Source organism: Dendrobates tinctorius, unplaced genomic scaffold, assembly GCF_039654945.1.
Source record: "Dendrobates tinctorius isolate UK_male_01 unplaced genomic scaffold, ASM3965494v1 ptg000028l, whole genome shotgun sequence".
Classification (NCBI taxonomy): domain Eukaryota; kingdom Metazoa; phylum Chordata; class Amphibia; order Anura; family Dendrobatidae; genus Dendrobates; species Dendrobates tinctorius.
In genome coordinates, this window is record NW_027361696.1 from 58,345,759 (window position 1) to 58,489,937 (window position 144,179).

At 45.5% G+C, this 144,179-nt stretch overlaps 1 protein-coding gene across 2 annotated transcripts; it reads left to right on the forward strand.

Annotated features, from left to right (window-relative positions):
• The first annotated feature begins 17,443 nt into the window (after positions 1-17,443).
• On the forward strand, positions 17,444-108,966 carry LOC141085433 (cell adhesion molecule CEACAM1-like). Of its 2 annotated transcripts, XM_073570795.1 has the most exons (7): positions 17,444-17,519; positions 18,743-19,102; positions 46,903-47,169; positions 66,727-66,984; positions 84,454-84,579; positions 90,592-90,641; positions 108,646-108,966. In XM_073570795.1, exons 1-7 carry the CDS (start codon positions 17,498-17,500, stop codon positions 108,658-108,660), a joined length of 1,098 nt encoding a protein of 365 aa, XP_073426896.1. In that variant the 5' UTR covers positions 17,444-17,497; the 3' UTR covers positions 108,661-108,966. The 2 variants fall into 2 exon arrangements, with proteins under 2 accessions (XP_073426896.1, XP_073426897.1); XM_073570796.1 differs by lacking the exon at positions 90,592-90,641.
• Positions 108,967-144,179: the final 35,213 nt, after the last annotated feature.

Sequence of the window (144,179 nt, forward strand, 5' to 3'; positions counted from 1 at the left end):
AACCCCCGCAGACGTTTTTAAGTAAAAGAGCCACCTTGTACAGCACTAATGCTACATTCTGTCAAGGTGTCTCTGTTACTTAGCTTCTGTTCCACCGCTGAAATAATCGTTTATATAATTGTTCAAAAATACCTGAAATTTGACAGGGGGCAGGTCTTTCCCCCTCTGACAGACACCTCACACCCATCACTCATCTCGTATTTGGCACCGCCTCCTCCATTTTCTTTTGACATGCTGGCGCCTGCACTGTACTGTAGTTTAGTGGGCATGCGCAGTTAGCGCTGCCTGACATGCCCGTGCTGTCAGATAACATCCCGGCCTTCATTTCGCGCGGGCCTGAGATCCCGCTCTGCAGAAGTTTATGATTTATTCACACTGCAGGGCTGGGATTCTCGTGCATGCACAGTGGTTATCTGCGGCTCTCCGCCTCCCCAAAATCCCTCCGCCTCATTCCTACATTGTATCCTCAGCGGTGGAATCGTCAGCTTCTCCATTATTGACGTGGCATTGCATCCTCCCCTCTGAAAGCTCCTAAAGCTGAACGCTGGTGTGTGGGTCTGCCTGTGTTGGTTCTTTGTGGCTATGGCAATGCTGGGGGTGATGATTGCACGGCACTATAGTGCCAGGCGGCAATGCTGGGGTGATGATAATACGGCACTATAGTGCCAGGCGGCGATGCTGGGGGTGATGATTATACGGCACTATAGTGCCAGGCGGCAATGCTGGGGTGATGATAATACGGCACTATAGTGCCAGGCGGCGATGCTGGGGGTGATGGATATACGGCACTATAGTGCCAGGCACCAATGCTGGGGGTAATGATAATATGGCACTATAGTGCCAGGCGGAAATGCTGGGGTGATGATAATACGGCACTATAGTGCCTGGCGGCCATCCTGGGGGTGATGATTATACGGCACTATGGTGCCAGGCACCAATGCTGGGGGTAATGATAATACGGCACTATAGTGCCAGGCGGCAATGCTGGGGGTGAGGATAATACGGCACTATAGTGCCAGGTGGCAATGCTGGGGGTGATGATAATACGGCACTGTAGTGCCAGGTGGCAATGCTGGGGGTGATGATAATACGGCACTATAGTGCCAGGTGGCAATGCTGGGGGTGATGATTATAAGTTACTATAGTTCCAGGTGGCAATGATGGATGTGATGATAATACCGCACTGTAGTGCCAGGTGGCAATGATGGGGGTGATGATAATGCGGCACTATAGTGCAAAGCAGCAATGATGGGGGTGATGATTATACCGCACTATTGTGCAAAGCAACAATGATGGGGTGATGATTATTACGCACTATTGTGCAAAGCAGCAATGATGGGGGTGATGATAATACCGCACTATTAGCCCCCTCCATTCATGAGCAGCCAAGCATCTCCCCCAGGGGCACCTCCATTCATGAGCAGCCAAGGCCATGCTTCTCCCCAGGCCATGGGCCCCCCCATTCATGGGCAGACAGGCTATCATGCTTCAGTTCTCTCCCAGGACGGAGCCCCCAAAATCATGTCTGCCATGCTGTTACTGAAAATAATCCCTGTATAAAGACCAATTTAGATATTACCACCATATGGTCAGTGGTAAATACCAGTCCTACAAAACATATAAGTGATTACTGCACAGTTATAGTTGGTGTCTTACCGCTGACGATCTTTCTGATGGAATCGTTCGCTTTTCATGTCTTTTCCATCTGGCCCAGACCAACATGACAACTCCTTCAGCCACGACTCTGCTACAGAGAATACAACAACGACATGTTTCACTTCTCATATTCCAGCTCCATCACCATGTATCCCCAACCTGCACAAACCCCTCATCCTGCTGATATCCCAATGCTGAGCTGCTGCTGCCGTATATGTTCATATTACTGCACCTGATACCCCAATGCTGAGCTGCTGCTGCCGTATGTGTCCCTATTACTGCACCTGATACCCCAATGCTGAGCCACTGCTGCCATACGTGTCCCTATTACTGCACCTGATACCCCAATGCTGAGCCGCTGCTGCCATGTGTCCCTATTACTGCACCTGATACCCCAATGCTGAGCTGCTGATGCCGTATGTGTCACTATTACTGCACCTGATACCCCCTATACACACACGGCTCCGCTCTGCACCCCCTATACACACGCAGCTCTGCTCCGTACACGCTGTACACACGTGGCTCCGCTCTGTACACACACGGCTCCGCTCCATACACGCTGTACACATGCGGCTCCGCTCTGTACATGCTGTATACACGCAGCTCCGCTCCGTACACCCTGTACACACGCGGCTCCGCTCCATACACCCCGTACACATTCGGCTCAGCTCCGTACACACGTGGCTCTGCTCCGTACACCCCGTACACATGCGGCTCTGCTCCGTACACCCCGTACACACACGGCTCCGCTCCGTACACCTTGTACACAAACGGCTCCACTGCGTACACCTTGTACACAAACAGCTCCGCTCATCCCGTACACACACGGCTCCGCTCCTCCGTACACCTCATACATGCATATCTCTGCTCCGTACACCTTCTACACACATGGCTCTGCTCTGTGCACCTCATACATACATAACTCTGCTTTGCTACATCCACCCTGTAAACCCCTCCTGACCCCACACTGAAACTTCGCCTCATCCAGCACCATGGCAAGCAGCACAGCAGAGTCCTGCAGCCACTGAAGACCCCTGATCATGTGACCGCTGACTCCGCCCCTCCTCTGACCTCATCGCAGGTCCTGTATGCACAGAATAGCCCAGGACGACATTGCTGGCTGAGAGGTGGGGGGCCCACTGCTGGCACCGGGGCCCCCCACCGCCTTCTCAAGGGCCCATAGCGGCTGGGCAGCAGAGTAGGGAGATTGATTCTCCCTGCTCTGCCGTAGAATAGTGGTGTAGTGTAGTTCCGGAGGGGCCCCCCATAGTTACGCTACTGCTGCTGGCTTATGATCTCACCTTAGCCCTCAGCCTCAGGGCTGTGCTCCTCTCCTCCTTGATGGCTCTGCAGCGCTCCCACTCCACATGGCTAATTTGCATTGAATAATTAGCCATGCTGTGCTGGAGGCTGGAGGGGCCCCCTCTCCCCTTGGGGCCCCGTGAAATGAACCAGCTGCATGGGTGGTAGGTCTGCCCCTATGTGATAGATTTTCTAAGATGGTCCATCTTGTACCACTCCCAAAGTTGCAATCTTCTTCTGAGTTGGTACCCTTGTTTTTACAACAGGTGGTTCGTTTGCACGGGATTCCTTAGAACATTGTGTCGGACAGAGGAGTCCAGTTTGTTTCTAGATTTTGGAGAGCTTTTTGTTCCAAACTGGGAACTCAGTTATCTTTCTCCTCTGCATTTCATCCTCAGACCCATGGGTTGACTGAGAGAACAAACCAGACTTTGGAATCCTATCTGAGATGTTTTATATCTGCTGATCAAGATGACTGGGTCTCATTTTTGCCCTTGGCCAAATTTGCGCTAAACAATAGGGCTAGTTCAGCCACTTTGATGTCTCCTTTTTTCTTTAACTTTGGGTTTCATCCTCGACTTTCTTCGGGGCAGGTGGAAGCCTCGGCCTGCCCGAGTGTGGATTCTATGGTAGAGAGAATGCAGCAAATTTGGGACCAAGTAATGGATAAGTTGTCCCACTCTCAGGAAAAGGCCAAACAATTTTCCAACCGGCATAGGACCATTGGTCCCCGGTTTAAAGTGGCTGATATGGTTTGGTTGTCCTCAAAAAATATTCCTATGAAGGTTGCGTCTCCAAAATTCCAGCCAAGGTTCATTGGCTCTTATAAGATTTTGGAAATCCTTAACCCCATTTCGTTCCATTTGGCTCTTCCAGGTACGTTTAAAATTCATAACGTTTTTCATAAATCTTTGTTGAAAAGGTTTGTGGAGCCAGTAGTTCCCATGGCGGTGCCCCTTGACCCTGTATTGGTTAAGAGTAATTTGGAGTATGAGGTAGAGAAGATATTGGATTCTCATCTGGCTAGATGGAGACTCTTGAACAAGTGGAAAGGTTATGGCCAGGAGGATAATTCATGGGTCTCTGCTTCTGACATTCATGCCGAGAGATTGGTTTGTGCTTTTCACTGGGCCCATCCTGATCGGCCTGGTTGCGTGGATGAGGGTACGGTGACCCCTCCTCAAGGGGGGGTACTGTTGTGAATTCTCTTGATCTGATGTTGTGAGTTCATTTTTCCCTTCACCATTGAGGTCTGATGAGCTCCCTCCTCTAGTGAAGGAAGGTAGTGAGACTGAATACCAAACACCTGGGCAGCTAGATGATGACTGGGTGGCTGGAATTGAGGACTGGATATAAGGCTGCCGACGCCCTTCTTCCTGGCTGGTGATTTTCCTGCTGGATTCTTGGAGACCAGTCTGATTCCTACATCTCAAAGCTAAGTTTTTCTGCTCTGCTTTGTACTCTTCAGTTTTGTTTTTGTTTTGCCTTGTTTTTTGGGAGTTCTGCCATCCCCGGCCGGGGGTGAGCTGAATTCCATTTTTGTCTCTGATCTGTTGATTTTTTGCTCTGTCTTCAGAATATACCTGAGTGCTGATATAGTCTTTTGAAGCCTAGCGACTTCAGGGCCTGTTTTTCCTATCAGTCGGTTGGCTCATTTTGATAGGGTTTTTGCGGATGGCAGACAGCAGCTTTCCTATCCTGTCCTATGTAGTTAGCTTGGGCCCCATCATTTGCTCAACCTATCTTTCTATCTGTGTTAGTGTTTTCATCTTGCTGCACCGTCATTATATTTTGGGGGCTGCCTATTGCTTTGGGGTCTGCTCTGGGGCAGTTTAGTTTTTCCCCTTTCTGTCTTTAGTCTATATAGTTCCCCTGCTGTGATCGAGGGGTCTAGGGCACCGTAGGAACCCCCCATGGCTACTGCTAGTTGTTGTGGATAGGTTCAGGGGTCTGCAATCCGATAGCTGCCAACCTCTCTGGTTTTTCTGGACTTAGCTGGTATTTTGTTTTTTTCCTCCTTTGGTGACTCATCATAACAGAATCACCAGCCATACCACAGATCCTAGGGTACTCAATAGCAGGAGAGAATTGTAAAAAAAAAAAAAAAAAAAGTGTCAGAATTTTTTTTTTTTGTGTGCATATTTTTTCCTCTATATCTCTGAGGCCGTAGGGGGAATTTTTCTCTCAATTGAGATGAAGCAATTGTCTGATCGTGTGGAGCAGCTCGCTGCTGAAGTGCAAGGAATTTCCGCCTATCTTGCTCATTCACATGCTGCTGAACCAAAGATTCCTTCTCCTGATGTATTTTTGGGGGATCGGTCTAAATTCTTGAATTTCAAGAATAATTGTAAATTATTTTTTGCCTTGAAGCCTAACTCGTCGGGGAACTCCGCGCAGCAGGTTAAAATTGTCATCTCTTTGCTGCGCAGTGATCCCCAGGATTGGGCGTTTTCTTTGAAACCTGATGATCCTATTCTGAATAATGTGAACGCATTTTTTCAAGCCTTGGGATTGTTGTATGATGAACCTAATGCTATTGATCAGGTTGAAAAGACCCTGTTGGCATTAAGCCAGGGTCAGGATTCGGCAGAGTTGTACTGTCAAAAATTCCAAAAGTGGGCGGTCCTTACTACCTGGAATGATGGTGCCTTGGCAGTCCTCTTTCGGAAGGGTTTGTCAGAAACTGTAAAAGATACTATGGTGGGATTTCCTGTTCCCTCTGGTCTTGACGATTCTATGTCATTAGCCATTCAGGTGGATCGGCGTTTACGTGAACGCAAAACTACACGAGAGATGTTACCACCTGTTGAACAAATGTCTGAACCTATGCAATGTGATAGAGTTTTGTCTAGGAGTTCAGAAGGCGTAATAAGCTGTGTTTTTTTTGTGGAGATGCCTCGCATATTATTTCTGTCTGCCCTAAACGAGAGAAACGTTGTGCACACACGTTTTCTGTGGGTGGTGTTCAACCTAAGTTTCTTCTGGCAATTACTCTGATCTGCTCCCTGTCCACATTTTCCGCCAAGGCTTTTGTGGATTCAGGAGCAGCTCTGAACCTGATGGACTTGGATTTTGCTAAACGTTGTGGATTTCCTATGACACCTCTGCGGACGCCTATCCCTTTGAGGGGTATTGATGCTACTCCTTTGGCGAAGAATAAACCTCAGTTTTGGACCCAGGTGGTAATGCGGGTTGCCCCAGAACATCAAGAAAATTGCAGATTTTTGGTGTTGCATAATTTGCATGATACCATTGTTGTGGGGTTTCCCTGGTTGCAAATCCATAATCCAGTTCTGGATTGGAAATCTTTGTCTTTGGTGAGTTGGGGTTGTCGGTGTGCCCTTAGTGATGCTCCTGTTTTCTCCACCTCTCCCCAGTCACATGATGTTCCTGACTATTTGGCTGACTTTTATGATGTATTTAGTGAGAATGAGTCTGCGTCTTTGCCTACTCATAGGAGTTATGACTGTGCTATTGAGCTGAACCCGGGGTGTAAATTCCCCAAGGGTCGGCTTTTCAATTTATCTGTACCCGAGCACGAGGCTATGCGATCCTATATTAAGGAGGCATTGGAGAAGGGTCATATTAGACCATCCTCTTCACCCTTAGGTGCTGGGTTTTTTTCGTGGCTAAAAAGGATGGTTCATTGAGGCCTTGTATTGACTATCGTGCCCTCAACAAAATTACTGTTAAATATCAGTATCCGTTACCCCTGATTTCTGATCTAGTCTCCAGTTTTAAAGGTGCTTGCTGGTTTACCAAGCTTGACCTCAGGGGGGCATATAATCTTATTCGCATTAAGCATGGGGATGAATGGAAGACGGCGTTTAATACTCCGGAGGGACATTTTGAGTACCTGGTGATGCCTTTTGGGCTCACTAATGCCCCTTCTGTCTTCCAGTGCTTCATGAACGATATATTCCGAGACTTTGTGGATAAATTTTTGATTATCTATCTGGATGATATTTGGATCTTCTCCAAGAATTGGGACTCTCATGTGGAACATGTTCGGACTGTGTTCCGGATTTTGAGGGAGAATTCCCTGTATGTCAAGGGATCGAAATGCCTTTTTGGGGTACAGAGGATTTCATTTTTGGGATTTATTTTGTCTCCGTCAACTATTGAAATGGACCCGGCCAAGGTACAGGCCATTTATGATTGGGTTCAGCCCACTTCTTTGAAGGCCCTCCAGAAGTTTTTGGGTTTTGCTAATTTTTATTGGAAATTTATAGCTAATTTTTCTGGTTTTGCCAAGCCATTGACGGATTTGACTAGGAAGGGTGCTGATGTGCTGAATTGGTCTCCGGAGGCTGTTTCCTTTCAGGAGCTGAAGCGAAGATTCACTTCTGCTCCGGTTTTGCGGCAACCTGATGTCTCACTCCCGTTTCTGGTGGAGGTGGACGCTTCTGAGATTGGTGCAGGAGCGGTGTTGTCCCAAAAAGATCCTGTGACATCTAAAATTAATCCTTGTGCTTTCTTTTCCCGAAAGTTCTCCCCATACGAAAGTAACTATGATGTGGGGAATCGGGAACTGTTGGCCATGAAATGGGCATTTGAGGAGTGGAGACATTGGTTGGAGGGAGCCAAACACCAAGTCGTGGTCCTTACTGACCACAAGAATTTGATTTACCTGGAGTCGGCCAAGCGCTTGAATCCTAGACAGGCTAGGTGGGCCTTGTTTTGCACACGTTTTGATTTTGTGGTCCCTTTTCTTCCAGGCACTAAGAATGTCAAGGCAGACGCCCTCTCTAGGAGTTTCCTTGCTGATTCTCCTGTTGTGACTAAGCCTGCTACCATCTTAGGCGAGGGGGTAGTTCTTTCTGCCATCTCGCCCGATTTGAGACGTGCTCTGGAAGAGTTTCAGGAGGACAAACCTGAGCGTTGTCCCAGTGGAAAGTTGTATGTTCCTGACCAGTGGAGGAAGAGAGTGATGTCTGAAGTTCATTGTTCTGCATTGGCTGGTCATCCAGGTATTTTTGGTACTAGAGATCTGGTGAGTCGATCTTTTTGGTGGCCCGCCTTGTCTCGTGATGTCAGGAATTTTGTGCAGTCCTGTGGGACTTGCTCCCGGTCTAAACCTTGTTCTCGCTCTGGTGGCTTGTTGATGCCTTTGCCGGTGCCCAGGAGGCCATGGACCCATATTTCAATGGATTTTATCTCTGATATGCCTGTCTCTCAGAGAATGACTGTTATTTGGGTGATATGTGATAGATTCTCTAAGATGGTCCATCTTGTACCACTCCCTAAGTTGCCATCTTCCTCTGAGTTGGTGCCCTTGTTTTTGCAACAGGTGGTTCGCTTGCACGGGATTCCTGAGAACATTGTATCTGACAGAGGAGTTCAGTTTGTGTCCAGATTTTGGAGGACTTTCTGTTCCAAGCTGGGAATTGAGCTGTCCTTCTCCTCTGCGTTTCACCCTCAGACCAATGGGCAGACGGAGAGAACAAACCAGACTTTGGAGTCGTATTTGAGATGTTTTATTTCTGCCGATCAGGATGATTGGGTTTCATTTTTGCCCTTGGCCGAATTTGCTTTAAATAATAGAGCTAGTTCTGCCACTTTGATGTCACCTTTTTTTTGTAACTTTGGTTTTCACCCTCGATTTTCTTCAGGGTAGGTGGAGCCTTCTGCCTGCCCAGGTGTTGACACTGTGGTGGAGAGAATGCACCAGATCTGGGACCAAGTAGTGCATAAGTTGTCTCTCTCCCAGGAAAAGGCCCAGCGGTTTTCCAACTGGCGTAGGACCGTTGGTCCCCAGTTTAAGGTGGGTGATATGGTTTGGTTGTCATCAAAAAATATCGCTATGAAGGTGGCTTCTCCTAAGTTTAAGACTAGATTTATTGGACCTTACAAGATTTTGGAGATTATTAATCCGGTCTCTTTTCAGTTGGCTCTTCCTGTCACATTTAAAATTCATAATGTGTTTCATAAGTCCTTGTTGAAGAGGTTTGTTGAACCAGTAGTTCCTGTTGCGTCACCTCCTGACCCTATATTGGTTGAAGGTAACATGGAATATGAGGTAGAGAAGATACTGGATTCCGGTCTGGCTAGACGGAGACTCCAGTATTTGGTTAAGTGGAAGGGTTATGGTCAGGAGGATAATTCCTGGGTCTCTGCCTCTGATATTCATGCCTAAAGATTGGTGCGTGCCTTTCATCGGGCTCACCCGGATCGCCCTGGTGGCATGGATGAGGGTTCGGTGACCCCTCCTCAAGGGGGAGGTACTGTTGTGAGTTCATTTTTCCCTTCACCATTGAGGTCTGATGAACTCCCTCCTCTAGTGAAGGAAGGTAGTGAGGCTGATTATCAAACACTTGGGCAGCTAGATGATGACTGGGTGGCTGGAATTGAGGACTGGATATAAGGCTGCCGACGCCCTTCTTCCTGGCTGGTGATTTTCCTGCTGGATTCTTGGAGACCAGTCTGATTCCTGCATCTCAAAGCTAAGTTTTTCTGTTCTGCTTTGTACTCTTCAGTTTTGTTTTTGTTTTGCCTTGTTTTTTGGGAGTTCTGCCATCCCCGGCCAGGGGTGAGCTGAATTCCATTTTTGTCTCTGATCTGTTGATTTTTTGCTCTGTCTTCAGAATATACCTGAGTGCTGATATAGTCTTTTGAAGCCTAGCGACTTCAGGGCCTGTTTTTCCTATCAGTCGGTTGGCTCATTTTGATAGGGTTTTTGCGGATGGCAGACAGCAGCTTTCCTATCCTGTCCTATGTAGTTAGCTTGGGCCCCATCATTTGCTCAACCTATCTTTCTATCTGTGTTAGTGTTTTCATCTTGCTGCACCGTCATTATATGTTGGGGGCTGCCTATTGCTTTGGGGTCTGCTCTGGGGCAGTTTAGTTTTTCCCCTTTCTGTCTTTAGGCTATATAGTTCTCTGGCTGTGATCGAGGGGTCTAGGGCACCATAGGAACCCCCCACGGCTACTGCTAGTTGTTGTGGATAGGTTCAGGGGTCTGCAATCCGATATCTGCCAACCTCTCTGGTTTTTCTGGACTTAGCTGGTATTTTGTTTTTTCCTCTTTCGGTGACTCATCATAACAATCTGACTTCTGAGTCGGGGCTCCCTCGGGTGGTTACTGTGGGTAGTGGAGCTGGCTGGGTTGACGGAAGTCTTCCACCTGACAACAATGATTGGAAATCAGGGGTTACTGACTGGAAGGATATAGGTGAGCAGGTTTCCCTCAGTTGCTGCTGGTGATTGTTTCTTCCTGTGCATTTTTAGGTCTGCTGTCTCCTGCCTGATCCTGCATTTTTCAGTTAAGTTGTTCATTTGCTAATCCTTTGCCTCTGATCTGGTTTTGTCTCTTTCGGCTTTGCTGTGAGGGTTCAGCGTGCTCCCAGCTGGGGCAGTGCTGGACCCCGCTTCATATGTTACAGCTTGTGTCAGTTTGTTCAGTCCCCTGTTATATTAGTCTCTTTTGCTTTGCTGCCAGTTCACACAAGAATGCTGACATAGTGGGGAAGAGGTCGTGAGACCTCAGTGTTTTTTGTACATCAGACGTGTTGGATTTTTTAGGGTTTTTGCGTGATTGCAAACAGTGTCTTTCCTTTCCTATCCTATATAGACAGTTTGGGCCCCATCATTTGCTCAGTCTATTTTCTGCCTGTGTTTGTGTCTCATCTTGTCTCACTGACAATATATGTTTGGGGGCTATTTCTTTAGGGTTCTACTCCAGGGCAGTTTAGATTTCACCTTTCTTGCTTTAAGCTTAGTTAGTTCTCCGGCTGTGCCGAGGCATCTAGGGCATTGTAGGTATGCCCCACGGCTACTGCTAGTTGTGTTGTTAGGATTAGGGGTCTGCAATCCACTGAGTTACCAACCTTTCTGTTTTCCTAGTGGCCTAGCCTATTCCTGCTATCCTCCTCTGTGACCTATTCACAACACGCTTCCACCTGTCAACTGAAAATGCTGACAGGATGATATGGCACCCCAGGAGTACGGTTGCCACAGTGACCTTACCTCCCTCCAAGGGGGAGTGATGTCATGCCTGGAAGCAAGGAAGTGATCTCTTTATCAGGTAGTTCCAGCATACAACACAGTTCCTGTTCCAGGCCAGCAGAGGGAGCTCTAAACCCGATTTCAGGGGAGCTGCTCTCTCTGGTCAGGAGGAGGATGTTAGTAGGAGTTGATTCCTGAGCAGGGAAGCGAGATAATGTGTGGAAAAGGAGCTGGAGGACTGGAGCTATAGAGGAGCTCACCCCTAAGCTTAAGCGCCAGAGACTGGACCCCGGAGTCCGAGGCTGTGAGGATGATAAAGGTCCCATAGCAGAATCTGGAGGACAAGAGGCTGCAGATCCTCTGTTCCCAACTGAGACTCGACGACACAGTAGCACGTGTGAGCCGGAGACACGAGATAGAGGCAATTCCTGAAGGAGGCTACAGCTGCCTGCCATGCGAGTGGAGTTCTACCTAAGTAACAGACAGAAAGAGGAACTTGAGTGGATTTAACAACCGCAAGTACCTCAGAGAATAGCACTGGAGAGGAGACCTCACAACCCACCTGTATAGAGAGATTCCCAAATTGCTTTCAGCTTGACCATCTCCTATACCAACTGTAACTTGAGCCCTAGCCTGTACCTACAAACCACAGTAAAAGGTAACAGAAACTCCACTCTGTTGTGTCCTTTGAATTCTTTCTGCAATACCTTCTCAGCACTGCTACATCCCTTGCTAACTGCTACATCACCATCTTCCTCAACATCTTTCATCTGCCCTGGGACAAAGCTCTACCTGTGGGGAGCTATACCAACTCTGCTGCATCACCATCAGTCCCAGCTGATCTGCACTGCTGCGCTGGTCATTTCTGATCAGATGCCACAGGTGACGTCACGAACACTTTATTAAAAACTCTTTATTTCTCTCCTGTAAATATCCTTTTTTACTGGACGCCCAGGGCCACGGACCAGGTCACCGCCGCTGAGACACTGCCTCTTTAAGAAGCGGTCCGGTACCGAGTACCCCACTGCCCTGGCGGGCCCTCTGCTGGCTCTTATAAAATGAACAAGGGCTGGATTAGGATAGACTTCTCTACACCACGATAACAGCGAAGCATAACTTCCAATACAGTGTCTTTTTTTGGGAGGTGTATTCCCATGCACCTCTTCACACCCACACGAGTATACGCTTCTTGATTTTGGCTATTTAGTGTTTTCCTCCTCCTTCTTCTCATCATCCACCACTACTAGATCACCATGGTGACCATGTTCCATGATGCAACGTCCACATTAGTGTTTTCAAAGGTGTTTATGATGCCTGTAACAAAAAGGTTGACACAGTATGTTGATGTGTACCCCACAGGGGGAAATGTTTGTCAGCCCATACACTTAGTGTAAGGTCATTACAAGTATAGGAGACCCATTCCTTTAAACTGCGAATACCTTTTTCTGAGGCCATCCTCCAGATCTCTTCCGACACTACCACTAGATCACCAGAGTGACTGTGTTCCATGGTGCACCAGCCACGCTAGTGTTTTCAAGGGTGTTTAACGAGCCTGTAACAAAAATGTTGACACAGTATGTTGATGTGTACACTCCAGGGGGAAATGTTTGCCAGTCCATACACTTAGCGTATGGGCATTACAAGTATAGGAGACACGCTCCTTTGTAATGGGAAAAAATTTTTATGAGGCCTTCCTCCACGTTTCTTCCAAGGGGTATTGGGGTGTGTGCATATTTGGGGCAGGCCTTGCATTCACTGCATAGCCAAATAGTATGGGAGACCCAGTTCATAATAATGGGCACTGTAGGGGTTGGTCAGCTGCTTCAACAAAACAATTCTCAACTTTTAAAGGGAATCTGTCACCCTTTTTTTTGGCCTTTCACCTGCCGGCATAGACATCGGGGACTTATCTACAGCATTCTGTAATGCTGTAGATAAGCCTCCAATGTAAGCTGAAAGAGAAGAAAAACACGTTATATTATACTCACGGAGGTGGGCGGTCCGGTCCGATGGGTGTCGCCGTCCCGTCCGGCACCTCCCTTCTTCATGCGATGACGTCCTCTTCTCCCGTCCTGTAATGGCTCCAGCGCAGGCGCATTGCTCTGCCCTCTCCCGACGCCGGGCGCCTGCGCACTGCAGAATTCTGCTCTGCCCTCAACAGGGCAGAGCAATGCGCCTGCGCCGGAGCCATTTCAGGACGGGAGAAGAGGACGTCATCGCATGAAGGGAGGCACCGGACCGGACCGCAACACCCATCGGACCAGACCACCCACCTCCGTGAGTATAATATAACGTGTTTTTCTTCTCTTTCAGGTTACATCGGAGGCTTATCTACAACATTACCGAATGCTGCAGATAAGCCCCCAATGTCTATGCCGGCAGCTAATAGTGGAAAAAAAGGGTGACAGATTCCCTTTAAGCCTTCATCCTCAACATTGAAATTCTCCACAGCAGGTTCTTCATCCTCGACAATGCAATTCTCCACTGTAGTTTCTTCAGCCTCAACACTGCAATTCTCCACTGCCAGGTGTTCTTTAGCCTCACCACGGCAATTCACCGATGCAGGTTCTTCAACCTCAACACTGCAATTCACTCCAGGCTCTTCATCCTCAACACTGCAATTCTCCACTGCACTTCCTTCATCCAAAAACCCTGCAATTCTCTGATGCAGGTTCTTATGGCTTAACACTGCAATTCACTGCATAGTCAAACTGCATGACATTACCAACTTCCTAATAAAGGGAAGTTTGGTTTTATGTGGCCATCCACTACGTCAGTTCAAAGGGTTATTGTGGTGCTTGTAACTTTAGGGCAGGTCTTGCATTAAATGCATTGGCAAACAGTATGGGATTACCAAATTTATAATAATGGGAATTTGTTTTCATGTGACCATCCAGTATGTCAGTTCAAAGGGTTATTGAGGTGCATGTAACTTTGTGGCAAGGTGGGCCTTGTATTCAATGCATAGGCAAACAATGTGGCAGTACCAAATAAATAATAATGGGAACTTTGGTTGCATGTGGCCATCCAGTACATTACTTCAAATGGTTATTGGGGTTTGAGTAACTTTGGGGTAGGGGCGGCCTTGCATAAAATGCATAGGAAAACATTATGGCAGTACCAAATGAAAAATAATTGGAACTTTGGTTGCAGGTAGCCATCCAGAACGTTGGTTAAAAGGGTTAGTGGGGTGCGTGCAACTTTGGGACAGGGCAGGCCTTGAATTCCATACTTAGGCAAACAGTATCGCAGTATCAAAAAAAGAATTATGGGAACTTTGCCTTCATGTCGCAATCCAGTACGTTGCTTCAAAGGGTTATTGGGGTGCGTGTAATGTTGGGGCAGGGCAGGCCTTGCATTCAATGCATAGGCAAAAAGTATGGCAGTAAAAAATGAAAATAATGGGAATTTTGGTTGAATGTAGTCTTCCTGGACATCGGTTCAAAGGGTTATTGGGGTGCGTGTAACTTTGTGGCAAGGAGGGCCTTGCATTCACTTCATTGCCAAACTGTATGGGAGTACAAAATTCAGAATAATGGGAATTTTGGTTTCATGTGGCCATCCAGAACATCTGTTCCAAGTGTTATAGGGGTGCGTGTAACTTTGGGGAAAGGCAGGCCTTGCATTCAATGCATAGGCAAATACTATGGGAACATTTTTTCATGAGACCCTCCTGTATGTCTCTTCAGAGGGGTATTGTGATGCATCTAATTTTGGTGCAGGGCAGGCCTTGCATTCAATGCATAGGCTGCCAGTATGGCAGTACCAAATGAAAAAAATGGGAACTTTGGTTTCATGTGTCCATCCAGTACATCGGTTGAAAGGGTAATTGGGGTGCGTGTAAGTCTGTGGCAGGGCAGGCGTTGCATTCACTTCATGGGCAAACTGTATAGGAGTCAAAAAAACAAGCATAATTGGAACTTTGTGTCAGGAACACCGCATTGCACTTGCTCACTGAGCCAGTGCGCATGTCCTGAGTAAAACAAACTGTGCTCAGAGATACCTGTGGAGCGGGGAAGCAGCAGTGAAGATGCGTGCTTCAAACAAATAAGACCTGAAGCACATGACTGCCAAGGGGCAGAGCCGGCCACAGGTCTCTCAGAGGAAGCAGGAGCAGAGAGAGATTGCTTTAGGCCAGATAGGACCTGAAGCACGGGACTGCTGGGGGAGTGGCCTAAGCTCCAGAGAGCTAGGAGCTGAAGGAAAATTCCTATAAGGGTAACTACGGGACAAAGTTACCAAGGGGCATAGACAGGGACGTAAACCAGAACAGGCCGGGGTCAAAGCATGAGATAGCACGACAGTACCACAGGATTAGACAGAACGGGTAGTCAGGATGTAGCAAGAGATTAGTAAACCAGAACGGGCAATAGACGTTACAATAGGGACAAACTGTAATGGAGTAACAGTAGCCAAGCCAGGAGGTCAGAACAGAAGAAGACAATAATACCAAAACATGAGACAGAGAACAGAGTGAGCGGACAGACCAGGTCATACACGGGAGGCAATCAAGCAATACAGTATACAAGCAAACCAGGGGGTCAGACACACAGTCAGAACAACAGTGTAGCTGACAGGGAATCCTAGTCTGGGGTGGGTATAAATACCCCTCCCAGATCCAAAGGGAGGCCAGCAAAAGTTAACCCTGAGAGAGCAGGAAATTAATCATGTCCTATACCATGACACTTTGGTTTCATGTAGCCATCTAGGATGTCAGTTGAAATGGTTATTGGGGTGGGTGTAACGTTGGGGTAGGGCAGATCTTGCATTCACTTCATGTACAAACTGCATGGGAGTCAAAAAAATCAGCATAATTGGAACTTTGGTTTCATGTGGCCATCCACTATGTCGGTTCAAAGGGTTATTGGGGTGCATGTAAATTTGGGACAAGGCAGACCTTGCATTCAATGCATAGGCAAACACTATGGGAGGCCCACTTTCTTATAATGGGAGCATTTTTTCATGAGGCCCTCCTGTACGTCTCATCAAAGGGGTATGGTGGTGCGTCCTAATTTTTGGCAGCCCAGCCACTCACTACATAGGCAATAACAGTGTAGGAGACCCACTGTTTAATAATGTGAACAACAAAGCATAGCTGCCTGATGGCCCTTTAAGAATATTAATGTCGCTTGATGCCCTTATAAAAATAGGCTTTGTGACTTTCAGAGTCCCTTCTTCATACATGAAACAGGATGTGTCTGATGATGTGTCACACACCACATGGCCAGCTAACGTTGCTAAATGTTAAAATGACATTTCCCCGTGAATGCATTTGTATTGGTTTAAAGCAATGCTAAATTTGAAAAACGCATCAAAAACACTACGTGTGGACATAGCCCAAGTGGTAGAGGTCCATTTTTATTTGGGGTTATTTATTTTGCCTTACATACAAATCATTACCCTGGAAAGGATGTTCCTTAACATATTTCACAGAAAAATCCATTTTGGTTTCGTTTTTGTATGTATAGAGTGCACCTGTATAAGTGGTGTAAGACTCTGACAACATTGTTCACAGCAGTGACCTAGGAGTCAGAAATGCTTCCAGGGATCTTCCTCATGATGTTCTCTTGTCATTTGTGCACTGTTTCCATAGATTTCTGATGTTTTGATACCCTAGAAAGACCTCCGGGGGGGGTGGTCACGGCAAAAAAGCTCGGATTTCCCATAGACTTACATTGGGCTCGTTGCTCAGGTCGAGCACCTGAGCATTCCAATTTGCTTGATCCGAGCAACAAGCACCCCGGCATTTTAGTGCTCGCTCATCACTAATTAGTGCCACTTTTCCAGAATTTGTTACAACTGTCTCAACTTTTTGGAGATGTTTTGCTGTCCTCAATTTCAAAAACAGTTGTTTTTCAAACAAAATGGAAAAATCATCTTCTGATTTGTGTTCAATGATCTGTTGTGAATAAAATATGGCGATAAGAGATTTGCAAATCATCTCAATTTTGTTTTCTTAACATTTTCAAAAGAGTTCCAATGTTTTATAAATTTGGGTTGTACATTATTATGGAAAGTACGGTATTTGTCATTTTCATGGCAAAGATTAAATATCTCTAGGAGAATTAATCAATAAGTAATTGGTGGGGATTCTTACACAAATGATCAGAAGCCAACAAAGTGTTGCTGAGCCTAGTACTTCAGATGAACCCACTGCAATGAAGGAGGATGCACAGCCATTTTTTACCAGTGTTGCTGTTTGGAGGAGACCCATTCCCATCATATACAGAGGGGAAAAAAAGTATTTAGTCAGTCACCAATTGTGCAAGTTTTGGTCTACTTATGATGTCAATTACAGGCCTCTCTCATCTTTTTAAGTGGGAGAACTTGCATAATTGGTGGCTGACTAAATACTTTTTTCCCCACTGTATCTGGGATAAGCGGTATCTAAAACAAAACTCTTTTAGACAGAATAATAATTCAGATTTCCACCATTATACATACTAATTTGTCAGGCTTTCACATGGTTAAAACATGACTTTCCGTCATAACATAATCACATTTAAAATAAAGGGTGTTGAGTTTTATTTCTCACAGGCAACTTCCTTATTCTATGAAATAACTAAAAGAGAAACACAACAATCCATTATCTGCAATGAGAAGGTTCCTAATAACAGGCAAGTATTATACACACCAATATTACATTATTGATTTAATGATAATTAGCAAGTGACTGTTCTGCCTCTAGCTACATATCGTTTCTATAAATAATTAAGTTTCATGTCTACAGGTCCCCATACATGTTGATAATGTAATGATGGTTCTCTGTGTCTAGCCGGTGGGACAGAACATACAAGTGTAATTGCCATCTAGTCATTTTGGATGTGAGCAATAGAGTACACAGTGTTAGCTTTAGTTACAGTGAATTGATGGGAAAATGTATTACTTCTTATATTTTTTATATCAGTCTGAGCCCTTTTGAAAATAATTTTTATTCCCTTGGCCACTCTTTTTTATACATCATGTTGCTCTCATTTCCCAAAACCTAAATCTGTTTTTGCTGCACTTAACAGCATAATTAGTATGGGAACTACCCTGAATCTCCTGTTCCATAACCTTTCATTTATACTCTTTTAAGTGAACGGTTCCTCTTCAATTGTATTCTAACAGCACGATAGGTACCATAAGAATTTTCCCTTTCCTACACATTCATGGAATGCTCTTGCAATTGTCCAAAAGGTTACCTTACCTGCTGTTAATTGGTGCCTGACGTCACACAGACATTATGGTAAGTTAAAGAAGGTGGTAATAGGCAGGGAAACAATCCGAGGAGACAGATGCTTGGGAAGTTCTCTGTCACACCCTGAGCACTTAATGCCTCATTTATATTATTATATTATAATGCTGATTACATGGGAATACAACAGATAACATGTATAAAGGTGTCAATTAATTTAGCATTGAGGGACCTTTTTCCTTTGAATTTTCTTTATTAAGTCTGTTTTTTTTAAATATATAAAAAATATACAAATTCTAGATTAAAGATTTTTCTGCTCCTGTTGTATACCCAGAAGCCACAATGTGTTCACTAAGGTCTAGATTGACCTAATGGACACCAAAATGATTGTCTTTTTATTTAACTTCAGGGGGTGTATTGGTCAATGTACCTTTCTTTTATCTGCGATAACAAATTAAAATGATGCATTATATGATACACAGTGGACGGAGTCATATGTCATACGGTGGCTTCATCAGGGGCTGCTATCAGTGGTCTATGTCATGTGTATGTGTCCAGTGTACACGGCAAATGACTATGCTAATATTGATAGTTTCTGATTTCATGAAAGGTTTTGTGTTAATGCAAAAATTGCAAAGTATGTGATGAAATTTTCTCTCTTAGTTCTCCTCGTCCTCACGATGGATGTGACCAGTGGACAGATCAGTATCCAACAGATTCCTCAGTATCCGGTTATTAATGGATCTGTCACCCTGAGCATTACTGGGATTACTGAGAAACTTGAGCATGTCACCTGGTATAAAGGACCAGATAAAACTCCTCAGTATCAGATCCTGGCATATTTTCCTGGTAATAATCCTCCCATATTAGTTCCTGGACTTCTGTACAATGATCGGATCTCGGCTTTCAATAACGGATCATTATGCATCAAAGATCTTCGTGTCACAGATGGGGGGAATTATATAGTGTCTGTACAGACGGTGACACCAGCAAAGGACATAAATGTGATCCTGGCTGTCTATGGTGAGTATCACTTTCTGTTCCCCCTTCTCTGTCTGTCACAAGTTCACACTGCGCCACATGTATGAGAACTGTCTCACGGAAAACTGTCCTCTTACAAATCACAGCCAATCAGATGTCAGCTTCTAATTCTTAACCTGCACTGGAGGAATGAACTGTGGGCTGTGATTGCCTGCTGAGAGCTACTCCTCATCCATGAGGCTCCATTAAGTATCCAACATCAGAATGGTTTTTCCTCTACATAATAATAATATAATAGTATAGATCAGTAATAGACGCACGCTCTCTGGTTATGATCTAAGGGCCCCGTCATACATAGCGATCTCGCTGGCGAGATCGCTGCTGAGTCACAAGTTTTGTGACACAACAGCGATCTCACCAGCGAGATCGCTGTGTGTGGCAGCAATCAGCGACTGACCCCCCTGCCGGTATCGCTGATCACTGTAGGAAAGCCCTGGACATTTTTTTGGTCGCTGGTCTCCCGCTGGCCAGCATGCATCGCTGCGTGTGACAGGCGGGAGACCAGCGATCAGCTGGTAACTAACGTACACATCGGGTATCCAAGGGATGTGCGTCCCTTAGATACCCGATGTGTATGTTAGTTACCAGCGCGCTGATGCAGGGAGCTGGTAACTAACGCACACATCGGGTATCTAAGGGACGCACGTCCCTTAGATACCCGATGTGTACGTTAGTTACCAGCTCCCTGCATCAGCGCGCTGGAAACTAACGTACCCAGCGACGCCGGGAGCTCGGTGTCACTGTGCTGATCGCTGGTGAAGCTGTCTGTTTGACAGCTCACCAGCGATCACATAGCGACTTACCAGCAATCCTGACACGTTGATATCGTTGTCGGGATCGCTGGTGAGTCGCTATGTGTGACTCCAGCTTAAGTCTTGCAGGAGCTGATGTAAGCTATCCTAACAATCATGACTTTTATATACCATTATAAGTGCGCCCCATTAGTGAGTACACCCATGATTGTTAATACCGGCTGTTACCATCAGTATTAGTGTTATAGAGTTATATCGAGTCCTTTTAAACTTAGGATGGTAAAGACCCGAAATGCACAATTTGGCAAGTTTTGCTGCATTTGGTCACGCTCCTATGAATATGTAACTACAAAACATGCAGCATAGAAATACTTAATAAAACAGTTATGGGCAGGAGTAAACGTGTCTTCTCATTCAGGGACAAGTTTCTACTTCCATTTTACCAGCGCCGATACAAATATGGCCATAATACAGTGACCACATAGCGGTCAGATATCAGGTCTACATGCGAGGCGAAAACCATACAGGAAAATGCAGAATTGATGAGATGCCTCTAAGGCAGAATACATACACCACCAGAGGACATGACGCCTCTCCGGGTCCATGTTAGTAAATACTGTTATTGCCTATTATATAATTCTACATTTCCTTTTCTTAGAATTTCACATTGTGTAATTTCTCTCTTATTATCCCAGGGAATGTTAGAGTAAGCTGAAATCTCAGTGTTTCTATTCCCCTTGTAAATAATTGGGTGTCCTTACAGTGTCTAATCTTGCAGCTCACTGTACTGCAGCTGTAGAGATAGAGGTAAAATTAATTAGCCATTGTTATTAAAAAAATAAGAAAAATTTCCATATACTGTACGTCAGCTCTTGTTCACACATATTCAGGAGGAATGAGAATAACATCACAACACATCTCCAAGAAAAAATGCTCCATAATTGTCTAAAGGGTAATACAAGGTTTAACAATAACAAATGCATCAGGAAAAGTAACAAATCTATGATATAACGGGCTAAGTGTCACTCTGTCTGAAGCCTTTATAGACTGCGCAAGCGCGACTCGCCTGCGCAGTCTGGCTCCAGACAGAATGAGGCATCCAGTGGTGAGGAGTGTGTATGGCGCCTGGAGATGGCGGTATGCATACATACCGCGATCTCTGGCGCTATACTTACATACTTACCTGACCGGGAGGAGCGTTGCCGCGGCGTTTCTCTTCAGCCGGAGACCGGGGCAGGAGTGAGACCGGAATCACGCATGCGCATAGCGCCATCCGGCGCCATTTTACTGAAGACACATTTGCAGTGTGTCTTCAGCAATATGGTGCTGGACAGCGCTATGGGCATGCACATACTCCAGACTCCTCCCCTGGCCTCCAGCAGAACGTGACAGTGATGGAGCTCAGGAAAGAAGGGTGAGTATAAATGGGTTTTTTTTGTATGTGTGTAGTTTAATAGGGATGAGGGGGACCATACATACCAGGAAAGGGTGGAGAGGGGACCATGCATACCAGTATTGGGGGGTGAGGGAATGATGCATACCAGGATAGGGGGGTGAAAGGATCATGCATACCAGGATAGGGGGGGTGAGAGGACCATGCATACTAGTACTGGGGGGTGAGGGGACCATGCATACCACGAAAGGAGGGTGAGGGGACCATGCATACCACGAAAGGAGGGTGAGTGGACCATGCATACCACGAAAGGGGAGTGAGGGGACCATGCATACCACGAAAGGGGAGTGAGGGGACTATGCATACCATGAAAGGAGGGTGAGGGGACAATGCATACCACAAAAGGGGGGTGAGAGGACCATGCATACCACAAAAGGGGGTGAGGGGACCATGCATACCACGAAAGGGGAGTGAGGGGACCATGCATACCACGAAAGGAGGGTGAGGGGACCATACATACCAGGAAAGGGGGTGAGGGGACCTTGCATACCAGGATAGGGGGGTGAGGGAACCATGCATACCCCAAAAGGGGGTGAGGGGACCATGCATACCATGAAAGGGGGTGAGGTGACCATGCATACCACGAAAGGAGGGTGAGGGGACCATGCATACCATGAAAGGGGGTGAGGGGACCTTGCATACCAGGATAGGGGGGTGAGGGAACCATGCATACCCCAAAAGGGGGTGAGGGGACCATGCATACCACGAAAGGGGAGTGAGGGGACCATGCATACCACGAAAGGAGGGTGAGTGGACCATGCATACCACGAAAGGGGAGTGAGGGGACCATGCATACCACGAAAGGGGAGGGAGGGGACCATGCATACCATGAAAGGAGGGTGAGGGGACCATGCATACCACAAAAGGGGGGTGAGGGGACTATGCATACCACAAAAGGGGGTGAGGGGACCATGCATACCACGAAAGGGGAGTGAGGGGACCATGCATATCACGAAAGGAGGGTGAGGGGACCATGCATACCACGAAAGGGGGGTGAGGGGACCATGCATACCATGAAAGGGGGTGAGGTGACCATGCATACCACGAAAGGAGGGTGAGGGGACCATGCATACCACGAAAGGGGGGTGAGGGGACCTTGCATACCAGGATAGGGGGGTGAGGGGACCATGCATACCACAAAAGGGGGTGAGGGGATCATGCATACCATGAAAGGGGAGTGAGGGGACCATGCATACCATGAAAGGAGGGTGAGGGGACCATGCATACCACAAAAGGGGAGTGAGGGGACCATGCATACCACGAAAGGGGAGTGAGGAGACCATGCATACCATGAAAGGGGGTGAGGGGACCATGCATACCACGAAAGGGGAGTGAGGGGACCATGCATACCATGAAAGGAGGGTGAGGGGACCATGCATACCATGAAAGGAGGGTGAGGGGACCATGCATACCACGAAAGGGGGGTGAGGGGACCATGCATACCATGAAAGGGGGTGAGGTGACCATGCATACCACGAAAGGGGGGTGAGGGGACCTTGCATACCACGATAGGGGGTGAGGGAATCATGCATACCACGAAAGGAGGGTGAGGGGACCATGCATACCACGAAAGGGGGGTGAGGGGACCATGCATACCATGAAAGGAGTGTGAGGGGACCATGCATACCCCGAAAGGGGGGTGAGGGGACCATGCATACCACGAAAGGGGAGTGAGAGGACCATGCATACCACGAAAGGGGAGTGAGGGGACCATGTATACCACAAAAGGGGAGTGAGGGGACCATGCATACCACAAAAGGAGGGTGAGGGGACCATGCATACCACGAAAGGGGAGTGAGGGGACCATGCATACCACAAAAGGGGAGTGAGGGGACCATGCATACCACGAAAGGAGTGTGAGGGGACCATACATACCACAAAAGGGGGGTGAGGGGACCATGCATACCACAAAATGGGAGTGAGAGGACCATGCATACCACAAAAGGGGAGTGAGGGGACCATGCATACCACGAAAGGAGGGTGAGGGAACCATGCATACCACGAAAGGGGAGTGAGGGGACCATGCATACCACGAAATGGGAGTGAGGGAACCATGCATACCACAAAAGGAGGGTGAGGGAACCATGCATACCATGAAAGGGGAGTGAGGGGACCATGCATACCACGAAAGGGGGACCATGCATGCCACGAAAGGGGGGTGAGGGGACCATGCATACCACAAAAGGGTGAGGGGACCATGCATACCACGAAAAGGGGGGTGAGGGGACCATGTATACCAGGATTTGGGGGATGAGGAGACCATGCATACCAGGATTGGGGGGTGAGAGGACCATGCATACCAGGATTGGGGGTGAGTGGACCATGCATACCAAGATTGGGGAGTGAGAGGACCATGCATACCAGGATAGGGGGGTTGAGAGGACCATGCATACAAGGATAGGAGGGGTGAGAGGACCATGCATACCAGAATAGGGGGTGAGAGGACCATGCATACCAGGATCGGGGGGTGAGTGGACCATGCATACCACGAAAGGGGAGTGAGGGGACCATACATACCAGGATAGGGATGAGGGAGTAACATGCATACCCGGATTGGGGGGTGAGGGGACCATGCATACCAGGATGAGGAATTGGGTGCCATGCTTACCAGAATTGGGGGGTGAAGGTACCATGCATACCAGGATAGGGATGAGGGGTGCCATGCACATACCAGGATGGGAGACCGTATACCAATTAAAATGCTCACCACCCTGGCGTAGACCGGGTTCATAGCTAGTCCTATATAAATATAGTGACTCACGAGTGACATGGTGGAATGTGTGCAGAACAGGCTGTCAAACAATATGCTGGGAGTCATGTAGTGAGTAGTGACTGTCACCAAACTGGCTCCGCCCTCATGACTGGAAGCAAGCAGCTGCAGGGAAGATATAACTTAAATTTCTCCCAGTAAGGCAGCCAGGCAGTATTGTAAACACTATTCATTACTACTATATCTATCTACTATTACTATACTAACAGGATCTCTTTAACCCCTTTGTGACCAGTTACTTCAAAGATTCTGGCACATGATAGGTGATTTAATCAGCTGTAAGGAGGTCAAGGGCCTCACCCTGTAAATGTTGATGTTTTCGTATTCTATTTGTACATGTATGTATGTCGTGTGCATGTGTGTATGCGGCCACACGACATTAGGTAGTTAGAGGAGTGGCTAGACAGGAGAAAAGAAGATAGTTTTCCCTCCACGAGTTAGTTGAGCCGGGGGTAGCTATACTGGACAGAAGTGAAGCACAGCGAATGCCTACAGCAGTAGCCAGTATGTAGTGGTACTGGAGGTCCTGCAGTTAGAGACTGGGAACTGTAGGACTAGGGAGATGGAAGAAGGAGTCTCAGTGGTCAAGTCAGCAAGCAAATGAGTCGCCCTCCCAGGGCTGTGGGGTACTCGGTACCGGGCCGGTCCTTCAGAGGGGAATGTCACAGCAGTGGTGACACGGTCCGTGGCCCTGGGCGCCCATGTAAAGGGGTAGAGTGGTTGAATAAAGTTTATGAATGATTCGTGACGCCACCTGTGGTGTTCGGCAATGAAGATGTTAAGCCGACGCTGCAGACAGATCCTCTGGGACAGATGGTGAGGTGAAGCACTGATGTTATAGCCCTCCACAGGCAGGGCTGTTGGTCCCAGAGCAGTGTAGATAGGTAATATAATATAAAAACCTCAGTGGCGCTCAAGTATATATAGGGACTCCAGAAGCAAAAGTAGAAAGACACCAGTCACCATAGATGTCAAAGGGAAAGTTTGTATAGATAAATGAATTACTACTGCGCTTAGAGTCACAGGTATCTATTGTCTTACTCAAATGGATTTTTTTTTTTCTCTTCAAATCCATTTGAGTAAGACAATAGATACCAGTGACTCTAAGTGCAGTAGTAATTCATTTATCTATACAGTGTAGATAGGTGTTGGGGACTATGGTGCAGTGTATGGCACAAGAATGTAGCAGTGCCGGAGAGTTTGTAGGAAGAAGGCAAGGACACAACAGGGTGTAGTTTCTTTACCTTTACTTTGCAAATGCAGTCCAGGATCCTGATTACAGATGGCACAGGAGCAGGCTAGCCTGGAAGCAACTCGGGGATCTCTCTATCAGATGGGTTGTGTAGTCTCCTTTCTAGCACTAGCTTGAGGTACATCCAGTACAGTGTTACACTGACGTTCCTCCTTATCTTCTCTTAGAACTACCTCGTATGGCAGACAGCTGTAGCCCTCTATCTCTCTTGGCTCACCGGTTGCTGTTGTGCCTCCGAGTCTTAGGTGGGAATAGAGCATTTACAGCTTCCTACTCCTCTGGTTTCTGTTGCAGGACCTTTAGTATCCATACAACCATGGAGACCAGGCTCCAGATCATGCGCTATCACTGGGAGGGAGCTCTTTCTTCTCAGCTCAACCTCCAGCTTCTCTCCACATGTCTTCAGTCTTCGCCCTCCTCACACTAACTGACTATTTCCCCTCCTGGCCCCCAGAGAGAAACTCTTCCCCTTAGTATTGGTTCAGAGCGCCCTCTGCTGGCCTGGAGTGGGAACGTGTTGCATGTAAATGATTAACTGTTAGAGAGACCCTTCCTTGCTTCCAAGCATGACATCACCCTCCTTGAAGGAAGGCAATGCCATTGTGGCGACCATACTCCTGGGGTCGCCACATTCCCCTCTAGTGCAAGTCAGCACTCCTGGGCTGATGAAAAACAAAAACACCATATAAACAAATAAACAATATGAAGGTTACAAGATTTAAAAATGGAAAAATTACAAAAACCAAAAGCTCCAAAAACAGTCCTGTGATAAGTCCAGCATCAACGTCCATGGTCCATTCCTGGGCAAATGGTGAACTATTTACAAGAGTAGTGACCACACATAGTCCTGTGGTCAAAATGTCCATAGAAACAAGTGGGAAAATTCAAAAAGGACAATCTTACAGAATATCTGTAGGCACAAAACTTGAACAGTTACATATATACATTTTTAACAGTTACATTACTTTAATTTGATTATACACAGAATCTAATGGGTGGTATACCTTGTGTAGTGTGGGTAGACCTGCGTAACTCTGGTATGGGTAAACTGGGTAGTATCCTGCGAACTCTTGGACTCAGCATGGGCATGACAGATTCACCACTGGGAGGGCGAGGGTTCTCTGGCTCCACTGCTAGTATGGCATCTGCTACCTGAACTTACTGATTTTCAGAGTTCTCTTGAGTCACGTCTTCTGGTACTACCAGTTGGGGAAATGTTACCACCGGCACCACTATGGCATCATTTACTTTAGTCCAATTGGCAGGTAATTCTCCAAGTATAGTGCTGACTTTTGCTTCTTCTTCCATGGGTTGGATGTTATTTTGTTCTTCCATTCTTTCTTTTAACTGGTCAGGGCATAATTTCAAATGATCCCTTGATATTGCTGCTGAGGTTTCTCCTCCATCCTTGCTAATAAGGCACACCTTGGTATTGTCAAAGTTTGAGGGTAGAATGGTGTAAGGTTCAGCTTCCCATTGGTCATCTAATTTATGCATTCTTCTTTTCCTCTTTAGGACTTGTTCTCCTGGTGTCAAGGGAACTGCAGGTGCATGATGGTTGTAGTGCCTTTCTTGTTTTTGTCTTGCTTGTGCTAGACTCTTCTCCACACACTCTTGTACTCTACGGTACTGCTGCTGTCTTTCTGTATCCCAGTCAACATCTGGGGATGTCACCTCAGGTGTAAGGACTCCCATGTCCAAATCAATAGGCAACTTGCCAGGCCTCACTCTCATTAGGTAGGCTGGAGTACAGTTGGTGGAATTCACAGGAATGTGATTGCAAAGGTCTACAAGATCTGGCAACCTTTCTGGCCACAGATTCCTCTCCTCCAAAGGCAAGGTTTTCAGCAGATCGATCACCACCTGGTTCATCTTTTCACACATGCCATTGGTCTGTGGGTGGTACAGTGTTGTCCGGATCTTCTTACAACCAAACAAGTTACAGAATTCCTGGAATACTTCCGCCTCAAAAGCTGGACCTTGATCTGTAAGTACTCTTTCGGGATATCCATGTGGTCTACAGAAGTGCTGCTGGAACGCTTTGGCTGCTGTCCTGGCTGTTTGATCCTTGACAGGCACTACTATCAGGAATCTCGAGTAGTGGTCCACGATGGTAAGAGCATAAATGTAGCCTGACCAGCTTGGGACCAGCTTCACATGGTCCAGGGCGACCAACTCGAGTGGCTGTTTGGTTACTATTGGCTGCAGAGGAGCTCTCTGGCTGTTTCGATCCTTTCTATGCAGGTTACATTGTCCACACTCCCGGCACCACTTTTCAATGGCTTTCCTCATACCAGCCCAGTAGAATCTCTCCCGGAGCAATGCTTCCAACTTCTTCCATCCAAAGTGGCCAGCTCCATTGTGGTATGCTTCCAAGACCATTGATGCCTCTCTCTTTGGGACTACCACCTGCCAGAGGAGCTAATGAGTGTGGGCATTGATACTCCTCCGACACAGCTTTCCTTCATAGATAAACAGCCGGCCTCTTTCCTTCCACAACTGCTGGGTTTCTTCAGGAGCATTCGACTCTGGGCGTGAGTCAGCTTGTGACAGTAGCTCCTTCACCGTGCGGACTGCGAGGTCACTATCCTGCATTTCTGCCCAGTCATGGGGCAATGGATTTAGAGTGACCTCTTTCAAGCCAGACCGTCGGTTTCTCACTCCTTGAGCACGTTGGGCAGCAATTGGCCGATGGAAGGGAGGTAACTCTATCTCTTCGAGAGCCTCAGGGTCTTCTCCTGCATCAGGCAGATTAGGCATTCTGGACAGCGCATCAGCATTGGCATTCTTGTGCCCTGCTCGGTACTTGATGGTAAACTCATAGTTAGATAGCCGAGCCCTCCATCGCTGCTCCAGTGCACCTAGCTTGGCAGTTTCCAAGTGAGTCAACGGGTTGTTGTCCGTGAAGATGGTAAACTTGGCTGAAGCTAGGTATTGCTTGAATCTTTCAGTCACAGCCCAGACTATGGCCAAGAACTCCAGCTTGAAGGAACTGTACTTGTCAGAGTTCCTTTCAGTGGGACGAAGCTTCCTGCTGGCGTAGGAGATCACTCTTTCTTTGCCATTCTGTACCATGTACCTGTGACAGTACTGATCCTAGTCCCACGTTGCTGGCATCACTATACAACACAGACGGTTTGTCATAATCTGGGTAGGCCAGAACTTCATCCCCTGTGAGAGCCATCTTCAGTCGAGTGAAGGATCTCTCCAACTCCTCAGTCCATTCAAAGGTGGAACTTTCCTGTTTGGCTTTCTTGGACTGCCCCACCAGAAGATTTTGCATAGGGGTGGCTAACTCCGTGAAGCCTTTGATGAACCTTCAGTAGTAGCCTACCAACCCAAGAAATTGGCGTACTTCATGGAGGTTACTGGACTTCTGCCAGTCCCGGATGACTGTGACTTTGTCCGGATCTGGTGCCACACCTTCTGCACTCACCACATGACCGAAGTAATGTACCTTGGGCTTCAGGAGGTGGCATTTGGAAGGCTTCACCTTCAGGCCAAAGTTGGACAAGGCTTCAAACAGCTCATTCAGGTGTTCCAGATGGTCTTCATAAGTCTTGGAGAAAACAATGACATCATCAAGGTACAACAGGACTGTCTCAAAGTTCATGTGTCCCAGGCAGCACTCCATCAGCCATTGAAATGTGTTAGGGTCAGCGGAACGCACCAGATATAAATAAAAGGAGGTGCGTTCGCCGCTCGGGGTTCACCGTGCGGTAGATGGTACGACCGCTGCTGGACAATAGCAGATGTTCCAAAAGGTGAAGTACTGCGCTCGGGTTAACGTCACCCGAACGTTAGGAGCGGCTCTGTTCAGACACAGAGTCGCTTGGCAGTAACAAATATAAGATCGCTGGCCCTGTTAACTTCACAGGAAGCCCAGCGGGTGGCGTTGCAGCCGCAACCACCAATGGACGCTGCTACCGCAGCGCGGCAATAACTAAAGCCGCTGGACGACGGCGCCGGAAGGCCGGACTCCGTCGGACGCCAGTGTGCAGTGCAGGAGGCACAGTGGCGTGTAGCTTGCCACAATCTGGAGCTGACTAACCAACACTCTGTCACCATTCGTATTATCAGAGGGAAGGGGTTTCTTAATAAGTCAGTCACCAGTCCACGCATCCATCACCATACACACACAGCATAGTATGCTACACAAGCGCATGGCCAAGCCGCCATGCGGGCTTTTTATAGCCATGCGCTTCCGGGACCTTCCAGTACCCTGGTAAGGACCAATCAGATCCGACACAGGACCTGAACATGAGGACTTAGCCTCTGGAGCGGTTCCCTGCAGAGCACGTTGCGCTACCATTGCTGCACCAGAGGTGGCAGCAACATCCAGGCTGTCAGAGCAAGTCTGAGCAGCATGCCTGGCTTGCTGTGATTGCTGAGCAGCACCCGGAGTGGTCGGAGGAGAATGGGAGAGCGCTGGATGTCTGGCTCTGGATACCTGCTGTGCAGTGTCAGGAATCCGACGCCTAACATTACCCCCCTCCTAAGGCCCCCTCCCCACTGCGCTCAAAAGCCGCGATCAGGAGCAGTCCGTGGATGTTTTCCACCGGGTCTGAGCCTTGGGCCCATGACCCTTCCAATCCACTAAATAAATTTTTTTTGCCACGGACAAACCTGCGCCCTACGATGGCATTAACCTCAAACTCGTCAGACGACAAGTCTGACGACCCGGCCAATGACACAGAAAACCGGCCATGTGAACTGGTTTGAGGAGGGACACATGGAACACTGTTGTGAGTTCATTTTCCCCTTCACCATTGAGGTCTGATGAACTCTCTCTTCTGGTGAAGGAAGGTAGTGAGGCTGATTACCAAGCACCTGTGCAGGATGATGATGACTGGGTGACTGGAATTGCTGACTGGATATAAGGCAGCCGACGCCCTTCTGCCTTGCTGGTGATCTCTCTGAGGGATTCTAGGAGACCCGTCTGATTCCTGCTCCTCAAAAGCTAAGTTTTCTGCTCTGCTTTTTGCATTTGTGTTTTGGTTTTGTTTTGCCTTGTTTTTCTGGATTTCTGCCATTACATGCTGGGGTGAGCTGAATTCCTTTTTGCTCTGTCTTCAGAAAATACCTGAGAACTGATATAGTCTTTTTGAAGCCTAGCATCTTCAGGGCTTTTTTCCCTATCAGTCTGTTGGCTCTTGTTTTGATAGGGTTTTGGCGGATTGCAGACAGCAGCTTTTCTATCCTTTCCTATTTAGTTAGCTTGGGCCCCATCATTTGCTCAGCCTATCTTTCTATCTGTGTGAGTGTTTTTTCATCTTGCTTCACCGTCATTATATGTTGGGGGCTGCCTATTGCTTTGGGGTCTGCTCTGGGGCAGTTTAGATTTCCCTTTCTGTCTTTAGGCTATTTAGTTCTCCGGCTGTGATCGAAGAGTCTAGGGCACCGTAGGAACCCCCCTCGGCTACTGCTAGTTGTTGTTGATAGGTTCAGGGGTCTGCAATCCGATAGCTGCCAACTTCTCTGGTTTTCTGGACTTAGCTAGTATTTCTGTTTTTGCCTCCTACGGTGACTCATTCATAATCACCAGCCATACCGCAGATCCTAGGGTACTCAATAGCAGGAAAGAATTGAAAAAAAAAAAAGTGTGTATATTCTTTCCTCTAAATCTCTGAGGCCGTAGGGGGAATTTTTTTTTCTCTCAATGGAGATAAAACAATTGTCTGATCATGTGGAGCAGCTCGCAGCGGAAGTGCGGGGAATTTCCGCCTACCTTGCTCATTCACATGCTGCTGAACCAAAGATTCCTACTCCTGATGTGTTTTTTGGGGATCGGTCTAAATTTTTGAATTTCAAAAATAATTGTAAATTATTTTTTGCCTTGAAGCCTAACTCGCCAGGGAGCTCCGTGCAGCAGGTTAAAATTGTCATCTCTTTGCTGCGTAGCGATCCCCAGTATTGGGCGTTTTCTTTGAAACCAGATGATCCTATTCTGACTAGTATGAACGCATTTTTTCAAGCCTTGGGGTTGTTGTATGACGAACCTAATGCTATTGATCAGGCTGAAAAGACCCTGTTGGCATTGAGCCAGGGTCGAGATTCTGCAGAATTGTACTGTCAAAAATTCCGAAAGTGGGCGGTCCTTTCTACCTGGAATGATAATGCCTTGGCAGCTCTCTTTCGGAAGGGTTTGTCAGAAGCCGCAGAAGATACTATGGTGGGATTTCCTGTTCCCTCTGGTCTTGACGATTCTATGTCATTAGCCATTCAGGTTGATCGGCGTTTACGTGAACGCAGGACTGCACGAGAGGTGTTGCCACCTGTTGAACAAGTGTCTGAACCTATGCAATGTGATAGAGTTTTGTCCAGGGAGCAATGTCAGGAGTTCAGAAGGCGTAATAAGCTGTGTTATTTTTTGTGGAGATGCCTCGCATATTATTTCTGTCTGTCCTAAACGAGAGAAACGTTTTGCACACACGTTTTCTGTGGGTGGTGTTCAACCTAAGTTTCTTCTGGCAATTACTCTGATCTGCTCCCTGTCCACATTTTCCGCCAAGGCTTTTGTGGATTCGGGAGCATCCCTGAACCTAATGGACTTGGATTTTGCTAAACATTGTGGATTTCCGATGACACCTCTGCGGACACCTATCCCGTTGAGGGGGATTGATGCTACTCCTTTGGCGAAAAATAAACTTCATTTTTGGACCCAGGTGGTAATGCGGGTCGCCCCAGACCATCAAGAAAATTGTAGATTTTTGGTGTTGCATAATTTGCATGATACCATTGTTCTGGGGTTTCCCTGGTTGCAAATTCATAATCCAGTTTTGGATTGGAAATCTGTGTCTGTGGTGAGTTGGGGTTGTCGGTGTGCCCTTAGTGAGGCTCCGTTTTTTTCCACCTCTCCTCAGTCGCATGATGTTCCTGACTATTTGGCGGACTTTTATGATGTATTTAGTGAGAATGAGTCTGCGTCTTTGCCTCCTCATAGTAGTTATGACTGTGCAATTGAACTGAGCCCGGGGTGTAAATTTCCCAAGGGTCGGCTGTTCAATTTATCTGTACCTGAGCACGAGGCTATGCGATCCTATATTAAGGAAGCGTTGGAGAAGGGTCATATTAGACCATCCTCTTCACCCATAGGTGCCGGGTTTTTTTTCGTGGCCAAAAAGGATGGTTCATTAAGGCCTTGTATTGATTATCGTGCCCTCAACAAAATTACTATTAAATATCAGTATCCGTTACCCCTGATTTCGGATCTATTCTCCAGATATAAAGGTGCTTGCTGTTTTACCAAGCTTGACCTCAAGGGGGCGTATAATCTTATCCGCATTAAGCATGGAGATGAATGGAAGACAGCGTTTAATACTCCGGAGGGACATTTTGAGTACCTGGTGATGGGTTTTGGGCTCACTAATGCCCCTTCTGTCTTCCAGTGCTTCATGAATGACATTTTCCGAGACTTTGTGGATAAATTTTTGATTATCTATCTGGATGATATTTTGATCTTCTCCAAGGATTGGGATTCTCATGTGGAACATGTTCGGACTGTGTTCCGGATCTTGATGGAGAATTCCCTGTATGTCAAAGGATCGAAATGCCTTTTTGGGGTACAGAGGATTTAATTTTTGGGATTTATTTTGTCTCAGTCAACTATCGAAATGGACCCGGCCAAGGTACAGGCCATTTATGATTGGGTTCAGCCCACTTCTTTGAAGGCCCTCCCGAAGTTTTTGGGTTTTGCTAATTTTTATCGGAAATTTATAGCAAAATTTTCTAGTATTGCCAAGCCATTGACTGATCTGACTAAGAAGGGTGCTGATGTGTTGAATTGGTCTCCGGAGGCTGTTTCTTCCTTTCAGGAACTGAAGCGAAGATTCACTTCTGCCCCGGTTTTGCGGCAACCTGATGTCTCACTCCCGTTCCAGGTAGAGGTGGACGCTTCTGAGATTGGTGCAGGAGCTGTTTTGTCCCAAAAGGATCCTGTAACATCTAAAATGAATCCCTGTGCTTTCTTTTCCCGAAAGTTCTCTCCATCTGATCTTAACTATGATGTGGGGAATCGGGAACTGTTAGCCATGAAATGGGCATTTTAGGAGTGGAGACATTGGTTGGAGGGAGCTAAACATCAAGTCGTGGTCCTCACTGACCACAAGAATTTGATTTACCTGGAGTTGGCCAAACGCTTGAACCCTAGACAGGTTAGGTGGGGCTTGTTTTTTACACGTTTTGATTTTGTGGTCTCTTTTCTTCCTGGCACTAAGAATGTCAAGGCTGACGCTCTCTCTAGGAGCTTCTTTGCTGATTCTCCTGTGGTGACCAAGCCTGCTACCATCTTAGGCGAAGGGGTAGTTCTTTCTGCCATCTCGCCCGATTTGAGACGTGCTGTGGAAGAGTTCCAGGAGGACAAACCTGAGCGTTGTCCCAGTGGAAAGTTGTATGTTCCTGATCAGTGGAAGAAGAGAGTGATGTCTGAAGTTCATTGCTCTGCATTGGCTGGTCATCCAGGTATTTTTGGTACTAGAGATCTGGTGAGTCGGTCATTTTGGTGGCCCGCCTTGTCTCGTGATGTCAGGAATTTTGTGCAGTCCTGTGGGACTTGCTCCCGGTCTAAACCTTGTTCTCGCTCTAGTGGGTTGTTGATGCCTTTGCCGGTCCCCAGGAGGTCATGGACCCATATTTCAATGGATTTCATCTCTGATATGCCTGTCTTTCAGAGAATGACTGTTATTTGGGTGATTTGTGATAGGTTCTCTAAGATGGTTCATCTTGTACCACTCCCTAAGTTGCCATCTTCCTCTGAGTTGGTGCCCCTGTTTTTGCAACAGGTGGTTCGCTTGCACGGGATTCCTGAGAACATTGTATCTGACAGAGGAGTTCAGTTTGTGTCTAGATTTTGGAGGACTTTCTGTTCCAAGCTCGGAATTCAGTTGTCCTTCTACTCTGCTTTTCACCCTCAGACCAATGGGCAGACGGAGAGAACAAACCAGACCTTGGAGTCGTATTTGAGATGTTTTATTTCCGCTGATCAGGATGATTGGGTTTCATTTTTGCTCTTGGCCGAATTTGCTTTAAATAATAGATCTAGTTCTGCCACTTTGATGTCACCTTTTTTCTGTAACTTTGGGTTTCATCCTCGATTTTCTTCAGGGCAGGTGGAGCCTTTGGCCTGCCCAGGTGTTGACACTGTGGTGGAGAGAATGCACCAGATCTGGGACCAAGTAGTGGATAAGTTATCTCTCTCCCAGGAAATGGCCCAGCGGTTTTCCAACCGACATAGGACCATTGGTCACCAGTTTAAGGTTGGTGATATGGTTTGGTTATCATCAAAAAATATCGCTATGAAGGTGGCTTCTCCTAAGTTTAAGCCTAGATTTATTGGACCTTACAAGATTTTGGAGATTATTAATCCAGTCTCTTTTCGTTTGGCTCTTCCTGTCACATTTAAAATCCATAATGTGTTTCATAAGTCCTTGTTGAAGAGGTTTGTTGAACCAGTTGTTCCTGGGGTGGCACCTCCGGACCCTGTATAGGTTGAAGGTAACATGGAATATGAGGTAGAGAAGATACTGGATTCCCGTCTGGCTAGACGGAGACTCCAGTATTTGGTTAAGTGGAAGGGTTATGGTCAGGAGGATAATTCCTGGGTCTCTGCCTTTGATATTCATGCCAAAAGATTGGTGCGTGCCTTTCATCGGGCTCACCCTGATTGCCCTGGTGGCATGGATGAGGGTTCGGTGACCCCTCCTCAAGGGGGAGGTACTGTTGTGAGTTCATTTTCCCCTTCACCATTGAGGTCTGATGAACTCCCTCTTCTGGTGAAGGAAGGTAGTGAGGCTGATTACCAAGCACCTGTGCAGGATGATGATGACTGGGTGACTGGAATTGCTGACTTGATATAAGGCAGCCGACGCCCTTCTGCCTTGCTGGTGATCTCTCTGAGGGATTCTAGGAGACCAGTCTGATTCCTCAAAAGCTAAGTTTTCTGCTCTGCTTTTTGCATTTGTGTTTTGGTTTTGTTTTGCCTTGTTTTTCTGGATTTCTGCCATTCCCTGCTGGGGTGAGCTGAATTCCTTTTAGCTCTGTCTTCAGAAAATACCTGAGTACTGATATAGTCTTTTTGAAGCCTAGCGTCTTCAGGGCTTTTTTCCCTATCAGTCTGTTGGCTCTTGTTTTGATAGGGTTTTGGCGGATTGCAGACAGCAGCTTTTCTATCCTTTCCTATTTAGTTGGGCCCCATCATTTGCTCAGCCTATCTTTCTATCTGTGTGAGTGTTTTTTCATCTTGCTTCACCGTCATTATATGTTGGGGGCTGCCTATTGCTTTGGGGTCTGCTCTGGGGCAGTTTAGATTTCCCTTTCTGTCTTTAGGCTATTTAGTTCTCCGGCTGTGATCGAGGGGCCTAGGGCACCATAGGAACCCCCCACGGCTACTGCTAGTTGTTGTTGATAGGTTCAGGGGTCTGCAATCCGATAGCTGCCAACTTCTCTGGTTTTCTGGACTTAGCTAGTATTTCTGTTTTTGCCTCCTACGGTGACTCATTCATAACAGAACACGTCCGAAATGGCTAAATGTGGAGGTAGAGCCAGGCGGTAGACCACCGAGCTAATTCACTCGAGGACCTTGAAAGGTCCTATGTATCGCGGCGCAAACTTGGGGGACTCGACCCGCAGTTTGATTTTTCGGGTAGAGAGCCACACCATGTCGCCAGGGGAGAAGCTTGGAGCGGGTCGCCGATGCGTGTCGGCAGACGCCCTCCTCTTTTCTTTAGAGGCACGGATAGCATCCTGAGTGCGATCCCAAATATCACGGGCCTCCACTGCCCAGTCTGCCACCCTGGAGTCAGCGGAGGACACTGGCATTGGGAAAGGGACGTGTGGATGTTGGCCGTAGTTTAGGAGAAAGGGCGTCTGACCAGTGAAATCAGCCACTGCATTGTTTAGGGCAAATTCAGCCCATGGTAGCAAGGATGCCCAGTCATCCTGCCTGGCAGAGACAAAATGCTGTAGGTACGTGACCAAGGTTTGATTGGCTTTCTTGACCAAGCCATTCGTCTTGGGATGATAAGCGGAGGACAAATTTAGCTCGATGCTGCGTAAACTGCAGAGCTCCCTCCAAAACCGAGACGCAAACTGGGGCCCTCGGTCACTCATGATTTTGTCTGGCATGCCATGCAAACGGAATACGTGCTTAATGAACAAAGTGGCAAGACTACGAGCGGAAGGCAAGCGTGCGAGTGGCACCAGATGCACCATTTTGGAAAAATGGTCGGTGACCACCCAGATGACCGTACTGCCACCAGACTTGGGCAGGCCAACTATGAAATCCATGCAAACCATCTCCCACGATCTATCCGCCACTGGAAAGGGATATAACAGCCCCGCCGGCCTCTGTCTAGAGGGTCTGTTCCGAGCACACGAGATGCATTCTTGCACGTATTCCTTGACATCTCGAGCCATATGCGGCCACCAATATGACCTTGCCAGGAGTTCGGTGGTCCATTTATTGCCAAAATGACCACCCACCTTGGAGGCGTGTGCCCAGGCGAGGACCTCCGGCCATAGCTGAGGAGGCACCAAGGTCTTGACCGGTGGCACTGACTCAAGTGAAATTGGAGCCACGTTGAAAAACTCTCCGGTGGGAGAATAAGCCGAGGCTCAGCCTCTCCCTCTTCCGCCGAAACCACCGAGCGTGAAAGAGCATCCGCACGGATGTTCTTCTCTCCGGAGAGATAATGCAGGGTTAAGGGGAGGCGGGAAAAGAAGAGCGACCACCTAGCCTGACGGGAGTTCAGGCGCTGGGCCGTTTGCAAATAGACCAGATTCTTATGGTCCGCGTATATCTGGAAGGGAAACCGAGCCCCCTCCAGGAGATGTCTCCACTCAGAAAAGGCCAACTTCATGGCCAGCAGCTCCCTGTCACCGATGGAGTAATTCTTCTCCGCCGGTGAGAAGGTCTTTGAGAAGAAGAAGCATGGATTCTTCCGACCTTGAGCATTCTTCTGAAAGAGGACTGCTCCTGCACCGACGGAAGAGGCATCTACCTCCAGAATAAATCGCTTGTTCAGATCGGGACGATATAAGATGGGAGCGCCAGCAAAATGGGATTTGATAGACAAGAAGGCCTTGGAGACCTGTTCTGACCAAGCATTAGGATTAGCTCCTTTCTTGGTGAGAGCAACCAAAGGAGCTACCAATGTGGAGAAGTGCGGTATGAACTTGTGGTAATAATTTACGAACCCTAAGAAGCGCTGCACCGCTTTGAGTGAAAGGGGTTCCTGCCAGTCCATCACCGCTTGTAGTTTGGCCGGATCCATAGCCAATCCCTGGGCCGAGATGATGTAGCCCAGGAACGGCAAGGACTCCTGCTCAAACTGGCATTTCTCCAGCTTGGTGTATAGAGAATTCGCCCTTAAATGGTCGAAGACCCTGCATACGTCTCTCCGGTGAGTGGTCAAATCTGGCGAGAAGATGAGTATGTCATCCAGATAGACCACCACCGAAGTAGACAGCATGTCGCGGAAAATGTCATTGACGAAGTCTTGGAAGACAGCTGGCGCATTACACAGGCCGAAGGGCATGACTAGATATTCATAGTGGCCATCCCAGGTATTAAAGGCTGTCTTCCACTCGTCTCCCTCGCGAATGTGGATCAGGTTGTATGCCCCCCGTAGATCTAGTTTTGTAAAGTCCGGGCCCCTCGCAACCTGTCAAACAGTTCAGAGATCAGCTGAAGAGGGTACTTGGTCTTTACTGTTATGGCATTGAGACCTCTGTTGTCGATGCAGGGACGTAACTCTCCGCTCTTCTTCTCAACGAAAAAGAACCCTGCACCAACCGGCCACACCGACTTCCTGATAAAACCTCTAGCCAGGTTCTCCCGAATATATTGTGACATAGCTTCAGTTTCGGGGATTGATAGTGGATACACACAACCCCTAGGAGGGTCTGTGCCTGGCATGAGGTCTATCGGGCAATCATATGGGCGGTGTGGCGGGAGCGTCTCCGCAGATTTTTTGGAGAAGACGTCCGCGTACTGATGGTAGGGTTTGGGAAGCGTGGAGAGATCCGCAGGCACTTCAGTGGAAGCCACCTGAAGACTGCCCTTCAGACACTTTCCCTCACAATCCTTGCTCCAAGCCAGTATTTTCCCTGATGCCCACTCGATATGAGGAGAGTGGCAACGGAGCCAGGGAAAACCAAGTAGCACCTGGTCAATACCATCAGGCAAAATGAGCAGGGACAAGATCTCTCGATGGGATGGAGAGATCGAAAGCCCGAGCGGGACTATCTGATGGGTTACCTGAGTGGGCAAATGCGCCCCATTAACCACCATGATGGTCAGTGGTTGAGGCAGCAACACCTGAGGGATAGCGTGTTTCTGGGCGAAGGTTGAGGACATAAAATTCCCTTCGGCCCCAGAATCCACGATAACCTCTGCCTCCCAGGTGAGGGGACCACTGTCTAAAGTACCCCGCAATACCGGTTTGGGTGAGAAGGGTTTCATGTTGGACTGACCACCTCCTATGACCACAGGACTTAGGCGGTTTTTCGCCCACCAAGGACACATGCTAGCCGAGTGCCCAACTTGTCGACACTGGTAGCAACGTACATAGCTTCGCACCGGTGGTGACTTGAAGTCGGTGCGGGACACCTCCATAGGTTCGGAGGGTACGTGCTCCTGTGCGGGGTATCTCAGCGGCTCGGTGAAGGTGGGAGCCAAATTAACCCTTCGTCTGGATTGTGCACGTTCCAGCCCGCGCTCCGTAAACCGGAGGTCAATGCGGGTGGAGACTGCAATCAATTCCTCCAGACTTGTGGGAACTTCTCTAGCAGCTAGAGCATCCTTTACATGCCCAGCCAACCCTCTCCAAAACACCGGGACCAATGCCTTGTCCGGCCACTCTAAATCGGAAGCCATTGTCTGGAACCGGACAGCGTAATCGCTGACCAAGAGTGACCCCTGTGTTAAGGACAGAAGTTGGAGAGTGGTGTCGTGTGTGATCCGTGGTCCCAAAAAGACCTGCTTCGAGGCCGCGAGGAACTGAGCAGCACCCTGAACCACAGGATCATCACGTTCCCACAACGGTGTAGCCCACTGAAATGCTCTGCCAGACAATAAAGAGACGATAAATCCCACCTTAGCCCGCTCTGTAGGGAACCGTGCAGCCAGTAACTCGAGCTGAATTGAGCACTGGATGATAAATCCCCTACAGGTGGCGCTATCACCCGAGAACTTGTCGGGGAGCAGGAGGCGAGAGATTGTCGGCATGGACAATAGTGTGGGCACACGTGAGACAGCCTCAGCAACTGTCTGAGCGGCAGCTAGCGCGGTATTCGCAGCTGAGTTGGCGCTCTCGATAGCCGCCAACCTTCTCTCCAGCTGCCGAATATAGCGCTGCAACTGCTGCATGTCTGCCATTACCAGCCAGACCCTGGTGCTAGTGTAATGTTAGGGTCGGCGGAAAGCACCAGATATAAATAATAGGAGGTGCGTTCGCCGCCCGGGGTCCACCGTGCGGTAGATGGTACGACCACTGCTGGACAAAGGCAGATGTACCAAAAGGTGAAGTACTGGGCTCAGGTTAACGTCACCCGAACGCTAAAAGCGGCTCTGTTCAGACACAGAGTCGCTTGGAAGTAACAAATATAAGATCGCTGGCCCTGTTAACTTCACAGGAAGCCCAGCGGGTGGCATTGCAGCCGCAACGGCCAATGGACGCTGCTACCGCAGCGCGGCAATAACTAAAGCCGCTGGACGACGGCGCCGGAAGGCCGGACACCGTCGGACGCTAGTGTTCAGTGCAGGAGCCACAGTGGCGTGTAGCTTGCCACAATCTGGAGCTGACTAACCAACACTCTGTCACCATTCATATTATCAGAGGGAAGGGGTTTCTTAATAAGTCAGTCACCAGTCCATGCATCCATCACCATACACACACAGCATAATATGCTACACTAGCGCATGGCCGAGCTGCCATGCGGGCTTTTTATAGCTATGCGCTTCCGGGACCTTCCAGTACCCTGGTAAGGACCAATCAGATCCGACACAGGACCTGAACATGTGACCCCTGCTCTCCACTGAGAGGTCACCTTGCGGGCATGCCCAGTAGCACGGCATAAGGACTTAGCCTCTGGAGCAGTTCCCTGCAGAGTAGGTTGCGCTACCATTGCTGCACCAGAGGTGGCAGCAACATTCAGGCTGTCAGAGCAAGTCTGAGCAGAACACCTGGCTCGCCGTGATTGCTGAGCAGCGGTTGGAGGAGAATGGGAGACCGCTGGATGTCTGGCTCTGGATTCCTGCTGTGCAGTGTCAGGAATCCAACGCCTAACAAAATGTTCCTGTGGTGGTGCAGAGCCCAAATGGCATATAGTTCAACTCACAGAGACCCATTGGGGTCGTAAATGCTGTTTTCTCCTTGTCTGCCTCTGCCACGGAAACCTGCCGAGATCCAAGGTGGAAAAGTAGTTAGCAGTTTTAAGTGCAACTAATGATTCCTCAATTCTAGGTAATGGATAGGCATCTTTATGTGTAATGCTGTTAATTTTCCTGTAATCAACACACATTCTCATGGTACCATCCTTTTTCTTTACAAAAACTATTAGAGCTGCCCAGGGGCTACAACTGTATCTGATAACCCCATCTTCATTCATCTCTCTCAACATACCTTTAGCACATTGGTATTGTGTTGGGGGTATAGGCCGGTACCTTTCTTTTATGGGTGGATGATTCCCAGTGGGGATATGATGCTGAACCCCTTTTGCCTTCCCAAAATCTAGAGGGTGTTTACTGAATACCCGCTCATACTCCTGGGTCACCCTGTAAACCCCATTTTTCTGGTATGAAGGTGTAGAGTCAGTCCCCACCTGCAGTTGCTGGCACCACTCCTCCAGCTGCTTTACAGAGCCATTGTCCTCCACCTGGTCGGATGAGACCAAGGGCTCTGCTGCCTGCATTGCATTGTTACTGACAGTGAGCAGTTTAGCAACTGTGGCATGCCGAGGTATTGTGGCCTCCTCCCCACAATTCAAAAGGTGCACAGGTACTCTCCCTTTACGTACATCAACCACCCCTCTGGCTGTCAGGACAGTGGGCCTACTATCAGAATATACTGGCTCTACCAATGCCTGGTAATCCTTCCCTCTGAGGCCTAAAGCTGCCCGACACCAAATCAACATTTCACATCTGGGAGGTATTGCAATGGGGAAAGCATCACTCACTCTGACACTGCCAATTTCTCCGCCAGAGAGTTCTACCTGCTGTCTTTGCATCAGGGTCTTGATCTCCTTCTGCAGGACTCGTTCACTGGAACCAGCAGTCTCAGCCACCTGTTGCAACAAGACAATAACCTCGGAAAGACAATTTTCAATTACATTTGTACCAAGAGTCATCATGGGATTACATTCACGTCGATCAATATCCACAACTATCAGACCTTGAGATTTTAACTCCACCCTCCCCACTTTAACAGTAATTTCTTTACACCCTACTTGAGGTAAAGACTGACCATTGCTGGCCACTACTGTCAGTTCATCAGTGGGGCCATGGGTAAGTTCAGAGTCATCCCAATACCGCTTGTAAAGGATATAGGGCATTGTTGTCACCTGGGAGCCAGTGTCCAGCAAAGCGTTCATGGGGATGCCGTCAATCACCACTGGAAGGATCGGTCTCCCTCCAACATACTTGGCTCGCCAGTTCCTTGGGCCTTGTGGTCCTACTCCTGGGGGTTGGCCCTCTGCCCCAGGGGTTACTCGTTTAAAGGACAGAATTTTGCAAGATGACCTGCCTTGTGGCAGCGACGACAGATGGGACATCCGTCCTGGTCATAGCGGTCGTTGTTCCTCCCTCGGAGTGGTGGGGTTCTCCTCTTCCGGAGCCACGGGACATCCTCTGGACTGGAAGCAAGCTGGATCTTCTCCTTGGAGGACACCTGCAGGGACTACACGGTTTTAGTAAGTGCAGCCATACCTTTGGTCAACTCCTGGACCTGAAGACGCAGCTCTTCAGTTGGATCTTTATTCAGAGTCTGTGCATCAGCATCCACAGGGACGGAAGGGAAAGATGTTGCTTCCTGGTGGTAGGTGAACGCTGGGCACCTAGGGGGTGCTGGACGGCTGACAGTAGGTTCCGGCAGCACCCGGATAGCCCTGTCCTTGAAATCAGCAAAGTCTAGATCAGGGTTCTGTAGGGCTATGATGCGCAGCTGTGCTCTGTGGGTGCTGGATAGGAGTCCTTCAATAAATTGCTCCTTTAGCAGTCCGTCTCCATCTTTCACACTGTCAGGGTCAATTTGCTTGACGGCTCGCAGCGCCTCCTGCAGGTTAAGAGCATAGTCCCGTATACTGTCCTGCGCTTTCTGTTTACATCCAAAGAACCTCATCTTGATTTCAGCTGCAGTGCGGGTGTCAAAGGTGCTTCTTAGCTTGGCCAAAATCTTTTTAACAGTCTCTTTGTCAGTGTCCTGCCAGGCTTTTACTTCTCTCTGTGCTGCACCTGTTAGCTGCCCAATAAGGATGTTCACCTTCTGGCTTTCAGATAGAGGATACACCTCAAACAAACTGCACAGTCTCTCTTTAAATTCACTCAGGGTAGGTGACTCCTCTGAATACTGCGGTAGCCAGGCCGCTCCCGGAATGTAGGCATGGACAGCGGCATTATGGGGACCGCTGCGGTGGGCGCTGCTTCATGCGACGCTGAGGGGTCTGCAGGAGCGTCCACCACTGCATTGGCGTTGTCCTCAGACATTTTCTCTCCCCCCTAGTTAACGTGAGCCAGGCCGCGGGGTTGCGCTGGCTTACCAGATGCCGCTCCTCGGCTGGATCAGGGGACGCCGGAACTGCAGGCCTCAGCTTCTCCCTACTCACAAGGCTCTTCTCCTTTCGCGCTTCTCGGCTGGCTCCGCCCACGAAGGTCTGCCTCTTCGGTTTCCCACGCGTGCCAAGCAGCGGGATAATGTGGGCAATGGCGCCAACAGTCCACAGTACACAAAACAGTCTCTGGCACACAGGACCCGGTGATACCGGGCTCCGTAATCCTGTTTGTGACGCCAAAATGGGTCGCCCTCCCAGGGCTGTGGGGTACTTGGTACCGGGCCGGTCCTTCAGAGGGGAATGTCACAGCAGCGGTGACCTGGTCCGTGGCCCTGGGCGCCCATGTAAAGAGGTTGAGTGGTTGAATAAAGTTTATGAATGATTCGTGACTCCACCTGTGGTGTTCGGCAATGAAGATGTTAAGCCGACGCTGCAGACATATCCTCTGGGACAGATGGTGGGGTGCAGCAGTGATGTTATAGCCCTCCACAGGCAGGGCTGTTGGTCCCAGGGCAGTGTAGATAGGTTTTGGGGACTATGGTGCAGTGTATGGCACAAGGATTTAGCAGTGCCGGAGAGTTTGTAGGAAGAAGGCAAGGACACAACAGTGTTATGAATGAGTCACCGGAGGAGGAGAAAACAAAAATACAAGCTAAGTCCGGAAAACCGGAGAGGTTGGTAGCTATCGGATTGCAGACCCCTGGTCCTATACACCACAACTAACAGTAGCCGTGGGGGTTCCTACGGTGCCCTAGACCCCTCGTCACAGCCGGAGAACTACATAAGCCTAAAGAAGGAAAGGGGAAATCTAAACTGCCCCAGAGCAGACCCCAAAGCAGTAGACAGCCCAACTAACTAGATAAGACAGGACAGAAAAGATGCTGGCTGCAATCCGCAAAAAACCCTACCAAAAATGTCCCAACCGTCTGATAGGGAAAAGGCCCTGAAGTCGCTAGACTTCAAAATCACTATATCAGCACTCAGGTATATTCTGAAAACAGAGCAAAGAGATCAACTGATCAGAGACAAAAATGGAATTCAGCCAGTCCCAACCAGGATTGGCTGAATACAAAAACTAAGGAAACCAGACAAAATTTCATGGAATAATAGCAGGGCAAAAACCTAGCTTTTAGTAGACGGGAACTAAGCTGGATGCAAGAGCTCAGAGCAGAAAGGATCACCAGCAGCCCAGCAGGGCGTCGGCTGCCTTATATCCACTCAGAAATTCCAGATGTCCAATCACACTCCGCCTGTTCAGATGACAGGTTCTTCCCATCCCAATCAATTTCACTACCTCTCTTCACCAGCAGAGGGAGTTCATCAGACATCAAAGGTGAAGGGGAGAATGAACTCACAACACAACAGGGTGCAGTTTCTTTACCTTTACTTGGCAAATGCAGTCCAGGATCCTGATTACAGATGGCACAGGAGCAGGCTAGCCTGGAAGCAACTCGGGGATCTCTCTATCAGATGGGTTGTGTAGTCTCCTTCCTAGCGCTGGCTTGAGGTACATCCAGTACAGTGTTACACTGACGTTCCTCCTTATCTTCTCTTAGAACTACGTCGTATGGCAGACAGCTGTAGCCCTCTATCTCTCTTGGCTCACCGGTCGCTGTTGTGCCTTCGAGTCTTAGGTGGGAATAGAGCATTTACAGCTTCCTACTCCTCTGGTTTCTGTTGCAGGACCTTTAGTATCCATACAACTGTGGAGACCAGGCTCCAGATCATGCGCTATCACTGGGAGGGAGCTCTCTCTTCTCAGCTCAACCTCCAGCTTCTCTCCACACGTCTACACTTTTCGCCCTCCTCACACTAACTGACTATTTCCCCTCCTGGCCCCCAGAGAGAAACTTTTCCCCTTAGTATTGGTTCAGAGCTCCCTCTGCTGGTCTGGAGTGGGAACGTGTTGCATGTAAATGGTTAACTGTTAGAGAGACCCTTCCTTGCTTCCAAGCATGACATCACCCTCCCTAGAGGAAGGCAATGCCATTGTGGCGACCATACTCCTGGGGGCACCACACAAGGAAGAGCTGAAGTGACAACCAAACCAGTCTATTGAAACCAGCCCGTGTCTGGAATTGTGCAAGCCAGGGAGGTCCGTGGGTGAGCCCCCTGTGGAAGTAGCAGCTGGAGTACGGGAGCTTTGCGAAGAGTCTAGTGAGCTGCGAATCTAGGACGCGAACAGGAGCAACAGTGCCGTAAAGGAGTGAGCTGTAACGGAAACGTCAGGTACCTTCGTGGGCTGAAGTCGGGCTCAGGAAGAAGGAAAGTTCCGTGTTCACCGTGTTCCGTGTGACATGTCAGCTTGTCTGTGTGGTTCATATGTTTGAAGTGAAGGAAGAAGTAACGTACTGCTGTAGATGAAGACGTATTGCTGTTATCGAGTAAAGAGTCCTGTAGCCATTGTGGATATGCGCTTCCCTGAAGAGAATAAAGCTGAGTTGTTAAAGTTGTTTTCAGCCTCTGTCTGCAGTCAATTGGGTCCCCAAAGTGAACAGCATATGGGTGATGAAACTGCCTCCAGCACAGTGAGTACTGGAACGACCGCAGAAGCTACCCCCCGGCAGCTGCATTATTACACAGCCATTATGTGCTTTTAACAGCCATGGGTGGAGTGGAGATCTGTCCGTGGCTGTTAACCTGTTAAATGCTGCTGTCAATCTGACAGTGGCATCTAACACGCGTTGACAGGGGGGGCGCATCTTTCCACCCGCCTAATAGTATGCGCGTTACATGATCGCGGAGCGCTTATTGGTTGCCATAACAGCAGGGGTCTGCTGATTACCCCAATACTTTAATTATGATACTCTTGTGAAAGTCAGTCTGTAGCTGGCGTTCTTAGGAGATCTTGGTTTTCATTATATATAGCAGTGCTGATGCACTGCTATGTACAGTCATGGCCGAAAGTGCTTGCACCCATGAAGTTGTTCCAGAAAATGAAGTATTTCTTCAAGGAAACTATTGCAATTCCACATGTTTTGTTATACACATGTTTATTTCCTTTGTGTTTTGCTGGAACAACTTACAAAAAAAAAACAGAAAAAAGAGGAAAAGGGCAAATTAAAAATAATTTCACACAAAAGCTCAAAAGTGGGCCAGAAAAAATAGTTGGCACTGGTGATGAGGGAGTATACTCATTGCTTGGGTCTCCCTGAGCATGCTCGGGTGGTCTCTGAGTATTTTGGTGTGCTCGGAGATTTAATTTTCGTTGCCTCAGCTGCTTGATTTGCATCTGCTAGACAGCTTCAATACATGTGCGGAATGCCTGTTTGTTAGGGAATTCCCACATGTTTTCAGCCTGTCTACAATTCGCAAATCATGCAGCTGAGACGATGAAATCTAAATCTTCAAGCACGCCAAAATACTCGGAGACCACCCAAGCATGCTCAGTAAAACCCGAGCAATGATGCTACTCGCCCATCACTAGTTGGCACCCTTCCAAAATTGTGGGTAAACAACATTGTTAAAAGCGTGATGCTCATTCAAACTCACCTGTGGCAAGTAAGAAAGTTAACTGTTTAATTTAAGTAACAAATAATTTGTGTGCTAATATCTACGCAACAGAATGGCCAAATAAAAAAGAAAATGTTTTTTTGCTACAGCACCTATTTCATTGTGTGTCCTGCTCAACATGAAATTTTTTTTGAAAAGGTAATGTTGAACTCATAATTCTATAATAGTAATTTAATTTTCTGAGACATCATTGCTTTTACTTTTTTTTTTTTACTTACATTCAATTCTTGATCTTAATAGGAAATTCTATAACTGTCTTTTGTATTTCTCAATTTACAGATCCGGTCACTAAACCTAAAATCATAGCATCCATCAAACAACCTAAGGAAAGTGATCCATTCACCTTAACATGTAACACCTCAAATGATACGACCATAAGCTGGACCAAGAAAGATATCAACATGTCCTCAGAAACCAAGTTATCTGAAGACAACAGGACCCTCATGTTCTCTAGTGTTAAGAGAGAAGACTCAGGAGAATACCGGTGCAAAGCTCAGAATATTGCCAGTAATGACGTCAGTGATCCGTATACAGTTACTGTGGTCTGTGAGTAACCAGAATATTTGTACGAGTTTGATCATTACAGACTTTTTGTAGCATCCCTTTAAGACCAACAAAGGTCCCACTTTACTATGGAGCAGGGCCTCTATCAAATTCTTGCTGGAAGAGCTACAGAGATGCAAGTGATAGCTGCACACACCTCCTTACTAGAGATGAGCAAATCTTTTAAAATTCAAAATCACCAACCCCAATCATGGCAAAAATTCCCCAAATTCTAAAATTAAACTGAGAAGACATGTATAACACTTTGAGGCCTATTAAGACTTTTTCCAACCCCTTTTAAGCTCTTGAATATAACGCTACTTAAGTAATGCCCAAGTGACCTCAACATACCTGGCTATGGGTAAACGAACGGTATAACAAGAGATACCCAACAGCCTGTTCCACATACACTAATCTTCTTCATTGCTTTGCCATCACACACTATCAGCACAGTGTCTTCAGTGTTTTATGGCTTTCACTCTCCATCTCTATGGCTAAGCTGGGCGCTGTGATATTCTTTCACTATCCAGTTACACCACAAAGTGGCAGCTCAATTCCTTGCCTCTGCTTTCATACAGGCTGCGTTAGTGTCTCCTGATTGGCTAATTTATACCATGTGATGTGATAGCTGCAAAGAAAATATTTTTTTTTTAAACTGTAAATTTTTATTAACGTTTTATCAATTTTTTTTTTTTTTTATTTAAATATTTTTTATTAACGTTTCAGAATTTTTAACAGGAAAGGAAAGAAAGTGGGAAAAGGTTAGGTGAGAAAAGGATACCCCCTGTAAGTACAGGGAGACCCCCAGATGGGGGATAGACAGGTATACAAACATAAAGTACCATATTACGTCATATGTACAAAAAGCTATAGTTGCATGTTACCTGTCCCGTCCGTAACCACTAAGTGGTCTAGGACCTGTTTGGAGGCTTTACCCCCCCATCCTAAACCACACAAGGTGGCTCTAGGACCGATTGGGGTAAATAAGGTTCAAACAAAGCTACAAAGCAGATACCTGCTTATTCTACATAAATATAATATATATATATATAATTATAATTATACTTCTTAATCTTCCTAGTTGTAATCTGTTAAACACAAATAAATTGCCCTGTTAAAACGTACTACTATTATTAGTGCCCGAATCTTTGTAGATTTAAAAACATGAATAATTTAACTCCTAAAAAAAAAAAAATAAAATAATATAAAGAAGAACAAGTCTGCCACCATCTTAAAGTTTTGTAATCTTTAGACATCTTCACGGAGGGTTGATGTCTGCTTTAAGAAGTTTCGAGATCCCAGGTGAGTCTGCCGAGGGCAATCTTCCAATATTTTTCAAAAATTTCATACCCTCTTCCAAGGAAGAAATTAGAAACATCTTTGCTGCAAACTTTATCTGGAGTGAGGAATTTTGGGTCCAAGTATAAGAAATATTAGCACAACGAAGTTCCTTCGTTATTGCTTGGAATGATCTTCTTTTCTTCCATGTGTCCTTGGAAAAATCTTTATAGAAGGATAGGTGGCTATAAGATGATGAGAGAAACAGCGGATCTTTAGCAATGTTCAGCAATATATTTCTAATCCAATTAGGATAAAATGAGACAATGACATCTCTGGGAACGTCAGACGGGAGGGAAGGAGGTCTGCGGACTCTAAAGGCTTTCTCAATCAGGTTTATCTTGCTTGTGTGAGGGATAATTTGATGAATCATTGAGGAGATATAATTGTTTAATTGAAAGGCAGGGACTTTCTCTGGGATTCCCCTAATCTTAACGTTGTTTTTCCTCTTAAAGTCTTCATATATAGCCAGATTATTTCTGAAGAAGTCTATGTCTTCTTGAATTTTTTCTACAGATTTTGCAAGTGAAAATAAATTCTTGGTTTCTTCAGGACGTAGAGTTTCGAGTTTCAACTGAGAAATATCATTCGTTCTGAAATTTTGAGTAGGAATAACTGAGTTTGTTGTAGGTTTAGAATTAAGTCCTTCCAGGAAGGAAAGCAGCACTTTTTGGAAGAGTTCTTTTAAGAAAAGCTCTGACGTACAAGTTGCTTCTGAATTTTCCCCTATAATAGAATTCCCCCTTAGTGTTTCAACAGATATTAATAAAGCTTTAACTAATTTAATTAGGAAATCCTCTGTAGGATAACCATCAGATGCAGGTATTGTGTCAATTAATGATGTGATAGGTGTACTATATTTTTCCTTCCTATGGTCATTCCCTTCATATTCAGAGTTACCCTCTTGCTCATCTTCTGAAGAAAAATCTGGAGGATTAAATTCAGAATCTGTACTAACAGATATATCACTACGTCTATGTTCAGGTGACCCCATCTCCGAAATGTCCTCTAAATGTATACCTTGCAAATCCTCTAATGAGTTATACGAATTATTTGCTTGATCAGATAAATCCCCTGAGTGGTCACTGGGCCCAGAAAATTCAAAACTTTGAGTCTCTATTTCTTCCCCTTGCCATGACCCATAAAGTACCTTCTCATCCTTTTTTGGGATAAATATTGGTGCTTCATGTCTAAGTCTACCATCAATAATTAAAATGGGTGAAAGGGGCCTATGCTGGTTATGTCCTATTAAGGTTGTAGTGTAATCCTGTTGGTCTTCATCCCCCATTACCACCCTGTCACATAACTTAAAGCTATCCCCTATGCCAAAGCTTATATCATTAGAAACATTTAATTCCTCCCCCCTCCTCTTGGGATCATCTCTATTATTATGTGTCTGTTCCACTGTAATAGAGCTTATCATTTCCATTTCCTCCGTTAATACCAATCTCTCCCTCTTAGCCATCTCGTCCATTATATACAATGCTGTTTCACCCCACCTTTCCTCCATTCCCTTTTTATCTAGCTCCCCCAATGAATCAAGTGTTATTCCAGTAGCTGCTTTAAATTTTGTTATAAATTCTCTTTCCAGTACCGACCCCGGGGAGGTTTTTCCTGTAAATCTCCCCGGGATCTCCCGACACTTCAGCAGGCTTGACCGTTGAAGTACTGGGGTCGCTGTCTGCGATGTTTCTTTAGCGCCTACAGCCCAGGGAGTCTGCTGGTCAAGCTGAGTCATCTCCTTCCACTTCTCTTGGCCGGGTGCTGTAAATCCAGGCCGCGGCTTTGTTTTGGAAGGCAGGCCTCCTTCAGATCTCTTCAGAGAACTGTTTAATCCAGTATTAAAGTTGTTTTTCTTCGGATCCGGGTTCTTCTTTATTCCAGGCATTCTTAGAAAGTTTAAGAGTCCAAAGTTCTGCTTTAAAAGTAAGCTTTTGCAGGCTTAAATAGGGGAAATAACAGGAGCTCAGCAAAACACGTCTGCTCCTGTCCCCTGCAAACCACGCCCCCCCGTTTTATCAATTTTTGACAAATAAACATAGATTATAGATCCGGATAAACAGTTAGGCTAGTTTCACACTAGTGTATGGGCGAGCTGTGGAGGGCTGCGGACTTCCTCTGTGAAGCTCCGCCCATGTCTGCACCTCCTCCGGTCAGCTCCGCCTACGTCGGCATGCGGCCTGCGTACCCTATCTTTAACATTAGGTACACAGGCCATGCTGATGTATGCGGATTCCTCCGCATGCATCGTTTTGACGGTGCCGCGAACCGCATCGAACGCAATGAGTTGCATTTTGTTGCCCCGGTCTCCGGTGAGAAGAGAAGCGCCGCAGCAACAGTAAGTATGTAATCCCCCGCCCCGCCGGCTGAGCCAATGAGCGAATTTGAATCCCCCACCAAGCCTCAGATGACTGGTGGCTCAGCCAATGCCGCTCATTGCCTCAGCCGGCGGGATGGGGAATTTGAATCCCGCGACACTCATTGAATCCCGGCCGCCATATCTAACGCATCGGGTATCTCTATATATAAATCTGAGACAAAAAAACTGATCAGCACCTCCTAGTGTGAACACGTGCAAGCTGCGAAGACTGTACTATAGAGAGAAAAAAGAACACAGCAGCACATGTGCATGAATCTAGGCCATGTGAAAACACAGAAAAACATTAAAAACATTCAATTTAGCAAAATTGAGCCCAGTAGTGACATGCTTGTCCAAAGTTGTAGGCTGGTGGCCCAGAAGTGGCTTGTAGTGTAGAGCAGCGACCCATCAGGGGGAGGTCATCTTGCCGTGGTTGATGGGCATACATGAATTGGCCAATTTGTGCACTAAGAACGATTTTTCATCTATTACTGTAAGTAAAAAAAAAATTTGCTAAACTGAATGTTTTTAATGTTTTTCTGTGTTTTCACATGGCCTAGATTCATGCACATGTGCTGCTGTGTTCTTTTTTGTCTCTATAGTACAGTCTTCGCAGCTTGCACGTGTTCACACTAGGAGGTGCTGATCAGTTTTTATGTCTCATTTAAGTAATATTGGATGCTGGCTGCTCCAGTCTGATCTTGCACCCCTCCCATTTGGCCTTGCAGGTGCCGCAATCAGCTCTACCAGCCCATAAATTGTAGGCTGAGCCCAGTAGTGACATGTTTGTCCAAAGTTGTAGGCTGGTTGCCCAGAAGAGGGAGGTCACCTTGCCCTGGTCTATGGGCATACATGAATTGGCCAATTTGTGCACTAAGAACCTTCATTTTTCATCTATTACTGTGAGTAAAAAAAAATTTTAGGAAAATTTTTTTTTGAAAATGTTGCTAAATTGAATGTTTTTAATGTTTTTCTGTGTTTTCACATGGCCTAGATTCATGCACATGTGCTGCTGTGTTCTTTTTTGTCTCTATATATAAATCTGAATGTGTGTGTGTATCACCAACCAATCACGAAGCAGCAGAGTGGGACACCAACCAATCACGAAGCAGCAGAGTGGGACACGGTTGGAGAGCAGGGCTGAGGACGGATACAGCAGTACAGTGCATGGAGAGCGCGGCTGTGAGGAAGACAGTCTTCAAGACAGGGGCCGAGTAGTGTCGGCACCCTCCCAGCCCTGTCTCGGCTCAGTCGGCGCTCCCCATCGCCAACTGCGCTATTCCCCCTCTCCCCTGCAGCTTCCCGGCCTAAATTTAGTCCCTGGCTTCTTCTGCGGCCTACTACAGCGCTAGGCCATGCCCCCCGCAAGCCGCCCAATCACACGCACTGCAGCTCCGCTCTAGCTCCGCCCACTCTGGCAAGCTCCATATACTCCAGCTGCCCGCGCTAGGCCACGCCCCCGCAGGCCGCCCAATCACATGCGCTGCAGCTCTGCTCTAGCTCCGCTCACTCCGCCCAGCTCCACCCACTCCGGCCGAAGGAACAATCTGTGCACCTCTCTCTCCTGGTCCTGGCATCACCGCGTGTGGTGCATGGAGATCAGGGCTGTGGAGGAAGGAAGACAGCGGGGCTGTAAGCAGGGGTCTCAAACATGCGGCCCGCCCTGAGGCAGGCATCTGCGGCCCTTGGTGCACCACATGTCTCACTCCCTGAGGCAGGGGGAAGGCACGAATTCAGGAGCGGCGATGGCATTGGCTGTTCTGTGCGCACACACTGCACAGGACCTGTGATGAGGCCACAGGAGGGGGAGGAGTCAGGGGTCACATGTGATCAGGGGCCTCAGTGTGTGCAGGATGGACGCTGCTGTCTGTGTGCTAGTTGTCATGGTACTGGATGAAGGCTAGTTTTGCATGGGGTCAGGAGGTGTTTACAGAGTGGACGGAGCAGAGCCCTGTGTGTTCGAGGTGTATGGAGTGGAGCCGTGTGTTCGAGGTGTACGGAGCGGAGCCCTGTATGTGCGAGGTGTACGGAGTGGAGCCCTGTATGTACGAAGTGTAAGGAGCCCTGTGTGTACGAGGTGTATGGAGCGGAACCATGTGTGTACGAGGTGTATGAAGCCCTGTGTGTATGAGGTGTATGGAGCGGAACCCTGTGTGTACGAGGTGTATGGAGCTGAGCCATGTGTGTACGAGGTGTATGGAGCGGAGCCATGTGTGTACGAGGTGTACAGAGCGGAACCCTGTGTGTACGAGGTGTATGGAGCGGAGCCATGTGTGTACGAGGTGTATGGAGCCCTGTGTGTATGATGTGTATGGAGCGGAACCCTGTGTGTACGAGGTGTATGGAGCGGAGCCATGTGTGTTCGAGGTGTACGGAGCCCTGTGTGTACGAGGTGTACAGAGCGGAACCCTGTGTGTACCAGGTGTATGGAGCGGAGCCATGTGTGTACGAGGTGTACGGAGCCCTGTGTGTATGAGGTGTACGGAACGGAACCCTGTGTGTACGAGGTGTATGGAACGGAGCCATGTGTGTACGAGGTGTACGAAGCCCTGTGTGTATGAGGTGTATGGAGGGGAACCCTGTGTGTACGAGGTGTATGGAGCAGAGCCATGTGTGTGCGAGGTGTACGGAGCACTGTGAGTATGATGTGTACGGAGCGGAGCCCTGTGATTTCGAAGTGGACGGAGTGGAGCCCTGTGTGTATGAAGTGTACGGAGCAAATCCCTGTGTGTATGAGGTGTACTGAGCGGAGCCGCATGTGTACGAGGTGTGCGGAGCCACGCGTGTATGGGGTGTATTAAGTTTGAAAGGAATGCGGCCCCCCAGCTCAAATTTTTTTCTTATGGGCGACCCATTTACTCTGCCGAGTTTGAGAAACCTGCTGTAGAGGGAGAGAGCGGGAGAGCAGGGCTGTGAAGGAAGAGAACGGGGCTGTGGATGGAGAGAGCGGGAGAGCAGGGCTGTGAAGGAAGAGAACGGGGCTGTGGACGGAGAGAGCGGGGCTGTGAAAGAAGAAAACGGCGCTGTGTAAATTTTTAAAATTTAGCAATTTTCAAACTTTTAATTTTTATGCTCTTAAATCAGAGAGTGGTGTCACACAAAATACTTGATAAATAACATTTCCCACATGTCTAATTTACATCAGCACAATTTTGGAAACAAATTTTCTTTGCTAGGAAGTTATAAGGGTAAAAAGTTGAGAAACCATTTTTTTAGGGACCACATCACATTTGAAGTCACTTTGAGGGGTGTAAATGACAGAAAATACCCAAAAGTGACACCATTCTAAAAACTGCACCCTTCAAGGTGCTCAAAACCACATTCAAGAAATGTATTAACCGTTTTACATGCTTCACAGGAACTGAAGCAATGTGGAATGAAAAAATGAACATTTAAATTTTTTTCACAAACATTTTAATACAGAACCAATTTTTTTTATTTTTACAAGTGTTAAAAGGGAAAATGAACCACATTTGTTGTGCAATTTCTCCTGAATACGCCGATATCCCATATGTGGGGGTATACCACTGTTTGGGCGCACGGCAGAGCTTAGAAGGGAAGGAGCGCTGTTTGACTTTTTCAATGCAGAATTGCCTGGAATTGAGATCGGACGCCATGTCATGTTTGGAGAGCCCCTGATGTGCCTAAACAATGAAACCCCCCAAAAGTGATACCATTTTGGAAACTAGACCCCCCAAGGAACTTATCTAGATGTGTGGTGAGTAGAGTTGAGCGACTTTTGGTTTTTTAGGGTCGCGTTTCGTTTCGTGAAACCCGACTTTTCCAAAAGTCGGGTCAAGCAAGATCATCCGATTATAGGGAAAAGTCGGGGTCGTCCCGAAACACGAAACCCAATGTAAGTCAATGGGGAATAAAAGTCGGCAGTGAGAGGAGGACAGGAAACACACCTACAGTTCCCATTTGAATGCCAAAAGCATCAATTCTTCTTACTTAAGCTTGTCAACCTTAATTAACTTCATAATACAAGTTACGCACTGAAAAATGGGGGTTATTTGGCTAAAGTTGTGGGGGGGGGGTGGCTGCAGGTTTTCATGTGCCCTGGGCGAAAGAGCGCCCCTTTAACACATACCACAACTCATCATGCTCCGATACGGCAGAGAAATAGCGGTATAGTACAATGAAAAATACCTCACTTTTTACATCTCATGACGAGGCCCATCTATTTCTCCATACAGAATCATTGGTCCCATATAATGTTTGAAACAGTATATGATGAGCTCCACATAATGCTACAGTATATGTTGGTCCCCATGGATGAAGCTCCACTGTCTTATGGGCCCAAATAATGCTCCAAACATAATGGGCCCCATTTCTAATGCTCTAGTGTATAATGGGCCCTGTAAATGCTGCTCCAGTGTCTGATGTCCACCTTTGGAATGTTCCAGTGTATGGTGGGCCCCATCTATCATTCTCCAGAGTATAGTGCTCCCCAAAAAATGCTGTCCCAACATTGAAAACAATCAAATAAGTCTCCTCGCTAGGGAATCCCTGTACTTGTCTGGACTCCTCGTCGTCCCCATCTTCCATCTCACTGCACAGTATTTCAACTTTGCAAGTGCTGTGATCCTGAGCAAGCAGGGGGGGCCCACTCGTTGGCGACGGCACTGGCACAGGGCCCCTGATAGTACGGTGGTGTGTCTGATGGCGGGTGTGCCGAACCTGCACTTTCATCTGCAGCTTCCTCTTTGTCACCGTGTAAGATGGAACTGTATATGGGAAGGGTAACCTGAGTTTCATCAGGGTCAGATTCAGGTCGTGTAGCGTGCGAGGGGAATGTAGTGGTCTGGGTCAATGTACCAGCAGATTCATCGAGCAGTGGCTGGGCATCAGTGCACTTGTGTCGCCCCCAGGAGTACGGTCGCCACAGTGGCATTACCTTCTTCTTAGGGAGTGTGATGTCATGCTTGGGAGCAACGAACGATCTCTCTAGCAGGTTAACTGATTGGACGGCATTATTCCCACGAGTCATGACCCTCCAAACAGCGTTCATGAAGGCAAAGTGTTTGTTTTACGTGGGCAGTATGGTTGCAAAGCTGAACCTTAATGGAATGTCCAGAAGGGCACCACCAGGAGTGGAGCCTACGGTTAAATTCGACTCCACCTGGGAAACCTCAACCATGCCAGCTACAGAACAGATGCACACATTGCAAGCTTAATTCCGTTAACGAACGAGACTCCGTCATGCCCCGCGGTCCGAGTCCGGCTTACTAGAGGGACACGTGAGGCTCTGGCACATGAGATTGGCCAATAACTGGTGTGTCATGCCCTTACATGTCCGTGGCTGCATGTGCGCTACACTGAAAAGGCCAGCGTTTGTCGCTTACAGGTGCAGATAACCCGCTGAACAACGTTAGTGATGGGGATCACTGATTACAATTATTACCCGCGAACAATGATTTCCCAGTAAGTGCAGGTCAACCGCAGTTCCGGAATTAGGCCTAACCGTCATTCCTGAAAAAATGAAAAACTTACGTGTGCAAACCACAGGTGCTGTAGCTTGCTTAACAGCTCGCCAGCCGTTCTAACGGCCAGTATGGATTACACGTGATTGCACAAAGGTGAGAAAGGGTACCGTACCCCAGATAACATGTATGGATAGCGTACACATTCAAAATATATGTCTATACATCAGGAGGCAGGCTCAGACGGTGTTAGGCCCAGTATGGATTGCACGTGATTGCACAAAGGTTAGAAAGGGTACCGTATCCCCAGATAACATGTATGGATAGCGTACACATTCAAAATATATGTCTATACATCAGGAGGCAGGCTCAGACGGTGTTAGGCCCAGTATGGATTGCACGTGATTACACAAAGGTTAGAAAGGGTACCGTTTCCCCGGATAACATGTATGGATAGCGTACACATTCAAAATATATGTCTATACATCAGGAGGCAGGCTCAGACGGTGTTAGGCCCAGTATGGATTGCATGTGATTGCACAAAGGTTAGAAAGGGTACCGTTTCCCCGGATAACATGTATGGATAGCGTACACATTCAAAATATATGTCTATACATCAGGAGGCAGGCTCAGACGGTGTTAGGCCCAGTATGGATTGCACGTGATTGCACAAAGGTTAGAAAGGGTACCGTATCCCTGGATAACATGTATGGATTGCGTACACATTCAAAATATATGTCTATACATCAGGAGGCAGGCTCAGACGGTGTTAGGCCCAGTATGGATTGCACGTGATTGCACAAAGGTTAGAAAGGGTACCGTTTCCCCGGATAACATGTATGGATAGCGTACACATTCAAAATATGTCTATACATCAGGAGGCAGGCTCAGACGGTGTTAGGCCCAGTATGGATTGCACGTGATTGCACAAAGGTTAGAAAGGGTACCGTATCCCCAGATAACATGTATGGATAGCGTACACATTCAAAATATATGTCTATACATCAGGAGGCAGGCTCAGACGGTGTCAGGCACAGTATGGATTTGACGGCCCAGACTACACAGCGGAGGAGCAGGGAGAGGTAAAGATTGCAAATGCTGGGGCCCTGCCCAAGCAAGGGGGGCCCACTCGTGGGCGTCGGTACTGGCACTGGGCCCCTCATAGTACGGCGTTGTGTCTGACGGCGGGTGTGCACCACCACCGTCAGAGACACTTGATTGCACTATGAAGGACCCTGTGCCAGTGCCCGCGCCCAAGAGTCGGCCTACCCACCTGTCCAGGGCAACGGCACTCGCACGGTGTCGTGCGCTAGGTGGTGACCCTGGCCATGGGGGGGGGCAGCACAGTTAGGGAGTTTTATTAAGTGGCATATGTTGATGTTGGACATTCAGCTGATGCAAAAGGTGAAATAGGTCAAGTCCCAGGAAGAGGTGGACCAAAGCAAGCCATTTTTCTGTCACCCTGTGTGTCATCAGGGGAAGGTGGGACAAAATCCTTGGAAACCCATGCGTGGTTCATTTTAATGAAGGTTAGATCATCCACATTTTGGGTTGACAGACGGGTCCTTTTTTCTGTCAGGATTGATCCAGCTGCACTGAAGACTCTTTCCGATAGCACACTTGCAGCTGGGCAAGCGAGCTCCTGTAAGGCATATTGGGCCAATTCAGGCCAGGTGTCCAGTTTAGCGGCCCAATAGTCAAAGGGGAATGACCTGTGTGGGAGAACATCGATATGGGAGGAAAAGTAGTTTGTAACCATAGTTGACAACTGCTGTCTCCTGTGACTTTCCATCGATGCAGTATTACCAGTTGTGTGAGCGGTACTTGAAAAATCAGTCCACAACATTGTCATGAAACCCCTGTCTCCAACGCCACTTCTGCTGTGTGCACCACGAACACCTCTGCCAAGCTGCCCCCGGCCCGTACGGCTCGTGTGAGAACCATCACCGCTGCTGTGTGCTGGGAATGCCTCAAGCAACCGATTTACCAGAGTTGCTTGTTTATTAGCCAATATTAGGTCAAGGTTCTCCTGTGGCATGATGTTTTGTAATTTGCCTTTATAGCGTGGATCCAGGATGCTGGCCAACCAGTAGTCGTCATCGTTCATCATTTTGGCAATGCGTGGGTCCCTTTTTAGGATCTGCAAGGCATAATCTGACATGTGGGCCAATGTTCCCGGTGTCAATGATGCACTGCGAGTGCTGGGTGGAGGAGCACTTTCTGGCAAATCCACATCCCTCCAGTCACGCACAAACCCTGTACCAGACCTTGCCACGCCAACATTTTCACTTGCCCCACGAGATGCATCCTCCTCCCCTAAGTAATCATCCCCATCATCCTCCTCCTCCTCCTCTTCTTCCTCCACCTCGTCCAGGAGAGGTCCCTGAGCAGACAATGGCTGAATGTCATCAAGGATTCCCTCCTCCTCTTCCTCCTCATCAACATTGGCTGCAGACGCCTGCTCCTTAAGGTGCGTCAAAGTTTGCATGAGCAGACGCATAAGTGGGATGCTCATGCTTAGGATGGCGTTGTCTGCGCTTACCAGCCGTGTGCTTTCCTCAAAACACTGAAGGACTTTACAGAGGTCTTTCAGCTTCGACCACTGCACACCTGTCAACTCCATGTCTGCTCTCAAAGTGCCTGGCCGTGTATCCTCCCACAAATGCATTATGGCCTGCCTCTGCTCGCACAGCCGCTCCACCATGTGCAGGGTGGAGTTCCACCTTGTTGCAATGTCGATAATGAGGCGGTGGTTGGGAAGGTGGAGCAATCGCTGCAGCTTCTGCATACGAACGGAGTGTACAGGCGACCGGCGGATGTGCGCGCACAGTCTTCGCACCTTCTGGAGCAGGGCTGTTAACTCCGGATAATTTTTGAGGAAGCACTGCACCACCAGGTTCAAGGTGTGAGCCAAGCAAGGTATATGGCTGAGTTTTGAAAGGGCTATGGCTGCCACAAAATTACGGCCGTTATCACTAACTACCTTGCCTGACTCAAGATGTACACTGCCCAGCTATGACTCAGTTTGTCGCTTCAAGTACTCGGCCAGCACCTCGGCGGTGTGTCTGTTGCCCAAACACATCATCTGCAACACAGCCTGCTGACGCTTTCCACTAGCTGCTCGATAGGGGGACACATCGTGTGCAACAGTGGCAGCTGCAGATGGAGTACTCGTACGACTGCGCTCTGTGGACGAGCTTTCGCTTCTGGAGGAGGAGGAGGAGGAGGGTCGAACGCCTACAGCCAACTGTTTCCTATACCATGGGCTAGGCAGCACTGTCCCACCACCGCTGTCCCCTGTGGACCCTGCATCCACCACATTAACCCAGTGCGCAGTGATGGACACGTAACGGCCCTGGCCATGCCGACTGGACCATGCATCAGTTGTGAGGTGCACCTATCCGCTCACTGACTGCTTGAGTGCATGGACAATGCGGTCTTTCACATGATGGTGGAGGGCTGGGATGGCTTTGCGAGAGAAGAAGTGGCGACTGGGTAGGTCATAGCGTGGTACTGCATAGGCCATGAGGTCGCGGAAAGCTGTGTTTTCCACCAACCGAAAGGGCATCATCTCAAACGAGATTAGTTTGGCAATGTGGGCGTTCAAACCCATGTACGCGGATGAGAGACTGAGTACTTTCTTGACCTACTCATAGTGTCTGGGAGGGTGAGCTGGACTTGAGAGCTGCATATGGTGGAAGTAGCGGTGGACAGGGCGGACTGAGAGAGGGTTGATGATGGTGATGGAGTTGGTGTTCTTTCTGATGGCCTAGAATCAGTCTTTCGTTGATAAAGCAGTGGGATTCCCTGACTGCTGTGGCCTTGCAACGACACCTCAACATTTGCTGCTGTGCTAACCGGTGGGCTTACAGTGGGGGAAACAATGTAGCGTTGCTGACTACCTTCGTTGTGATCAGTTGCACATGTGGCACTTGAGGTTTGGTGTTGTGTCCACGCTTGCAAGTGCATGCTGGTTAAATGTCTAAGGCTAGTTTCACACTTGCTCTTTTTTTGCAGCGCGTTTTTCCCGCAAAAAAACGCATTGAAAAAACGCATACAAAAGCATACAACTGCTGCGTTTTTTTCAAGCATTTTTATGAGCATGCATGAAAAAAACGCAGCGTTTTTATGCGTTTGTATGCGTTTTTAGTGCGTTTTTACCGCGTTTGCGTTTTTTTCCAACATTAGGTGGCCCCTCACACTAACCCAAACCATGACTTTACTAACCCTAACCCTGACCCTGACCCTAACCCTAACCCTGACCCTAACCCTAACCCTAACCCTGACCCTAACCCTTAACCAAACCATACTTAACCCTAACCCTGACCCTAATTCTAACCCTAACCCTAACCCTGACCCTAACCCTTAACCAAACCATACTTAACCCTAACCCTGACCCTAACCCTAACCCTAACCCTAACCCTGACCCTAACCCTTAACCAAACCATACTTAACCCTAACCCTGACCCTAACCCCAACCCTAACCCTGACCCTGACCCTAACCCTAACCCTAAACCCCTTTAACTAACCCTAACTCTAACCCAAACCCCTAAATTCCATGGTTAACAAAAAAAAACGCATGTGCAAAAAAACGCATACATAAGCATGCCAATGCGCACATATGCGCACCCATAGGCTATAATGGCCATTTTTAGCGCAAAACGTGCGCATACGTGCGCATGCGCTTTTTTGCAGGGCCAAAAAATGCAACATGCTGCGTCTGGAAAATACCAACGCACACCCCAAAAAAACGCAGCGCATGAAAATCGCATACGTGCGCATGCCAGCGCGCAGGTATGCGCACCCATGTTAAATATAGGGGAAAAAACGCATGCGCACGTATGCGTTTTTTTCCAGCGCTAAAAAACGCAAATGTGAAACCAGCCTAAGCATGCAACTGGTATTCAAATTTTTCAGATTTTTCCCTCGGCTAAAGGTCTTTGCGCACTTCTTACAGATAACCTTGGCCTGATCATGAGGATTTTGGTCAAAAAAGTGCCACACTGCACTCTTCCTACTTTGGCAGACATTTTGCGGCCTTGCACGCTGTGATCTTTTGACCCTCTGGACAAGCTGTCCAGCAACTCTTTTGATGTTTGGAACCTGTCTTTGGAGTGCTCCGGGCCTGCCAGATAACAGCTGTTGCGATGTCGATGTGTGCTGTGGATGCTCCTCATCTGAGCTATTGGAAGCAGCACCCTCTTCCCCCAATGGATGCCAATCTGGGTCAACAACTGGGTCATCCATCACCTCCTCTTCTATGTCATGTGCACCTTCCTCTGTGTCACCGTGTATGGTGGTATAGTGTGCGGGAAGGGGCACCTGAGTCTCATCAGGGTCAGAATCTGGCTCTGTACACTGCGAGGACAATGTAGTGCTCTGAGTGAATGTACCAGCAGAATCATCCATCAGCGGCTGTGCATCAGTGCACTCCATGTCAGATTCATCTTGGCCTGGGTAATTCACCATTTGACTTGATAATCCAGGCATGGTATGTGAAAACAGCTCCATGGAGTAATCAGTAGTATGGCCTGCGTCATCCTTCAATCTTGGTTGGGGTGAAGGACACAAGGAAAGGTGTGGTTCATGAACATGAGCCTCCAATGACGACTCAGTGCTTTTACTTTTTACAACTGAAGAAGAGGAGGCGATAGAGCTGGAGGCTGAGTCAGCAATGTAAGACAAAACTTTTTCCTGATGCTCTGGCTTTAAAAGCGGTTTGCCAACTCCTAGAAAACTAAGCATTCGAGGCCTTATGTAGCCAGACGTTGATGCAGGCTCAACACCTCCTGCATTCGGTCCTATTTTGCTCTTGCCACTACCATCAGATCCACCACCAACACCATCATTACCAGCTGCCAACCCCCGCCCAATTCCACGGCCTCTTCCACCAGCCTTCCTCATTTTTGGTAGAAATGTAGACAAAATCCAACAAACTATATAGTAATGTAAAACAAGGTACAAGGTGTCTATAGGACAGGGGAGATTTTGAATTTCTGCAGACACTTGTGGACACTGGACACTTTTGGATTGTGTGAGGGCCACTGATATCTGAGCGCTATGTCACAGGCTCGATGGCACAGCTGTGACAAAAGTGACTAGAGGATAAGGGAGATTTTGAATTTCTGCACACACTTGTGGACACTGGACACTTTTGGATTTTGTGAGGCCCAATGAATATCTGAGCGCTATGTGACAGGCTCGATGGCACAGCTGTGACCAAAGTGACTAGAGGATAAGGGAGATTTTGAATTTCTGCACACACTTGTGGACACTGGACACTTTTGGATTTTGTGAGGCCCAATGAATATCTGAGCGCTATGTGACAGGCTCGATGGCACAGCTGTGACCAAAGTGACTAGAGGATAAGGGAGATTTTGAATTTCTGCACACACTTGTGGACACTGGACACTTTTGGATTGTGTGAGGCCCAATGAATATCTGAGCGCTATGTGACAGGCTCGATGGCACAGCTGTGACCAAAGTGACTAGAGGATAAGGGAGATTTTGAATTTCTGCAGACACTTGTGGACACTGGACACTTTTGGATTGTGTGAGGGCCACTGATATCTGAGCGCTATGTCACAGGCTCAATGGCACAGCTGTGACAAAAGTGACGAGAGGATAAGGGAGATTTTGAATTTCTGCAGACACTTGTGGACACTGGACACTTTTGGATTGTGTGAGGCCCACTGATATCTGAGCGCTATGTCACAGGCTCGATGGCACAGCTGTGACAAAAGTGACTAGAGGATAAGGGAGATTGGATTGCTTTTAAAAAAGCAGTTTTCGGAGCAGTGGGTAAACAGCAATGCAGGAATGTCAGGAAGCCTTAGAAGGCAGCCCAACAACCAACACCACTGATACACCACTATATAGCCTCCCCTTGCACTGCAAACACAGTGACTGGAGTGTTGTGCAGGCCAAATCGCTAGCAGCAGAAGCAGTTTTTTTGTCTTCTTCCCTGCCTAACGCTCTCCCTACAGAATCAGCAGCAACCTCTCCCTATACTGAGATCGGCAGAAGTAAGATGGCGGTCGGCGTGCACGCCCTTTTATACCCCCTGTGACGCCCACCAAAGCAAGCCAATCACTTGCATGCCCTTCTGAAAGATGGTGGTGACCCCTGCCTATGTCATCATGTTGCCCACAGTGTCCGTGGATCCTGATTGGCTGAAAAAGAGCGCAAAACAAACTTTTGAAACGCGACTTTGGCGCGTAAGTCGCCGACCTCGTGGCCGACCTCATCCTATGGTCGGGTTTCGTTTCATGAAACCCGACTTTGCCAAAAGTCGGCGACTTTTGAAATTTTTCGACCCGTTTCGCTCAACTCTAGTGGTGAGCACTTTGAACCCCCTAGTGCTTCACAGAAGTTTATAACGTAGAGACATGAAAATAAAAAAATCATATTTTTTCCACAAAAACTATCTTTTTGCCCCCAAATTGTTATTTTCCCAAGGTTAACAAGAGACATTAGACCCCAAAGTTGTTGTGCAATTTGTCCGGAGTACGCCGATACCCCATATGTGGGGGTTAACCACTGTTTGGGCGCATGGAAGAGCTTGGAAGGGAAGGTGTGCCGCTTGACTTTTTCAAAGCAGAATTGGCTAGAATTAAGATTGGACGCCATGTCTCGCTTGGAGAGCCACTAATGTGCCTAAACAGTGGAAACCCCCCAATTCTAATTCCAACCCTAACTCCTACACACCCCCAACCCTAATCCCAACCCTAACCACACCCCTATCCCCAACACACCCCTAAACCTTATCCCAACCCTAACCATAATCCTAGCCACAAACCTTAACACACCCCTAACCCTAATCCCATCCCTAATCTTAATCCTAACCTAAACCCCAACCCTAACCCTAGCGCTAGCCCCAACCCTAACCCTAACTTTAGCCCCAACACTAACCCTAAATTTAAACCAACCCTAACCATAACTTTGTACCAAATCACTTTAGCCCAACTCTAACCCTAATGGGAATATGGAATTATATCCACTTTTTTATTTTAAGAGGGTAAAAAAGGGGGGGTTGATTTACTATTTTTTTATTTTGATCACTGTGATTTTGCCCACGTGCTGTGTTGCATTTTTGTGTACTGGGCGCAGCGCCAGCAGAATCATACCAGCGCACGGTCAGCGTTCCCAACGCTAAATATAGGGTACACTGATCGCATGCAGCATCATGAGATCATAGGAGGAAGTGACCGGAGGGGGTGCAGCTGGGGGCGGGGCTTAGCCGCGGCCCTGCACTGCACCCGAGAACACTAGTGTGAAACTAGCCTAAGAGATTTAAGGCGCCGGTGCAGGGTGCTTTAGCCGCAATACGGGTATACCCGGTGGGAACCCAGCAGCTGCACGACCGCTCACGACGGTATCCGGACACGCCCCCGCAAAGAAAATAATTTTAATTGCCGATTCTGCTATTTTAACTATCCAGATGTCAGTTAATTTTTGCACCTATCTATATAGCCTTAAATTTCAGCAATTTCTCAAAAGATAATATTTCCAGCTTTATGCCAATATGGTTTCGAGATGGAATCTGTTATTAGGATCAATCCTCCTAAGCCGTCCATATGGGCATGTAGGTAATAGGAAGCTGAATAAAATAACACCTGGATATATGTGATCTGATGTCTTATTCCAGAGACATCCCATCTTCTTAATATGTAAGATCTGTTAAGATCTATGGGCCAGACATAGATCTCCCGGAGAATCTGCCTCCAGAACTTTAAATGAAAGGAGGTATTAGCAGTGTGAGACATGTAGTGACTGATAGTCTGCTCTGATCTGATTGCTGAGCTGTGTATGATTATAACTGATACATCTGCTGGAGTCCGCTAAGTGCTTTAGTTTCCATCTCCCAGGCAGCCAGTGTTGTAATACAGCAGATCTGTGAGAGCTGCAGCAAATGCGTTTGTAAGGAGACAAAGTTCAATTCAACTGTCCTGTGTTAGTTACATGTCTCACATTGGTAACACACCTTTTCTTTTAAAGCAAGCTCTGGAGGCAGATTCTCACGGAGATCTATGTCTGGCCCATAGATCTTAACAGCTCATTTACACATAAAGAAAAACATGGATATCTCTGGAAAGTCTGGAAAAAAAAAACATTGGATTGCATTTATCAACATATCATTTTATTCTGCTTCCTGTGACCTGAGTGCCCATATAGATGGCTTAAGGGGTTGATCCTACTGACATATTCCCTTTAACTGTCTAATATGGAATCCTGACCTTTATAAACTAAGCACCACCCACCAATTACAAAAGGGGCATTTGCTGTACCCTTTACCTATTTTATGCAGCAGAGCAAACATTTCTGTCCTGCATCAATACTGTTAGGGGTCAAAAGAGTGCACCATATTCAATTAATTAGAGCAAAAAATTGTTAATGAAATAGAGAAACTCTATTACTGCAGACAAAGCCCCCTGAGCAGGTAATGTACCAACCTGTGCCCCTTTTATCTAAAGAGGCTAACACTTTCTGCATTAATGTGAAGGCTCCGCTCATTTGCACCACATTTGCCTTCAGGAAGTGACATCCTTCACCCAGCCATCCATTACTTCGCTACATGAATCCTCTAGCCTTTAGGATGCAGACTAAGCCACATATAAAAGTCTCTTTAGAAAGCAAGGTGTCTCGAATCTTAAAGGCCAAAGGTTCAAAATGGCTACCTCGAACAGACTTTGCATAAGTCATTCTTACTAATAGATTCAAGAGGAGCCTTAATCTTCACCCTTTAATCCCAGTATAGGGATCTGGTACTACAATGGGGTCTAATGGATTGCTGCCAGGAAAGGGATCCCATCCAGAGGCGCAAACCAGAAGCACTAAGTGTCACCAAGCTAGGACAAAGCCAAGAGACTCATCTGACTCAGCTGTCGGGTGACCTGGGACCAGGGCTCCTTCCCTGTCCCTAGCACTAAGGGGTGCCCTAGCTTGCCCTATTCCCTGGAATACTTCTGAAGGTGAAGATGCCGAGGCCTCCACACATGCCTTATCTCCTGAATCAGCCCTTCCCCCACCAAGCTGCTGTGCTATATGTGTATCTGTGTATCTGTGTTAATGTGTGTAAGTATATATGATATATGTATGTATGGTGTATGCCTGTGACCGGCAGTAACCTTTTTACCGCCGGTCAAAGCTGCAAACTCACATGATGTCATCTGAACTTAACGCCAATCAAAGCTGCCAGTATTTCTCAGATGACAGCTTGAGAAACACCTGATGCTAGGGCTGCAGGACCCAAACACTAGCACAGACTTCCTGGAGAAGTCTATATTCGGGGTCCAGGCACAGACACTAGGTGTTCAGTACGTTTACTACTCCGCTTCCCCCATCACTAGTGAGGACCCTATTCCTTTTGGAATTATTACAATGAATTATCTCATTGGCAGCTTTACCCAATGTAACTACTACTATCCTTTCATTTTGCAGATGGCCCAGATAAGATACAAATAGAAGGAGCAGTACTTGTGAACCCTGGTTCTCCCTTCACTTTAACTTGTTCTGCTGATTCTTTCCCACCTTCTGAATACCAATGGAAAATCAATGGCACAAACTTAGAGGGAAATACAAGCAAATATAATATTAGTAATGCTGCACCTGAGGATCAAGGACTGTACACATGTGTGGCGAGGAATCCGGTAACTCTTCTGTCTGCTAATGGCTCTGCATATGTGATTGTGACTGCAGGTAAAGGCATAAAGAAATTATTTAATTGTTAATGCAACTGTTTTACAGTTTCAGATAGTTGAAATATTGCCAGATTAAATATATTTGTTTATGGTTGCAAAACCTAGAGAAACTCTCTGTCCCTTCCTTTTGGATCTACTAAACCTGATGTAGATAATTACAGATGAGCAAATGTTTTGAAATTCAATTTTGCCAGCTTGGATGAATTTCAAAGCTTAAAATTGCCCTTAAAAGATGTCTGTAGGACTCTTTCCAATCTTTTTCAAGCTAATTAATGCAAACACAGCCTTAGTAATGTCATTGTGATCTCAACATATATGGTTGAGGGTCAACAGATTGTAACTAGTGATGAGCGAACGTTCTCGCCACTACTCGTTACTCGCCCGAGTATCACGTTACTCGGTGTACTCAGCGAGCACCGAGCATTTCCGGGATTACTCGGCGGGAACTCGGGTCTCCACCCAGCTTTTTTGGCGATCTTTAGAGACCCAATCACGATGCAGGGATTGTCTGCCAGCCAATGAAACGCTGCAGCCATCTTTATTGTGGTCATGCAGTGATTGGCTGGCTGCACAGCACCATCAGGGGCATAAGAGACCGGACGCCACCCTGCTCGACGCATTCAGCTCAGGATTTAGATAGTGTAGGAATAGCTGCTGCCGAGATAGGGTCAGATTTGGGGATTTATTAGTCAGTGTGGGGTCTACCATCCTAAAGTACTCAAATCCAGCTAAACCAACAGTCCTTCTAAGGACTAGTTCTGGAGTGTATAGGTTGCAGTGTTAGGTAAGCAGGAGATTGTACGTCGCTCTATACATATCAGTGCAAGTCCTTCAGGCACTGTATGTGTGTATATATAGATATTGCGTACATCAAGAGGGTCCATTCCATTACTGTCTGCTGCTGCTACCTATAGCATATATTGACCGTATATACCTAGCCCAATGTCTAATTGGTTAGGAAAAAAATTTTCGGCCAGGGTTAATAGAGCTTATTTTATTGCAAAGCAATCCAGAGCCCTTTCTTTTTTCCATTTGCTTTTTGACACTGCACAATACAGCCAGATCCTTTTCCTAGCAAAGCGTGAAAATCCAGCAATTTTAAAGGGGTCCCAAAAATCCCTTTTGCATGTGCAGAGAAATCTTTCATTTTGATGTGGTACGATCCAGTAGAATTTTTTTTGTGTGTCTTACACAATTTCTTAACAAGAAAGCTTGGGCACTCAAATGAAAATTTTATTGCCCAATGAGGCAAGTACCACCATACAAAAAGGAAAAACAAAGGATGACCCAATTGAAAGACAGAAAAACTTCCACAACGTTTCGGCACGAACATGCCTTTTTCAAGCTGAATCTGCTGTAGAAGGGGGTCATAGGTAATGGAACCTAGTCTGCATTCATGCCTGATCTGTAGCATATTAGGACATCACTCCAGGCCATGCAATGTGTTCTAACCTCTGCTTGCTGTATGCTGTAAGCCCCCTGTCCCCTGCATACTTCCTGGCTGTAGGACATATTTGTCAGTGTGGTATCTCCCTAACAGGCCTCATTTATCTGTGCAAAAAATTTAGACATTTTAGGCCTACATATTCTAGTGTTTTTGCAGTCTGTTACCGTACTTATTGACACAAATTTGATAAGCCAAAAAACATTTTTACCTACAGTCCAGATAGGTAAAAGTGTGGTTTTCCCTCACACGTATCACATACAAGTTCGCTCCCAATTCAGCCATTTGTAGCGAACGTGTATAATATTCTAGTCGATTTACAAAGGGCAAGGCGCATGGCAAGGGACGGGGAAGTGGACGTGATGGTGCATGCCGTGGCCATCGGAAATCTGAAATTGGGCCACCAAAAACACCTACATCTTCTCGCTGGCCCTTAGTGTCCGAAGTCCTAGGGGACCGCGGTAAGACAGCAATATTGAAGCCAGAGCAGTGTGAAAAGGTTGTTGGTTGGATAGCGGATAATACTTCCAGTTACTTATCCACCAGCACCCTGTCTTCCACGCTGTCAAGTCAGAGTAGCCGTGAATCCGGACCGCATATTCCTGACTCTGATCCTCCTTCCTCCCACCATGCTGAGTGCCCTGAGACAACTGATCCCACACTCGGACACTCCGAAGAACTGTTCAGTTTTCCATTTGGAGATTCGTGCCTCTAGCCTGGTCCACTTGAAGCGGGGCAAGATGATTGTCCATGTAGCAATGCACAAATATTGGTGGACGATGATGAAACACAATTGCCGGAAAGTCAGGAGGAGGACCAGGGTGCGGAAGTGGAAGATGATATTGTGGATGATATAGTAAATGACTCAACCTGGCAGTAGGATATGCAGAGCAAAGACAGCAGCACACAGGGGGAGGGAGGCGTAGCATCCCTTCAGGCAGGAAGAAGCTGTGTGGTGGTTGCAGACAGAAGGCGAGCAACCTTTCCCATAACACCAACACGATGTAAGTTGCCAGTCCAACTATTGGGTCTTCCCGAGTCTGGTTATTTTTTAAAGACTCTGACGATAACCCCAAACAGGCCATTTGTAACACCTGTCATGCCAGCATCAGCAGGGGTAGCAAAACTACCAGCCTTACCAACACCAGCATGATTAGGCACATGGCAGCAAAGCACCCAATTTTGTGGGCCCAACCCCAGGCTCCAGGAACAGTGTCTGCAGGTGACACCACTGCTTCTTCCATTGTTGTGCGTGCAAGCTAATCCCCTGTGCACGGTGCATGCAAAGATGCCTCCTGCCCTGCACCTGCCGTTGCCCACTGTCAAATTGCACCATCATGAAGCACATCCTTGTCAAAGCGCAACATTCAGTTATCCATACCCCAGTCACTGGAACGTAAGCGGACTTACACAGCCAACGCCCCACAGGCCACAATACTCAATTCTCACATTTCTCGTATGCTTGCGCTCTAAATGTTGCTTTTTAGGCTCGTAGAGACAGAAGCTTTCCGCTACCTGATGGCGGCGCCCTTCCCAAGGTACTTGGTCCCCAGCCACCACTATTTCTTCCGCTGTGCCATCCCGGCATTACACAAGCACGTGTCCCACAACATTACCCGTGCCCTCATCAATGCAGTTACTGGGAAAGTACACCTAACCACGGACACGTGGACAAGTGCTAGTGGCCAGGGACGGTACATCTCGCTGACGGCACACTGGGTTAACATAGTGGAAGCCAGGATCCAGTCAGACCTTGAGAAGGAACACGTCCTCCCGACGCTAAGGATTGCGGGCCCTACGCCAATCAGGGTTGCACCCACTGTGTAGATCTCCACCTCCTCTTCAGCCTCCATCTCTGAAATGAGTGCATCAGTCACAAGCTGGAAGCACTGCAGCACTGCCAAAGCAAAGCGGCAACAGGCTGTGCTGAAGCTCATTTGCTTAGGTGACAAACTGCACAATACTGGAGTTGTTGACAGCTTTGAAAGAGAAGGCAAATGTGTGGCTGACACCGCTGAACCTCCTGCCAGGCATGGTTATGACAATGACAGGAACCTGGTGGTGACTCTGAGGCCAGGCGACCTGACACACGTACCATGCCTGGCCCATGTGCTTAACCTCGTTGTTCAATGTTTTCTTTAAAGCTACCCGGAACTGCTGGTTAAAATACGCCGCCTGTGTGCGCATTTTAGAAAGTCAGCTACAGCTTCAGCCGCCCTTGCCATGCTTCAGCACCGATTGCAGATTCCGGCTCACCAACTAGTGTGTGATGTCCCCACGCGTTGGAACTCTACACTGCATATGTTGTAAAGGATTTGTGAGCAGAAGGGGACAGTTGTTGAATACCAGCATCAACAAGGCTGGCGTTATTCAGGTTTGACTCCACACATAAGACCTCAGGCGTGGACATGGATGTCAGACATATGTAACATCCTCCAAAACTTTGAGGAGTCCACCAAGATTGTGAGTGGCGCTGACACCATAATTAGTCACCATCCCACTCATTTGCATTCTGTTAAGCTCTCAATGAAAGAGGATGCATTGCAGGCGGAGCACAAGGACATGGAGCAAGGAATCATACAGGGTGATTACACACAGCTCAGCCTCATGTCATCCCAACGTGGATTGGTTGACAATAATGAAGAGGAGGAGGAAGAACAGGAGCTACTTTCATGCTCTATAGATGGTACTACAACCACACCTATCATACCGTTTGTTCAGCGTGGATGGCCTGAGGACAGGGAGGAAGAGGAGGAGGACACCTTGGTCAGTTGTCCTGTTGGTGAGGACATGGAATGCTTGCCTGTTACCAGTCTGGCACGCATGGCTGACTTTATGTTGCGCTGCCTTTCCCGTGACCCTCGTATTGTAAAAATATTGAGTAATAGTCATTACTGGGTAGCGACGCTTTCAGACCCATGCTACGAGGAGAACTTTCAGTCTCTTGTTCCAGAGGCTGACAGATGTACTAAAATGGTGCAGTACCAGAGGGCCATTGTTGCAGAATTATTTAAAAAAATCCCCATCTCAAAACGCTGGCGGCAGAGATAACAGTTAGTTGGAAAACCAAGAAGGACAGGCGAGAGAGACACAAACTCCAATCCAGCAGCAGGGGAACTGTTGTGAGTTCATTTTCCCCTTCGTCACTGAGGTCTGGTGAACTCCCTATTCTGGTAAAGGAAGGTAATGAGCCTGATTATCAGGCACCTGAGCCTAATGAGGATGACTGGCTGAGTGGAGTCACTGACTGGATATAAGGCTGCCGACGCCCTTCTGCCCTGCGGGTGATTTCTCTGTGGACTTCTAGGACACCAGTCTGATTCCTGCTTCCCTAAAGCTAAGTTTTCTGCTTTGCCTGTTTGCATTTATGTTTTGTTTTTGTTTTCCTTGCTTTTCTGGATTCTGCCATTCCCTGCTGGGATGAGCTGAATCTCCTTTTGCCGGTTGCTCTGTCTTCAGAATATTCCTGAGTACTGACATAGCTTTTTTGAAGCCTAGCGTCTTCAGGGCCTTTTTCACTGTCAGTCTGTTGGCTCTTATTTTCATAGGGTTTTTCACGGATTGCAGACAGCAGCCTTCCTGTCCTTTCCTATCTATGTAGTTTGGGCCCCGTCTTTGCTCAGTCTATCTTTCTGTCTGTGTTAGTGTTTTCATCTTGCTTCACCATCATTATATGTTCGGGGCTGCCTATTGCTTTAGGGTCTGCTCTGGGGCAGTTTAGATTTCCCCTTTCTTTCTTTAGGCTTATTTAATTCTCCGGCTGTGATCGAGGGGTCTAGGGCATCGTAGGAACCTCCCACGGCTACTGTTAGTTGTTGTGATAGGATCAGGGGTCTGCAATCCGATAGCTGCCAACTGCTCTGGTTTTCTGGACTTAGCTAGCATTTCTGTTTTTGCCTCCTACGGTGACTCATTCATAGCAGAATCACGCGCCATACCGCAGATCCTAGGGTACTCAATAGCAGGAAAGAATTGTGTTTAAAAAAAAAAAAAAAAGTGTGTATATTCTTTCCTCTATATCTCTGAGGCCGTAGGGGGAATTTTTTTTCTCTCAATGGAGATAAAGCAATTGTCTGATCGTGTGGAGCAGCTCGCTGTGGAAGTGCAGGGAATTTCCGCCTACCTTGCTTGTTCGCATGCTGTTGAACCAAAGATCCCTACACTTGATGTATTTTTTGGGGATCAATCTAAATTTTTGAGTTTCAAAAATAATTGTAAATTATTTTTTGCCTTGAAGCCTAACTCGTCAGGGAGCTCCACGCAGCAGGTTAAAATTGTCATCTCTTTGCTGCGTGGCGATCCCCAGGATTGGGCATTTTCTTTGAAACCAGATGATCCTATTCTGACTAATGTGAACGCATTCTTTCAAGCTTTGGGGTTGTTGTATGACAAACCTAATGCTATTGATCCGGCTGAAAAGACCCTGTTGGCATTAAACCAGGGTCGAGATTCTGCAGAGTTGTACTGTCAAAAGTTCCGAAAGTGGGCGGTCCTTACTACCTGGAATGATAATGCCTTGGCTGCTCTCTTTCGGAAGGGTTTTTCAGAAGCCGTAAAAGATACTATGGTGGGATTTCCTGTTCCCTCTGGTCTGGACGATTCTATGTCATTAGCCATTCAGGTTGATCGGCGTTTACGTGAACGCAGGATTGCACGAGAGGTGTTGCCACCGGTTGAACAGACGTCTGAACCTATGCAATGTGATAGAGTTTTGTCTAAGGCGCAACGTCAGGAGTTCAGAAGGCGTAATAAGTTGTGTTTTTTCTGTGGAGATGCCTTGCATATTATTTCTGTTTGTCCTAAATGAGAGAAACGCTTTCCACACACGTTTTCTGTTGGTGGTGTTCAACCTAAGTTTCTTCTGGCAATAACTCTGATCTGCTCCCTGTCCACATTTTCCGCCAAGGCTTTTGTGGATTCGGGAGCAGCGCTAAACCTAATGGACTTGGATTTTGCTAAACATTGTGGATTTCCGTTGACACCTCTCCAGACGCCTATCCCTTTGAGGGGGATTGATGCTACTCCTTTGGCTAAAAATAAACCTCAGTTTTGGACCCAGGTGGTCATGCGGGTCGCCCCAGACCATCAAGAAAATTGCAGATTTTTGGTGTTGCATGGTCTGCATGATGCCGTTGTTCTGGGGTTTCCCTGGTTGCAAATTCATAATCCAGTTTTGGATTGGAAGTCTGTGTCTGTGGTGAGTTGGGGTTGTCGGTGTGCCTTTAGTGAGGCTCCGGTTTTTTCCACCTCTCCTCAGTCGCATGATGTTCCTGACTATTTGGCGGACTTTTATGATGTATTTAGTGAGAATCAGTCTGCATCCTTGCCTCCTCATAGGAGTTATGACTGTGCAATTGAACTAAGCCCGGGGTGTAAATTTCCCAAGGGTCGGCTCTTCAATTTATCTGTACCCGAACACGAGGCTATGCGGTCCTATATTAAGGAGGCGTTGGAGAAGGGTCATATTAGACCATCCTCTTCACCCTTAGGTGCCGGGGTTTTTTTTGTGGCCAAAAAGGATGGTTCTTTAAGGCCTTGTATTGATTATCGTGCCCTCAATAAAATTACTATTAAATATCAGTATCCGTTACCCCTGATTTCGGATCTATTTTCTAGAGTTAGAGGTGCTTGCTGGTTTACCAAGCTTGACCTCAGGGGGGCATATAATCTTATCCGCATTAAGCAGGGGGATGAATGGAAGACGGCGTTTAATACTCCGGAGGGACATTTTGAGTACCTGGTGATGCCTTTTGGGCTCACTAATGCCCCTTCTGTCTTCCAGTGCTTCATGAACGATATTTTCCGAGACTTTGTCGATAAATTTTTGATTATCTATCTGGATGATATTTTGATCTTCTCCAAGGATTGGGATTCTCATGTGGAACATATTCGGACTGTGTTCTGGATCTTGAGGGAGAATTCCCTGTATGTCAAAGGATCGAAATGCCTTTTTGGAGTACAGAGGATTTCATTTTTGGGATTTATTTTGTCTCTGTCAACTATTGAAATGGACCCGGCCAAGGTACAGGCCATTTATGATTGGGTTCAGCCCACTTCTTTGAAGGCCCTCCAGAAGTTTTTGGGTTTTGCTAATTTTTATCGGAAATTTATAGCAAAATTTTCTAGTATTGCCAAGCCATTGACTGATCTGACTAAGAAGGGTGCTGATGTGTTGAATTGGTCTCCGGAGGCTGTTGCTTCCTTTCAGGAGCTGAAGCGAAGATTTACCTCCGCCCCGGTTTTGCGGCAACCTGATGTCTCACTCCCGTTCCAGGTAGAGGTGGATGCTTCTGAGATTGGTGCAGGAGCTGTTTTGTCCCAAAAGGATCATGTAACATCTAAAATGAATCCCTGTGCTTTCTTTTCCCGAAAGTTCTCTCCATCTGAACGTAACTATGATGTGGGGAATCGGGAACTGTTGGCCATGAAATGGGCATTTGAGGAGTGGAGACATTGGTTGGAGGGAGCTAAACATCAAGTTGTGGTCCTCACTGACCACAAGAATTTGATTTACCTAGAGTCGGCTAAACGCTTGAACCCTAGACAGGCTAGGTGGGCCTTGTTTTTTACACGTTTTGATTTTGTGGTCTCTTTTCTTCCTGGAAATAAGAATGTCAAGGCAGACGCCCTCTCTAGGAGTTTCTTTGCTGATTCTCCTGTGGTGACCAAGCCTGCTACCATCTTAGGCGAAGGGGTAGTTCTTTCTGCCATCTCGCACGATTTGAGACTTGCTCTGCAAGAGTTCCAGGAGGACAAACCTGAGCGTTGTCCCAGTGGAAAGTTGTATGTTCCTGACCAGTGGAAGAAGAGAATGATGTCTGAAGTTCATTGCTCTGCATTGGCTGGTCATCCAGGTATTTTTGGTACTAGAGATCTGGTGAGTCGCTCTTTTTGGTGGCCCACCTTGTCTCATGATGTCAGGAATTTTGTGCAGTCCTGTGGGACTTGCTCCCGGTCTAAATCTTGTTCTCGCTCTAGTGGGTTGTTGATGCCTTTGCCGGTCCCCAGGAGGCCATGCACCCATATTTCAATGGATTTCATCTCTGATATGCCAGTCTCTCAAAGAATGACTGACTGTTATTTGGGTGATTTGTGATAGGTTCTCTAAGATGGTTCATCTTGTACCACTCCCTAAGTTGCCATCTTCCTCTGAGTTGGTGCCCCTGTTTTTGCAACAGGTGGTTCGCTTGCACGGGATTCCTGAGAACATTGTATCTGACAGAGGAGTTCAGTTTGTGTCTAGATTTTGGAGGACTTTCTGTTCCAAGCTGGGAATTCAGTTGTCCTTCTCCTCTGCTTTTCACCCTCAGACCAATGGGCAGACAGAGAGAACAAACCAGACCTTGGAGTCGTATTTGAGATGTTTTATTTCCGCTGATCAGGATGATTGGGTTTCATTTTTGCCCTTGGCCGAATTTGCTTTAAATAATAGATCTAGTTCTGCCACTTTGATGTCACCTTTTTTTTGTAACTTTGGGTTTCATCCTCGATTTTCTTCAGGGCAGGTGGAGCCTTCTGCCTGCCCAGGTGTTGACACTGTGGTGGAGAGAATGCACCAGATCTGGGACCAAGTGGTGGATAAGTTATCTCTCTCCCAGGAAAAGGCCCAGCGGTTTTCCAATCGACATAGGACCATTGGTCCCCAGTTTAAGATTGGTGATATGGTGTGGTTATCATCAAAAAATATTGCTATGAAGGTGGCTTCTCCTAAATTTAAGCCTAGATTTATTGGACCTTACAAGATTTTGGAGATTATTAATCCGGTCTCTTTTCGTTTGGCTCTTCCTGTCACATTTAAAATCCATAATGTGTTCCATAAGTCCTTGTTGAAGAGGTTTGTTGAACCAGTTGTTCCTGGGGTGGCATCTCCAGACCCTGTATTGGTTGAAGGTAACATGGAATATGAGGTAGAGAAAATACTGGATTCCCGTCTGGCTAGACGGAGACTCCAGTATTTGGTTAAGTGGAAGGGTTATGGTCAGGAGGATAATTCCTGGGTCTCTGCCTCTGATATTCATGCCAAAAGATTGGTGCGTGCCTTTCATCGGGCTCACCTTGATCGCCCTGGTGGCGTGGTTGAGGGTTCGGTGACCCCTCCTCAAGGGGGAGGTACTGTTGTGAGTTCATTTTCCCCTTTGTCACTGAGGTCTGGTGAACTCCCTATTCTGGTAAAGGAAGGTATTGAACCTGATTATCAGGCACCTGAGCCTAATGAGGATGACTGGCTGAGTGGAGTCACTGACTGGATATAAGGCTGCCGACGCCCTTCTGCCCTGCGGGTGATTTCTCTGTGGACTTCTAGGACACCAGTCTGATTCCTGCTTCCCTAAAGCTAAGTTTTCTGCTTTGCCTGTTTGCATTTATGTTTTGTTTTTGTTTTCCTTGCTTTTCTGGATTCTGCCATTCCCTGCTGGGATGAGCTGAATCTCCTTTTGCCGGTTGCTCTGTCTTCAGAATATTCCTGAGTACTGACATAGCTTTTTTGAAGCCTAGTGTCTTCAGGGCCTTTTTCACTGTCAGTCTGTTGGCTCTTATTTTCATAGGGTTTTTCACGGATTGCAGACAGCAGCCTTCCTGTCCTTTCCTATCTAGGTAGTTTGGGCCCCGTCTTTGCGCAGTCTATCTTTTTGTCTGTGTTAGTGTTTTCATCTTGCTTCACCATCATTATATGTTGGGGGCTGCCTATTGCTTTGGGGTCTGCTCTGGGGCAGTTTAGATTTCCCCTTTCTTTCTTTAGGCTTATTTAATTCTCCGGCTGTGATCGAGGGGTCTAGGGCATCGTAGGAACCTCCCACGGCTACTGTTAGTTGTTGTGATAGGATCAGGGGTCTGCAATCCGATAGCTGCCAACTGCTCTGGTTTTCTGGACTTAGCTAGCTTTTCTGTTTTTGCCTCCTACGGTGACTCATTCATAACAGGGAACACTGGCAAAGTTCTGGGACAGTTTTTTCAGACCCTGACATCGCCCTGGCCCTGAGGCATGGGGTAATGTCACAAGGAATGCAATGCTTTCTAAGATGCAGAGGGAGTACCTTGCTGGCCGTACCAACGTCCTCCGTGATTCCTCAGTGCCTTTTAATTATTGGGTATTCAAGCTGGACACGTGGCATGACCTGGCTCTCTAAACCTTGGAGGTCCTGGCCTGCCCTGCCGCTAGCGTTTTGTCAGAGCGAGTTTTTTGTCGCTGGTGGAAGTATCATCACAGATAAGCGCATTCACCTTTCAGCGGAAAATGCAGACAGGCTGACTCTTAAAAAAATGAACAAGGGATGGATTGGACCAGACTTCTCAACACCACCAAATGATGACAGCGAAACATAACCTCCAATGTAGTGTCTTTTTGGGAGGTCTATTCCCATGCACCTCTTCACACCCACACATGGGTATATGTTGTGAGTTCATTCTCTGGTCCACCAGTAGTGAGTTCTCCTTCCAGGCTCCCTCTGGTGGTAACAGGAGGTAGTGAGGCTGATTTAATACCACCTGATAATGAGGATGACGATTGGACCTCAGGAATCTTAGACTGGATTTAAGACAGCCGACACCCTAAGTTAGTGCTGGTGATTGCTTCTGGCTTCTGAGGTCTTGGTTTTGAGCTCTGTTCCAGCCTTCTCAAAGCTAAGTGTTTTTGCTAATGTTCACACTTGATTTTGTTGGTCTATTCAGTTTTTTGTGTGTTCAGCCAGTCCCGGCTGGGGCTGTGCTGAATTTCCACTCTTATTTATCTGTATTTGCCAATTTGCTTTTTAGTCCCATATTAGATTGGTCTCTTTTTTGCTCTGTCTCAGAATATTTCAGAGTGCTGCTATAGTGGGAGAAGTCTAGTGACTTCAGGGTTAATTTTGTTATCAGAAGTGTTGGACATTATTTTTGAAGGGTTTTTGGCAGATTGCAGACAGTGTCTTTCCTTTCCTATCCTTTATAGTTAGTTTGGGCCCCATTGTTTGCTCAGCCTATTTTCCTGCCTGTGTTTGTGTTTTCATCTTGTTTCACCATCAATACATGTGTGGGGACTGTCTATTCCTTTGGGGTCTGCTCTGGGGCAGTTAGTTTTCCCCTTTTCTTGCTTTAGGCTTATGTAGTCCTCTGGCGGTGACAAGGCGTCTAGGTCATCGTAGGAACGCTCCACTGCTACTGCTAGGATCAGGGATCTGCAATCTGCATAGTTACCAACCTCTCTGGTTTTCTGAGACTTGGCTTTTTGTTGTCCTCCTCGGTGACCCATTCATAACAGGTATATGTTTCCTGATTTTGGCTATTTGGTGTCCTCCTTCTCCTCATCCTCACCGTCCACCACCACTCGAACACGAGGGTGAACGTATTCTATCATGCCCCAGCCACTCCATTTTTGGGCAAGGGAGTTATGATGTCCGTCATCAAATTTAAAAAAATATGTACCCTCCCAAGGGGAAATGTTTGCCAGCCCATACACTTAGTGTATGGGCATTACAAGTCTAGGAGAACCGCTCCTTTAAATTGGGCATAGTTTTTAATCAGGCCGTCCTCCACGTCTCATCATCCACTGCCACTAGATCACCAGGGTTAACATGTTGCATGCTACTATAGCCAGTATCGAATTATTAACAAGGGTGAGTGGTTATGCTGGGCGTAAAATACTTGCTGAAAATAAGGTTGAGGTGTACCCCACAGGGGAAATATTTGCCAGCCCATGCACTTAGTCTATGGGCATTACAAGTCTTGGAGAACCACTCCTTTACATTGGGCCTATTTTTTAATGAGGCCTTCTCCCACGTCTCATTATCCACTGCCACTAGATCCCCAGGGTTAACGTGTTCCATGCTGCTACAGCCAGTGTTGAATTATTAACAAAGGTGGGTAGTTATGCTGGACGTAAAATACTTGTTCAGCAAAAGGTTGAGGTGTACCCCACAGGGGAAATGTTTGCCAGCCCATACACTTAGTGTATGGGCATTACAAGTCTGGGAGACCAGCTCCTTTGTAATGGGACATTTTTTTTATGAGGCCCTCCTCCATGTTTCTTCCAAGAGGGGATTGGGGTTATTGGGGTGCATATGACTTGGTAGCAGGGCAGGCCTTTCAGTCAATGCATAAGAAAACAGGATGGGAGTTCAAAATTAATAATGTGAAGTGGATTTTCCTGTGCCCATCCAGTAACTGAGTTCAAAGGCTTATTGGGGTGCGTATGACTTGGCAGCAAGGCAGGCCATGCTGTCAATGCATAAGAAAAGAGTATGGGAGTACAAAATGAATAACGTGAAGTGGATTTTCCTGGGCCCATCCAGTACCTGGGTTCAAAGGCTTATTGGAGTGCATATGACTTGGTGGGGGGCAGGCCTTGCAGTCAATGCATAAGAAAAGAGTTTGGGAGTACAATCTTAATGTGAAGTGGAATTTCTTGTGCCCATCCAGTACCTGGGTTCAATGGCTTATTGTGGTGCATATGACTTGGTAGCAGGGCAGGCCTTGCAGTCAATGCATAAGAAAACATTGTGGGAGTACAAACTGAATAATGTGAAGTGGATTGTCCTGTGGCCTTCCAGTACGTGGCTTGAAAAGCTTATTGGGGTGCATGTAACTTTGGGACAGGCTAGACCTTGCATTCAATGCAACATTTTTTCGGGAATCCCCACTGTACCTCTCGTGAAAGGGGTATTGGGGTGCGTCGTAATTCTTGGCAGCCCATCCACTCACTGCATAGGCAAAAAGAGCATAGGAGACCCACTGTTTAATAATGGCCCTTTAAGAAGATTAATGCTGCCTGATGCCCCTGTAAACATAGGCTCTGTGACTTTGAGTCCCTCCTTCATAAATGAAACAAGATGTGTCTGCTTATGTGTCACACACCACATGGCCAGCTAGGGTTGTTAAATGTTACAATGACATTTCCCAGTGAATGCATTTGTATTGGTTGAAAGCAATGCAAAAGTTGCAAAACACCTCAAAAATGCTGTGTGTGAACATAGCCCAAGTGGTAGAGGAAAATTTTGGTTTTGGGTTAATTATTTTGCCTTATATAAAAGTCAGTTCCCAGCAAAATCCATTTTGGTTTTGTTTTTGTAGGTTTTTTTGTTGCACCTGTAAAAAGGGCGTGAAACTCTGACAACATTGTTTAGAGCTGTGACCTAGGAGTGAGAAATGCTTCCAGGGGCAGTTGCCATGATGTCCCTGTGTCATTTGAGTAGTGTTTCCATCATTTCCTGTCGTTTTTAGACCTTGAAAGGTCACATGGGGGGATCGCGGTAAAAATGCTCGGGTCTCCAATAGACTTACATTGGGCTAGTTGTTCTGTCCGAGTACCTGAGTATTCCAATTTGCTCGACCCAAGCAATGAGCATCCAAGCATTTTAGTGCTCGCTCATCACTAATTGTGACCAACAGCCTGTTAAATAACGCAATGACTTTTTATGTTTTTTTTATTAAAAATCCTTTAAAAAATACAGGAAAGATGTATATCTTTGTACCGTGTTAGCCAGTAGATAGAAAAATATTCAGGATTGAGAGTCCTCAGTAGTTGATACCTTTTAATGGCTAACTGAAAAGATGGTAACACATTGCAAGCTTTCGAGACTACTCTGATGAAGAGACCTTAGTAGTCTCGAAAGCTTGCAATGTGTTACCATCTTTTCAGTTAGCCATTAAAAGGTATCAACTACTGAGGACTCTCAATCCTGAATATTTTTCTTTAAAAAATAATATTTTTTGATGGAAAATGCCTGCTATCTTTCTATGTATCGGCATGCTGTGTATTTGGAGCAAGACATGGCTTTTTAACAAGCTTTGGTCCAAAAATTATCCCTTTTTTGTCGAATAACAACATGTTGAGTATTTGTAAACTAGAATAGCAATGGTTTGTTCTTTGTTAGCCATCAAAATTGTACTATCTCTTTTTTTGGAGTAGCAACAGGTTTTGTGTTTTTTTTTCGTAAAGTATATAAACAATGATAAAGCCCCTGGGCACAGATAATATAGCAAAAAAAGAGGAAATAGAAAATAACAGTCCAGACAAAATGATCCATCAAAAACAATGGCTTACTGTTTTAGCCATAGGCCTTTAAAAAAAAATATATATTATTTTTGGGCAGCAACAAAAAGTTTGATACATTTTATTTCCTTTCCCGCAACCTAAAATGATTAAAATAAAACTATTGTCATGCATTGGTGTCCAAACCCCTGAGCCTGAGATTTGTGGTCGACTTATCTGTTAGCCAAACCACAGCAGGTACACCTTTTCTCTGGGTGTTTTGTTGCTGTTATCCTTGCTGCATTCTTTTTAGGGTAAAGGGTGTTTTCTTTTACTCATTTGTCTGCCTTATCACCTTTTGGGTGCGGCTTTATATAATTTCCCCCTGCTGGTACTTCCTACTGGTGTACCATGTGCACGCTAAATATCGTATACAGGGGTTGCTGGGTGTGTGCGCATACATTTGCTTTAATTGCTGTCACTCTCAGACTGACGACTGCCATATCTTGGAGCAAGTGGGAACCCTTTGTTATCATTAAGAATGAGCCAGATATTTTTAATAAAAATAACTTGTTTATTTGATCTTGAAACTATGTACAACATGTTGAAGGTAAAACACTTGAATTCTTCATCTGCATTGCATGACAGAGGCCAAAAGATTTTGGTTATGATGGCGACGCCTAACTTGGTAAGAACATTGCTGAAGTATAACAGGTTAAGTTGAGGACCTCCATCTTCCTAGTACAGGTCCGCACTGGTTGATGTGTCTCACTGTGAACTCTTCACCCAGTGCACTACTCTGTGGAATATTTAAGGGAGCTCTTCTAGGTTCTATACCTTATGGACGTGTCCCAGCCTGGCTGATTCCTTATTCCGTCACTAAAACCTCCAGGTTTGGCAAACACACTTCCACTTGCCCACTACAGCTGACACTACTGAGAGTTTTATCTTTATCTGAAACTGAACTTGAAATAACCCATAAAACAGAAGGAACTCACTCCTAGTGCCCACTTACTCCTCACGAAACCATGGGCTGGACTTACAGTTAACCCTGTCAACCCTGAATAAAGGAAAACTGCAACCTACATGAGGATAACATAAACAATAATATACAGGTCATATAAGATAATGAATAAGAAGCTTTCAGAGAAGATATTCAACAATGTCTCCACTTTTACATGATAAAGCAATGTACAGTTGTTGCCAAAAGTATTGACACCCCTGCAATTCTGTCAGATAATACTCGGTTTCTTCCTAAAAATGATTGCAAGCACAAATTCTTTGGTATTATTATCTTCATTTAATTTGTCTTAAATGAAAAAACACAAAAAGAATTGTCCTAAAGTCAAATTGGATATAATTCCACACCAAACATAAAAAAGAGGGTGGACAAAAGTATTGGCACTGTTCGAAAAATCATGTGATGCTTCTCTAATTTGTGTAATTAACAGCACCTGTAACTTACCTGTGGCTCCTAACAGGCAATAACTAAATCACACTTGCAGCCAGTTGACATGGATTAAAGTTGACTCCACCTCTGTCCTGTGTCCTTGTGTGTACCACATTGAGCATGGAGAAAAGAAAGAAGACCAAAGAACTGTCTGAGGACTTGAGAAACCAAATTGTGAGGAAGCATGAGCAATCTCAAGGCTACAAGTCCATCTCCAAAGACCTGAATGTTCCTCTGTCTACCGTGCGCAGTGTCATCAAGAAGTTAAAAGCCCGTGGCACTGTGGCTAACCTCCCTAGATGTGGATGGAAAAGAAAAATTGACAGGAGATTTCAAAGCAAGATTGTGCAGATGTTGGATAAAGAACCTCGACAAACATCCAAACAAGTTCAAGCTGCCCTGCAGTCCGAGGGTACAAAAGTGTCAACCCGTACTATCTGTCGGCGTCTGAATGAAAAGTGACTGTATGGTAGGAGACCCAGGAAGACCCCACTTCTTACCCCGAGACATAAAAAAGCCAAGCTGGAGTTTGCCAAAACTTACCTGAAAAAGCCTAAAACGTTTTGGAAGAATGTTCTCTGGTCAGATGAGACAAAAGTAGAGCGTTTTGGGCAAAGGCATCAACATAGAATTTACACGAGGAAAAAAAGAGGCACTCAAAGAAAAGAACACGGTCCCTACAGTCAAACATGGAGGAGGTTCCCTGATGTTTTGGGGTTGCTTTGCTGCCTCTGGCACTGGACTGCTTGATCATGTGCATGGCATTATGAAGTCTGAAGACTACCAACAAATTTTGCAGCATAATGTAGGGACCAGTGTGAGAAAGCTGGGTCTCCTTCAGAGGTCATGGGTCTTCCAGCAGGACAATGACCCAAAGCACACTTCAAAAAGCACTAGAAAATGGTTTGAGAGAAAGCACTGGAGACTTCTAAGGTGGCCAGCAATGAGTCCAGACCTGAATCCCATAGAACACCTGTGGAGAGATCTAAAAATGGCAATTTGGAGAAGGCACCCTTCAAATATCAGGGACCTGGAGCAGTTTGCCAAAGAAGAATGGTCTAAAATTCCAGCAGAGCATTGTAAGAAACTCATTGATGGCTACCGGAAGCGGTTGGTCGCAGTTATTTTGGCTAATGGTTGTGCAACCAAGTATTAGGCTGAGGGTGCCAATACTTTTGTCTGGCCCATTTTTGGAGTTTTGTGTGAAATGATCAATGTTTTGCTTTTTGCTTCATTCTCTTTTGTGTTTTTTTCATTTAAGACAAATGAAGATAATACCAAAGAATTTGTGTTTGCAATCATTTTCAGGAAGAAACTGAGTATTATCTGACAGAATTGCAGGGGTGTCAATACTTTTGGCCACAACTGTATTAATCATCAGCCCTATCTTAAAACTCAATATTGACCTTTTAATGAGCCCTGCCATGTAAACTGATGATGGGCAAACTCCCTGAAACACGTGTATGCAACTGGAGTTCTTGGTTTGGATTCTTATCCTACGCCATGTGGTAATGGACTGAATGAAAAATCTAAATTCAATGGTTATGGTGTGTGTCTTAATAGCTTTTCATATAGTGTATTCTTATTTATTTATTCTTATTTATTTCTACCTTTGCTTTTTCAATTATAGCGTTGAAATGTGAAGAGCCCACTGGACTTATACTTGCACTTGTCTTTGGTCTAATCTTAAGCGTTGTACTAAATATAATTTCAAATTCCTACTTGCAATGGAAATTATTGACAAAAGGGAGAAATGGTAAGAAAAAATACTGGCATATATTTATATAAAGACAGGAAATAATTACCAATATTTACTTGTCATCAAAGGATTATGCTGATCGGTGACGACAATCACAGGGATCTTCTGCAGACGCCAATGAGTGGGGTTTCTGATGTGCTTCCGGCACGATCATATTAAATGCCAGTGTCAGAGATTGACAGCGGCATTTAACTTGTTAACAGCCGTGGGTGTAACGCAATTCCACCCGCGGCTGTTAAGGACACATGATAGCTGATCAAATCAGCTATCATGTGCCGGAACCCGCATCAAAGGGGAATACAAGACCTATGACGTATCCATAGGTCAAAGGTCGTGAAGGGGTTAAAGTGATTCATAATGATAAAAAGTAATTAAGATAAAGTATAGTTCCATATTATTATGGTCTTGTAAAATAATGCATATCCTGTAAAATACTCAGGACTAGTTACCAGATAAAAATATAGTGGTTTATTTGGATTCTTCCATCAAAGAAAGGTTATTACAGAAAAACAGGTGAATAAAAATAAGTGAAAGAGAGATTGTCCATTGTTCATAGCAAAGCAGCATGTATTCTTCTTTCTCTCCGGGATCTCACATGGCAAATGGCGTCTGTCTCTCAGTTCGACTTCTTCGTAGTAAAGTAACATACCAGCTGTTGAGTTATGTCATCTTGCGTCTGTGTCTCATGATGGTGAGGGAAGAAGAGCGACCTCTACAGTTAGCCATGAATTATATACGTCGTCTCCTAAAGCACGTGGTCTCTACATATATGGAGCTGTCTTTCTACCATGAGCCAAGCTTAAAAATAGCCTATGTCATGTAAGCTAAAGCAATGTACAGAACTGAGTCTTATAAGAAATTAACGGATTATTAATATTTAACAATTCCCCCTTTTGAGGGAGACAGACATTAATTGGAACCCTCAAAATATAATGAGATCTTTTTTTTTTTTTTTCTTCTTTTCTTCTTCTTTGACAAAATAATTTAATATCAATAATAATAATAATAATAATAATAATAATAATAATAATATCAGATTACCGTTATAAGTACTCAATGACATAATTGATGTGAATTCATGTTATGGTAAGCCGTGAACAATATTCATATAAAATATGTATAATTATACTTCCCTAAGTCTAAATTGAAGCATCTCAGGTCCAGTCATCATCTGATGTCATCTGGTCTTCATTTTGATGTCTTCTGTCTTCTTCTTGGTTCTTTTAAAAATACAGTTTTCTTATAGCATATAGATGTTGTAGAAATCGTGTCGTGTATCAAATCAAAGTCCATAAATTCAAATGTTAATACGAAAACAAAGTCTATGCAGCTTTAATATCTGTGCAGTGTCATCTTTAAAAACCTGGGCTTACATTGGCTCGCCTTGGATATTCTGGAATCCTCCATCGGCACTGGTCTTTGAACAGGTGTGACGTCTTTGGTCAGCAAAGCAAGGGTTAAAATGACTCTTCCTTGCTAAACATAGCACCATAACCAGTCCTTGTCCTAATGCACAGGACATATGTCAGGGTTAATTACCTTCATTGTTCACCAGCTTTCATCGAAGCTTTTCAGGTGATTGAAAACCTCTGGAACTTGATAAGAACGTGATAACACAGTTCATCTCAGCATCATAGGATCATCGTCCTCTGGTTGTCAGGTTAGACACTTTAATTGTGACTGTCGGTGGTGGATACTGCACTTGTGACTGTCAGTGGTGGATACTGCACTTGTGACTGTCAGTGGTGGATACTGCACTTGTAATTAACATAGTTACTCAGTAATCATAGCTTTGTTACCTTCTGGGACTTCTGGATCGCGGCATTCTTCTTCTTGCAACTGATAAGAATCAATTTTAATATGAAAAGTCTTTATTAACATAATTTCAGTATCTTGCTTGAAGTCTTCATTCCCTATTCTATACCAAATCTGGTAATTTCCCTATCCTATAATATCACAGCGTACCATAGCAATCAGTAATATCCATATAATTATTATCAGAATTTGTACCATATATAGATTTCAATATTTGAAATAATAAACCAATAATAAGTGATAAACATTATTATCCATATTTTTTCATGTGATAGAACATTTTTATGTCATAGGTGTAATTACCTTTTTCAACCCATAGGTGTCACTGTGTTTTATGTAACCAATGTTTTCATCTTTATTAATACGGAATATATTTATTATACTAATAATATGTAGGAATGTATAGCCATGAACCAAAATAAGAATATATGAGTGAGCGAATGAATGAATAAAAGAATTGTTGCATATAACTCAGAAGTGAAACATTTTCCTTAGTAATAGAACCATATAATTGCTATATTTAATGAAGCAATATTCTCAGTAGATATTACTTTACTAAATATTGGTGAAAGAATTAAAAATAATGAAAAATAAGAATAAAAATAAGAATAAGAATAAGGCCTTTATGTTGATGCAGAGTAGTTATGTCTTCAGTAACATATACCCTTAATATTTCCATGATCTGGATTATTTCATAATTGTCATAAACTTGTGTTATCAAAATATTCAAATTATGCAACTTTGCATGTAATTCCTCTGTAAAGAAATGACTCTTTATAATACTTGTTATTATACCCAATACTTATACCATTGTACCTTATTAATATTTTTTCCTATTAAAATGTGTGAAGAAGAGGTATTAATCAAATGTGATGATGTAGTCAGGATCAAAAACATATTTTCCCCCTTAATAGCAAAAAATATTGTTCTATGAAATAATTCATTTATCAAAACCAAAATTAAAAATAATAAATTTATAAATTGTGTAAATATTATACTTGCTTATACCATTATTTGTCTGAAGATGTGTAACCATTAAAATTAATTTGAATATCATAAAATTATCCTTTGGAAAAATTAATTTGCATAAACTATTTTGATGTGCGATTGCACTTATCCACAATTAACTAAGTCAAGAAATAATAATTACTATAGAAATATATGTTGTGTAGATAATATTTCATTATGTATCTTAATATTCTAATAATTTCCTAAAGATAAAAGCTTTTGGGTTTTTTTTTTTTTTCTTTCTCTCATGCATTCAGGATCCTGAGGCCTCACAAACATATCACATCACTCGCTCAGCAGCTGCTCATACACTCAGTCACTGTCATTCAGACTGTGTCACATATTAACTTTAAACCAAATACCTCACATACGAAGGTGTGATGAATACACGTATTTTAACCCAAATTATCCTAATTATCAATGCATTGTAAACTATTTCAATTTAGTCTCTTAATATTTCTTTGAATATTCCCCACATGACATAAATATATGTATAGCTATACTTGACATTTAGGCCTGAAAAAAATTCCATTGCTTTGCAAAAGTTGAGACCCCTTTAAAAATTCTTTCCCTAAGGAACAGGGACATAGTATACTGGTCTGGTATACTTATTATTAGAACAAGGTACAAATTCCATATGCTGTGGTAGTCATTCGAACCATGCAGTGAAGCACACACCCAAAACATATTTTTAAAATGCAATTAGTTATTTCCTTTTAAGGGTTAGATATATAAAATCATGCAATTATTGCAACTTCCTGTGTAAATAAAGGCATAAATCCTTGGAAGAGAATTTTTCTCGATTAAGTCCTGCTTTGAAATGAAAATTCTAAGGAAACATTAAAAATAAGGTTAATATCATATTCATATTCTAAATATTATTACTGATGTAGATTTTAATTTTCATTAAAAAATACAGTTCTACTATTTCTACTTCTACAAACACTCTATATATACTGTATGAATATGTATATATCCACAAACTATAAAACTACAGGATTATACTCTATAAAATAATTACATATAACTCACTAATTGTATAACACTGTTACACAATATATATTACTTTTTTCCTAGCCAATTCCTACACCCATACTTATTTCTCTGCAAAAAATATCCTGAAAGGTTCTTGCCATTTTAAAGCTGATAGATTCTTGGAGCAGAGTATTCAGTTTACAGGCCATGATGTCACTCACCACCTGTTTCTGTCTGTTAAATTCGGCCATCTTTGTTACAGAAAGAAAATCAGAACTCATCATTTTTCTTAATTCAATTTGTGTCTTTTCGGTGTTCTTTTGCATCATTCCATATGGCTTATAACAAACATGTGATTTCCTTTTTCTTTCTTCGTAGATTTGATTTTGGGGAAAACTCATTTTAGAAGGCTTTGCTAATACAAGCTTCTGATAAGATTTTACTCTGCCTGTCTTCACAAAATTAGCACAATTTACTTTCCTTTCACGATTCTCGTGTTTTCTGGCAAAATCAAGGGATTGCGCACATTCAAATAAAGAATCTTTTTGTGATGCAATAACACGAGATGCAGGATTTAGAAACCAAAATTTGCTTACAAAACTCCTTATGAGGGACGGTGTTTTGACATTCTCACTCAGCATTTTGTACAAACGTTCATATATGGACATGAACGTAAAAATACATTCCTTCCGACCAATCCTTAATTTTTGAAGAATATCAATATCTAGATGATTTTCATTTGATGAACAAAAAATGAGAATTTTTAATCTGTCCTTATCAGTTAAATTCTCATGTGTTTCACCAGATAACTTTAAAGTCAATCTCCTAGCAACGTTTACAGGGATCCACATTTTGAACAACTGATTCTTCTCCTCGTTAGATAAATCAAATTTATCAACACAACTTTCAAAAACCTCAGAGTTTCTACAAACATCTATTTTGCTGTCATATGCAGGAATTATTTGGCATATTTTTATCAAATTCTTCCTCACGCTACTTCGGATTTGGGCCTGTGAGTCTTCTATTTTTAGTGGTACGTCTTTCCCTTGTACGTCCTCTACGTCAGTTCTGAAGTCTCCTCCTACTTCTCCATCTTGTTCCACGTCTGCAAGGTCACCTTCAATGGCTGCTACAGACACTTGATTACAGTCAATCTCCCTAACTTTACAGCCAATCTCGAGAACATCACAACAATCATTTTTGGATTTCTCTGACACAGATCTATGAAATATATCTACCATCTGTAGAATATTTTTTAATCTCTCTCTTTCTCTATTGAAAAACTTAGAATCTAACCTCTGATTCTCGAGTTCACACTCGGCATATAAACTTAACCATAAAACTTGTGAATTAGAATTGTCTACAGACTTAAATTTCAATTTACTCTGCTTAGCAAGACAATTAATGACATCCATTTTATCTTACCTTGAAATGTCTCAGCTTGTTCCTTTGATGGACAACGCTGGGTTCCTGTTGTCTTCACACGTCTGGCTTACGTCTGGTACTTTTGGCACTTGTAGTACTTCTCAATCTATCTGGTACTTCTTACTTCTAGGTTCTGTATGATTCTTGTAAGTAGTGGAATTCCCGATAACTTGCACATATGATTTGACATTAGCAAAGTCCAATCCCCCTTTTGGGCAAGTGGAGGGAAATTCGCAAAACAGTACAAAAATGCAGATCTGGCTGGCTCTCCAATGTAAAATAATGCATATCCTGTAAAATACTCAGGACTAGTTACCAGATAAAAATATAGTGGTTTATTTGGATTCTTCCATCAAAGAAAGGTTATTACAGAAAAACAGGTGAATAAAAATAAGTGAAAGAGAGATTGTCCATTGTTCATAGCAAAGCAGCATGTATTCTTCTTTCTCTCCGGGATCTCACATGGCAAATGGCGTCTGTCTCTCAGTTCGACTTCTTCGTAGTAAAGTAACATACCAGCTGTTGAGTTATGTCATCTTGCGTCTGTGTCTCATGATGGTGAGGGAAGAAGAGCGACCTCTACAGTTAGCCATGAATTATATACGTCGTCTCCTAAAGCACGTGGTCTCTACATATATGGAGCTGTCTTTCTACCATGAGCCAAGCTTAAAAATAGCCTATGTCGTGTAAGCTAAAGCAATGTACAGAACTGAGTCTTATAAGAAATTAACGGATTATTAATATTTAACAGGTCTCTTCATAGTATATCTTTTCTTTTATCTTCAGAGACATCGGAGAATAGACATGATTACAACAGTGTTTATGCAAATGTGAAGGTAGGTCACAATGTCCTAACAAGTGCATAAACACAATTTCATGGAAATATATACTGAAAATCAATCCTATTCTATTCTTTTTTTTTTTTTTTTTTTTGCATCTGGCACCAGTAACTCCAGGGAAATTATAATTATACTAATAACTCTATATATTTAACAGTATATAGTGAAATCGTTGACGGTAGAGCCATCGCAAGAACGATGGCAAAGTCACCTGCAATGCCACCACAGAAAAATGACAGATGACTTTTTCCAGAAGCAGCTTCACCTGGGAAAACTTGACTGCTCCGTTTTTTTTATGACACCCAGAGGCTATGTGCACTTAGCCTCTGGGAATGTGCACTTAGCCTCTGGGTATGTGCACTTAGCCTCTGGGTATGTGCACTTAGCCTCTGGGTATGTGCACTTAGCCTCTGGGAATGTGCACTTAGCCTCTGGGAATGTGCACTTAGCCTCTGGGTATGTGCACTTAGCCTCTGGGTATGTGCACTTAGCCTCTGGGTATGTGCACTTAGCCTCTGGGTATGTGCACTTAGCCTCTGGGAATGTGCACTTAGCCTCTGGGTATGTGCACTTAGCCTCTGGGTATGTGCACTTAGCCTCTGGGTATGTGCACTTAGCCTCTGGGTATGTGCACTTAGCCTCTGGGAATGTGCACTTAGCCTCTGGGTATGTGCACTTAGCCTCTGGGTATGTGCACTTAGCCTCTGGGTATGTGCACTTAGCCTCTGGGTATGTGCACTTAGCCTCTGGGAATGTGCACTTAGCCTCTGGGTATGTGCACATAGCCAAACGCTATGTGCACACAGAGAACCCAATTCATCAGTATATTTTGTCTAGTTTGTGCCTTTTTGTTTGCACCCATTTCATCATTCTATTTTCGCCCTTTTTGAAGTCTGTTTCATATGTGCTCGCCTGTTTATTTTTGTTTTCTGCTTAGTGGGTGGGATTTAGCGATTTCACATATTTCATCTCCAAAGACCTGAATGTTCCTGTGTCTACCGTGCGCAGTGTCATCAAGAAGTTTAAAGCCCATGGCACTGTGGCTAACCTCCCTAGATGTGGACGGAAAAGAAAAATTGACAAGAGATTTCAACGCAAGATTGTGCGGATGTTGGATAAAAAACCTCGACTAACATCCAAACAAGTTCAAGCTGCCCTGCAGTCCGAGGGTGCAACAGTGTCAACCCGTACTATCCATCGGCGTCTGAATGAAAAGGGACTGTATGGTAGGAGACCCAGGAAGACCCCACTTCTTACCCCGAGACATAAAAAAGCCAAGCTGGAGTTTGCCAAAACTTACCTGAAAAAGCCTAAAACGTTTTGGAAGAATGTTCTCTGGTCAGATGAGACAAAAGTAGAGCTTTTTGGGCAAAGGCATCAACATACACTCACTGGCCACTTTATTAGGTACACCTGTCCAACTGTGTGTTAAGACTTAATTTCTAATCAGCCAATCACATGGCGGCAACTCAGTGCATTTAGGCATGTAGACATGGTCAAGACAATCTCCTGCAGTTCAAACCGAGCATCAGTATGGGGAAGAAAGGTGATTTGAGTGCCTTTGAACGTGGCATGATTGTTGGTGCCAGAAGGGCTGGTCTGAGTATTTCAGAAACTGCTGATCTACTGGGATTTTCACGCACAACCATCTCTAGGGTTTACAGAGAATGGTCCGAAAAAGAAAAAAAATCCAGTGAGCGGCAGTTCTGTGGCCGGAAATGCCATGTTGATGCCAGAGGTCAGAGGAGAATGGGCAGACTGGTTCGAGCTGATAGAAAGGCAACAGTTACTCAAATTGCCACCCGTTACAACCAAGGTAGGCAGAAGAGCATCTCTGAACGCACAGTGCGTCGAACTTTGAGGCAGATGGGCTACAGCAGCAGAAGACCACACCGGGTACCACTCCTCTCAGCTAAGAACAGGAAACTGAGGCTACAATTTGCACAAGCTCATCGAAATTGGACAGTAGAAGATTGGAAAAACGTTGCCTGGTCTGATGAGTCTCGATTTCTGCTGCGACATTCGGATGGTAGGGTCAGAATTTGGCGTAAACAACATGAAAGCATGGATCCATCCTGCCTTGTATCAACGGTTCAGGCTGGTGGTGGTGGTGTCATGGTGTGGGGAATTTTTTCTGGGCACTCTTTGGGCCCCTTGGTACCAATTGAGCATCGTTGCAACGCCACAGCCTACCTGAGTATTGTTGCTGACCATGTCCATCCCTTTATGACCACAATGTACCCAACATCTGATGGCTACTTTCAGCAGGATAATGCGCCATGTCATAAAGCTCGAATCATCTCAGATTGGTTTCTTGAACATGACAATGAGTTTACTGTACTCAAATGGCCTCCTCAGTCACCAGATCTCAATCCAATAGAGCATCTTTGGGATGTGGTGGAACGGGAGATTCGCATCAGGGATGTGCAGCCGACAAATCTGCGCCAACTGTGTGATGCCATCATGTCAATATGGTCCAAAATCTCTGAGGAATGCTTCCAGCACCTTGTTGAATCTCTGCCACGAAGAATTGAGGCAGTTCTGAAGGCAAAAGGGGGTCCAACCCGTTACTAGCATGGTGTACCTAATAAAGTGGCCAGTGAGTGTAGAGTTTACAGGAGAGAAAAAAGAGGCATTCAAAGAAAAGAACACGGTCCCTACAGTCAAATATGGCGGAGGTTCCCTGATGTTTTGGGGTTGCTTTGCTGCCTCTGGCACTGGACTGCTTGACCGTGTGCATGGCATTATGAAGTCTGAAGACTACCAACAAATTTTGCAGCATAATGTAGGGCCCAGTGTGAGAAAGATGGGTCTCCCTCAGAGGTCATGGGTCTTCCAGCAGGACAATGACCCAAAACACACTTCAAAAAGCACTAGAAAATGGTTTGAGAGAAAGCACTGGAGACTTCTAAGGTGGCCAGCAATGAGTCCAGACCTGAATCCCATAGAACACCTGTGGAGAGATCTAAAAATGGCAGTTTGGAGAAGGCACCCTTCAAATATCAGGGACCTGGAGCAGTTTGCCAAAGAAGAATGGTCTAAAATTCCAGCAGAGCATTGTAAGAAACTTATTGAGGGTTACCGGAAGCGGTTGGTCGCAGTTATTTTGGCTAAAGGTTGTGTAACCAAGTATTAGGCTGAGGGTGCCAATACTTTTGTCTGGCCCATTTTTGGTGTTTTGTGTGAAATGATCAATGTTTTGCTTTTTGCTTCATTCTCTTTTGTGTTTTTTTCATTTAAGACAAATTAAATGAAAATAATAATACCAAAGAATTTGTGTTTGCAATCATTTCCAGGAAGAAACTGAGTATTATCCGACAGAATTGCAGGGGTGTCAATACTTTTGGCCACAACTGTACATCCGTGTGATTAAAATTTGTGGATTTTAGGCCAGTATTCTAGTGTTTCCCTGTCTGTTACTCCAGTTATATACAGCACTCTGTTGCTTTTAAAAAAAAAAAAAAAACAGGCCGCATTTTACAGTGGGGGATGTTGGTAAAAAGAATTTGGTTTAAAGTTGTTATGGCAACTTCATGACAGTGTTAAATGCTCCAACTACTACCACCTTCATCATCTTCCACCTAGAGGCAGTCACTGTGCAGAGAGAAAGTCTGAGTAGCAAAGGGTGAACTCTTAGGCTCTGTTGTACTCTGTCTCTGTATTATGAAGGCTAAATCTTCGTGATGAAATCATGCCTGGAAGAGCCAGTGCAAGATTACGTGGAAGTTCACAGGAACAGGACTTGCAACAACTGAAGCCTGGTGTTCTTGGACAGGATTCTGACAAGCGCTCACCTACTAATACTTAACTGGTTGGTCGCTGACGTTTAAAAGGAGCACATGCATTGTCTAGAACTGAAGATAGAGATTTTGACGTTTTGGCTGCTTTTCAAGAGATGTCAATTGGAGAGCGTGGTGGTCGGAGATGTGACTTCTACACCACCACACGAGCTGCCGCCTCTCTACCATCCGATTTGCCACCCCCCCACCTTCTATCTCTTTTCCTTTCTCCCGCAGAATGAAAGTCCGCAAGGACAAGGTCCTTTCCCCTCTGTAACAGTATGTCATTGTAATTTTTTGGGTTTAAACGATATTTATTCCTTTGTATGTAACCCCTTGTCATGTACAGAACCATGAAATTAATGGCGCTATTTAAATAACTAAAAATACTAATAATTATACTATATGGGTGTTTCCTAGAGACAATCCATAAAACATGTTATTGAAGGATTTTTTTTATGGCAACTCTGTTCAGCTGCGCACAAACTGTCAAATTAGTAGCTATACCCCAGTGGGTGTTGGCACAGTGTCACGTTGACTACAGTCCCCAGATATTATGAAGGTACCTAATCTTACCTCTACTTCAGCAGCAAGATGAATTATTTGGAAAAGCACGTGGTATTGGTGTAGCTGTTGTTTTCTTGCCAAAGAAACTCAATAACATCAATAAGGTGGTTAGCCGCACATGAAATGGAGAAATAGTAAAGATGACAACTGACAAGTAGTTTCACATTTGAGGTAAAACACAATTCAACAATTTCCTTTAACTCTTACAACACATTATATTCAAAAGCCTTGAAGAAAAAGATGAATATATTGTGAAGCTAATAGGTATGAATAATTAATCACACCAATGAGGTTACATAATTCTTGTTCTGTCCTCACTAATTGAAGCAGACTTCATTTAGCTTATATAGGCAGCTAAACCGCTATAACGGGGTCCAATAAGGAGACTGTAGGTTGAATCTGTATTTTATTGAACGTGGTGGTATATTGATGTGGTGAAACTACAAAGAAAAACATATATATATATACACTGACTCAATACAGGGTACATCAGGGATACATATACAAAATACATTATGAATCAACTTCTGCACTACTAACTGAGGAGGGGAAAACTAACTAGGCAGGCTAATATGGGACAGAAATTAGATACAGGAAGCGTGATTACATACCAGCGATGATGTCACAAAGGGAGAAGAGAAATGAGATGCTTCCAGGATGCAGGCTGAGAGAAAATGGAGAACTGGAGGGAAAACGAGGGCTGGACAAACTATGATCCTTTGCAAAGCTTACCAGGGTGCCCTGCAACCTTCCCAGAATACATTGTGAATGGAGGGAAAAAGATTGAGGAAGTAAAACACACAATAACACTGTGGTTATGACTCTGGTCACTAGATGGAGCCAGAAACAATGAAAACATTAAAATCTATGGAAGAAACTGAACATTCTGGATATTCACTAGTAATATTATCAGATAGACAATCAATTATTATGAATTAAATGTCGGAGACAGAACACTCCCTATCTGGCATCAAACAGATGTCACTATTCTTATTCTCCGAAGACAACAATAGGACCAGCTCAGTTACTGGTCTGGAGAATGTCTTAAGTTCATTCCCTTTGGCCATCCTAAGTTCGACTTTGTGGACGTTGCCATCCTTACTCGGAAATGTTGCAGTAACTAGTCTAAGTGGCCACTGGTTCCAATGGGCCTGTCAGTCTTTCACAAGGACGAGTTCACCAATCCTCAGATTAGGCCTGGTAGATTGCCACTTCGTCCGTGGCTGCAGGGTAGACAAATACTGTTTGCGCCACCTGTCCCAGAATGTATTGGCAAGACTTTGTACCTGTCTCCATTGGCGCTGGCAGAGGTCCTTAGCATCGAATCCTCCTGGAGGGGCACTGGATAGTCCTGTTTTCTGGGTGAGGAGAGTAGCTGGAGTCAATGTATGAAGTGTAGAAAACTGAGGGCGGATTCCAGCATCTGAGTCCTCTCTCACTAGTTCAAAGGTGTCTCGACAATGTTCCTCAGTGTACAATAGATTTGATCCTGAGAGCCATGTTGTGCTTCCTAGTCGACTTGCGTCAACTGCTCTAGTTGCGTGATCTGCAGGCTTTTGGTCCATAGGGATGTAATGCCACTGTTTTGGATGAACTGATCTCCTAATTCATAGCACTCTGTTGTTAACATAAACGTAGAATCGTCTAGTTTCATTGTGGAAGTATCCAAGGACTACTTTGCTGTCTGAGTAAAACTTGACTTGTGTCAGGTCGATATCCATCTCCCATGCGATGAACTCTGCCAACTCGACGGCTAAGATTGCAGCACAAAGCTCTAACCTGGGTATAGTGTGCTCTGGCTGTGGAGCAAGTTTGGCCTTCCCCATAACAAATCCAATGTGGCTCTGATGTTTGAATTTGACAGTTTCCACAGTTTGAGATAGGCAACAGCAGCAATTGCTTTGACAGAAGCATCTGCAAATACATACAGTCTTTGGCTTTGTATTTCTGTAGACGGCACAGGGGTGTATGGTCTTGAAACATTCAGGTTGGAGAGGGCTGCTAAAGCGTTCTTCCATACTTCCCACTGGATTCTCTTATCAGGTGGCAGAGGTGTTATGAATGAGTCACCGTAGGAGGCAAAAACAGAAATACTAGCTAAGTCCAGAAAACCAGAGAAGTTGGCAGCTATCGGATTGCAGACCCCTGAACCTAACAACAACAACAACAACTAGCAGTAGCCGTGGGGGTTTCCTATGGTGCCCTAGACCCCTCGATCACAGTCGGAGAACTACATAGCCTAAAGACAGAAAGGGAGATCTAAACTGCCCCAGAGCAGACCCCAAAGCAATAGGCAGCCCCCAACATATAATGACGGTGAAGCAAGATGAAAAAGCACTCACACAGATAGAAATAAAGGCTGAGCAAATGATGGGGCCCAAGCTAACTAAATAGGACAGAATAGAAAAGCTGCTGTCTGCAATCCGCCAAAACCCTCTCAAAAACAAGAGCCAACAGACTGATAGGGAAAAAAGCCCTGAAGACGCTAGACTTCAAAAAGACTATATCAGAACTGAGGTATTATCTGAAGACAGAGCAAAAAGGAATTCAGCTCACCCAGCAGGGAAAGGCAGAAATCCAGAAAAACAAGGCAAAACAAAACCAAAACACAAATGCAAAAAGTAGAGCAGAAAACTTTGCTTTTGAGGAGCAGGAATCAGACTGGTCTCCAAGAATCCCTCAGAGTAATCACCCACAAGGCAGAAGGGCGTCGGCTGCCTTATATCCAGTCAGCAATCCCAGTCACCCAGTCATCATCATTCTGCTCAGGTGCTTTGTAATCAGCCTCACTACCTTCCTTCACCAGAAGAGGGAGTTCATCAGACCTCAATGGTGAAGGGGAAAATGAACTCACAACAGTACCTCCCCCTTGAGGAGGGGTCACCGAACCCTCATCCACACCACCTGTGCGATCAGGGTGAGCCAGATGAAAGGCACGCACCAATCTTTTGGCATGAATATCAGAGGCAGAGACCCAGGAATTATCCTCCTGACCATAACCCTTCCACTTAACCAAATACTGGAGTCTCCGTCTAGCCAGACGGGAATCCAGTATCTTCTCTACCTCATATTCCATGTTACCTTCAACTAATACAGGGTCCGGAGGTGCCACCCCAGGAACAACTGGTTCAACAAACCTCTTCAACAAGGACTTATGAAACACATTATGAATTTTAAATGTGACAGGAAGAGCCAAACGAAAAGAGACCGGATTAATAATCTCCAAAATCTTGTAAGGTCCAATAAATCTAGGCTTAAACTTAGGAGAAGCCACCTTCATAGCGATATTTTTTGATGATAACCAAACCATATCACCAACCTTAAACTGGGGACCAATGGTCCTATGTCGGTTGGAAAACCGCTGGGCCTTTTCCTGGGAGAGAGATAACTTATCCACCACTTGGTCCCAGATCTGGTGCATTCTTTCCACCACAGTGTCAACACCTGGGCAGGTAGAAAGCTCCACCTGCCCTGAAGAAAATCGAGGATGAAACCCAAAGTTACAAAAAAAAGGTGACATCAAAGTGGCAGAACTAGCTCTATTATTTAAAGCAAATTCGGCCAAGGGCAAAAAATGAAACCCAATCATCCTGATCGGTGGAAATAAAACCTCTCAAATACGACTCCAAGGTCTGGTTTGTTCTCTCCGTCTGCCCATTGGTCTGAGGGTGAAAAGCAGAGGAGAAGGACAACTGAATTCCCAGCTTGGAACAGAAAGTCCTCCAAAATTTAAACACAAATTGAACTCCTCTCTCAGATACAATGTTCTCAGGAATCCCGTGCAAGCGAACCACCTGTTGCAAAAACAGGGGCACCAACTCAGAGGAAGATGGCAACTTAGGGAGTGGTACAAGATGAACCATCTTAGAGAACCTATCACAAATCACCCAAATAACAGTCATTCTCTGAGAGACAGGCATATCAGAGATGAAATCCATTGAAATATGGGTCAATGGCCTCCTGGGGACCGGCAAAGGCATCAACAACCCACTAGAGTGAGAACAAGGTTTAGACCGGGAGCAAGTCCCACAGGCCTGCACAAAATTCTTGACATCACAAGACAAGGCGGGCCACCAAAAAGACCGACTCACCAGATCTCTAGTACCAAAAATACCTGGATGACCAGCTAATGCAGAGCAATGAACTTCAGACGTCACTCTCTTCTTCCACTGGTCAGGAACATACAACTTTCCACTGGGACAACGCTCAGGTTTGTCCTCCTGGAACTCTTCCAGAGCACGTCTCAAATCGGGCGAGATGGCAGAAAGAACTACCCCTTCGCCTAAGATGGTAGCAGGCTTGGTCACCACAGGAGAATCAGCAAAGAAGCTCCTAGAGATGGCGTCTGCCTTGACATTCTTAGTGCCAGGAAGAAAAGAGACCACAAAATCAAAACGTGTAAAAAACAAGGCCCACCTAGCCTGTCTAGGGTTCAAGCGTTTGGCCGACTCCAGGTAAATCAAATTCTTGTGGTCAGTGAGGACCACGACTTGGTGTTTAGCTCCCTCCAACCAATGTCTCCACTCCTCAAATTCCCATTTCATGGCTAACAGTTCCCGATTCCCCACATCATAGTTACGTTCAGATGGAGAGAACTTTCGGGAAAAGAAAGCACAGGGATTCATTTTAGATGTTACAGGATCCTTTTGGGACAAAACAGCTCCTGCACCAATCTCAGAAGCGTCCACCTCTACCTGGAACGGGAGTGAGACATCAGGTTGCCGCAAAACCGGGGCAGAAGTGAATCTTCGCTTCAGCTCCTGAAAGAAAGAAACAGCCTCCGGAGACCAATTCAACACATCAGCACCCTTTTTAGTCAGATTAGTCAATGGCTTGGCAATACTAGAAAATTTTGCTATAAATTTCCGATAAAAATTAGCAAAACCCAAAAACTTCTGGAGGGCCTTCAAAGAAGTGGGCTGAACCCAATCATAAATGGCCTGTACCTTGGCCGGGTCCATTTCAATAGTTGACGGAGACAAAATAAATCCCAAAAATGAAATCCTCTGTACCCCAAAAAAGCATTTCTATCCTTTGACATACAGGGAATTCTCCCTCAGGATCCGGAACACAGTCCGGACATGCGAACATGCGGACATGCGAACATGTTCCGCATGAGAATCCCAATCCTTGGAGAAGATCAAAATATCATCTAGATAGATAATCAAAAATGTATCCACAAAGTCTCGGAAAATGTCGTTCATGAAGCACTGGAAGACAGAAGGGGCATTAGTGAGCCCAAAAGGCATCACCAGGTACTCAAAATGTCCGTCCGGAGTGTTAAACGCCGTCTTCCATTCATCCCCATGCTTAATGCGGATAAGATTATACGCCCCCCTGAGGTCAAGCTTGGTAAACCAGCAAGCACCTTTAACTCTGGAGAATAGATCCGAAATCAGGGGTAACGGATACTGATATTTAAAAGTAATTTTGTTGAGGGCACGATAATCAATACAAGGCCTTAATGAACCATCCTTTTTGGCCACGAAAAAAAAACCGGCACCTAAGGGTGAAGAGGATGGTCTAATATGACCCTTCTCCAACGCCTCCTTAATATAGGATCGCATAGCCTCGTGCTCGGGTACAGATAAATTGAAGAGCCGACCCTTAGGAAATTTAAACCCCGGGCTCAGTTCAATTGCACAGTCATAACTCCTATGAGGAGGCAAAGATGCAGACTCATTCTCACTAAATACATCATAAAAGTCCGTCAAATAGTCAGGAACATCATGCGACTGAGGAGAGGTGGAAAAAACCGGAGCCTCACTAAGGGCACACCGACAACCCCAACTCCCCACAGACACAGATTTCCAATCCAAAACTGGATCATGAATTTGCAACCAGGGAAACCCCTGAACAATGGTATCATGCAAATTATGCAACACCAAAAATCTGCAATTTTCTTGATGTTCTGGGGCGACCCGCATTACCACCTGGGTCCAAAACTGAGGTTTATTTTTCGCCAAAGGAGTAGCATCAATCCCCCTCAAAGGGATAGGCGTCCACAGAGGTGTCATCGGAAATCCACAACGTTTAGCAAAATCCAAGTCCATTAGATTCAGGGCTGCTCCCGAATCCACAAAAGCCTTGGCAGAAAATGTGGACAGGGAGCAGATCAGAGTAATTGCCAGAAGAAACTTAGGTTGAACACCACCCACAGAAAACTTATGTGCAAAACGTTTCTCTCGTTTAGGACAGACAGAAATAATATGCGAGGCATCTCCACAAAAAAAACACAGCTTATTACGCCTTCTGAAATCCTGATGTTGCTCCCTGGACAAAACTCTATCACATTGCATAGGTTCAGACACTTGTTCAACAGGTGGCAACACCTCTCGTGCAGTCCTGCGTTCACGTAAACGCTGATCAACCTGAATGGCTAATGACATAGAATCGTCAAGACCAGAGGGAACAGGAAATCCCACCATAGTATCTTTTACGGCTTCTGACAAACCCTTCCGAAAGAGAGCTGCCAAGGCATTATCATTCCAGGTAGTAAGGACCGCCCACTTTCTGAATTTTTGACAGTACAATTCTGCAGAATCTCGACCCTGGCTCAATGCCAACAGGGTCTTTTCAGCCTGATCAATAGCATTAGGTTCGTCATACAACAACCCCAAGGCTTGAAAAAATGCGTTCACATTAGTCAGAATAGGATCATCTGGTTTCAAAGAAAACGCCCAATCCTGGGGGTTGCCACGCAGCAAAGAGATGACAATTTTAACCTGCTGCGCGGAGCTCCATGTTGAGTTAGGCTTCAAGGCAAAAAAATTTACAATTATTTTTGAAATTCAAAAATTTAGACCGATCCCCAAAAAACATATCAGGAGTAGGGATCTTTGCTTCAGCAGCATGTGAATGAGCAAGGTAGGTGCAAATTCCCCGCACTTCCACAGCGAGCTGCTCCACATGATCAGACAATTGCTTTATCTCCATTGAGAGAAAAAAAAATTCCCCCTACGGCCTCAGAGATATAGAGGAAAAAATATACACACTTTTTTTTTTTTTTTTTTACAATTCTTTTCTGCTATTGAGAACCCTAGGATCTGCGGTATGGCGGGTGATTCTGCTATGAATGAGTCACCGTAGGAGGCAAAAACAGAAATACTAGCTAAGTCCAGAAAACCAGAGAAGTTTGCAGCTATTGGATTGCAGACCCCTGAACCTAACAACAACAACAACAACACTACAACACAAATTTCCCAAGTTCAGCTACATGGAAAAAATGAAGAGATCCCATAATATAAAATCACAGTTTTTATTCAATAATGCAATAAAAAACATATAAGTAAAAAAGCAAAATGCCATATAAAGGACGCTGGTTGTACAAAATATAAACAATGGCTTAAAAATGACATATAATAAAGCCAAGATAGTATATAGCAATCAAAATATATTGCTCAAGACACGGTAAACATGACACTAAATATTATTTTGATGCGGCCCCAAGAGATGTAACACAATAGCTACCATAACTCCAGTGCATAATAACACTACAAGGTTTCAAATGGAATAATTAGCATTATAATTCCACAATAAGGCCCATAAAAACAAATGTGCAAGCGAAAATAAGTATTACCGCTGAATGAAGACTCGTGCTACCAGCGTCCTCTCACCCCGATGCGCGTTTCACCACCTGCTTCTTCCAACTAGCAGTAGCCGTGGGGGGTTCCTATGGTGCCCTAGACCCCTCGATCACAGCCGGAGAACTGCATAGCCTAAAGACAGAAAGGGAGATCTAAACTGCCCCAGAGCAGCCCCCAACATATAATGACGGTGAAGCAAGAAGAAAAAAACACACACAGATAGAAAGAAAGGCTGAGCAAATGATGGGGCCCAAGCTAACTAAATAGGACAGAATAGAAAAGCTGCTGTCTGCAATCCGCCAAAACCCTCTCAAAAACAAGAGCCAACAGACTGATAGGGAAAAAAGCCCTGAAGACGCTAGGCTTCAAAAAGACTATATCAGATCTCAGGTATTATCTGAAGACAGAGCAAAAAGGAATTCAGCTCACCCAGCAGGGAAAGGCAGAAATCCAGAAAAACAAGGCAAAACAAAAACAAAACACAAATGCAAAAAGTAGAGCAGAAAACTTAGCTTTTGAGGAGCAGGAATCAGACTGGTCTCCAAGAATCCCTCAGAGTAATCACCCGCAAGGCAGAAGGGCATCGGCTGCCTTATATCCGGTCAGCAATCCCAGTCACCCAGTCATCATCATTCTGCTCAGGTGCTTTGTAATCAGCCTCACTACCTTCCTTCACCAGAAGAGGGAGTTCATCAGACCTCAATGGTGAAGGGGAAAATGAACTCACAACACAGAGGTGCATCCCAGTCAGATCTCTCCTTAGTTAAGTCTCTTAGTATGGCTTTGCCTTGTATAGTAACAGGAGCTGTGAAACCCAAAGGATCGTACAGGCTGTTGATGGTAGACAGGACACCTCTGCGTGTGAAAGGATTTTCTTCCTGGCTGACCTGAAAGGTGAAAGTGTCTGACTGTAGATTCCAGAGAAGCTCGATGCTGCGTTGCATTGGTGTGGGGTCTGACCCCAGGTCCAGGTCTCTGAGACCGTTACACAAGTCTTGTGAAGGAAATGCTTTCATGAGTTCTTGGCTGTTTGAGGCTATTTTGTGAAGCCTGAGGTTAGAGCAAGCAAGCATCTCTTGGGCTCTCCTGAGAAGACTGATGACAGTCTCGTTTGAAGGCTTGGCTTTCAGGCAGTCATCAACATAAAAGTCTTTTTCTATGAATTGTCTGACGTATGATCCGTACTCTGTTTCTCCTTCTTGAGCTAACCTTTTGAGACCATAAATGGCGACTGCAGGAAAAGGACTATTGCCAAAGATGTGCACTCTCAAGTGATACTCTGTGACCTCTTTAGTAGGATCATTGTCTCTGTACCAGAAGAATCTTAGGAAGTTCCTGTCTCTCTCTCTCTAGCAAGGAAACAATGGAACATTTGCTGGATGTCAGCGATGAAAGCAATGGAATCCTTACAGAAGCGCATAAGTACTCCCAGCAGTTTGTTATTGCGGTCTGGTCCTGTCAGTAGAACGTCACTCAGGGAGATATCATCAAACTTAGCACTGGAGTCAAACACCACTCTAATCTGGCCCGGTTTCTTAGGGTGGTATACTCCAAACATGGGTAGGAACCAACATTCTTCAGAGTCTTTGAGAGTGGGAGCTAGTTCTGCATGGCAGTTCTCAAAAATCTTTGACATGAAGGAGAAAAAGTGATCTTTCTTCTCTGATTTCTTTTGCAGATTATGTTTGAGAGAGGAGAAACGTTTTAATGCTTGATTTCTGTTGTTTGGTAGATGTGGTCTGTGGGTTCTGAAGGTAAGAGTTGCGACCCAGCTGTTGGTCTCATCTTTTACAAGTCCTTTGTCCATTACCTCTAAGAACAACTTGTCCTCTACCGGCATTGCCACTTGGTTGTCTTGCTTAGTTCTCTGGAAGACTGTGCACCCCAACTGATCTCATAGCTTCTTGACAGCATATTGCTGTCATGTGTAAGGTCTATTAAATGATTGGGCAGTTGGATGCCGTGTGGTCGTTCCTTGACATGGAACTCGTTGTTGCAAGGTTGAAACAGAGATGGGCGTCCTTTCTCCAATGTATTTGTTAGCATACTTGTCACAGAAGATGGGGCGTGCATATGTCAAAAGCATACGTTTCCTATTATGACCCATCCTAGGTCTAGCCTTTGGGCATAGGAAGCATTGTGGAGTCCATTGATGTGACTTCTCACTTAATGAACCTGTAGGATATCTCTTCCCAACAGCAGTATTATCTGTGAATAGAAATCCAGAAAAGAGGGGTTAAATCAATAAAATTCACGACTTAAAAGGTATACTCCAAATAGAACTATGCAAACAGAAAAAAAGGAGTACAAATACCCATATAAAATATTAATTTTATTTCATAACAATAGACACTTAATCCAAAAATAGAAAAATATTAAAAATTATTATTACATAAAAATTCCAAAGTGACGGACACATGACCATAGGTCTGACACATTCACAGGATTATATGGACCTGGGATTCAGAGATTATAGAACTTTCATAACGATATAATTCATATGTATACCTATTATAACACTATCATAGTGCTGGGCACTCACAGAAACAGATATGGGTATTGTCAGCTCCAATGTAATTTATATCACCATAGATATGGCCCCATAAAAATCCTAAAAGTTGCCAAAAGATCAAACCCAGCACAAACTAGGGAAAAAGATTGAGGAAGTAAAACACACAATAACACTGCGGTTATGACTCTGGTCACTAGATGGATCCAGAAACAATGAAAACATTAAAATCTATGGAAGAAACTGAACATTCTGGATATTCACTAGTAATATTATCAGATAGACAATCAAAGATTATGAATTAAATGTCAGACAGAACAATTCTAAACATGCACAACCTATCAGTGGTGAAATTATTTTCCACTGAAAATGTAAAGTATCAGACTAGCGTCATCTTGTGGAATGATATGAGCCACAAAAGCCCTTCAAATTGAAACTGTTGTGGATGTACTGTAGAAATTTCTCTTGAAATTTGGAAGTACATGCCCTCTATGCTGCTTACATTAAAGAACTGATTTACCAGATATGTACGGAGTCAGGATGACCGGTCAGCGGGTACCTGTTCTGCTCCAGTTCTGGACCTGTTTTGGCTGCGTCCCCTGTTTACCGGCAGAAAGAATAGGGGAACGGACAGGCCCCATTACACAGAATGAGGGGTTGTGTTTAGACAGGGAACAAGCCTGGAAGCTGAGGGGAAAAAAAAAAAGAGTTAGTCCCCGGCTGTGACCGTGTGAGCAGCAAGGGGGGGCAGTGCAATATTCACTCAAAGCTCCAACGCTGTGACAAAATGCAGCAGACAGACAGACCTGGTGACCTAGTGGCAGGGGGCCAGCTTAAGAGAAAGCGGGCAAGACAGCAATGATTTTTGGCGTGGACAAGCAGCGCATAGGAGGCTGAGTAGCAGTGGCGCTGCAAAGAACTGTTCCCGTAGTCTCCCACCACTAAAAACGGTACTGCCATTTAGCAAGGCCTGTTTGCACAGAAACCACCAGAGAGCAAGGCGCGGTGCGCTCCTTGACCATGAGTACAGCGCACGTGCGTAGTTGAGAGAGCCAGTTCATGCCACATGTCCAGTTTGGATAACCAATATTTATAAGGCACAAAGGAATGACAAAGGACGTTGGTACAGTCAGCAAGGTACTCCCTCAGCATCTTCCAAAACATTGCATTCCTTGTAACAGTGCCCTGCGCCTCTGTGTCAGAGTGATGAGAGGGTATGTTAAAACTCTACAAGAACTTTGCCATTGTTCCATTGCCTCTGCTGTATTGGAGTTATGTCTCTCTCACCTGTACTCCTTGGTTGGCCAACGAACTGTGTCCTCTGCCGCCAGTGTTTGAGAGTAATTTTATTAATAATTCTGCTATAAGGGCCCTCTGGTACTGCAACATATTAGTACACCTGTCTGCCTCAGGACTAAGAGATATAAAGTTCTCCGATTACCGTGGGTCTAGAAGTGTTACAAATCAGTATTGCCTGTCTGTCATCCAAAATTTTGAGAGCATGAGGGTCACTGGAAAGGCAGCATAACATAAAGTCAGCCCAATGCGCCCCAGACTGCTAACAGGCAAGACTTCCGTGTCGTAACCAAGGGGACGACTAACCATGCTGTCCTCCTCCTCCTTGACCTCAGGCCTACAACACTTACAACGAACCTCAGTAAGATCATAGTACAAGCATCATTGTAAATACCATCTTGTAAATACACCTCTGTATTTTTTATCTCCCCCACCTCATTTTAGATTGTATGTTGTCATGAGCAGGATTGTTTTGTTTGGGTTAAATTATTGTCATCATTATTACTTAGTATAGATTATAAGCTGTCACGAGCAGGGTAGTTTTATTTGGGTTTAAATATTGGATTATTGTTATCGTTGTTATTGAGGACTGTTGTGTTTGAAACTGTTAAACTGTAAATATGTTTTCGCTCTATAATAACTCAGTATTCAAATTAGAACACAGATGGAGATGTTAATTATGGTGTCATTGACGCTCACCCTCTTGGTGGATTCCTCAAAGTTTTGGAGGATGGTACACATGTCAGACATCCATGTCCACACCTCCGATGTTATGTGTGAACACAGAACTGAATACTGACAACTTTGTTGATGCTTTTAGATTAGTCACCAACTGCCCTCTTCTGCTCAGAAATCCTTTCCTACATCTGCAGTGTAGAGTTCCAGGACCTGGAGGCATCACACACCAGTCAGTGAGCCAGAAGCAGCAAGCGCTGCTGAATCATGGCAAGGGCAGATGAAGCTGTAGCTGACTTTCTAAAATGCGCATTTAGAGTGGTGTTTTTACCAACAGATCTGCCAGCTCTGTGTCGCTTTTCAAAAAATGTTGACCAATTAGGTTAAGCACATGTGCCAGGCATGGCACGTATGTGAGCTAGCCTCACCAAAGAGCAGCCACCAGGTTCCACCCATTGTCACACACAAACATACCTGGCTGTGGGTCCAGCAGTCTCATCCACCGATATGCCTGCTGTTTCAGAGCTGTCCACAACTCTTCAGCATTGTGGCGTTTGTCACAGAAGCATATTAGCTTCAGCACAGCCTGTTCCTGCTTTGATTAGGCAGTGCTTCTAGCTTGTGACTGGTGTGCTACTTTTTCGAGCTGGAGGCTGAAGAGGAGGCGAAGAAGGAGAAGGAGGTGCAGGAGTTGTACACTGTGGGAGCAACCCAGATTGACGTAGGGCACCCAATACTCTGTGTTTGTGAGGACGGCAACCATACCAAGGTCTGAGTGTGTCCCAGATTCCACTGTATTAACCCTGTGTACCCTCAGTGAGATGTATCGTCCCTGACCACAAGCACTTGTCCAGGTGTTTGTGGTTAGGTGGACTTTCCAAGTGCCAGCATTGTGGAGGGCACGGGTAATGTTGTGGGACGCGTGCCTGTGTAATGGCGGGACGGCACACCGGGACAAATATTCCAACATGTTCGTGACCTCGGGGTGATCCTCGACTCTGCCCTCTCTTTCAAACTACATATCAAAGCCTTTGTCTGCTCCTGTCCATTACAACTCAAAAATATTCGATCCGTACATTACAAGAAACTTAAAAAATGTTTGTGCACGTCCTTATGATCTCCCGCCTCGAGTATTGCAACCTTATACTCTGTTACCCTTCTACTGTATCTAGCAATGTTGCACCACTCAAATCTATCTATCATCAATGTCTGATCGGTCCTGACATCCTGCACTCCCGCTGATCAGCTGTTCTCGGTATCCTTGGCAGCAGCTGGCCGGAACAACTCAATAGCAGAGCTGCTCTGTCTTGTGATAGTGGACGCTGCCACTTACTGCACATCCGCCTCCTATTGATTTGCATGTGCAGTACTTCGCAGCGGCCACTATCCGAAGACTCCGCTATTGAGTTGTTCCAGCCAGCTGCCGTCACCTTGAACAACTGATCAGCTGAAGTACCAGACCCCGACTGATCAGACATTGATGACCTATCCTTAGTCTTCTGCTCTCTGCTTCTATATTCACCTCCCCAGTATACATCCCTATACAGTGATCTACACCCCACAATAATTCTTTTTTGTACCCCATATAGGAACTCTCGACATGAATTCACATTTCAGCAGATTTGCTCATTCTTAATGCTGACATTTATGGAGTGATGACAGTGAAGATACAGAGTCCCAGGATCTAAAACATCTTCAGGACAAACTTGGCAGCTGACTAATACAACATCTAAAATGCAGCCATATTCACTATAACTAATGCGTAAATCTTCATGAAGGATGTAATTACTTCTTCATTTTTTGTAAGAATTAACTGTTCCGTTTTGCTTCTATTTTTGGTGTAAAATGTATTAATAAATTTGTAAACTGCAGTAAAGTACAGCAATTTCATGATAAAAACGTAAAACTTTCTCAGCCACTTTTTTTAAGTCACTCTTTTGGAGTAGGAGTAGTTCATTTTTCTCAATTACTGCAATGCAAAGTATGCAAAGTAAATGAACAAAAGAGAAAAGTAAATCCCATCAATATTTTTGACCACCTTCTTAGGGCTCATGCCGACAACTGAATTTTTGGATAACCAGCGCGATTCGACAAAACATTGGGTTGCACTCGGATCAATGTCATACTATGAGGCCGTGCACATGTTTGATTTTTTTTTTCCTCGGGCACATTCTGCCTGACGAGAAAATCGCAGATTGTATGATTTGCATCAGTAAATCGGATCACACTCACCCATGCAAGTCAATTGGTCTGTCGAAATAATTGACCACACTCTGATATCCGAGGGCAAGCTGATTTTCACGGACTTACAGAATGGAGAAGATGGAGAATTTTTTTTCCATCTTCTCCACAAATGAAAAATCCTATCACACTCTGACCAAACTCTGATCACAATGTGATTAGCATAATTGAACCAATTTCCTTGGATGAGAGAAAAGACAATATTGTGACCCTAGCCTTACCTTCATCAATTTATTTTTCTAGGCACTTTTGCACACAGTTTTTGAAGAAGCTCAGCAGGGATGATTATCCTAACATCTTGGAGAACTGATCCCAGATCTTCTGTGAATGTCGCTTGTGCAAATCCTTCCGTCTCTTCATTTAATCCCAGACAGACTGGATGATGTGAGTTCAGGGCTCTGTGGGGGCCGGATAATCACTTCCAGGGCTTCTTGTTCTTCTTTACTCTGAATGTCGTTTTTAATGAAGTTAGCTGGATGTTTGGAGTCGTTATCTGGCTGAAGAATATATTTGGATTGTGTGTACCAATAGTGCTTTTTTGAAAAAAATGCCATTTTTGTCATGATTTTTCTTGCATTATCCTTGGCAAAACAGAGGCGGATTCAAAAGGTGTGGCTATGCCATAGATGGCCCACATGGTAATAATCCTTTAAAGGGTTTTTAACTCTGCCCCTGCTGCATTGATTTTTTTTAGCATGTTGAGTATAATTTTGGGGATTCTCCTTTTGCTTCTGAACATCATTTATGGTATGGCATGGTCCTGGTCTTGTCGAGGTTTGTGGAATTTTAGTGTCCTCTAAGAGTCTGGCTTCAGATCATTGGGAGATTGGTGAATGTGACTAAGAAAATACTCTGATAAGATATTTCCTGGTATACTTATTCACCAATCCAAACTCCAACCAATATTTCATTCAGCAAGAATTATCATCAACTGCAGATTTTATGACTGTTGTGGCTCTGCAGGTACAGTTTTTTTTCTCACAACAAGTTAATTTATTTCAATTCTTCAATACAAAAAGTGAAACTCATATATTATAAAGAGTCATTACTAGTGTTGAGCGATACCGTTCGATACCCCAAAATATCGTATCGGATGGTATCGCCCAATACGAAAAAAATATCGGGTATCGCTGATTCCGATACCGGAAGTCCCATTCAAGTCAATGGGACTTCCGGTATCGGAATTTAAAAAAGCCCTTTATTTCCTTGCTGGCTAATTCTACATAATTGAAAACAAATAAGAATCATGTAGAATGTATTGTGGGAGGTGGAGGAGCATTAAAGGCATAGTGGTTTATTCAAATCACATGGCATAGCATTAATTCCAATTTTTTTTTTCAAGACGTTCGGAGTTAAAAAGATATTGACTATGTTAACTTTTTTATATTTTGTCAGATATGTATGTTTCACAACTTCCATGCTCTTCACCTTCTTTTGTACTTCTCCCACACTTTCTCCTTCATGATCCGCAGCAGTAGCATTTTTTTCATCAACTTTTTCTTCACCTTATTCATCTTCTTCTTCCCATTAATTTTTTTTTCCATTCTTCATATTCTTCTTATTCAGCTATTATTAATTTTCATATGCTATTTCTTCATCTTCTTCCTATACCCTAGTGGGGTACCACAGGGCTCTGTCCTGGGCCCTGTATTGTTCAACATCTTTATCAACGATTTAGATGAAGGAATTGAGGGTAAACTGATTAAATTTGCTGATGACACAAAGCTAGGAGGGATAGCTAATACTAGAGAAGTGAGAGAGAGGATTCAAAAAGATATAAATAAACTGGAGAAGTGGGCAGCAACTAACAGAATGGTTTTTAACAGGGAAAAATGCAAAGTACTACATCTGGGCAATAAAAATAAAAAAAAGCATATACAGAATGGGAGGAATAGGCCTAAGCAACAGAACATGTGAAAAAGACGGGTATACTAATAGATCACAGACTGAATATGAGTCAACAGTGTGATGCAGCAGCAAAAAAGGCAAATGCAATTCTAGGATGTATTAACAGAAGCATACAGTCTAGATCACGTGAAGTCATTATTTCCCTCTACTCCTCTTTGGTCAGACCTCATCTGGAATATTGTGTCCTGTTTTGGGCACCACATTTTAAAAAAGACATCAACAAACTGGAGCAAGTTCAGAAAAGAGCAACCAGAATGGTGACCGGTCTGCAAACCCTGTCTTATGAGGAAAGATTGCAGGATTTGGGATTGTTTAGTTTGCAAAAGAGAAGACTGAGAGGAGACTTAATAGCTGTCTACAAATATCTAAAGGGCTGTCACATTGTAGAAGGATCAACTTTATTCTCATTTGCACAAGGAAAGACTAGAAGCAATGGGATGAAACTGAATGGGAGGAGACACAGATTAGATGTTAGAAAAAACTTTTTGACAGTTAGAGTGATCAATGAGTGGAACAAGCTGCCACGAGAAGTGGTGAGTTCTCCTTCAGTGGAAGTCTTCAAACAGAGGCTGGACAGACATCTGACTGGGATGATTTAGCGAATCCTGCTTTGAGCAGTGGGTTGGACCAGATGGCCCAGGAGGTCCCTTCCAACTCTACGATTCTATGATTCTATTGTTCTTTTTATTCATTTTCTTATGGTGACAGGCATTCCTGTAGTACTTATCTATAAAAGTTATAAGATTACACCTTACGTTCTGCCTGTCACTAAAGATTTACAACAGGATTTGTCTGCGTTCAGTTTGGCCTGCAGCAGCAGGCATTTTCCAGGGGCACCACGAGGAGGAACGGACTCACCCCCATTTACTGCATAGTCTTCTTCTGCTTATAATTTTGATTTCTTCTATGCTGATTTTTAGTCTTATGCTTAATGTTCTTCTGCTTCTTGTTCTTCTGTCTTTTGTTCTGTATCTTGGTGGTTGTCTTCATGTTCTTTGTCCTCTTGGTCATATTATTTAGGGTCATATTTCTGGTCTTCTTTGGTGTGGTCTTCAGAGTCGTCGTCATCAGTGTCGTCGTCATGGAGATCAATACGGATTACCAAAGACAATTTCAAAAAGCTTGATCTTGGAAATGTAGCAGAAGGTACAAGAAGGCTGAGAAACTGGCGAGAACCAGCTGACAGTATTGGAACCCGTAGTGGCAGCAGAAGGAACAAGAGCCAATGGCACTACTGAGGAACAGCTGACGGTGCTGGAACCCAGATGGGTAGCAAAAGCTGCAAGAGCCAATGGCACTACCGAGGACCAACTGACGGTGCTGGACCACGGTTACTAAGCAGAAGGTACCTGTGCTAAAAAGCACTACCAAGGACCAGCTGACGGTGCTGGACCTCGGATACCGAGATGGAGGCACCTAGGCCAAAGGCTCTGGCGAGAACCAGCTGACAGTGCTAGAACTCGGATGGGTAGCAGAAGGAACAAGAGCCAATGGCACTACCGAGGACCAACTGATGGTGCTGGACCACGGTTACTAAGCAGAGGGTACCTGTGCTAAAAAGCACTACCAAGGACCAGCTGACGGTGCTGGACCTCGGATACCGAGATGGAGGCACCTAGGTCAAAGGCTCTGGCGAGAACCAGCTGACAGTGCTGGAACCCGGATGGGTAGCAGAAGGAACAAGAGCCAATGGCACTACCGAGGAACAGCTGACGGTGCTGGACCACGGTTACTAGGCAGGAGGTACCTGTGCTAGAAAGCACTACCAAGGACCAGCTGACGGTGCTGGACCTTCGGATACTGAGATGGAGGCACCTAGGCCAAAGGCTCTGGCGAGAACCAGCTGACAGTGCTGGAACCCGGGTGGGTAGCAGAAGGCACCCATCCAATGCAAAGTAGCCAGGCCGCAAGCCGGCCGCAGTTACCGAAACCCACAGTCCTACAGGGGGTTCATGTCCCATTGGCACTACGGATCCAGCCTTCAGTGCCAGTTCCCGCAGCCCACATAGGAGTCACCTAAACTGCAGGCACCGTAGAGTCGGCTAACCCGGCCGCAAGACGACAGGACAACGGATTGTTGGCATAGTGACCTTGACACTACCCAGAAACAGCTGGCGTGCTGGAACCAGGCTGGGCAACAGGGAGTACCCATGCCAAAGACACTGCCGAGAACCAACTGGCGTTGTTGGAACCCAGGGACAATCATGGTGAAGGCCGAGGCCTACTTGGTGTTAGTTTTAGATTGTTTGTAGGCTACAACAGACTGTCAACGTGCTCCAATTAGGCATCTGTCTCCACTCTGTTTCCAGGATTTCACGTGACCACCAACACCGCCAGTTTATGCATACAGTAGCCGTCTGCCCAATCCACACGTGTTCCTGTGTTACTGGGGTTCTGTAATGTCAGCAGATCCCCTGATGTGTGTCTGCCACTGTCTCCTGCTCTGTCCACGTTCCCACCACTTGCAGTGGGAAGGTGGACAGCACAGGAGACAGTGCCGGACACGCATTGGGGGATCAGCTTACGTAACAGAACACCAGGAACACAGGAACAAGTGTGGAATGTGTGGACGGCAACTGTGAGCAGGAACTGGCGGTGTTGGAGTTCAGGGGAAATACTAGAGACAGAGTGGAGACAGAGGTCAAATCAGAGAGTGTTTAAATCTGAAGTAGTTACAATTTGGAGGCAGCAGCAGTTTGCCCTCCACACAGCAGGGGATCAGCTGACGTTACCGAACCCCACTTTCACATGAACGAGTGTTTTTTTTTCTGTGTGGACAGCACTTCCGAGCAACAACTGACGATGTTGGAGCCCAGGGATAGTCATTTTGTAGGTTGAGGCCTACTTGGAGGCAGTTTAAGATAAGACGTTGTTTGAATTTGGAGGCAGCAGGAGAGTTTGCCGTACACACAGCAGGGGATCAGCTGATGTTACCAAACCCCACTTACACATGAGCGAGTGTTTTTTCTGTGCATACAGCACTTCTGAGCACCAACTGGCGGTGTCGGAGCCCTGGGAAAATCAGGTAGTAGGCTGAGGCCTACTTGGTGGCAGTTTTCGATTGTTTCTAGACTACTACTAACTGTTAACCTACTCCAATTAGGCCTCTGTCTTCACTCTGTTTCGAGTATTTCCTCTGGCTTCCAACCACGCCAGTTGCTGCTCTGAAATGCCGTCTGCACAACCCACACTGGTTCCTGTGTTACTGGGGTTCTGTAACAGCAGCTTCTCCCTAGAGGTGAGTCAGGCAATGTCTCCTGCTCTGTCCACTTTTCCACTACAAGTAGTGGGAATGTAGACAAAGCAGGAGACCTTGCCGGACTCACCGCTGGAGATGAGGAGATGTTACAGGACCCAGGTAACACAGCAACAAGTGTTGATTGTGCAGACGGCACTTGAGAGCAGAAACAGGCGGTGTTGTAGGCTGGAGGAAATACTCAAAACAGAGTGGAGACAGAGGGCAAATCAGAGAACATATTAAATCAGAGGTAGTCAGAAGTTGTAGGCAGCAGGAGAGTTTGCCGTACACACAGCAGGGAATCAGCTGACGTTACCGAACCCCACTTACACATGAGAGAGTGTTTTGTCTGTGTGGAGAGCACTTCTGAGCAACAACGGGCTTTGCTGTAGCCCAGGAAATAAAGTTCTGGTCATAGAAACATGAACACAACAGGAGACCTGGATCCTGTTGCCAGCCAATTATTTATTCTGGAAGAGGACTGGCAAATTCAGGTGAGATCCAGGCCTTGTTCATTTTCAGAAAAGTAAGCCGGTCAACATTATCAGCGGATAGTCACGTGCGACGGTCTGTTACCACACCACCTGCAGCACTAAAAACACGTTCCGATAATACACTGGCAGCAGGGCAAGCCAGCACCTGCAATGCATACTGGCTAAGCTCTGGCCATGTATCCAGCTTAGAGACCCAATACTTGAACGGGGAAGAGCCGTCTGGGAGTACACTCATAGGGCAAGACAAGTAGTCTGTCACCATCTGACGGAAACGTTGCCTCCTGCTGACTGGAACCGTCTGTGATGGTGTAGCTGTTTGTGGCGGTCCCACAAAACTTTTCCACATTTGGGCCATACTGGCCTTGCCTTGTCCTGCGGCACTGCCTCTGCTACCTCTTTGTGCAGAGCTTCCTCCCCTGCCTCTACCCACATGGCTGCTTTGAAAAGCACTACCAGCAACACTTGCGGGGGGAATGGAGAACATGATGGCCTGCACAAGTGTTTCTTGGTACTCCCGCATTTTACGCTCCCGGTTCAACTGTGGTATGAGGCTTTGTAAGTTGTCCCGGTAGCGAGGATCTAGGAGGGTGTACACCCAATAATCAGCCGTGTGGAGAATGTTGGCGATGCGGCGGTCATTTAACAAGCACTGCAGCATGAAATCAACCATGTGATGCAGACTGCCAACTGGACCGGAAACGCTGTCCCCAGCTTGAGGCAGCATCTCAGCCTGCTCAGCATCACCCCACCCTCGCTGTACACACTGACTACTAGAGCCTTGTGTACCTCCCTCCTCTGGAGAGATGTGTTCCTCCTCCTCCACTGACGCCTCGTCATCCTCCTCACTAAGTGTCCCCTGCCTGGGCCTTTGTGTGGAAGCACGTTGCGCAGACTTGCCAGAAACAGATGGCATTTCTGACTCCTCATCCTCGACCTCTTCAAAAACCTCCTCACTTAGTGCTTGTAAGGTTTTTTGAAGCAGACAGATAAGGGGGACAGTCATGCTGACTAGTGCATCATCTGCACTGGCCATCCGCGTGGAGTCATCGAAGGCACGCAAAACTTGACAGATGTCCCTCATAGTGGCCCACTCAGTGGTGGTGAAGTGTGTCCGGCGCACAGTGCGACTTGTTTGCGCCTGATGCAGCTGGTACTCCATTACTGCTGCCTGATGCTCACACAACCGCTCCAACATATGTAACGTTGAATTCCACCTGGTGGGGAGGTCACATATGATGCGATGTTCTGGCAGGCGGAATCGGCGTTGCAGAGATGCAATGCGCGATCTTGCCATGCTGGAACGCCGCAAGTGAGCACACTCTAGGCGAACCTTGTGCAGCAGTGCATCAAGATCCGGATAGTCCCTCAGAAAGCTCTGCACGACCAAATTGAGCACGTGTGCCAGACATGGTATGTGAGTGAGGTTGCCTAGGCCCAGAGCTGCCACTAGATTTCGGCCATTGTCACTCACTACCAAACCTGGCTGGAGATTCGCTGGCACAAACCACACATCGCTCTCCTGCTTGATGGCATTCCAGAGCTCCTGTGCTGTGTGGCTCCGATTCCCCAAAGAAATTAATTTAAGGACGGCCTGTTGACGTTTGGCCACACCTGTGCTCATATCTGGCCTAACAGGCTCATGCAGTGCTGATTCCGAGGAACTAGAGTAGGAGGAGGACTCAATATGTACAGACTGCATTCCTGCAACCCTTGGAGTTGGCAGAATACGTACAGAGCCACTCTCCAGATCTGTACCTGGCTCCACAACATTGACCCAATGGGCAGTGAGGGAAAGGTATCGTCCCTGTCCATGGCTACTGGTCCACGCATCGGTGGTCAGGTGGACCTTGCTTCTGACGGCGTTTAGTAGCGCATTTTTAATTTTTCCCTCCACATGCTTTTGCAGGGCAGGGACGGCTTGCCTGCTGAAATAAAAGCGGCTGGGCACATTGTATTGTGGAACTGCCAATGACTTCAAGTTCCGGAAGGTGTCAGTCTCCACCAGCCTGAATGGCAGCATCTCAAGGGCCAGTAGTTTGGCAATGCCGGCATTCAGAGCCAGTGCTCGGGGATGGTTTGCCGAGTATGGCCGCTTTTTCTCCCATGCCTGTGCTACCGATTGCTGGTGAGTGGCCTGGGAGTGTGCTGATGACTGAGAACGTGGTTCAGTGGGTGGAATTTCACTGGGTCTCTGGACAACAGTGGCAGTGGTTCTTCCATGGCGTTCCAGTGAGGAAGCCGATCCAGCTGTGTGTGAGCTGGAGGAAGAGGCCCCAACACGAGCTGAAGAGGTGGTAGGTGCTGCTGAAGGTTGGCCTACATCTCCAGTGTGTCTGTGTAACTCCACCTCGTGCTTGGTACGCACATGTTTCCAATTATTTGTGGTATTGAGGTTGCTCACATTTTTCCCTCATTTAACTTTCTGATGACACAGCTTGCATTTGACAAAGCAAATGTCATCTGCAACTGTGTCAAAAAAGACCACGCACTGCAAGTCCTGGGAGCGCCCGTTTTGTGTTTTGGAAGAGGATTGCTCCTCACGGCTGCCAAAGTGGAAGCTACAGGCAACCAAGTCTGCCCCCGCCCTCTCCCTCCTCTTTTGGCCATTCTGGGAATCTCTTCCTCAGAGCTGCTCCCACCACCTTCCTGTGGCTGACGCCATGATGGGTCAAGGACCTCATCATCTCCACTCCCCTCTTCAAGCACCGGCTGGTCCTGGGTTGTCTCGCCAGCACCGTATGCACCAGAAATTGGCAACTGAGTCTCATCATCATCAGATGAGCACTGAGGTGTGCTGACAATAGGCACTGGCCACCCGCCTCTTCAGATTCAGAGGGACAAAGCAGTTGCGCATCACTGCATACTCCCTCTTCTTCACGCTCTAGAATGCTGCTTGGCTGGCCATCTCTTTCCAAGCCAACAGATTCTGAGAACAGAAGTAAAGATTGAGATGGCTCCTGTCCAGGGCTCTCAGACTGCCTGGGAAATTTGGCAGGTGGTATCACAAACTTTTTGGAGCGATTACAATGCAGGAAGCTAACCTACAATGCAATTGATGAGGCTCCAAAAAATAGGGTGATACTAGTCTGGCTGGCCCTGAAGGGCACAAGCCAGCAAAAAGGCTCCTCTATCTAATCCTATATAGTGTTTGCAACCAACCAATGACAATGGATGTGGATGGAAGCACACTAATATAGGAGCAAAAATCTGGACAAATTAGCTACAAAAAAAGGACTATGTATGAGGCAGTGACGCACGCTGAGCAGACTACAACCAGCGGTGGCTGTAGAACACACTGCACCGTGAGCTGCACTCACACACAGAGAGACCTATCAGACAGCCAAAAACAGTGCAGAGAAATGGGCTATAGCACTGAAAGGCTGCTGAAAGGATCCGCTGTCCACTCCTTTAGAGTTTGCAACCAACGTATATGGATACGTATGGAAGCACACTATACAGGAGAAAAAAAAAGCAGCAATAAAAGAAAAATGTGTATGAGGCAGAGACACATGCTGGGCGGCCTACAAGCAGACGTGCCTGCAGGACACACTACACAGCGTTGGTCTGCACTCACACAGCCCTTGCAGACAGCTATTAAAACAGCGCTGCTGGGCTACAAAAATGCTACAGTGGTGGATTATGTAGCCTGGGTAGAGCAATAGATATGTTTGATGATCGCTATTTCTAACTGTCCTTCACAGTCTTCAACAGCAGCCTGTCCCTAACTGAATTCACAGCAGAGTGAACCCGAAATGGCGGCTGCTGCGGTTTTTATAGTGCATCATGACATCATTTCAGCAGCCAATCACAGCCATGCCAGTAGTTAACATGCCTATATGCCTAACAGGATGTGCCCACACTTCTGAGGATCCCCATTGAATCAAATCGAGCGGGCTCCTAGCATTATGGGAACTTCCGATTCCGGTATTCGATATGAAAAAAGTATCGGAACTAAGTATCGGAATTCCGATACAGCGAATATTGGCCGATACCCGATACTTGCGGTATCGGAATGCTCAACACTAGTCATTACAAACAGAGTGATCTGTTTCAAGTGTTTATTTCTGTTAATGTTGATGACTATAGCTTACAGCCAATGAAAGCCCTAAAGTTATTATCTCAGTAAATTAGAATAATTAACAAAAACACCTGCAAAGGCTTCCTAAGCATTTAAAAGGTGCCTTAGTCTGTATCAGTAGACTCAACAATCATGAGGAAGACTGCTGACTTGACAGATGTCCAGAAGGCAATCATTGAGGAGGAGGAGGAGGAGGAAGATAAGGAGGTTACGTTGCGCATAGACAGAGTGATGCAACCACAAGTACTGCATCCTCAGCTACAAACTATGGCTGTGGCCAGCAGTGGTCACGGGTCTGCAGTTCTCAGGGGCAGAAAAGGTTGCCTAGCTTAGTCTTTTTTTTGAGATTGCAAAGGATGAATCAACTTACATTATCTTGCAAAAAACTGCTCAGTAGAGGCAAAAATTGCAATAATTTGACTACTACATGCATAAACCAGCACATGCGGGATCAACATGCGTTGGTCTTGGAATGTCACTGCACTAAATGCGGAATAGCGGGCCTCGCTAACCATCGGCTGACCCAGCTGCTGCTTCTTCCTCCTCTGTCACCATGGTAAGTGTTCTCACACAAACCTCTGGCCACAGAACCTCCACTTGTTTACCCCCTACAGTTGGGGTGAATGAGAGCCAGTCAGTTGTTATGGAAAAGTGGAGATGCCTGCTGTTTTTGTTTCACCAAGCACACCATATCTTTCTCAATGCACCATGACGTCTCCGTCTGCACCTCACTCACAGTCCAGCAGTTTGTCATGTTCACACTACTCTACCCTCTCTCAGCACTGCAGCCAGCCTTCGTTTGTGCAATTGTGCTCATGTAAAAGGTAATTTCCTCCTACACATGACAATGCTAAGAGCTTGAACTCCACCATCCTCAATCTGTTGGCCACGAAAATGATGCCTTTCCGCCATGTGAAGATGGTGTCCATAGAGGTAGGGCCATGTTCAGTCTGCAACTTACTGCATAGTTTTAGGCTAAAGTGACACTATCACTATTTAGGCAGTATTTTTCATCAATATTTGCAAGGCAAAACCAGGTGAGGAACAATCAGAAAAAGGGAAAATAGAAACACGTCACCACTTCTGCATTTTTGACCCACTCATGGTTTTTACTTACAAATACTGATGTGAAAAACAGACTAAATACTGATAGTGTGACTAATCCGAGAGCCTCCTGATGAGTAAAACCATTTACAAGCAGGATCCTACGTGAAACATAAATTTCTATATAGAGATAATTTTATTTCCGGACAGAACATTTTTCATTTTTGTGCTTTCAGGTTTTTTTCAACCCTTTTTCCAACAGCCATAACGCATTTAATTCCCGTCAACAAAACCATACGAGGGCTTGTTTTCTGAAAGATGAGCTGTAGTTTTGAATGACACTATTCTCTGTCCCAAATAATGTTTGATAAATGAAAAAAAAATTTCAAAAATTCCAAGCCAGATGAAGTGTTGAAAATAAAACTGCAGGAATTTTGCCATTTTTTTCTTTTTATTTTTTTGTTTCACAACATTCATCGTGCATAACAAATGGCCAGTCTAGAAGATTCGTCAGGTCAGTACAATTACAATTTCATCAGTTTAAAAAAAATTGAAAATAAATTGGTTTGTTCTGCTATTTTTCGAGAACGTTACATTTTTATTTTTCAGTTGATGGACCTGTGTGACGGCTTGTTATTTTGCTTGGCAAGCTGATATTTTATGGATACCATTTTGGGGTCCATACACATTTTGTGCTCAATATTGTATTTTTTTGTGTGCGGTTCCACAAATGAAAAAATGGAAGCGATTAGACCTGGCATTAGTGCTCGACCTATTCACTTATTTTCAATACTCGGCATTGCCGAACATTGCAGTAAAGGGTCTTGGTCTTAGGGATAGGGGAAAATATGTGTAAGTGGGTTAAGAGCTGGCTCAGGGATAGGAAACAAAGGGTGGTTATTAATGGAGCACACTCGGATTGGGTCACGGTTAGCAGTGGGGTACCACAGGGGTCAGTATTGGGCCCGCTTCTTTTTAACATTTATTAATGACCTTGTAGAGGGCATAGCGAGTAGAATTTTGCAGATGACACTAAACTCTGCAGGGTAATCAATACAGAGGAGGACAATTTTATATTACAGGAAGATTTATGTAAACTAGAAGCTTAGGCTGATAAATGGCAAATGAGCTTTAATGGGGATAAATGTAAGGTCATGCACTTGGGTAGAACGAACAAGATGTATAATTATGAGCTTATTTGTAAAACACTGGGCAAAACTGGCACTGAAAAGACCTGGGTGCAAACTCACATTTAGTGGCCAGTGTCAGGCAGCTGCTGCAAAGGCAAATACAATAATGGGATGCATTAAAAGAGGCAAAGATGCTCATGAGGAGAACATAATTTTACCTCTATATAAGTCACTAGTGCAACCACACTTAGAATACTGTTACAGTTCTGGTCTCCGGTGTATAAGAAAGACATAGCTGAGCTAGAGCGGGTGCAGAGAAGAACGACCAAGGTTATTAGGGAACTAGGGGGTCTGCAATACCAAGACAGGTTATTACACTTGGGGTTATTTAGTTTGGAAAAACGAAGGCTATGGGGTGATCTTATTACAATGTATAAATATATGCGGTGACATTACAAAGACCTTTCTAATGATCTTTTTACTCTTAGGCCTGTGACGGGGACAAAGGGGCATCCTATACGTCTGGAGGAAAGAAGTTTTAAACATAATCACCAACGTAGATTCTTTACTGTAAGAGCAGTGAGACTTTGGAACTCTCTGCCATATGATGTTGTAATGAGTGATTACCTACTAAAATTTAAGAAGGGCGTGGACGCCTTTCTTGAAAAGTATAATATTACAGGTTATATACACTAGTTTCCTTGATATTGCGTTGATCCAGGGAGCTAGTCTGATCGCCGTATGCGGATTCGGGAAGGAATTTGTTTGCCCAATGTGAAGCTTACTGTTTGCCACATGGTTTTTTTTTTGCCTTCCTCTGGATCAACATGTTAGGGCAGGTTAGGATAGGATATGGGTTGAACTAGATGGATTTAAAGTCTTCCTTCAACCTTAATAACTATGTTACTATTATTATTTATTTATATAGCACCATTGATTCCATGGTGCTGTACATGAGAAGGGGTTACATACAAATTACAGATATCACTTACAGTAAACAAACTTACAATGACAGACTGATACAGAGGGGAGAGGACCCTGCCCTTTCAGGCTTACATACTACAGGATGGTGGGGAAGGAGACAGTGGGTTGGTCGGTTGCAGCAGTTCTGGTGTTGGTTGAGGTAGTGGTGAGGAGGTAGCGGGGTCATTGCAGGCTGTAGGCTTTCTTGAAGAGGTGGGTTTTCAGGTTCCGTCTGAAGTATCCGAATGTGGTTGATAGTCGGACATGTTGGGGCAAAGAATTCCAGAGGATGGGGAATATTCGGGAGAAGTCTTGGAGGCGGTTAAGTGAGGAGCGAATAAGTGTGGAGGAGAGAAGGAGGTCTTGGGGTGACCGGAGATTATGTGAGGGAAGGTATCGGGAGGTTAGTTCAGAGACATATTGGCGAGACAGGTTATAGATGGCCTTGTAGGTCAGTATTAGTCATTTGAATTCGATACGCTGAGGGAATGGGAGCCAGTGAAGAGATTTGCAGAGGGGAGAAGTGGAGGAGTAACAAGGAGAAAGATGAATTAATTGGGCAGCAGAGTTAAGGTTGGACTGGAGAGGTGCAAGGGTATTAGCAGTGAGACCACAGAAAATGATGTTGCAGTAGTCCAGGCGGGCGATGATGAGGGCATGCACAAGAATTTTAGTAGATTGAGGGTTGAGGAAAGGGCGGATTTTGGAAATATTTTTGAGCTGGAGGTGACTGGAGGTAGAAAGAGCTTGGATGTGCGGTTTGAAGGACAGGGCAGAGTCAAAGGTTACTCCGAGGCAGCGGACTTCCGGTACTGTGGAAAGTGTGATGTCATTAATTGTTATAGCTAGGTCGGGTAAGGAAGATCTGTGAGATGGAGGAAAGATGATGAGTTCAGATTTGTCCACATTGAGTTTGAGGAAGCGAAAGGAGGAGGAGGATATGGCTGATAGACACTCTGGGATTCTGGACAGCAGAGAGGTGATGTCTGGGCCAGAGGGGTACATCTGAGTGTCATCAGCATAAAGGTGGTACTGGAATCCATGGGACTTTAAGAGTTGACCCAGGCCAAGGTATAGTATAAATTGAGAAGAGTAGGGGTCCTAGAACAGAGCCTTTGGGGACTCCAACAGAGAGAGGGTGGGATGAGGAGGTAGTGTGGGAGTGGGAGACACCGAATGTGCGGTTGGAAAGGTATGAGGAGATCCAGGATATGGCGAGGTCTTTGATGCCAAAGGAGGAGAGGGTCTGTAGTAGGAGGCAGTGGTCAACTGTGTCGAATGCAGAGGACAGGTCTAGAAGCAGGAGTATAGAGTATTGTCCGTTTGAGTTGGCTGTAAGTAGGTCATTAGTAATTTTGGTCAGGGCTGTCTCAGTGTAGTGATGGGGCAGAAACCAGATTGTAGAGCATCAAAGGGCAAGTTAGATGAGAGGTGGGAGGAAGGTTCAGCGTGGATGTGCAACTCCAGGAGTTTGGAAGTGAATGGGAGCAGTGATATTGGGCAATAGCTGGACATTGCGGTTGGATTGAAGGCTGGCTTTTTAAGGATAGGCGTGATTGTGGCATGTTTGAAAGCAGAAGGGAAGGTACCGGACGTTAGTAATAGGTTGAAGAGGTGGGTTAGGGATGGGATAAGAGTGGTGGTGAGGTTGGGGAGGAGGTGGGACGGGGTCAAGTGCAAAGGTTGTGAGGTGCAATTTGGAGAAGAGACAATTAAGCTCCCCTTCAGTGATGTTGGAGAGGGAGGTTATGGGGTTTGGGCATTGGTCTGGTGTACAAAGGGGTTGTGGTGGTTGAACAATGAAGACTTGCCTTGATTGGTCGATCTTACTTTTGAAGTGTGTGGCAAAGTCCTTAGCAGAGATAAGGGAGGTTGGAGGGGGCAGTGGTGGCGGAGGAGGGAGTTAAAAGTTTTGAATAACTGTTTTGGCTTGTAAGATTGGGAAGATACGAGGGTTGTGAAGTAGTCCTGTTTAGCCGAGGTGAGGGCAGATTTGAAAGCGAGTGTTTACTGTTTGAAAGCAGTAAAGTCATCTTGCGAATTTGTTTTCTTCCAACGCCGCTCTGCAATCCTGGACACTAGCCGGAGCTTTTTTGTGGTGTTGTTGTGCCAGGGTTGTCTGTTGGTACGTTACATTCTGCCATGAACGAGAGGGGCGACCGTGTCAATAGCTGATGCGAGAGTGGCATTGTAGAAAGCAGTGGCATTGTCTGTATCGTGGAGTGAGGCTATGGATGCCAGTGGTAGAATAGAGTCAGAGAGAGTGTGGGTGTCTAGGTGTGCAAGGTTTCTGCGGGGGTGCGCATGTTGCTGGACATGGGTCCCAGGAGAGGAGGACAGGGGGATTAAAAAGTGAGTAGATGGTGGTCAGAGGGAGAAGGGAGGTGGTGAAGATAGAAAGAGAGCAGAGGCGGGTGAAGACCAGGTTTAATGTATGTCCATCTGTGTGGGTGGCTGAGGAGGACCACTGAGTAATTCCAAAGGATGAAGTAAGGGACAGGCGTTTTCAGGCTGCTGACTGAAGGGTATCAGTGGGAATGTTGAAGTCACCCATGATTATAGTGTGGATGTCAGTTGAAATAAAGTGAAGAGGCTAGGTAGAGAATTGTTCAATGAAGGCAGTGGTCGGGCCTGGAGGTTGGTATATGACGGCCACTTGGCGGTTGGAGGGAGAGTAGATACAGACAGAGTGGACATAAAAAGAGGGGAGGATTAGGGAGGGAAGAGGTAGGATTGGGTTGAAGGTGCAGTTGGAAGAAAGGATAAGACCCCCTCCTCCATCGTGTCTGTTGCCAGGGCGAGGAGTGTGGGTGAAGTGGAGGCCGCTGTAACACAGCGCAGCAGGGGAGGCGGTGTCAGCTAGGTTTCTGAGAGGCCAAGAAAGGCAAGATTGCGAGATAGAAAGAGGTCATGAATCACATGAAGCTTATTGCAGATGGAGCGGGCTGTTATGAACGGGTCACCAAGGAGGATAACAGGACCAGGCCAAGCCACAGAAAACCAGAGAGGTTGGAAACTAAGCGGATTGCAGACCCCTGATCCTATCCACACAACTAGCAGTAGCCGTGGAGCATACCTACGATGCCCTAGACGCCTCAGCACGGCCGGAGAACTAACTCAGCCTACAGCAAGAAAGGTGAAATCTAAACTGCCCCGGAGCAGACTGCAAAGGAATAGACAGCCCCCAAACATATATTGTCGGTGAGACAAGATGAAAACACATACGCAGGCAGGAAAATAGACTGAGCAAATGATGGGGCCCAAACTGACTAGACAGGACAGGAAAGGAAAGACACTGTCTGCAATCACGCAAAAAACCCTGAAAAATCCAACACGTCTGATGCACAAAAAACACTGAAGTCGCACGACTTCGCCCCCACTATATCAGCACTCTGGTATATACTGAAAGCAAGGCAAAAAGAGACCAATATAGTAGGGGACAAAACAAACTTACACAAGCAGCAACATATGGGTGGTGATCCAGCTCAGCCCCAGCAGGAGCAAGCTGACCCGCACAAAGCAGAGATAGACAAAACCAGATCAAATGCAAAAAGATTACCAAATGAGCCACTTAGGTGAACCATGCAGGAACAGAGCAGGAAACATCAGACCTCAGAAGGCACAGGAAGAAAATCACTAGCAGGGATGGAAGGAAGTCAGCTGTCTTAAATACACCAGTCAGAAACCCCAGATCTCCAATCATCATCATCATTATCAGGTGGCAAGCCTCTGTCAATCTGACCAGCTCCACTACCTTCAGTAACCACCAGAGGGATCCCAGAAAGAGAATTCACAACAGCGGGCATTCCAAAGTGCTCCAGAGAGAGGAAGCAGGGGGTTGGGTGTCAATGACATGGGTTTTAAGCTGGAAAGATTGCAGTTGTTCTTATTAGATAGGGAGCAGTAGGAAGGGGTAGTAATGGGGGGTATGAGCTGTGGGGGTCCAGGATTGGGAGATATGTCGCCGGCAGTGAGGAGAAGAAGAGAAAGGGAGAGCAGATGGGAGAAGGAGAGTGGGCAGCTTGTTGTATGTTTCATTAGGAGACATTTGAGATTGAGGAGCAGGTCAGCAGAGGAGGTCAGGTGGGGAGAAAAGAGGGAAGGGGAGATGATTATTTGGTTAGAGGGTGCTGGGGTTTGGGGATAGCGAAGGAGAGTGAGGATTAATGCTGCAAACACAGTGAGAGCATATGTAAACATGCTGAAGGAGTAGGAGGGTTAATAGAAAAGCTTGATTCAAGTAATAAGAAGTGCTTACTCAGCAGACATACCGAAAAGAGACAGGTGTATAGTGAGGGGTCCTGACTCCTGCCGTGACTAACTGCTGTTGTAATAACTGCATCGTCAAGATACTTTTGCTGCAATGATACTTATGCTGCAGGGAGACGTGTGCCAGACCCCACACGCGTGCCCCCTGGGATGCTGCTAAATATTTAGAACTAAGTAGAGGATCAGGTGAGAGGAATTGTGGGAACTAATTTGGGATAAATTAGCAATTGGCTAACACACCAGGGGAGGTTACACAATCAAAGGCACAGGGCCTGGCTACATCCATATGCTAGTAACACCTTGCACCTGATAACATCTCTACTGACCTCAACATGGATATACAGCAGTAAGTATTGAGTTCAATGCAACAAATGAATTTAGCAAACATTCAGTAGGCACTGTTATATACCATTAAAGGAAATGTTGCAGTAGATGACAGCAAGCAGGGATTGTAGCAGAGATTGTACCTGTGTGAAGAGAGGAGGTGGATGTTAATTCTCAACCGTTGTAATAACTGCATCGAAAGATACTTTTGCTGCAGTGATACTTATGCTGCAGGGAGACGCGTGCCAGACCCCAGATTATCCTACATTGAGTGCAACATCTGGATTACTGGGTCCTCCACTGATGTTACACTGAAGCTTAACCATTTATATAGCTTCTAAGTAAGTCACTTTAAGTCTGCAAGATTCAGACTTTGGGTCATGATGAGACTTTACCAAGCAGACCATTTGAAGGGTTAACACAAGTGAGATATTTCTTATCTGGATTTACACAAGAGCTTCCTTATCCTTCATTAGATCTACACGAGAGTCCACCAACAATCTGCTATCTACAATGACGTTATTAAAGATGTCAGGTAAGATTCCTATACACATAATGCAACGTTTATAAGGAAGTGATAATAAGCACGTGACTGTTCTGCTATTAGTTCATTATCCTTACCAATAAAAATATGGCGTTCTGATCACATGACTGCATACGGGATAGTACAGCTGGTGAAAGGTATGGGTGGCAACACATATTTGTGAAAATGTCTTAAATTTGTCTCAACAACTATATAATTTCAGATAGCAAAAACAGTTGAGAGCTCAGGAACTGCGACTCCTGAACTGTTCTTTGCTTATTGGCTGAAGACTCAGTTACAGAACAGTGCCTATCCAATAAGTGTTTTTAAGATCTTTTTCCATTCCTACAGATCTATAGCTTGGCAATATAATAGTACAACTTAATAGTATAATTTGAAGATAAGTTTCTCACTGTTTCTAAACTTTTTGTATGTATATAAAAAAATTCAGCCTTTATATGTGGAGGATAAAAATCTGAATTACACAGTTCAACACTGTGCAATGCTCCCATGGGAAATTTAATATGCAAATTGCCTCTTCAGACAGAAAGAGGACTTGTACTCTATAGCGCCACCCGTTGACAGCACAGTTCAGCATTGAAATGGCAGCACCAAGAAAGAAAAGTCGTGGAATGATGGAAAATGGAAACAAAATTTTCAAAACATCTCAATTTATTCAGTATTGAGTATGAGCGACACATTTAGAGATCCGCGCAACGCTCCCCTTCCCTTCCCAAGGTCATTATGAAGGGAGGGGGAGGAGGTGAGCTGTGACATCACCTAATATGAGTGTTTAAAAAAGTTAAAAAAGAACAGAGGTCAGAGTAAATTTTACAATTTTTTTAAATAATCATAGTAACATATAAAAAAAAATTACAAAATTATTTTAGGAATACATGTAAAACAAAAATCCCTTCCTGACCAGGCAATTATCCATTTTTAGCGGGTTCATTTTTTTAGTTCCCTTCATACTAGAGTCAGAACTTTTTTATTTTTCTGTCCACATAGGGATTCTTTTTTGCAAGAAGAGATGTTTTCTTGAATGAGATGTTTACTATTCCATGTAAAGGAAAACAGGGAAAAAATTCCAAGTGCACTGACATAGCGCAATTTTGCAAATTTTTTGAGGGTTTAGTTATTACTGTAAAAATGACCATGTAATAAAATCCTTCAGGTGAATATATTTTTATCGATATCAAATTTTCTAGAAAAATATTTGCTTGTGTTTCCATATTCTGAGACTCCTATAACGTTTTCATTGTTATCTGGACGGAGCAGGGTGATGGCTTATTTTTTTGCATAGCAATCTGCTGTTTTAATTGGTACAACTTTTGGGTTAACCAAAAAAACCCTTGTTAAAATATAACTTTTATTACGTTTTGAATATGAAGAGACAATAATCATAAATACCCACTTAGAGGTGAAGGTGCAATGTGCAAAGAATGAGCAAAAAATTAAAATATTCCTACAGGGCTAATGTAAGCAGAGGTTAGGCTATTACATATAGTGCGGTTTCCCTCTGTTCAGAGCAGTACTGTAGTGTAGTACGACCACTGTGTACATTAAAGTATCACTAGTTTCTGACCAATTATTGTTTTTTGTCATATGTAGGATAAGAAGACGTAAATAATAGCCCTGTAGCACAATGCCTCTGTTGTAGCGATATAACAATTGTATGCCAGGGTACCTCAAAGTGAATGCTGCCTGACTGTATCAGAGACTATTAGGCTATGTGCACATGAGCGAATTTTCCGCGGCAATTCCGCAACTCCCTGTCACGGGAAATTCGTGGGAAATCCGCATGCGGAATTCCCACGAAAAACTAGCGTTTTGCAAGCGTAATTAGCTTGCAGAATGCTAGTGTTTTCCAAGCGATCTGTAGCATCGCTTGGAAAACTGATTGACAGGTTGGTCACACTTGTCAAACATAGTGTTTGACGAGTGTGAGCAACTTGTTACTATTGAGGCTGCCTATGCGGCATCAGTAGTAAAAAGATAGAATGTTAAAAACAATAAAAAAAAAAAAAAAAATCGTGATATTCTCACCTGCCGGAGGCCCCCTCAGCGTTCCCAGGCCTCAGCGATGCTCCTTGCGACAATGGCCCCAGATGATGTAGCATCTCGCGAGACCGCTGCGTCATCACAGGTCATTGTCGCAAGGAATCACTGGGAACGGGACTTGCCGGGAACATGGCTGACAGGTAAGAATATCTCCTCTCCTCCAGACCCTGGGTACTATCTGCACATTTTCCGCTTGCTTTGCGCATGGTGGGCTTAGCCACATGTGGAAAGTAAGTGGAACAATGAATTCCTATGTGTGCAGAATCCCCGCGATTCCGCCAAAAGAATGGGCATGCTGCGTATTTTTCTGCGATGCGACTCTGCCGCAAAAAAAAAAGCAGCATTAGTACAGCATTGCGAAATGCCATTGACTACAATGGGTTGTGGATTATTTTGCGTTTACGCATCGTTTTCACCGCGTTTTTGCAGCGAAAAAACACGGCAAAAGTGCTAAAAATCCGCAACATGTGCACACAGCCTTATATCATGTCAGTGTCCATCATAGCTGTGCTTAATATAGTATCAATCATACTCAGTTGATGTGAAGGAAGGAGTGCACTGACCCTGGATGCCATCCTATCTGTAGATCTACCTATTTGTGGAGATTGGCACCCTAAGATGGCGAGAAGTGACAACTTTTGGGTACATTTATCACTTCTTATTTCTTTTTAGCGATGTTGTAGCAACCAAAAAAGTCCTCTATTCTGGCATTTCAATTTTTTTATCTTTATGTAGTATAGCAATCAAGATAATTATTTTTATATTTTGATAGAATGGACTTTTACAGATGTAATTATACCATATATGTTTTTTTAACCTGTAAAATTCACAGTCTCCAATGAACAACAGTCACAGGCTGGGTTTCGATAGAGCACCCTCACAGCAGTGACTTGTGTCTTCAGCAGACCCCCAAATGCCACAGAGACCCATCATCGCCTTATGATTGCGTTACTGGGGGAGAGTGATGGGTGCATGGATTGGGCTTCCGGGCATGAGTAGGCCCCAAGTATGTACAGTGACCTCGAGGGCCTAGTCACAGACGAAAGTCCTGTCCCAGAAATGTGGAGAACCAGACAACAGAAAGGGAGCACCAGATTGCAGATGTGGCACAATGGAGGCAAGGAAACATGGAGCATGGAGAAGGATGGAGAAGTGGACTGTGAGGTGAGCATGTTTTGTTTTCCTTTTTAATCATTTGATGGCCACCACCCTTCTATGCCCAGTTTCAGAGAATAAAAAAATGGAATTAACCTGTGAGGGTGATCTCTTAAAGTGAGATCTTAGTGATTGCCTGTTCCTGACCTAATAAATAGACGAGTGCTAGCTTAAAAGAGACACACCAAACACAGAGTTAGATGTACACTCCTTTCTCAGCAAAGGCTTGCACACAACTGAATTTTATTCTTAGTACAAAGAACCATGATACAGACAGGAAATGGGTGTTGCACAACTTCTGAACATCCAGTGTCATTTTATGATAGGTCCATAGCAACTTCACTCCATATATAGTCTCCAGTGTGTCTTAACTTTGACATTCAAAAGATTCCCTCCAGGGTGCTTCTCCTGGAAATAGACGCCATCTTTGCCACAACATATCTGAACTGATTATATAAGGTTTAATAATTGATTTCATTAGATATTCTCTCCTTCACAAACCTTTTTCCAATTTAATGATGTCTACAATTTCTCTTCTACTCATTAATACCCATAGACACCCTGCAGCCACCAACACCCCAGTCCTCCTCCTCCACCCTCTCATTTCTCCACATTGATACATTGTAGACAGCCACCAACACCCCAGATTAAAGCTGCATGAGGATGGACAGCTGAGTCATGTTAAAGTGATATTCCCATCTCCAAGAACCTTTCCCAATATGTAGAAGGTGTAATAATAATAATATTAGCAACTAACTCCAATTAGAAATTTAGTATAGTTTTTCTAATTCACTATGTTTCTTACACTGTGTGCAGGCATTGCAGTAGTTTAGGTATTTATGGTTATGACTAGTGTTGAGCATTCCGATACCGCAAGTATCGGGTATCGGCCGATACTTGCTGTATCGGAATTCCGATACCGACTTCCGATATTTTTTCAATATCGGAATTCGGCATCGGAATCGGAAGTTCAGTTGATTGACGGCCTGACGTCATCATGATGCGCGGTGTGTGCGCATCATGATGCGCCGTCATTTCGGGCCTTCCGGGGGTCTCTGCCGGCCTGCCGGGGGGCTGTGTGGACTGCCCGGGGTCTGTACCGGCCTGCCGGGGGGCTGTGCCGGCCTGCCGGTGGTCTGTGCACCCTGTGGGGGTCTGTACCGGCCTGCCGGGGGGCTGTGCCGGCCTGCCGGTGGTCTGTGCACCCTGTGGGGGTCTGTACCGGCCTGCCGGGGGGCTGTGCCGGCCTGCCGGTGGTCTGTGCACCCTGTGGGGGTCTGTACCGGCCTGCCGGGGGGCTGTGCCAGCCTGCCGGGGGGCTGTGCTGATGTCCGGGGGTCTGTGCAAGCATCGTCCGATGGGACTACAAGTCCCATCGGGCGATGCCTGCTACCATGACAGTGATTGACACATTAGCCAATGATGGGACAGTAGTAGTCCCATCATCCGGCTAATGTGTTAAATGTTAAAAAAAAAAAATACTACATACATACTACATGCTACATACATACTACATGCTACATACATACTACATATATACTACATACATACTACATACATGCTACATACATGCTACATACATGCTGCATGCTACATACATACTACATACATACTACATACATACTACATGCATGCTACATGCATGCTACATACATACATGCATGCTACATACATACTACATGCATGCTACATACATACTACATGCTACATACATACCACATACATACTACATACTACATATATACTACATACATACTACATACATGCTACATACATGCTACATACATGCTGCATGCTACATACATACTACATACATACTACATACATACTACATGCATGCTACATGCATGCTACATACATACATGCATGCTACATACATACTACATGCATGCTACATACATACTACATGCTACATACATACCACATACATACTACATACATACTACATACTACATATATACTACATGCATGCTACATACATACTACATGCTACATACATACCACATACATGCTACATACATACTACATATATACTACATACATACTACATACATACTACATACATACTACATGCATGCTACATACATACTACATGCATGCTACATACATACTACATGCTACATACATACCACATACATACATACATACTACATACTACATATATACTACATGCATGCTATATACATACTACATGCTACATACATACTACATGCTACATACATACCACATACATACTACATACATACTACATACATACTACATGCTACATACATACTACATATATACTACATGCATGCTACATACATACTACATGCTACATACATACCACATACATACCACATACATGCTACATACATGCTACATGCATACTACATGCATACTACATGCATACTACATACATACTACATACATACTACATGCTACATACATACCACATACATGCTACATATATACTACATGCATGCTACATACATACTACATATATACTACATGCATGCTACATACATACTACATATATACTACATGCATGCTACATACATACTGCATGCTACATGCATGCTACATACATACTACATACATACTACATATATACTACATACATACAATACATTCATACAATACATACATAGACATACAGTACATATAACATAGAGTAACATACTTACCAATACTTGTCACATTGTTCCCCGAAGCCATTGTCTTTTCCGGAATAAATATTAACATAACAAACCACAAAAATACTCACCCATGATCCGAAGCAGTCCACGAGTGTGTCCCACGACGATCTTGGGTAGAGAACTGCAGCATCAGATGATGCTGCCGTTCTCTACGGGCTGCAGGAATCCAATGACGGAAGGTAGGTATCCTTCCGCACTGTATTCCTCCGCCACTTAAAAAAAAAAAGTCCCTAGTCTCACTTTATGCCATTGCTGTGTGGGAATTTCCCACACAGCAATGGCATAAAGTGAGACTAGGGACTTTTTTTTTTTTAAGTGGCGGAGGAATACAGTGCGGAAGGATACCTACCTTCCGTCATTGGATTCCTGCAGCCCGTAGAGAACGGCAGCATCATCTGATGCTGCAGTTCTCTACCCAAGATCGTCGTGGGACACACTCGTGGACTGCTTCGGATCGTGGGTGAGTATTTTTGTGGTTTGTTATGTTAATATTTATTCCGGAAAAGACAATGGCTTCGGGGAACAATGTGACAAGTATTGGTAAGTATGTTACTCTATGTTATATGTACTGTATGTCTATGTATGTATTGTATGAATGTATTGTATGTAGTATGTATGTAGTATATATGTGGTATGTATGTAGCATGTAGTATGTATGTAGTATGTATGTAGCATGCATGTAGCATGCAGTATGTATGTAGCATGCATGTAGTATATATGTAGTATGTATGTAGCATGCATGTAGTATATATGTATGAATGTATGTAGCATGTAGTATGTATGTAGTATGTATGTGGTATGTATGTAGCATGTAGTATGTATGTAGTATGTATGTAGCATGCATGTAGTATGTATGTAGTATGTATGTAGTATATATGTAGTATGTATGTAGCATGTAGTATGTATGTAGCATGCATGTAGTATATATGTAGTATATATGTAGCATGTAGCATGTATGTAGTATGTATGTGGTATGTATGTAGCATGTAGTATGTATGTAGCATGCATGTAGTATATATGTAGTATGTATGTAGCATGTAGTATGTATGTAGCATGCATGTAGTATATATGTAGTATGTATGTAGCATGTAGTATGTATGTAGCATGCATGTAGTATATATGTAGTATGTAGCATGTAGTATGTATGTAGCATGCATGTAGTATATATGTAGTATGTAGCATGTAGTATGTATGTAGCATGCATGTAGCATGTACTATGTATGTAGCATGCATGTAGTATATATGTGTTATGTATGTAGCATGTAGCATGCATGTAGCATGCATGTAGTATGTATGTAGTATGTATGTAGTATATATGTGGTATGTATGTAGCATGTAGTATGTATGTAGCATGTAGTATGTATGTAGCATGCAGTATGTATGTAGCATGCATGTAGTATATATGTAGTATGTATGTTGCATGTAGTATTTATGTAGTATGAATGTAGCATGTATGTAGCATGTATGTAGCATGCATGTTGTATGTATGTAGCATGTAATTTTTTTTTTTTTTTTTTACATTCAACACATTAGCCGGATGATAGGACTATTACTGTCCCATCATTGGCTAATGTGTCAATCACTGTCATGGTAGCAGGCATCGCCCGATGGGACTTGTAGTCCCATCGGACGATGCCTGCACAGACCCCCGAAGCCTGCACAGACCACCGGCAGGCCGGCACAGCCCCCCGGCAGGCCGGCACAGCCCCCCGGAGCCTGCACAGACCACCGGCAGGCCGGCACAGCCCCCCGGCAGGCCGGCACAGCCCACCGGAGCCTGCACAGCCCCCCGGCAGGCCGGCACAGACCACCGGAGCCTGCACAGACCCCCTGGCAGGCCGGCACAGCCCCCCGAAAGGCCCGTACAGACCCCAGAGAGGCTGTACAAGGGCAGGAAAGGGTTTTTCTTATTCCGATACCGGAAGTCCCATAGACTTGAATGGGACTTCCGGTATCGGAATCGGCGATACCGATACTTTTTTTAAAGATCGGCCGATACCATCCGATACGATACTTTGAAGTATCGGACGGTATCGCTCAACTCTAGTTATGACCACTCATATAATGACAGCTAGTTGCTAGTGGTCATAACTAGAGTTGAGCGAAACGGGTCGGTCAAATTCAAAAGCCGGCGACTTTCGCTGAAGTCGGGTTTCATGAAGCAAAACCCGACCATAGCGTGAGGTCGGCCACGACGTCGGCGACCAGAGCGCCAAAGTCGCGATTCAAATGATGCTTCCAGCGCCCTTTTTCAGCCAATGATGGAGGACGCACACTGTGGGCAACGCGATGACATAGGCATCGGTCACCACCATCTTTGAGAAGGGCATGCAAGTGATTGGCTGGCTTTGTGTGGCGTCACAGGGGCTATAAAAGGGCGTGCACGCTGACCACCATCATACTTCTGCCGATATTAGCATTAGGGAGAGGTTGCAGCTGCTGATTCTGAATAAGGGAGAGCGTTAGGCAGGGAAGAAGAACCAAAAAACTGCTTCTGCTGGCAGCGATTTCCACTGTACAACACAACAGTTTGTGTGCAGTGACAGGGGAGGCTCTATTTTTGTGCATCAGCTCTGTTGATAATTAGGCTGCCTTATAAGGCTCCCTGATAGCTGCATTGCTGTTTGCACACTGCTGGGCAAACTGCTTTTTAAAAAGCAAAAATACTTTTCTTCCTCTTTTCTGCACAGTTACCAAGCGTTCATTTTTCCACCCTTTTGTGTGCAGCAGTCCTGCTTATTAGGCTGCCTGTGTCCATACTTGGACTGAGAGCATCATTGTCAGCCTCCTAAAATCTCTAGTGAGATCCAAATTCTCACCAATCCTATAGACACCCTCCACCTTGTCATACACCATCCAATTTCAGCCTGTTACATTGAGGTGTAATCTCTACTGGGCCTGAGACAATAGTTCAGCGTCCTCAAATCTCTAGTGAGATTCAAATTCTCACCAATACTATATACACCCTCCACCCCTTGTCATACACCATCCAATTTCAGCCTGTTACATTGAGGTGTAATCTCTACTAGCCCTGAGACAATAGTTCAGCGTCCTCAAATCTCTAGTGAGATTCAAATTCTCACCAATACTATATACACCCTCCACCTTGTCATACACAATCCAATTTCAGCCTGTTACATTGAGGTGTATTCTCTACTGGCCCTGAGATACTAGTTCAGCGTCCTCAAATCTCTAGAGAGATTCAAATTCTCACCAACACTATACACACCCTCCACCTTGTCATACACCATCCAATTTCAGCCTGTTACATTGAGGTGTAATCTCTACTGGCCCTGAGATACTAGTTCAGCGTCCTCAAATCTCTAGTGAGATTCAAATTCTCACCAATACTATATACACCCTCCACCTTGTCATACACCATCCAATTTCAGCCTGTTACATTGAGGTGTATTTTCTACTGGGCCTGAGATACTAGTTCAGCGTCCTCAAATCTCTAGTGAGATTCAAATTCTCAACAATACTTTATACACCTTCTACCTTGTTTTACAGTACCATATAGCTGGTGGTATTTTGGGTACATTTTCACAAAAATGAGGAAGTATGGTGGAAGAGGCTGTGGAAATGGGCGGGGGTTGCCAGCTGGTCCTGATGGTGTTGGTGGTGCATCTGTTGGTAGTGGCAAAAGCACATTAGCACCTAAGGCATCGCTCCCTTTTCTGGAAGTAGGTAAACCGCTTTTAAAGCTGGAGCTTCAGGAACAAGTTTTGGCTTACATTGCTGACACAGCCTCCAGCTCTCTCGCCTCCTCTTCTGAAGTTTCAAAAAATAAATGCACTGAGTCGTCAGTGGAGGCTCCTGGTCAGGAACAACACCTTTCCTTGTGTCATTCACCCCTACCAAAAGTGAAGGATGCGGCAGGCCACACTACAGATTACTCCATGGAGCTCTTTTCACATACCATGCCTGGGTTATCAAGTCAAATCGTGAATTCCCCAGTCCAAGATGAATCTGACATGGAGTGCACTGATGCACAGCCACTGCTAGATTTTTCTGCTGGTACATTCACTCAGAGCACTACATTGTCCTCGCAGTGTACTGAGGCAGAATCAGACCCTGATGAAACTCAGGTGCCCCTTCCCGCATACTATACCACCTTACACGGTGACACAGAGGAATGTGCACATGAAATTGAAGAGGAGGTGATGGATGACCCAGTAGTTGACCCAGATTGGCATCCATTGGGGGAAGAAGGTGCCGCTGTCAATAGCTCAGAAGAGGAGGAGGAGGATCCGCAGCAGGCAACGACATCGCAACAGCTGTTATCTGACAGGACCGTAGCAGTCCAAAAACGTGTTACAAAAACCAAGAGTTGCAGGACAGCTTGGCCAGACGGTCAAATTAGCACAGCGTGCAAGGCCTCAAAATGTCTTCCATAGTAGGAAGAGTGCAGTGTTGCACTTTTTTGAACAAAATTCTAATGATCAGGCAAAGGTTATCTTTAAGAAGTGCGCAAAGACCTTTAGCCGAGGGAAAAATCTGAGAAATTTGAATACCAGTTGCATGCTTAAACATTTAACCACCATGCACTTGCAAGCATGGACGGACTACCAAACCTCCCATACCACATGTGCAACTGCTCCCAATGAAGGAAGTCAGCAATGCTACATCGCTTCCCCCACTGTAAGCACACCGGTTAGCACACCACCAGCAGCAAATGTCGAGGTGTCGTCGCAAGGGCAAAGCAGTCATGAAATCACAATGTTATTGCTACGAAAGACTGAATCTAGGCCATCAGCAACACCACCAACACCATCACCAACCCTCTCTCAGTCCGCCATGTCCACCGCTAGTTCCATCATATGCAGCTCTCAAGTCCAGCTCACCCTACCAGAGACTCTGAGTAGGACAAGAAAGTACTCATCTTCTCATCCATGTACACTGGCTTTGAACGCCCACATTGCCAAACTAATCTCGTTAGAGATGATGCCCTACCAGTTGATTGAAAGCAAAGCCTTCCGCGAGCTCATGGCCTACGCAGTACCACGCTATGACCTACCCAGTCAGCACTTCTTTTCGCGAAAAGCCATCCCAGCCCTCCACGTGCATGTGAAAGACCGCATTGTCCATGCACTCAAGCAATCAGTGAGTGGAAAGGTGCACCTCACAACAGATGCATGGTCCAGTAGGCATGCCCAGGGCCATTACGTGTCCATCACTGTGCACTGGGTTAATGTAGTGGATGCAGGGTCCACAGGGGACAGCGGCGGTGGGACAGTGCTGCCTGGCCCACAGTATAGGAAACAGTTGGCTGTAGGCATTCGACCCTCCTCCTCCTCCTCCAGAAGCGAAAGCTTGTCCATAGAGCGATCGCACGAGCACTCGATCCGCAGCTGCCAGTGTTGCACACGAGGTGTCCCACTATCGAACAGCTAGTGGTAAGCGTCAGCAGGCTGTGTTGAAGATGATGTGTTTGGGCGACAACAGACACACCGCAGAGGTACTGGCCGACTACTTGCAGTGACAAGCTAAGTCATGGCTGGGCAGTCTACATCTTGAGGCAGGCAAGGTAGTTAGTGATAACAGCCGGAATTTTGTGGCAGCCATAGCCCTTTCAAAACTCAGACACATACTTTGCCTGGCTCACACCTTGAACCTGGTGGTGCAGTGCTTCCTCTAAAATTATCCATAGTTAACAGCCCTGCTCCATAAGGTGCGAAGTCTGTGCTCGCACATCTGCCGGTCGCCTGTACAATCCAGTCGTATGCAGAAGCTGCAGCGATTGCTCCACCTTCCCAAGCACCGCCTAATTATAGACATTGCAACAAGGTGGAACTCCACCCTGCACATGGTTCAGAGGCTGTGCGAACAGAGGCAGGCTGTAATTCATTAGTGGGAGGATACACGGTCAGGCAGTTTGCGGGCAGACATGGAGTTGTCTGGTGTGCAGTGGTCGAAGCTGAAAGACCTCTGTAAAGTCCTTCAGTGTTTTGAGGAATGCACATGGCTGGTAAGCGCAGACGACGCCATCATAAGCATGAGCATCCCACTTATGCGTCTGCTCATGCAAACTTTGACGCACATTAAGGAGCAGGCGTCTGCAGCCGAGGAGGAGGGAAGCCTTGATGACAGTCAGCCATTGTCTGCTCAGGGAAGTCTAGTGTACCAGGTGGAGGAAGAGGAGGAGGAGGAGGATGGGGATGATTATTTTGGGGAGGAGGATGCTTCTCAGGGGGCAAGAAAAAATGTTGGCATGGCAAGGTCAGGTCCAGGGTTTGTGCGGGACTGGAGGGATGTTGATTTGCCAGAAAGTGCTCCTCCATCCAGCACTCGCAGTGCATCATTGACACCTGGAACATTGGCCCACATGTCTGATTATGCCTTGCAGATCCTAAAAAGGGACCCCCGCATTGCCAAAATGATGAATGATGACGACTACTGGTTGGCCAGCATCCTGGATCCATGCTATAAAGGCAAATTCCAAAACATCATGCCACATGAGAACCTAGAGCTAATATTGGCTAACAAACAAGCAACTCTGGTAAACCGTTTGTTTGAGGCATTCCCAGCACACATCGGCGGTGATGTTTCTCCCACGAGCCGTAGGGGGCAACATGGAAGAGGTGTTCATGGTGCACACAGCTGAAGTGGCGTTGGACACAGGGGTTTCATGACCATATTGTGGACTGATTTTTCAAGTACCGCTCACGCGACTAGTAATACTGCATCGATTGAAAGTGATAGGAGACAGCAGTTGTCAACTATAGTAACAAACTACTTCTCCTCCCATATCAATGTTCTCCCTCACCGGTCATTCCCCTTTGACTACTGGGCCAGTAAACGTGACACCTGGCCTGAATTGGCACAATATGCCTTACAGGAGCTCGCTTGCCCTGCAGCTAGTGTGTTATCTGAAAGAGTCTTCAGTGCTGCTGGATCAATCCTGACAGAAAAAAGGACCCGTCTGTCGACCCAAAATGTTGATGATCTAAACTTCATTAAAATGAACCATGCATGGGTTTCAAAGGATTTTGTCCCACCTTCCCCTGCTGACACGTAGGTTGCCAGAAAAATGGCTCACTTTTGTCCTCTTCTTCCTCTGACTTTTCCAATTCCTCTATTTTCAGCTGCTGAATGTCCAACATCAACATATGCCATTTTTTCAACCTCCCTAACTGGGCTGCGTCCCCCCCAGGGCCGGGGTCACCACCTGGCGCGCACACCCGTGCAAGTGCCATTGCCCTGGACAGGTGGGTGGGCCCACTCTTGGGCGACAGCACTGGCACAGGGTCCCTCATAGTACAATCAAGTGTTTCTGACGGTGGGGGTGCACACCCGCCATCAGACACACCGGCATACTATGAGCGGCCCTGAGCCAGTACCGCCGGCCACGAGTGGGCCCCTCCTGCTTGGTCAGGCTACCAGCACTTGCAATACTTACCTCTCCCTGCTCCACCACTGTGTAGTCTGGCTTGTTAAATACTTCACTGGGACTGCCAATACAAATTTGGTGAATTGATAGGTGATGGTTAAGACGTAGCTATGCCCTGTCCTACTGTGCTCTATCTTCAGATGATCAATGGCTTCCATTTGTTATGTAGGTCGACTCACAATGAGATGCAGTGGTGGTTTATCATCAGCTTTCACGGTTTTCCGGCTCACAGACGTGTGACATTCCTGCCCACATTTTTAAATGTGGCCTCTCATGCCAATCCAATAGAATCGCCTACAGCCTGTGGCTTGTGTCTTTTGCACTCCAAAGTTACCTGACAGATCATGATAGGCAGTGAGGACAATGTCTACATCTCTCCCTGTGATCACAATTTGATGGAGATGAGTAACGGTGATGGGTTCCACGGTACTGCGATACAGCAAACCTTTCTTTACAAGAACTGTATTTGCTGTCTCCACAGACAAAGTAATTGAGGGTCAGCATCGCCTCTGAGAATTCTCCTGGGAGTTTTTCCCGTGATTAGTAATTCCAAAATTTCTGCAATCACTCGACTTTCCGTCTGTACTTGTATCCATCTCGTTTCCTCTTGCGGAGAGTCTGGACTGTCTTACTGAGACTGAAATATATATGAAGATTGAAAAATACCCCAACAGTGTATACTGGTGTACCCTTCGAATACATAACTCTTTTTCTAGTTTTTAGATTCTTGCTAATCCATACTGGGCCTGAGAACGTCTGAGTCTGCCTCCTGATTAGAGATGAGCGGTGTTCAAGTTGACCTCTTCGCCAAGTTAAAATTCCAGCTGTTTTGGGCGGTGTTCGAGCCATTCGTCGAACTCGAACACTTTGCTTAAAATTCAGCTGGTCGAGGTTCCGTTCGAGAACGGTTCGTTCACCAAAAGCGTAACTTTATTTTCACATTAATAATGGTTTGCAATGTTAATAGACTGTTTCATGGCATAGTAGCGGTGTGTGGTAGCAAGCAGTGTAGTACAGCCGACAAGGAGCTACACCTTGTGTGTTTCTAATAATTTTTTACCGCATCTTGTCCAGAAAATCCTTTAGGGCCTTGTAGCACTGCCTGCTACTCAGCAGAGGAGCCCACCAGTGAACCTAGCTATGCCGCCTGTTTATGAAAGAACCAGTTTTTGACTGCATTTAGCACAGTTAATACTTTGGGCCTAGTAACTGTGTCTGCTACTCATCAGAGGAGCCCACCCGTGAACCAAGCTGTGCCGCCTGTTTATGTAAGAACAATTTTTTAACTCCATTTAGCCCAGTGAATACTTTGGGACAAGTACCGGTGTCTACTGCTCAGCAGAGGAGCCCACCTGTGAACCTAGCTATGCCGCCTGTTTATGTAAGCACTGTCTGCCACTCAGCAGAGTTGCCCACCCGTGAACCAAGCTATGCCGCCTGTTTATGTCAGAACTGCGTGCTACTCAGCATAGGAGCCCAGCTGTTAAGCAAGCTAAAGCACCTGTGGTTTGGAAACTTAATTTTTCCATTCTTTCTGGAATGCCGGTTAGGCCTAATTCCGGAATTCCGGTTGACCTGCACTTACTGGGAAATCCTCGTTCGCGGGGAAGAATTGGAATCCCAGATCCCCATGACTAACGGTGTTCAGCAGGCTATCTGCACCTGTAAGCGACACACGCTGGTCCTTTCAGTGTAGCGCGCATGCAGCCCCGGATATGTAAGGGCATGACAGACCTGTTATTGCTCGATCTCGCGTGCAGGAGCCTCGTGTGTCCCTCTAGTAAGCTTGACGCGTACAGTGGGGGCATGCCGGAGTCTCGTTCGTTATTGGAATTAAGCTGACAAATCGCTAGCACAACTAAAAACGGACATCCACCACCACCCACTGAATCGACAAAGCTTGCAATCTGTCCATCTTTTCTGTAGCTGGCATAGTTGAGGTTTCCCGGGTGGAGTCGAATTAAGCCTCAGGCTCCACTCCTGGTGGTGCCCTTCTGGACATTCCTTTAAGGTTCAGCTTTGCAACCATACTGCCCCCGGAAACCAAACACTTTGCCTTCATGGACGCTGTTCGGAGGTTCGTGGGAATAACGCCGCCCGATTGGCAGTTGGCATAATTTATGGTGGGAAGTCCGACGGTATATGATCGTCTTCGATTTCAGATTTTTTTTTTTTGTATTTTACATTTTTATTCCAGCCTTTCCTGACTTCATAAGGGCATGACATGCCTATATCTGTGTCTCCTCCTCCTCCTTTTACTCCTCCACCTCTTTTCTATATGTAGTTGCTCTTTTCCATGTTATTTTGTATTCTGAGCATTTTGTCTGCTTTGTGCCACCTTTTAAGGTGTTTTGTAAATGTTTTCTATGTGTTAGTGTTTGCCTGCCATTGCTTTCAATGTTGTTCGACGGTGTTCATCGAACGTTCGACGAACTTGCCTCCTGTTCGACGAACCAAAACGAACTCGAACACTAGCGGGGTGGCTCAACACTACTCCTGATATATAGACGTACATTTCTAATGTTTAAACTATGCTATATATACCTGGTATCTGGTGATACTGTACCCTTTCTGCCAGGAAGTCCTCCTCCACCCACCACTCTAAGTGTATCATTGACACCTGGAACATTGTCCCACATGTATGATTATTTCTTGCGGATCTTCTTGTTATATTGTGGTGTGATCCATCCTGAGCGTGTGACAGTCTGTGGATTACTCCTGCAATTTAGATGTACATATAAAAATTACCACAACACTAGTGCATACAGCTGTACGCTTGTGATACATTACCCATTTCCTGCTTTTTATATTCTGGTCTAATCCAAACTGACCAAGTGAGAGTTATTTTCTGACTGTGGAAATAAATACTGAGATTGACAACAATGACCCCTACACTGTGTACAGCTGTACTCTTCAGATCCATTACCGTTTTACGGCTTTTTATATTGTGTTATAATCCATACTGAGCCTGAGAGCATCTGTGTCTGTCTCCTGAAAAATCTACGGAGATTTAGAATGTTTAAACTATACTATATATACCTGCTATCTGATGATACTGTACACTTTTTCTACTTTTTATATTCTTGTCTAATCCATACTGAGCCTGTGAGCGTCTCTGTGTGACTGATGGAATATATAGGGAGATTGACAATTATCCTTCCTATGATCAACCCTAGGGGGGTGGACACATGACATACAGTGAACTCTGGACAGGGCATCTGCGTTCCCCTGTAGTCTGCCTGCCCGATGTTCTACTGAAAATTTAAATTTTGCAGGGACAGGAACCACCTGGTGACTCGTGCATTCCTCTCTTTAGCTTGACTCATCCACGTAAGAGGTGAGTGATGTCACCAAACGAAACGTTCTCCCCAGCAAGTAATAGCGCAATGACTCAAGTGCCCACTTAATGGCCAGGCACTCTCTCTCCACAATACTGTACCTGGTTTCAGCTGGGGTAAGCTTCCGGCTTAGGAAAATAATGGGATGCTCTTCCCCGTTAAACTCCTGAGACAACACGGCACCGAGCCCTATCTCAGAGACATCAGTCTGCACAACGAACTCTCTTTTGAAATTGGGTGTGATCAGAACTGGTGTACCACACAGTACCAATTTTAACTTTACAAAGGC

Coding starts and splice junctions, on each gene's coding strand:
- LOC141085433 (XM_073570795.1), top strand. CDS start 17,498: ATGAGAAGGTTCCTAATAACAG. Junction 17,520..18,742: donor GAGAAGGTTCCTAATAACAG/GCAAGTATTATA, acceptor TTTCTCTCTTAG/TTCTCCTCGTCCTCACGATG. Junction 47,170..66,726: donor GTATACAGTTACTGTGGTCT/GTGAGTAACCAG, acceptor TTCATTTTGCAG/ATGGCCCAGATAAGATACAA.